Source organism: Vitis vinifera, chromosome 12 (assembly GCF_030704535.1).
Source record: "Vitis vinifera cultivar Pinot Noir 40024 chromosome 12, ASM3070453v1".
Classification (NCBI taxonomy): domain Eukaryota; kingdom Viridiplantae; phylum Streptophyta; class Magnoliopsida; order Vitales; family Vitaceae; genus Vitis; species Vitis vinifera.
This window is the reverse complement of record NC_081816.1, coordinates 17,662,108-17,806,286: the sequence shown is the minus strand read 5'-3', so window position 1 is coordinate 17,806,286 and position 144,179 is coordinate 17,662,108. Positions and strand designations below refer to the sequence as shown.

Here is a 144,179-nt window from a genome sequence, read left to right as displayed (position 1 = left end):
AGTCTGTCTCGGGTTCCGGTCGTTCAATATTAATTTAAAGAAAACAAAAAACAAAAATGCGAGTCGCTCTCAATATTAATATAAAGTAAACGGAAAAAGAAAAATGCTGCCGGAGTCTTCAATATTAATTTAAAAAAGAATTAAAAAAAATGTTGACGGAGTCTTCAATATTAGTTTAAAGAAAAAAACAAAATAAAATATTGACGGAGTCTTCAATATTAATTAAAAAAAAAACAAAAAAAAAATATTCACGGAGACTTCAATATTAATTTAAAGTAAACAAAAAAAGAAAAACGTTGATAAAGAATAAAAATATAAATATAAATATAAAAAAAGTGAATAAAAATAAGTTTAAAAAAAAAGAATGGATTGATATATTTAGAATTAATGAAATATTTATTTTTTAATATTCTATTGATAATTTTTTTATAATTTATAATAAATAAATAAAAGTATACTAGAATAAAGAAAAATAATTTTAATAAATTCAAATCAAAATCACTTAAATTAATTCATTTCATGAATGATTTAAGAGAGATCAATTTTTTCTTTTTCTTTTTTAATCAGAAAAATTATTATTTATCTTAAATAAAATGAATTTTCACATGAGAATCAACCCAATAAATAAAATCAATTATATGAAAAAAAGACATCCTGGTGGTATGGGAAGCACATGAAAGTACTTATCTTTAGAGTTATAAAAGCCGGGATCATATTTTGTTGTAACTTATTTTACCTTTTTTTTTTTTTTTTTTAAATATTTACCAATATGGTATTAATGCAATATGTAATTTCACTCCATTCCACGCCCCCTTTGTTATGATTAATGGCATGCCGGATTCTTGTCGATCGTTGCAACATTTGTCTTGACTCTCAACTTTATTTCTTATGTCAACAGTGTATCCTTTATTTCCCTTCATTTATAATAACTAACAAATAAACCTTATTTCCTCTCCCACCATCTTCATCCTCAGCCTATCCTCTTCTTCTCCGCTCCTCGGTTCCACATTACTTTTTTCCGTTTGTCTTTTTCGAACTCACTCAAATTGAACAAGGAACAAAAAATCCCATATGAAATACATAAGTAGGTTTAGGGTTGCCAATTTGGACAATTTTTTTCCATACATTTTCTAGGAAACCAAACAAGAGAATATAATCCGGAAAATTACCTGATAACAGTAGGGTTTCAGAATGTAATTCTATTATTCTTCATCGCCTCGATGCATTGCCTTCTCTCCCCAGCATCGTAGACCCTTTTTCGACCCACAAAGTGGGTTTGCACTTGCATAATCACCCAGAAACAAATTTCTGAATTGGGTTTTGTCTAAAACAAGAGAGAAAAAGAAAAAATACGGAAAGGAGAAAAAAAACAGACCTCCCTAATCACTCCAAAGCCCGTTTTTCTCTCTCCTATCATTTTTCCCACTCCCTCTACTGTTCTTCTTCCCAATACCTTTACAGGTCTCTGATGAGAACCACTACTCCACTAAATTATGGTTTTCAATTGAAAAAAAAAATCCCCATTTGAGTAGACAGTGTGAGTTCGCTTCTCATTAGAGAGGGTCCCAATCGGTGGACCCCACTATCTTTCATCCTAATTCACCTGAGTCGTATTCCTTATTTATTTAAAAATACAATGTAGAATATTTACAAAAAAAAAAAAAAAGTTAAGTTTTAATTAGAAAAATAATTTATAATAATTAAATAAAGATAAGTTTTCTTATGTAAGAAATGGAAAAAAAAACTATTATTAATTATTTTGCTATATTAATGATTTTTTTTTTTTTTTGCTACATTATTAAGTGCCCAAATCATAATATTTAAAATAAGGAAGAAAAGTAAATAAAACAACGATAGAAAAAATAATTAAATAAAATGTCTGTAGACCCCATTGTGGACACCACCCGGAAAGAGTCAGATTTTCTTTGGAAGTGGGGAACCTCTTTCTAGAAAAGCAAGCTGCATGAACATGTAGCAAAAAGCATGGCTCACCATGGTGGTGGTTGAAGCTTCAAATGATGACCTAATTTAAGCAGGGAGCCGGTGAAAAGCTAGTAGAAAGAGAAAAAGGGCGGGCAGGCTGATCGAGGAGAAGGTTAGTGGTTGCTTAAGGGAGGAAGATTTTTTTAAAGGACCAAGAGAGATTAGGGGGAGCTAGAAAAAAAAGAAAAGAAAAAGAGAATAGGTGTGGACCTCGTATTTCGGCTCATGCGCTTCCACTCGATGGCAGACTCGATTTTTATTTAAAAAATGATTTATTGATTAAAAAAAATGACTTAGAGTCGCCACTTATTTTTGTTTTATTTTTAAAGGGCAAACAAAATAAGAAAGAAAACTCTAAGTGTGACTCCTTATTTTGGAAAAGGTGGTATGTGAAAAACCGGATCGGGTTCGAATGTCAGGTTACTTATCGGGAAGGTACAGTATGGACCATAGCACCCCTCTAAGTCCCTAAAATTATGTCTCTACTAATAAAATGAAGCTGACGTGACAATCAATGAGAAAATCAATGGATACTCAAATCAATCATGCACATATGGGAATTAGAACATGCGTAGAAAAATGACCAGAATGAGGGTGAATGCGTACCTGGACCTCTAGCTGCAATGTGCTATCATGAAATAGGATTAGTGAATAATGAATAGATATAAAATATAGCATACACGCCACCAAATCGTATAATGAATCATCAAGTGTCTCACTTCAATTCGTTCAAATTTCATATTTTTAAAATTCGGTTATTGGACCCCCACCAAAGCCCATTTATTTTTGCATGGGTCAATTATGTAAATTCCATCACTTGGAATTACAGAATTGAGTCTTGCTTATTTTAAAACATTTTAAAAACAGAGGAAGTTATGAAAATTGCATGCCAAAAAAAATAGCAACGAATTTTATTTGAAAAATGGATTTTTGAAACCTAAAAAAGAAGGACTAAGGATGAAAATTTTGGATATTTGGAATTATTTAAAAACCAGAATTTAACACATTATTTATGAAGCAAAAATCAGGGGAATTATTTTTGAAATCAGAGGTGAAAGAAGATGGCATCTGGCCTAAAGACCATGCAAGGGTGATCATGCAAACTAAAATCATGAAAGTGGGCCCGGAATGTAAGTGCTAAGGCTGGATATGAATCGACCAAATGAGAATGAAGCCCTGAGCGTGATATATCTCCCAAGAGGACTGTATGAGTAGTACCATTCATCTCTATCCGGCTGTATATAGGAGCTTTCAGCACCCATTATCTCGCAGTCCAGGCCTGCGCTTCGCAGCATCATGAGTGATTAAATTCTCTTCACCTTCAAATGGCATTGTTGTTTCCCTAACATTAGACTTCAAATCTTCAGACACTCGGGTCATTTCAGATGTAATCCCAGTCCCCACTTGGACAGCAAAATTCTCAACTCTGTAGTATTCCAGTTCCTCTTTCCTCATCACTGGTATTTGTAATTGTCCCAGATTTGATGACGAGACAAGCACCCACCTCTCCAAACACTGCCAAGCTAGCGCTGCCAAACCCCGGGCAGTTTCAGATGAACAAAGACTAAAGAGAGTGGCAAGGAGAGTGCATTGACAAGTTTTCCTTAAGCAGATTCTTGAATTGAATGGCTTGCAGTACCACTTGCACCTTCTAAATTGGGTGCAGTTGTAACTGAAGCAGGAGCAATGGCTCCAGTTGGAAACTATGCACTGAAACAGCCTTCACCCGTCTATGGGAGTTCAAACATCAACACTAAAGTTGTCTGTACCACGTGGAAGTCTTGTTCTTCTACACCTGTGCTTCATCATACTACCAATCACCACATTGCCTTCGGAGTCAGCAAGAGCATCAACATCGATCTCAATGGCATAGGGCAAATATTTGTCAACTCATACACGACGTCCAAAATCCACCTCAATAGCATTTTCAAGGTAGATCACAAGCTTATCATAGCTACACATAATCTCCATTATGAATCAAACTGTACACAAGGCTGAAGACGTGAATTACATCAGAGTTGCAAATTCTAATTTCATCTTCAACGGCGTCATTCCCAATGATCAAAAGCAATAAAACACATGCTTCCCACTGAGCGCAAGGTAAGACTTCCATGTCTTGAACCATCTGACGTGTTTGACAATGGGAGAGTGAATAAGGGCTGATGGAAACATAGCTGCAGTTTGTTTTTGTAACACTCCTCACTTATCCTTATGGATTCATGTATCCAGATACCATTTCGGGCGCCCCAAAGTCAACACAAACTGATAAAAAGCACTCACCATAGTTACATGATTGGGAACTGCCCTGCATACTACATCTATTAGACTTGAATATTCCAGAAGCCCAGACAATAATTTTATACTGTTTTTCCCTATCAGGTCTTCATTTGTCCGAAGGATGTCATCAACAGTTTCAACATCCTTGTAACCTGGGGCTATGACTGCACTATTTTCTTCATCTGATGATTCATCATCGCATGAGCTACAGTCCTTTAACTATGAATCAAGTTGGAGCCACTCTGTGCTTGGATTCAGCTGTGCCTGTTGAGTTCTCAATCGTGATACATACGCTGAACCAGAGATTACACTCTCGTCCCCCTTCCTTCCTTAGCTTCCTCAATTTTAAGAAACCCTGTGACGGGCCTTGACCTGAAGCCAATGACAAATGTTCGCCTGTAGGCGTTTTTCCACTTCGATACATTTGTTCTGCTGCACCAATACCCGTCTTGAGTTCCCCCCAATAACCGTGTTGCCTTCTGTTCCAAGGACGGGTGTTGGCTCAACTTGTAAGGCCTCGCCGTCATGGAGCCATCAGTTGGCATGAATGCTGTTGGGATGTTCAGTTAAAGTAGTCAAAGTTGTTAGAATTTCATTCTGTTAATAGTTTCTATTTTTTGGGACATGTTGGTAGGATTTGACTATTTCCTTAGCCATTTACCACGTTCTTACGTGGGCTGTTTGTTTCCTTTTTAATCTCTTTTGTAAGGCTTATATAAGCCCATAGCTTGTTTTGAATTGAATAAGACTCATTCTCATATTGTGAGTGAATTGCATTATGTCTACAGTTTACAACAAATGCAATGGGCAATGGTACTCCGACGATGCTGCTGCCAGTGATATTTACAACTCATGCGAACCAAACTTTCAGGATCCTCCAGCGACACTAGGAAGATAAAGGAAAAGCTCCTACCGGTGGCGCGTGCCCAGTGAAGTGAGGAACTCAATGCATGGAGGCTGACACAGCGTTGGATGAGTTCAATGTCACTGAATCTCGGGATAGCACAGTTACGTGGAACCATGCATGGTCATGCAATGAGTCCAGGAAAGAAACGAGAAAAAGGAATATGCAAAGGAAAATATGGGCAGATGAGCGAAGAAGGCATTGGAGGGAAACGGGCTGAATATGTATGAGTGATAATGTAGAGGGAGAAACGGGTATGGAGGATAGAAGGATAGTGGGACGAAGTGAGCTTTAGGGGTTCAATGGGTGTGAGTATGTGCATAGAGGTACAAGAAATAGGTATGGTTGTGGTGTAGAGAGAGAAAAGGTGGCTACGATCATGTGAATATGGAGAAGTTGGGTAGATGTGAGGATATAGATGATGATGGATTCAAGTGGTTTTGGGTGGGGTTATGGATAGTTTGAGAGATGGGTATGAGTAGGTTTTAGAGAGAGAAGTGACTAGATATGATGGTAATGTTAGTTGGCAATGGGTATGAAGAGAAGGAAATGGATATTAAGAATGATGGCCAGACTTTGCATGATTTCATGCACTTGAATGGGTGAAGCTGGGACCTCCATGAAGGCTTTGAGTGGATTTTGGGTGGTGGTGTAGAGAGAAGGGTAGTAGTGGGTTAGTGAAAGTGTAGGGCTATGAGCATGGTGAGAGGTTTCCACTTCTGAACGTGGTCCGTGTCATGTAGGCATGAGGATTGATCAGTGGGCATGATGAGTGAGTGAGATGAATGATATAGGTGCACGGTGGTGTAGAGAGAAGGGTGATAATACAAATGGGTATGGGCATGGGGTAAATGTGATAGGCATGGACGCGTGGAGAGAATGAGTATGGAGGGCCCGTTGAAAGTGGTTGCATGCATGTGACCAAATAGAACACCAACAGCCACGATTTTCTCCTTAAAAGGATCCTTCATTTGATCAGCAAATAAACATCTAAGTGCAAGCACTAGATGTGTACCGAAACGAGTCATTGAAGGATCACCATGAGGTATGAAGACATTTTTTATCATCTTCTGATGGTGATATCCATGACATAAGAGGTCCATCAAGTGTGGGATATCTTCAACCATCAGGTTCATCTCAATTCATCGATGCTGCTCTTCATAGCCCCGGGTCACAGCTTCGTGTACCGTGTCATCTGAATGAAGTCTCATTGAGGAAAAACAGAAAGTTGCCTTGGTTATTGGTGCAGGATGTGAAATAGCCAATTTTCTGGTCCAACAAAAAGCTGAGACTCACTGTCACCCTCTCCAGGACTTCCATCAATAATATCTACATGATTTTTAAATGGATCAGTTCCACCAGGTCACAAACGAGATGGTTCTAAATCCACTTGAATATCAAGCTATGACTTGACCATTGCCCAGCATGCATACTCCCAGTTCGTGCAGATTGGAAATATGCATTTTAGATTACTACACTGGGCAGCATATACATCAGTTTTGTATTTTCCACCTTCCTGCTCAGAAGTTCTCTCTGATGCACAATAAGAAACCCATTCCCAAAGACGCCAATGGTTACCAATGCCACTCTCAAGTTTAATGGCTTGTAGAGTCCTATTCTTCCATTCTTCACCCAGCTTTCAACAAAAGGAAATTGGTCCAATTTCTCCAACGGGCATATAGCTGCAGCTTACCCTGTTTATCCAACAGACCGGCAAAGATCACCAACTTCTTCCAGCCTTCCTACCCTTAATAGAGTCCAGACACCTCATAACTTGAGAAACATGTTGTAGCATATCATACCCACAAAATGAGAGCACATATCTCTTGCAGAGCCTTACCCCTTCAGACAGAGATGGGAAATCTGATGCATGTAGTGGACGGATTCCAGAGACAAGGGATGAACAGCAAAACAGAGCAAAGATAGAAGAGAACGAAAATGAACCCCACAAATCTCATTTCATGTATCAATCAATGAGCTCAAGTGTAGAAGTGGGCCAAAACAGATTTCAAATGAGTTTAGAAAACAAAATAGAAATGTGAATGCCGATATTCTCATATGAAATCTCAAAACAAAGGATATAAAACAGGTTAGGAATCAATTGAAAGGCAAGTGCAAGTAAGCTCAAATTCAAGAAAAACAAACTAAAATCCCCAACAAACACATTCAAACACCAAGATAGAAACTCATGGATACCCAGAAGCAAGATGAAGAAGATAATGAACAGAGCCCATACCTGAAAAACCTCCTTACAAGCGAGAACTCGCCTGACTTCAAACTCTGTTTTTATCACCTCACTGGAAGATGCTCCGCTCAAAAAAACTCTTTCAAAAGACTACTATTCGAACCCTCCTCACAACCGGCAATGGAGACCTCACTCTCACAGAAATCCTCTCTGAAAACAGCAAATATATGGAGACCTCCCTCTCAAGCAAGAGGAATCCCCCAGAGACTCAGTCCCCTCCGCTCTGTCTCTAAACTCCAGGAAGAAGTCCCCCTTAAATGAAAGCAGCCTCTCTAAATATCTCTCTAACGGCTAGCTCTGAAAAGCACCTCTTCCCTCAGAAAATATCCCCTTAGACTTCTAGCCCAAGCTTCCTCCCTTAACTGAAAATATCTCGCTCCAAAAACAGCAAGGAAGACCCTCTTAGAAAGATCAAACCCCCCTTCTCTGGAAGCTTCCTGCCCAAGCTCCAAAAAAAAAAACTCCCTGAAAATGTATATCCTCCCCCAAACGGCACCCCCCCAGCAATGGATACCTCAAAAATATCTCCTAATGGCAGAAAAGACCCCCTCTCTTGCAGCTGGCCACGCTCCCTCTAACGGCTAAATATTCTTTTTCTGATTCCCCTCGACACATGTCACCTTCTCATTGGCTCCAACAAACCACTATATGCTTCCCTAGCAACCAATCTTGGAGTGACACGTGGCCACCCAAGATGGTGACACTTGTCAAAATAAACTGTAGCAAATACACCCCAAAATGGGGGTCTACAACAGGGTATGGATTCTTTAAACTGGATTCCTTTATTTTTATGTCATTTTATGTTAGTTTCTGTGTATGAGGGGATTTTCATTTTGATGTCTGAATGTGCATATTGGGGATTCTTGTATTTTTTTATTTTTTATTTTTTTATGGAATCTAAGTTTAATTGCACCCACTCTATGCTTGATTTCTAATTGGTTTTTCTGAGCTCTGTTATGGGATTTTATATGTGGCACCGGTAGTCATGTTTTGTTCTCTCTTTGGAACCCATTTGAGATCCATTTTGGCTCACCCCTCCACCATTCACTCCCCCACTTGTTTAGCTCCTATCTTTCCACGCACAGGAAGTCCCACGTGCATGGCCATCCTTCAACCTTCTCATACCCATTTTATCTATTTTCACACCTCATGCCCACTGTACCCATCATCCTCCATACTCCCCCCCCTCATGCATTTCACCATTTTTCTTAATGCCCGAACCTACTTTCTATCACTACCTGTCCCTCACTCTTCCCATACCCACTACATACCTATATCACCATCTATCATTTCACCACCTTCTTACAAAAACTCTTCATTTCGGTGCGGTTTGTTTTCGGTAAGTTAGGGGTTGCATCCTAAAAAAAAAAAAATGCACTACCAATCCGAGAATGAATTGCTTGGTATGACTCAAGCCTTCAAGATATCATCCAACGCTGCTTCTGTCATTCCCATATGCAAAGCATTGCACAACACCCTAATAGGCCAACTTTTCTCGATCACTTTAACATTATTGATAAATTTATGGAGATCCAGTGGGGCCTGGTGAGGAGGCAGAAAGAACTCAGAGATATGAAGATAAGAACGAGATGTGCAGAGCATCTGTTTGAGAGAAAACCAGAAAGATGAAAAACTGAAATTGAGCTACAGCAAAACTACCCACTGTTAGGTCCTCTCTTTCTTATATACAGGAATCTAAAAAATAGTTATTAACCACTTTCTAATTAGTTACAACAACCAGGCTGTTAACTACTTAAACAGCTTGTTAAGTTGTTAAACAAGCTGTTAACTTCTTGACATCCCCCCTCAAGCACACAGGGCGAGAAAGAACTGTGAGCTTGCTTCGGAGATGAAGAAAACGTTGAGTTGAAAGAGCTTTGGTCAAGATATCAGCAACTTGATCTTCAGATGGGAGAAATCGAACATCAAGAGTTTTTTGCAAGACTCGTTCACGAACAAAATGATAATCAATTTCCACATGTTTAGCCCAATAATGAAGGATAGGATTTGCAGCTAAATAAGTAGTGCTGAGATTATCACAATAAAGAACAGGAGGCTGAAACAGGGGAACAAAGAGTTCTTTAAGCAGAGACTGGATCCAAGTGAGTTCAGCTGCTGCGTTAGCCAAGCCCCTATATTCGGATTCAGTACTGGAGCGAGAAATCACCTTTTGTTTAGAGGCTAACCAAGAGACTAGATTGCCTCCAAAAAATATGCAGTAGCCACTGGTGCTACGTCTATCATCAGCTGTATAGGCAATAAGATCAAGGAAGGAAGATGGTTGGAAGGAAAGCCCATAAAACAATGAACCTTTGAGATAACAAAGGACACGTTTCACGGCTTGAAGATGAGTAGAGGTTGGATTGCTTATACTGCAGGGCACCCATAAGACTCCGGTACAAGGTGGGATCTTCTAATCTGGTGCCATCAGCTATGGAGAGAACAGGACCAGCAGCCATTGGGGAAGCCATGGACTTTGATTCAGACAAACCAGCACGTTGAAGAAGATCACAGATATATTTAGCTTGACTTAAATGCAAAGAAGATCCAGAATGGAGCACCTCTATTCCAAGAAAAAAGTTGAGAGGACCAAGATCCTTGAGAGCAAAGCAAGAGTTTAAGGAGGATATAAGTTGTTCAATGAGCAAGGAACTTGAGCCAGTGACAATAATATCATCAACATAAACCAAGACAACAAGCATGGCAGAATTGTTACAGTAAACAAACATTGATGTATCTGCTTGTGACATGGAAAAACCCCATTTAACTAAGGCGGAGCTGAGTTTGGTGAACCAAGCACGTGGAGCTTGCTTCAAACCATACAATGCCTTGGTAAGTTTACAAACAAAGTTGGGCTTAGAGGGATCCACAAAGCTTGGGGGTTGTGTCATAAAAACTTGCTCAGATAAATCACCATTAAGAAATGCATTATGAACATCAAGTTGTCTGATAGACCAGTTTTTACTTAATGCCAAAGAGAGAACCACACGAATAGTAGTGGGTTTAACCACGGGACTGAAGGTTTCAAAGTAGTCAAAACCGGGAGTTTGATGAAATCCTTTCGCCACCAAACGTGCCTTATAGCGTTCAACAGTTCCATCAGGTTTATACTTCAATTTATAAACCCAGCGACATCCAATAATATTCTGATTAGGTGGAGGAGGGACCAAGACCCATGTTTTATTGCTCATGAGAGCTTCAAATTCAAGGTGCATAGCTTGCTGCCATTCAGGAACTTTAACAGCTTCCTTGAAAGAATTCGGTTCACAAAGTGGATGAAAAATAGTCTCAGTAGGAGACACAAATATCTTAGGCTTGAAGATGCCATTTTTGGCACGCGTTGTCATGGGATGACAAGGAGAAGGAACATGAGAGGAAGAAGGTTGAGCTGTTGGAATAGGTGCAACCTCAGAAGAGGAAATTGACACACTAGTATCAGAGATTGGAACCAACTCTGAAGATGGACTGGATGAGGAAGGCAAGAGGGAAGATATTGGAGTGATTGGTGCTGCTAAAGGAATGGCACAATGAGTGGGGGAAACACGACAAGGAGGCTAAACTGTAGAGGGCTTAGCAAACGGGAAATCTAGTTCATAAAAAATAACATGTCGTAATATATGTATTTTTCCATTGGACATGTTTAAACAGAGATATCCTTTATGCTTAGAGTTGTAGCCAATAAAGGTGCATTTAACTAATCGATATGCAAATTTATGGCGATTAAAAGGGCGAAGAAAAGGATAACCAGTGCAACCATAAACACGAAGAAAAGAATAATTTGGTAGACAATGGTAAAGAGTCTTATATGGAGAAGAAAAGTTCAGCACAGAGGAAGGAAGTCTATTAATCAAATATAAAGCAGATTGGAAGGCAAAAGGCCAATATTTAAGAGGAATGGAAGCATGAGCAAGCAAGGAAAGGCCTACTTCAACCACATGTCTATGTTTTCTCTCCACATGGCCATTTTGTTGAGAAGTGGATGGACAAGATACTCTATGCAGAATCCCAAACTTACACAAAGTATTAGTAAAGGCTTGAAACTCTCCTCCCCAATCAGTTTGAAGCATTCTAACTTTAGTATCAAATTGAGTCTCAATCATCACTTTAAATTGCAAAAATGCAGAGATAGCTTGATCTTTAGAAGCTAGTAGATACAACCAAGAAAATCTTGTATGATCATCCACAAAGAGCACAAAGTATCTTGCACCATTAGTACCAACAACAGGAGCAGGACCCCATAGATCAGAATGTACAAGAGCAAAAGGCTGAGATGCTCTGGATTCAGACAAAGTAAAAGGTAGGCGATGGCTCTTTGCCATTTGACAAGGTTCACAAACACCTGTCCAATGTTCTAGGGGCAAGCTACAAGCACTCAGAACTTTATTGACTATTTTACGTGCAAGATGGCCTAACCTGAAATGCCATAGATCTGCCTTATTGGAAAGTTGTAATGTAGATGACATACATGGGACCTCAGTTGTCAAGCTTGTTCTTCCAGCAAGTTTATTATCATCAGGATCTTGATATCTTCTACTAGGTGCTGAAGACGACAGTTTGTATAAGCCATAGTTAAGGTTGCCTTGGAGAAGAGCCTTCTTCAAAGCTTAATCCTTCACCACAAATCCATTAGTAAAGAATTCCACAGTGACATTATTGTCAGTACACAACCTATTCACACTTATCAGATTGGTTGTAAGTTGTGGAACATGTAAAATATTTTTTAGATTTAAAGACCGAGAAGTTGAAGAAATAGTGGAGTGTCCAATATTTGAGATATTTAAACGATTACCATTTCCAACCATGACTTTGTCTGAACCAGCAAATGGAGTATGTGAATTCAATTTGTTGAGATTTGGAGTTAGGTGATGCGTAGCTCCGGTATCCATGTACCAGCTTTCATCTCCAACAGTGGACGGAGTTGCAACCATTGCAGCAAGATGATTGCTCATTGTTGGTTGATAAGTTTGATCAAATCTATGATAGCAATTAATTGCAATGTGACCATATTTACCACATACTTGGCACTGTGGTTTTCCATTGCTGCCACCAGAAACATTATTGAAGTTTCCAGATGAGTAAGAATGGTTGTTAAAGCTACCTCTTCCTGGACCATGTCCAAAATTTCCACCATTGTTGTTATAGTGGCCTCTCCCACGGCCTCTACCAAAGTTCTGATGATTAAATTGTTGTTGATTCTGATTGCCTCTACCTTGAGTCTTGAATTGACCAGACTTTTGATTTTTTTTGTTGTGTCCTTGAATGTTCATTGTTGTAATATTTGCTTGCAGGAGATTTGTTTCTTCTGTTGTGTGTTGTTGTTCCAATCGATTTTCATGAGTCAAGAGCATGCTGTGAATTTCTTCTAGGCTTAATGGTTCATGCCCAGAGGTAACTGTAATGACAAACGAATTGTACTCTGCTCCGAGTCTTGCAAGTAAATAGAGAATTCGGTCTTGCTCTGTAATGTTTTCTCTAATTGCTAGCAGGTTATCTACAATGGACTTGATTTTGAGTAGATATTCCATCATACTCAATCCTCCTTTCTTTGTTATCTACAATTGGAAACGAAACTGCATGATACGAGCCTTTGAAGCTGCTGAGAAAATTTTCTCTAGAGCAGTCCAGATTTCTGATGCAGTATCAAGGTCGATAATCTGTGCCATCACACCTTCTGTCAAAGAAGAATAGATCCAACACATTACTAAGCGATTCTGACGTTGCCATATACTGTATTCTGAATTTATGTTCTCTGAATCTCCAAGAAATCGTGAAGGAGCAGGGATTTTGCCATGGATCATTTCTTCAAGACCATTTGCAATGATGATGTTCAGCATCTGAGTTCGCCACAGTAAGTAATTTGATTGATCGAGTCTTACCGTGAATGCTTGATTCAATTATGGCATTGTATGATGAGCAAAACTGGAGTTAGGATGATCCGTGGAAGAAGCTGATCCTTTTGATGCCATGGAAAAGGATTTGCATATGTTAGTTTGTGGCTCTGATACCAAGAAAGAACTCAGAGATATGAAGAATGAGATGTGCAGAGCATCTGTTTGAGAGAAAACCAGAAAGATGAAAAACTGAAATTGAGCTACTGCAAAACTACCCACTGTTAGGTCCTCTGTTTCTTATATACAAGAATCTAAAAAACAGTTATTAACCACTTTCTAATTAGTTACAACAACCAGACTGTTAACTACTTAAACAACTTGTTAAGTTGTTAAACAAGTTGTTAACTTCTTGACAGAGGCAACATGTGGTAGGAATAGGGGTGCAGAAATATGGAGGGTGTGGGAGAAGTTTGAAACAAATGGAAGCTCCATGTGCATGGTAGTGAGAATGGCGATTGGGTGGAGAGGTGGTAGTATGTGGTGTTTGTTTTTCATGTAAAAAAATGGGTTTGTGATGCTCTCAAGTAGTACATGGAAAATGGGTTTGTATGACATTATTGTAATATGGGAAATAGGCTTGTGGTATTCTTTGGTGTGCTGGCAGCACATGGAATGGGTTAGTTGTCACCTTGAACACATGGATAAATTTTGCTCTAAGAATCACCATAACCCATCTTTCTTTATTATTTCTTCACATTTTGATATTGGAATAATTTTTTAACATTCCAATTTTCGAAATTTAGTTTTCTGAAATTCCATTATCAAAATAATTTTCTAACATTCCGATTTTTTAAATTTAATATTCCAAAATTCTATTCTCAAATTTACTTTTTAAAATAATTCCTCAAAATAATTTTCCAGATTTCAATATTCAAAATTTAATTTTTCGAAATACCATATTCAAATAAAATTTCAAAAAATTCCGATTTCCAAATTTAATTCTCAATTTCTGAAATTCCAATTTTCAAATTTCCGAATTTATTTTTTAATTTCCAAAATTCCAATTTTCACATTTGTTTATTTAATCATCATTATTTTCGTTATTATTATCATTTTGTTTATTTATTTATTTTTAAAACTTTCATCTTTAAATAATTCTTCAAAATTCCAATTTCTAAATTTAATTTTCAATTTCTGAAATTCCAATTTTCCAATTTCCGAATTCAATTTTCAATTTCAAAAATTCCAATTTTCACATTTATTTATTTAATCATCATTATTTTCGTTATTATTATTATTTTGTTTATTTGTTTATTTATTTATTTTTAAAACTTTCATCTTTAAATAATTCTTCAAAATTCCAATTTCCAAATTTAATTCTCAATTTCTGAAATTCCAATTTTCCAATTTCCGAATTTAATTTTCAATTTCCAAAATTCCAATTTTCACATTTATTTATTTAATCATCATTATTTTCGTTATTATTATTATTTTGTTTATTTGTTTATTTTTAAAACTTTCATCTTTAAATAATTCTTCAAAATTCCGATTTCCAAATTTAATTTCCAATTTCTAAAATTCCAATTTTCACATTTATTTATTATTATTATTATTATTGTCATCATCATTTTATTTATTTATTTTTAAAAACTACATCTTCAAATAATTTCCAAGATTCCAATTTTCATAATTTAATTTTCATAGTTCCAATTCTCAAATAATTTTCAAAATTCTAATTTATTTCAAATTTAGTTTCCAAAGTTTCAATTCCTTAATGTAATTTTCAAAACTTTAATCCTCAAATAATTCCAATTTCAAACTCAAATCCTCAAATAATTCAAATTTCTTTCAAAATTTAATTTCGAACATTCTAATTCTTAAATTTAATTCTCAAAATTCCAATTGTCAAATAATTTTCAAAATTCCAATTCTTAAATTTAATTTTCAAAACCCCAATTTTCAAATAATTTTCGAGACTCAATTTTCAAATAATTCAAAACTCCAATTTTCTTTCAAATAGTTTTAATTCCATTCCATTTTTCAATTTTTTTAAATTCACAAATTTTCTTCGATTTTCAAATAATCTTTCGTTTTCTTGATTTTTTTTTTTAACAAGTATGAATGAATTTTTCATGATTCCAAAATAGTGGAATTTGTGATATTAATTCATGCAAAATAAATTGCGCTTTGGTGAGGGGCCCTACATATGAGTTTTTTCTTCTAATTGTCAGCTATTATGCTTAATGAGTATTGTTTGATCTTTGTCTTGCTTTTTGATATGTTTGTGATGATTTTATACTTGAGCTAACCTTGTTTCCATAATATTGCATTATTAATTGCTCCTAAGGTACGATCTCATTCCCACTTTGCTTATTCTTATGCATGATTCGCTTTACTATTTGATTATTTCATTTTGGTATCCATTGATTTACTTACCAATTGTCATGTTTGTTTCATCTCATTAGTAGAGACCTGTTTTTAGGGACTTAGAGGGGTGCTACGATCTTTATCGTACCTTCCCAATAAGTAACCTGACCCTCGAGCCCAGATTTGGTTTTTTATAAACTTGTTTTTCCTTCAAGAGTCACAATTAGGGTTTTTCTTTCTTATGTTGTTTTTCCCTTTTAAAAAAAAATTAAATAAGTGGTGACTCCAAGTCTTTTTCTAAAAATCAATTTTTTTTCACCAAACAAATAAAAAAAGCGAGTCGTCATTGAGTGGGAATGCATCGTGAAAAATACAAGGTTCATAATGTCTTTATTTTATTTTCATTTTCTAAAATTAGTTTCTTCTTTTTTCCTTATCTTGAAAATGTCTTAAATCAAAAGAAGTGAAAATAGTTTTTCAAAAATGAAAACTATAAAAAGGAAAACATAAATCAATTTTTTAGTAACTAGGGTTTTAAAAATAGAAAATATGAAAACATAAATTTCTTGTTTTCAAATTTTTCTTAAGAAAGATGAAAATCTATAATTGTTTAAATATTAGTTTATGTCATCTTAATATTAAAATAATTTTTTAGTTATATTTATGGCACCAAAAGGGTTGTGTTGGGGTAGAAAAGGTAAAAGGACAAAGAAAAGAGACCTATATATTAATTTCGTATTATATTATTGATGTTATAAATTATCTTAAGTTTGTTGTACCATCCAATAATTTTTTTCTTAAATATTTGTTGTTGGAGAGAGAGAGAGAGAGAGAGAGAGATTTAAAAAAACAAATAAAAAGAGATGTTTTGCACTATTGTTCTATTTGCGTTGTGCATGTTCCTTTTTATATTTTTTTTCTTTCTCATTTTTTATATTTTAATATTTGTCTTTTGATTTAATAATTCCTTTAAAAGCTTTATTTGGTAAAACTTAACACTTATTACTTAATGACTTAAGTTGACTTTAAGTTAAATAGTTCTTAAGTTGTTAACTTATTACTTTTTTTTTTAAGTATTAAAATTATTTGGTAAAGTTAATTTAAGATTTATTCTAAGTTGTCAAATTGACTTATTTACCCCTATTAATTTTAACTAATAACTATATTTTCACTAATCTTAAATAATAAAAAAAAATTATTAAATATTCATATTTAAAGTATTGTACATAATACAATCATAAAATATTTATTATAAAAAATGAATCATAAATGTAGGCAAATAAGGTGAGATTTGAGATTAAAAATAAGTTCACTATTTTGACTTAGGTTAAATTTAGTGAGGCTCCTTCAGGTTTACCGTAGGTTTCAAATTTCGTCAGTTAGCACCCTTGTAAATGTATTTTATATATAAATTTTATTTTTTAGAGAATAAAATTTAGGTTTTAGTGAATTATTAAAAACTCATATCTAAAATAGTTTTACCTGAGATTTCTCAAAAGATAAATTTTATAAATGAAATAAATTTATAGGTGTGCTAATTGCTGAAATTTGAAACCAATGATGGTCGGGTGTATTTGCAGCAAACCTCATGGGGTTTCAATGAAATTAACCCTTTTGGATTATTACTTTAAATTGTAATATTAAGTTATTTTACCAACCATGCTTAATCTTTTCAATGACTTAAATTAAGTTATTAAATCATTAAATCGATTTATCAAACATCCTCAAGTTGATTATTTTGGCTTAATACTAACTTTATGTTATAATATTATGTTATTTTACCAAATATGGTTAATCTAATTAAAAACAAATTAAGCTATTAAGTTACATTAAATTATTAAGTTAGTTTACCAAACACTGCCTAAAAGATATTTAAAATCACATTGTCAATTTTTATTTTTATTTTTATGTTAATTTTAGACCAAAATCCTCCTTTATTTCAACTACATACTAGGAGGATATTTCTCTTTTTAGTTTCTCTTTTAAAGAAAATAACACAATCAAAATCAAATGACTTTATTCCTTGAAAGTTCATGACAAGATATAATTGGGGTGTTCTAGAATAAGAAAATAAAAAGTTAAAAAAAGAGAGACAAAAACTAGTTTATAAAATCTTAGCTCTAAAGCAAGTGAAAAAAACATCTATAAAAGAAATACTTTGCATATCATTTGGTCTACAATAATCTCCTAATCAATTACAAGACTAAGTAAAACAGGGAAGCATCTAAGATACCTTAATAGATGAAATTTAGAAGCAAAGGATTAAAGTCAACTCATGAAGACCCTAATAAATCTAAGTAGAAATATTTGGAATATTGAGGTCTGACCTATTGAAATAATTCAACCATTTTAACTTAATTGACAATATTTGTTTGAAGAAAGATCACATCATTAATGCATAATATTCAATTGGAGTCCACAATTGTAAGGTAGTGACAATATTGAACCATGAATATTCCACACACGTATACGGTATCTATTAAGAAGTATTATTAGTATCTTAAACTATTCTCACAACAACAATAATATTATTGGTATCTTAAGCTATTTGCACAATGATAAGTAATTAGGTTATGTTTAATTCCCAAACAATATTAAGGAAAATAATTTTTTAATGTTTGGCATCTCCATGGAAATAGAAAAAAAAATTAAATATTATTAAAATTATATGTATGTGAAATGGGTTTATAATAAAAAATAAGAATAATTTATTAACTTTAAATATAAATTTTTATATTCCTTCATATTTCCTTTTCTTATATTTTTTTCTCTTTATTTTCTTTTCATCAAAATTTTCAAAAACCAATCATAACATTAGAGAATTTGTTAATTGACCATGAATCAATAACAATTGTGTTGGATTGATTAAGTTGAAAGTTGGCTCTAGAGGGTAATGACCTGAAGTTGACAAACCAAGCCATGGAAGATTAGAGAATGGTATTAATTTAATGCTTTTGGAAAGGAGTTCAATGCAAAAGTATTTTAAAATAAACATTTGAGTTAAAATGTGATGGTCATAATATGTGCGAAATGTGATAAAGACCTTTTTCACAACCTAAAGGACTTAGTAATTTCAAGCGACTTGAATTATCTAAGTACCGCATGAGAGTTTCGGAAATACTTAAATCTGTGACACTTGCCTTTCACCTTCTATAAGAGCTCCAACCAGTTAAAAAGATATATAGAGGGTGATATGCTTCATATGCAACATTAAGGTTAATTACATACCCACAAAAATTGCTTATAACCACACATCTTATAGGCAAAAACATATATCAATTCAAGTTTTCATTTTTCAACATTCCGAATTCACACTTTCAATGTAGCATCTTTCCTTATGGTCATGAACGTTAGCGAGACTAATCATATGTAAGAGTAGACCACCTTAGCAACATTAAGAATCTCACTTGCATCTTGAGATTAACTTCATATGCAAGAGTGGACCACCTTAGCAACATTTAGAATCTCACTTGCATCTTGAAATTAACTTCTTCTCATTGTCCTTGGGGTTTCCACCTAAAGATAAATTATAAAAAGCAAGATTTCAATTTCATAAATATAGTACAACAAACAAATAATATAATTATTAATGCAAGTATATTTCACGAGGTTGTGTTTGATTTCCAAGAATCATTTTCATGGTCCTTCATAATTTCTTGGATTTTTTCATGAGAAAATCCTTTTCATGAGGATTTTTCTTCCTTGGAACCAAACATAGTGATAGGGCCTAAGCTTCGCATCTCTAGTCTTCCACTCACCCTGAATCTGTCTCAATACTAGATTAGAGTCGCCAAACACCTCCATCCGTCTAATCCCGGGCTCAATGGCTATCTCTAATCCCAAGATATAGGCCTCATACTCAACAATGTTGTTAATGCAACATTCAGAATCTCACTTGCATCTTGAAATTAACCTCTTCTCATTGTCCTTGGGGTTTCCACCTAAAGATAAATTATAAAAAGCAAGATTTCAATTTCATAAATATAGTACAACAAACAAATAATATAATTATTAATGCAAGTATATTTCACGAGGTTGTGTTTGATTTCTAAGAATCATATTCATGCTCCTTCATAATTTCTTGGATTTTTTCATGAGAAAATCCTTTTCATGAGGATTTTTCTTCCTTGGAACCAAACATAGTGATAGGGCCTAAGCTTCGCATCTCTAGTCTTCCACTCACCCTGAATCTATCTCAATACCAGATTGGAGTCGCCAAACACCTCCATCTGTCTAATCCTAGGCTCAATGGCTGTCTCTAATCCCAAGATATAGGCTTCATACTCAACAATGTTGTTCGTGGCCGGATGTCGATCTGAGAATGTCAAACGAACAGATCTGGGAATGTGATCACCATAAGGGATATCAACAAGACGCCTATCCCGTATCTAGAATGGTTGGTTGTACCATCAAAGTACATGCACCAACCTGATAGACTAGTCACAGCAGCAACATCCTTGTCTAGAAAATCATCATCAATAGCTATACCATCAGAAACTGGTAATGAGGCTAAGTGATCTACAATAATGCTCCCTCTGATGGACTTTTGAGTGACATAATGGATGTCAAACTCAGTCAGAAGTACCAACCATCTCATGAGGCGACCAACCAAGGCGGGTCTGTCAAACAAGTATCTTAAAGGATCTAAACAGGATATCAAATGTACTAAATACTCGGTCATGTAATGTCTCAGTCGGTGAGTGACCCAAAGCAATGCCAAGCAATAGCTCTCAATCATGGCATATCTCATCTCATAATCTAGCATCCTCTTACTCAGATAATAAATGGCTCAGTCTTTGCCCAAATCATCGAGCAAGCCAACATGCAACCCAATGCTACGTTTGAGATGGATAGGTATAGGAGTAAAGGACAACCTGGTGTAGGAGGCGCCAAGACTGGAGGAGACAACAAGTACTCTCTGATCCTCTCAAACGCGCGTTGACATTGATCATCCCAAACAACAGGTTGTCTCTTCCTCAAGAGTCGAAAAATGGGCTCACAGATGTCTGTCAATCTAGCAATGAATCTGCTGATATACTGAAGTCTACCCAAGAAGCCTCTGACCTCTCTCTCTGTCCTCGGTGTAGGCATGTCAAGGATGGCTCTGATCTTATCCAGATCTACCTCTATGCCTCTCTCACTGACCATATATCCCAAGAGTTTCCCAGAAGTCACTCCAAAAGTGCATTTTTTGGGTTTTAGTCTCAACCTGAACTGCCTGATCCTCTCAAAGAATCTTTCTAGAGCTATTAGATTATCTGATCTATCTCAGGATTTCACTATCATGTCGTCTACATAAACCTCGACATCCCGATGTATCATGTCATGGAAGAGGGTGGTTGCTGCTCTCTGATAGGTGTCTCTTGCGTTCTTCAATTCGAATGGCATAACTCTATAGCAATAAGTACCCCACTCGGTAATGAAGGACGTCTTCTCCATATCCTCTGGAGCCATCAAGATCTTACTGTACCCGAAAAATCTGTCCATAAAGGACAACATCGAGTGACCTACTGTACTGTCAACTAGCATGTCAATGTACGGGAGAGGAAAATCATCCTTAGGACTGGCCTTATTGAGATCTCGGATCCTTAGCATGTCAATGTACAGACTCTCACCTTGCAGTCCTTTTTGGGAATAGGGACTACATTGGCCATCCACTCCGGGTACTCGACCACTGATAGAAATCCCACACTAAGCTGCTTTTGAATCTCCTCATTCACTTGCAAGCTCCAACGAGGGTGCAATCGTCTCAACTTCTGCTTAACCGGTCTGGCATGGGGCAGAAATGACAAACGATGCTAGACAATAAATGGATCAAGGCCCAGCATGTCGTCATAGGATCATACGAAAATGTCCAAGTATGATATGAGCAGTTGGGTGAGGCTATCTTTCTGATCTGTAGACAAATCCGACCCGATCCTCAACTCCCTAGGTTGGTCTGCTGTGTCGAAATCAACAACCTCCGTGTCCCTTGGGACAGGTGCAACTCTCTGATCAATGGGATCCGAATCGAAAACGAAGAATGAGTCATCGTCTGAATCATGTTGCACAATCTCATCATCAATGTCAAATATCTGTGACGTGGGTGAAGATGGTGCAGATAAAATAATATCACAAGAGATAGGCAGATACTCGAAAATGCTCAAATCCATAAATAAAGAGTCATGAACATCGTCAAAACGGGAGACAAATCCCTATAAAACATCAAAGGAAATAGGTGGGTCTACAAAGTTGGACGCTCCCTCAACAAAGCCAACATGTCCATCAGACAAATCATCACTAGCTATGACATCCTCAGCAGACTCTGGAGCAGGGGAAGTCCGGATCTCCTCAGCAATCTCGATGATGGACACCTCGAAAAGATCGAACGGTGAGGCGAGCCTCGGCTGAACTACATCCTCGATTTGACCTAAGATCATTGCGAGCATCTCATCGACGTACTCATCATGTGGGGTGGCTCCATCTACTATATTTCCTACCTCAGCAAATGTCCCGTGCTCGTTGATCTCATCAGGGAAATAGAGCATCATAAGGCTTATGCGGTCTGGAGAGGCATGGGCGGTCTACACAGATGATGAAGTACCAGGGGCTCCATCACTCAAATGTAGTTGGCGAACGAGGTGCTGAAGCTCGGCCTCCTGAGTGGTACTAAGTCCCCCAATGATCCCGTCTGATTGGGTCAGTGGCTCCGACGCCCTCACGAAGTAATCAACTAGGCTCATGGTGTATGGGCGAATAGGATAATCAAACGGTGTATGAGTCAACCAAGCCCTCACCCGCTCCTGTGAAATATGCTTCAAGTATTTTTCTAAAAATCAAAATTTTTCACTAAATAAATAAAAAAGTGAATCGCCATCGAGTGGGAACGCATTGTGAAAAATGCGGGGTCCACAATCTCTTTATTTTATTTTCATTTTCTAAAATTAGCTTCTTCTTTTTTTCTTATCTTGAAAATGTCTTAAATCAAAAGAAGTGAAAATACTTTTCAAAAATGAAAACTATATAAAGGAAAACATAAATCAATTTTTCAGTAACTAGAGTTTTAAAAATAGGAAATCTAAAAACATAAATTTCGTGTTTTCAAATTTTTCTTGGGAAAGATGAAAATCTATAATTTTTTAAATATTAGTTTTTGTCATCTTAATATTAAAATAATTTTTTAGTTATATTTATGGCACCAAAAGGTTGTGTGGGGGTAGAAAAGGTAAAAGGACAAAGAAAAGAGACCTATATATCAATTTTGTATTATATTATTGATGTTATGAATTATCTTAAGTTTGTTGTACCATCATATATTTTTTTCTTAAATATTTGTTATTGGAGAGAGAGAGAGAGTGAGGGAGAGAGATTTAAAAAAAAAACAAATAAAAATAGATGTTTTGCACTGTTGTTCTATTTGCATTGTGCATGTTCCTTTTTATATTTTTTTTCTTTCTCATTTTTTATATTTTAATATTTGTCTTTTGATTTAATAATTCCTTTAAAAGCTTTATTTGGTAAAACTTAACACTTATTACTTAACAACTTAAGTTGAGTTTAAGTTAAATGGTTCTTAAGTTGTTAACTTAAAATTTATTACTTATTTTTTTTCCTTAAGTATTAAAATTATTTGGTAAAGTTAATTTAAGATTTATTCTATGTTGTCAAATTGACCTATTTACCCCTATTAATTTTAACTAATATCTATATTTTCACTAATCTTAGATAATAAATTTTTTTATTAAATATTCATATTTAAAGTATTGTGCATAATACAATCATAAAATATTTATTATAAAAAATAAATCATAAATTTAGGCAAATAAGGTAAAAAGGATTTGAGATTAAAAATAAGTTCACTATTTTGACTTAGGTTAATTTTATTGAGGCTCCTTCAAGTTTACCGTAGGTTTTAAATTTCATTAGTTAGCACCTTTGTAAATGTATTTTATATATAAATTTTATTTTTAAAAGAATAAAATTTAGGTTTTAGTGAATTGTTAAAAACTCATATCTAAAATAGTTTTACCTGAGATTTCTCAAAAAATAAATGAAATAAATTTATAGATGTGCCAATTGATGAAATTTGAAACCAATGATGGTCGGGTGCATTTGCAGCAAACCTCATAAGGTCTCAATGAAATTAACCCTTTTGGATTATTACTTCAAATTGTAATATTAAGTTATTTTACCAATCATGCTTAATCTTTTCAATGACTTAAATTAAGTTATTAAGTCATATTAAGTCATTAAATCAATTTATCAAACATCATCAAGTTGATTATTTTGGCTTAATACTAACTTTATGTTATAATATTATGTTATTTTACCAAACATGGTTAATCTACTTAATAACAAATTAAGCTATTAATTTATATTAAATTATTAAGTTAGTTTGCCAAACACCGCCTAAAAGATATTTAAAATCACATTGTCAAAATATTTTTTTATGTTAATTTTAGACCAAAATCCTTCTTTATTTCAACTACATACTAGGATCTTTCCCTTTTTAGTTTCTCTTTTAAAGAAAATAACACAATAAAAACCAAATGACTTTATTCCTTGAAAGTTCATGACAATATATATTTGGGGTGTTCTAGAATAAGAAAATAAAAAGTTAAAAAAAAAAAGAAGACAAAAACTAGTTTATAAAATCTTAGCTCTAAAGCAAGTGAAAAACATCTATAAAAGAAATAATTTGCATATCATTTGGTCTACAATAATCTCCTAATCAATTACAAGACTAAGTAAAACAGGGAAGCATCTAAGATACCTTAAGAGATGAAATTTAGAAGCAAAGAATTAAAGTCAACTCATGAAGACCTTAATTAATCTAAGTAGAAATATTTGGAATATTGAGGTTTGACCTATTGAAATAATTCAACCATTTTAACTTAACTGACAATATTTGTTTGAAGAAAGATCGCATCATTAATTCATAATGAGAAAATAAAGGTTATGCTTAATTAAGAAAAACACCCAAGAGGGGGGTGAATTGGGTTTTTAAAAAATCTTTTCAATCACAACAAGTTCAAGCACAATATAAACGAAAGTAAAGAGATAGAGTTAGAGAATTCAAACTCAGGTTTTATAGTGGTTCGACACTTCCTTGCCTACGTCCACTCTCCTCAATCTCCTAACCGAGTGAGGGTTCCACTAACTTGAAGCTTCAACCAAGTTTCTAATCTTCTTACACTTGGATTCCGGCTCCAATGGGCTCTTACACAATCTCTTCAAGAATCACACCTCTTGAAGGCTTAAACACTTGGTTTTTACAAGAATGAAACACTCAACCTAGATCAAAGATAGATCAAATACAAAACAAGGCTAGGATGACTCACAAAGGTGCACTAAGGAGTATGCAAGTGATGATTTAATGCACTAAGAAAGAAATGAGAGCTTTTTGATCAAGAACATGTAGGTAGACAATTGATTGCAAGTGTTCTCTCTATTCATAAATGAAGTGGAGCTCTCAATTTATAGGTTTCTAAGCTCGGGAGTCAAAAACAGCAAAAGGTACCCTCGACCGATCGAGCTAAGGGTCGACCCGATCACTAACCGTTAGGCATTAAATGCTTTGACAGGTTACCGTTGCCTCGACCGAACCTCGATCGGACCTCGATAGGGAAGGGGGTGAACCTCAACCGGGAAGAGAATGCTACTGGATGAGAGAGAGTGTTTTTGACACTCCTCAACCAAACCTTGATCGGACAAGGGCAACCGGTCGACCGGTTCCCCAACTGGTTGAGCCAGTTGGTCATAGCCTCGACCGGTTCAGCCTTTTGGCCCTGAAAGCCAACCTTTTTAAATTCATTTCTTTTCTAATACTTAGGCAAGGTCTTTAGGTGAATTAATATGCCAATTTAAAACATTTTGTCTAAGGTACATTTGATAAAAACTTGGGTTTTAATGAATTTGAAAGTTTAAAGGATAAACCGAGTTTTTCAAAGATGCATGAAGTGGTATGAAAACCTTAAGTGCACCCATGCATTCATCTTACATTTGTTTCCTATGATCAAGGGACTTCCAATAGTCTCGATCTTGTATCCATTTGGTCATTGGATGAATTTCCGAATTTATACCTGAGATTCTTTACCATTTAAAACAATTAGTCACTTAACCATGGTTTGTTATCATCAAAACCCGATTAGGAGAACCCTTGGGCTAACACATAATATTCAATTGGAGTCCACAATTGTAAGGTAGTGACAATATTGAACCATGAATATTCCACACACGTATATGGTATCTATTAAGAAGTATTATTAGTATCTTAAACTATTCTCACAACAACAATAGTATTATTGGTATCTTAAGCTATTTACACAATGATAAGTAATTAGGTTATGTTTAATTCCCAAACAATATTAAGGAAAATAATTTTTTAATGTTTGGCATCTCCATGGAAAATAGAAAAAAAAATATTATTAAAATAATATGTATGTGAAATGGGTTTAAAATAAAAAATAAGAATAATTTATTAACTTTAAATATAAATTTTTATATTCCTTCATATTTCATTTTCTTCTACTTTTTCTCTTTATTTTCTTTTGCCTCCAATTTTTCAAAAACCAATCATAACATTAGAGAATTTGTTAATTAACCATGAATCAATAACAATTGTGTTGGATTGATTAAGTTGAAAGTTGGCTCTAGAGGGTAATAACCCGAAGTTGACAAACCAAGTCGTGGAAGATTAGAGAATGGTATTAATTTAATGCTTTCGGAAAGGAGTTTAATGCAAAAGTATTTTAAAATAAACACTTGAGTTAAAATGTGATGGTCATAATATGTGCGAAATGTGATAGAGACCTTTTTCACAACCTAAAGGACTTAGTAATTTCAAGCGACTTGAATTATCTAAGTACCGCATGAGAGTTTTAGAAATACTTAAATATGTGACACTTGTCTTTCACCTTCTATAAGAGCTCCAACCAGTTAAAAAGATATATAGAGGGTGATATGCTTCATATGCAACATTAAGGTTAATTACATACCCACGAAAATTGCCTATAACCACACATCTTAGAGGCAAAAACATATATCAATTCAAGTTTTCATTTTTCAACATTCCTAATTCACACTTTCAATGTAGCATCTTTCCTTATGGTCATGAAAATAAGCGAGACTGATCATATGTAAGAGTAGACCACCTTAGCAACATTCAGAATCTCACTTGCATCTTGAGATTAACTTCATATGCAAGAGTAGACCACCTTAGCAACATTCAGAATCACACTTGCATCTTGAGATTAACTTCTCCTCATTGTCCTTAGGGTTTCCACCTAAAGATAAATTATAAAAAGCAAGATTTCAATTTCATAAATATAGTACAACAAACAAATAATATAATTATTAATGCAAGTATATTTCACGAGGTTGTGTTTGATTTCCAAGAATCATTTTCATGGTCCTTCATAATTTCTTGGATTTTTTTCATGAGAAAATCCTTTTCATGAGGATTTTTCTTCCTTGGAACCAAACATAGTGATAGGGAATCACATATCATTAGATGTAGTTCATGCTAATGAAGCTAGAATCATGCTTTTAAAATGTTCATATTATAACATAATCATCAAGGAACTAAAAATATGTCATGGGTGTTAACCATTGACTTAAGGAATTAATTCAAGCATATATAAATTGTTGTTTACCTATATCAGTAGCAAGAACTTTATAAAATTGAATCTTATGCAGTAGATTGAGGATTTCATATAATTATACTTGGTGCCTTGTACCAAGCACATGGGAACAAGTATATATCCTAGTTAATTGTGGATTGCGCTACAATTTTTTTTTTCACCTCCTAAAGCATTAAACTTATGTTTGGTTCCCCAAAAGTACCAAGGAAAAAATAAAAAAAATATCAAGAAAAATGGCTTTATCATGTTTGGTTTCATTGTGAAAAATATGAAAAAAATAAATAAATATAATTGAAATTGGTTAGAATTGTATACATTTTTAAATCATTTATTCCTTATTGTGATTTTTCACAAAATTATTTTATATGGACATAATTGTTTAGAGAAAAATAAAAATTATTGTCAAAAAAAGAAACTTCCTATTTCACCCCAAGAAAATAAAAATATAATATTGCAATGCACAATAGAACAATTTACATCTATAATTTGTAAATATTGTTTTCTATTATCTTAATATTAATATAAAACAATATTTTATTAATATTTATCCAAGGAAATGTTGTGTGGGTAGAAAAGGTCAAAAGAAAAAGAATTTCTTTTCTTAAATATTTGTTGGTGAAAAAAAAAGACACAAGAAATTAAAAATAATAATAATAATAATAATAAAGGCATGTTTTGCATTATTTTATATGAAATAACTACCATTCATGCGTGCTAGTTCCATTAAACGCTTTATTATCACACACTTAAAAGATGTTTAAAATCTAATTGTTAAAATATATATTTTATATTAATTTGAGACTAAAATCCATCTTTATTTCAAGTACCTACAAACTAGGATCCATTTTTTTAATTTTTTTATTTATTTATTTTTATTTTCTCTTTTAAAGAAAATGATGTAAACAAAACTAAATGGTCATATCTTGAGGTTATGTTTGATATGTGGGAATGAAGAGTGAGAATAGATATGTTATTCCTTTTCACATTCATTTCTATATTTAGATAACTCAAGTGTTGATGATAATGATATAAAAATAATTTCAAAGGAAATGAAATTTTACTTATAAATGATATTTCATCTTATACTTAGTAGGAGGTACTTTGATTCTATAATACAATTTATTTTTAAAGATATTTTTCAAAAATTTTAAAATCTAAACCTTTTATTGATAAGTTGTTTTTAAAAATAATTTTTTATTTTGATTTTATAAGAAACAAATTGTAAATTCAAGTTATATGATATAAACTAAATTTAATTTGTGCCTTATTAAAAATAAAAAATATTTTTTATTAAAAAATTAAAAATAAATATTTTAAATAAAATATTAATAGTAATATTATAATAAAATCACAAATTATATTTTTATAAATATTATAAAAATATGAAAACATAATTGATTTATTTTGTTAATAAATAATAATAATAATAATTCAAAATTAATAATTGCTAATACTAATTTATTTTAAATGAATTTAAAATTAAATAAATTTTAATTTTTTAAGTATAAATGAGTCAAATTTTTCATTACATACATACATTTAATACTCAAACATGGTATTCTTAAATTTTTTATTTAATTTATAATTAATAAATTAGTTTTATGAATTTCAAATTATTATTAAAAATTAAAATGTTTATTAAAGAATTCAAAATATTAATTATTTCCATTATTTTTTATAATCCTTATATATATTTTTTGAGTTTCAAATTTTCTTTTAAAAAATTATTAAACTTATTAATAAATTTAATAAAAAGTCTTCCTTAATTTGAATCTCTAGTAAAAAAAAATGGTTTTTGTTTTGTTTTGTTTATAGAGCACAATAATCAAAGAGTGATACAATTTTTTTAAAAACAAATTTGTTTGTAAATCATATGCTCAAATAGGTTTTTATTATTTAGCAAAAACACTATAGACCCTCTATTTTGGCCCTAACACACATATTTTATTATTATTATTTTTTCTCTCACCCCACTCTTTTTTTAGCATGTGTTTAAATCCATTTTTGCTCGGTTTTTCATCATCCCTTAGTGGTCCATGTTTCTCATTATTGATTTTTGAGTTATATTTTGGAGGCCACTTAAAGGGCTATTTCAGGTCCTAGCAGGATTACCGGATGCTCATTAGGATTAGTTTTTTTTAAGGTTTGTTTTTGGAATTTTAGAGCCTTTGAGTAGCTGGGTTGGGATGAGGACACGTGTACACTCATTCTAGCCTTCCTTTGTTTCTTTTAAAGGCTTTTTCGCCTTTAGTGAAGGGGCCTTTTTCACTCTTTTGGCTCAAGTTTTCTTGGAGGGGGCTTGTTGGTAGGGTTCAAAATCTCGATTGAGGCCAGTACAACTCGGCCAAGTTGTATCCGCCTCGACCATGGTCAATACTAGGCCAATACCAGAGTTGGATATTTTGTCAGCTTGTGAATAAATTCGGTTGAATTGAAGATAAATGAACAATCTCAAAGTAACTCTTATGAAAACTTTGAGACAACTCCAAAATCATGTTGAGACTAAGCTATTTGGGTAATTGGTAATGGAAAAAAAAGTAATATTGGAGTAGAAATTGTGAAGAAGATGAGAGGATCAAAACCCACGAAAATGAAAAATATAAAGAGTTAGAACATCTTCATATTTTTGTATCTTCATAAAGATATTTTGTATTTGGTCTAAAAACTCTTCAAAAATGGGTATTATGCAGAGAAACAAGAAGTTGTGGTATTTTGCAGAGAAATAGGGAGTTGTGGGTTTAGAGGAGAAATGGGTATCTTGAGAGAGATAAGTGTTTGACGGGTGGATGGGGGTTATGGGTATCTAACAGAGATGAGAAATTGGGTTTTAAATATGTATTTGTTTTTTAAGTAGATAATGAGTATTTGGTGGGGATTTGGGTTTTAAATAATTTGATGAAAATTATAATGATAAAAAATGAATAATGAATATTAGACTTATATCAAATAAATAGGAAATGAATATTTATATAAAAATTAAAATTAATGAATATATTTTATAAGAAAAAATATATTTATTTTTTTAAAGATGAATCATGGTTTTATTTTTTTTAATAATTGAAAATATTTTTAAAAATTCAAAATATTTAATTTAAACAATTTTTTATAAAAAAAAAATTTACTTTTTATTATTTGCATCTTCAATAGAAACATTTATTATCAAGTGATTAAATTAAAATATTTTTAGAGATTTTTAATATTATTATAAATCATCCCAAAAGTATGTTTTTATTATAATTTGAATAATTTTAATATAATAGAAGTTTATTTTATTAATTTTTTACTCTACTTATTTGTATTTGATTTTTTAATAATTTTCATAATTTTTAAAAATTATTTTGAGCTCTTAAATTAGAATTTTTTGCATATCACCCGATACCGATCCGAGATACCGAGAACGATGTGCCTTAGGACCTCCCGAGTCAATCACCGATTTCGTGACTTTGAACTATGAGAATAGCATCAAGAGAAGAGAAGCAGAGGGGACCCTTCCAGGGATGGATATTTTGAGTTCCCTATTCATCTTCATTTATAATAATGTGTTTCATTTTCATTTTATTGAATATTGTTTTCTAATTTATGTATGGATATACTATTTCATCTATTGTTTATGTGGTTTTGTATCAAAATATGCATAAATCTGGGTTCATCTATTCTTTAGGTTCTCCACCGGTTTCCTTTATGCCCATTGAGAAAGTGTGAAATGGAGCTTTGGAGACCTCTTGTTTTTTTTTTCTTCTATATTCTCGTTTGTAATTTGGGCACCATTTGAGTATTCATTTCCACGAGACAAAGAACACTAGAGCAATCGTGGATGTTTGAGAAAACAAGTTAGCAAGTTCCAATCAGCAACGGGTCGTCATAGAACGACTCAATGGGTCTGGGTCTGGGTCTGCAACAGCTTGATGCATTTTTGTATGATACTCCTGTTGCTAGTGCACGAGAAGCCTCCAATGCTACCATCTAGTTACAGTAATGCCTTTCTAGACATTGCACCTCAGGAGCAAGATCACACGTCAGATGTTATTTTCATAGCAGAGCAAGGATTTTAGGGGAGGAACTTCTTTGGCCAAATTCCCATTCAAGATTTTAATAGTAGGGTTCTATCATAAAACTCCCATTAGGAAAGGCTTTACAAAGAAATGTAAGGTCGGGAATTCAATAGGAAACAAGAGTGACCAGGTTAGCTTGGGTACTCATAAGAAAAAGGCAATACAAATGGACCCTTCTCCAAGTTTGTCCACCCTAGATCCAATAGAAGAGAAGATTATGTTCGATATGGATGATAATTGGGATTCTTATTTTTGCAAGTGCATTGACATGGCATTGGAGCTTTGGTAATGCATGGGAACATGCAAGTTACATGAACACATTTCATTCTATTAATAATGGGAGCTAGGGTGCTCTTCTATAGTCTGTTGTTGTTGAAGTTTCCAATAGCGGTACTAGAATACAAGAGAAGTGGAGTGGCTTGACTTTTTAGAATATAGAAGTATCAACCAATAGACTATGTCTCATTTTTCTCTCTGGATGATGGTGGAAGATACAAGTGATAGAAACCCTAACCCCTATGGGTATTTATAGGGTTCCTAACTAGGCTTAAGTGAGTTAAGCTCACATGGGCTTTGGTTAATTAATCTATCTCAAATTGTATCCTAATTGATTAATTAACCTAATAGTATTAATTAATTAATTAATTAGCTTAATCCAAAGACCTTGTTCACTTATCCTTGTACAATCTTATGTAATTACCAAAAGACCCTTATGTATAAAAGTGAACCTAAAACCAATCACACCCTCATAACCTATGCCAACAAGATATATGAGCTCAAACCGGGGACCATAACTCCAATATCTTATGTAAATAACAACGAGACATTGTGTACTCGGGTTTGTGACTTGTTATCAATTGTGTTCAGTCTCCCTATGAACTAATGTTCGTAATCTAACAAGGTAAAAATTGTCAGTCTTTTAAGACTACCTCTATTATCATTGAGTTACAGATCCTTTCATTATGTGTTCGACTAACATGTCTTAACTCTCAAAGAGTTTATGTCAAGTTCTACTTAAGAAACTAAAATAACCATAGTTTCCATGAACACACCTCCTTAGAACCACCTAAGGGGACACATTGTCTCAATCCTATGAGATATCATGGTGCTTCTATTCAGAATACCTATTGCCACCAACTTCCATCAATAGTGATCCAATCCATAAAGAATATATTATCAACTTACGATCTCACCCATAGGTCAAAGTCATTGCTAACTTTGGCACAAACTCAATATTCTCTCAAGGTTGAGAGACAACACAATGAAGTAGTTTGATAAGGTCACAAATACTTAATAACCTTAAGTCATGACTCACCATAAGTCCTGTCCAATGTGTAACCATACACACTAGTGTACTCACCATGGAAAACTCATCTCGATATTAAAGACCAGTTATCCCTCAATTAGAAGGTGGTGGCGCACTATAGTCTCTAATAAGTTATCTAAACCCACAAACCGATTTTGAACAAGTCATCTATTTGCAAGGAACCCATGACTTGGATCTTCCCTATAACTCATAAATGCACTCAAGTTACATATACTGCAAAAGAAACAAGAATACTCATAAAGTGTAATACATGGAATAAGGATAGATAAAAGTGAAATTGGAATATCATTAAATAAATAAGGAATTTCGAATCTATTACATCATGTCATGTTTTTAAGAGCTCCATCCTAATACAACCTTCACACTTCATGGACAGTACAAAGCAAGAATTTGGTTGGGTTGATAACAATTTGCAGAGTGCCTTGTCTTTGAGTTTGAAACCTTTTCCTATATTCAATGATTCTAATGTGAGCTCTAGCTTCCTTGGTCCTCAGTAGTTAGGCATGCAATTTTCATTGGAAAGTAAGTGGAAAAGGTGTCTTGCAAATAATGTGTACATTCAAGCCGAAAAGGCATGAGGTACTCCCTTGATGACAATCAGGTTGTCAAAAAACAGTACCTAGCTTGTCCATGTGATTTACACTCTTAAGAGATGTGTGATTGGATTATCCTAGAGCCCAATGGAAGAAAATGGGAAATCATGTTGCCAAGAGCAGCTGCAGAGGGAATGAAAGTGAGAGATTATGCTTAGTGTGGTCCTGATCCCACATCTGTTGCAGTCATGACAGAGGATGGCACTGCAGCTACTGGTCTTATTATTGTAGGAGCATCGCCAATCGTTGTACATATGACTAGGAAATCCAGCTTGTGACCCAATAAGTTCAATTGTGGTTGGAAATTTGTGTAGAATAGTAGCTATATTTCTCATCCAAGGAGTTGTTCCATTCGCGATGATGATAAATGGGAAGTTATATGTGAGTGCCCTCTACCTGCAGAAAATGATAATCAGAAAGACTATCCATCTTCTTTTCTTTGTTGCCCTGGCTTTAACCTAAGATTCTGTTGCTTGCATTGGACACTAAAAGGGATGAGTTAATCAATGGCAATTCAACAAATTCCAATCAAAAGATGAAAGCTTCTGTGAGAGCTTTTGCTAAGAAGAGTAGAAGACCTTGGATCAGATAATGAATGTATATATCTGGGACATGGATGAGACTCTTGTATTGCTCAAATCTTTGTTGAATGGAACATATGTAGAAACTTTCAATGGTTTGAAGTATATATAAAAGGGTGTAGAAATTAGCAAGATGTGGGTCCTTAGGTCCATTTTTATGTTGCCACTGGGAAAAAGAACTCCAAATTTGGAATTAGAAATGAAAAGTTGCAATGGTTTCTTGGTGCTGTGAAAGCACATCCTAATGAGCTGAAGCTTGTGGGGGTCCATTGCCATTTGGGGTCTGCCATTACTAAGGTAGGCATTTTCAGGGATGCTGTAGTTCCATTTGGGTTACATCCACATGGTTGAATTTGAAAGCCATAGATTTGGGGTTTGATCTTCCTGGATCACAAGCTCCTGAAAGAGATTCGGGCATTTCTTTGCTAAAATCAAGAAAACTTATTAAGTAGCAGTCTGGAATGTACTTTTTTCCTTCTTTGCCAAATGGATTTCAGTTTGATTAATTAGATAATACAATACACTATTTAATAAAAATTAATTAAATTTTTGTATTAAAAACTTTAGTTAAAATTAATTAAAAAATGTGGTACGATGAAATGAAATAAAACGAACTTTAAAGGATATTTTAGATATTTTATTTAATTATTTTGAAAGATTTGATAACATGGATTGTTATGCTCCATTATTAAGGGTCTCCAAAAAGCCCGCGGCCCGCGGGCCCGAGCCCGGCCCGAGCCCGTTTATGGGCGGGCCGGGCCGCGGGCCTAAATTTAGGCCCCGCCCAGCCCGTAGGCCCGCCCGTAGGCCCGCCCCTTTAAAAAAAAAATACAAAAATAAAAAGTATTAAAAAAAATATTCATTTCAAAATTTTATTCATTGAATGTATAATTACATTTAAAAATGTGGGAAAAGTTTACATCACTACAAAATAAATACATCCCAACTAGGTTGGCACCTATTTATTTGTCAATCATCTGTATTTTTCAACCACAAAAAATAAAAATAAAAATATAATATACATTTAGTCATTATTTTCTGGCGGTGATGGCGAACTATCATGCATCCATGAAGATCTTGATAGTTTTAAAGATTCCATATCGGCAAGCATCTCTGTTTCTCGAATGGAATCGTACATCCTTTTATCTGCTATTTCCCAATCTTTTACACATATCCCTGCTTCAATAACGTCTGGCGCTAAGTTGCATCGTTTTTTACTAATAACTCTTCCACCTGCACTAAAAGCAGCTTCTGATGCAACTGTACTCACAGGAACTGTTAGTACATCACGAGCAATTATAGAAAGCACATGATATTTGTGTTGATGTGATTTCCACCATATTAAAATATCAAAATCTTCTTGATCTTCAAATGGAATTATATCAGTATTAAGATATTTATCTAAATCAGATGTATTATTTGGAGAACTATTTGTTGTCTTTTTTCGACTTTTCAACATTTCTAGAGCTCCTTTATAAAAAGATGAGGAGTTTGTAGATGTAGGTGGTAATTTATTAGTATTAATATCATTACCATATTTTTCTTTATAATAGTTATATAAATTATGTAATAATGAATTTATTTCATTTTTAATTTCTTCAATTTTTATTTGGTCATTAAAATAAATAATTGTTAACCATTCATCCAAAGCTTCAAATTTCAATCTAGGGTCCACAATTAAAGCAATATAAAAAATTAAAGGTATTTCCCCCCAATATTTTCTAAATTTTTCTATCATTGCAAATATTGTATCATTAAATATTTCAAAACTTAAATATTTTTGAAGTACAATAAAAATATTAGTTATTTGCATAATAACTCGATTTGAAGTTGGATAATATACACCACAAAAAATGTTTGTTGAAGTATCAAAAATTTCAAAAAGATCTCTTAAAAGATCTGCAACATGCCTATCATAATCACTTAATGCATAAATATCTGCTTCACAATCATTGTTAAGTAATTGTATTTCATATAATTCGACTACTTTTCTATATTTTGTAATATTTTGTAAAAGTTTATATGTGGAATTCCATCTAATGGCCATATCCAAATTTATATTTTTTCTTTTCATATTTAACATTTTGCAACAATCAAAAAATAATTCATGTTTTGCTTGAGAACTATTAATACTATATGCAATGCCTCTAATTTTTTCCAATGTATCATCAACATTTTTTAATCCATCCTTTACAATTAAATTTAAAATATGTGCACAACAACGCACATGAAATATTTTAGCATGATCTTCTTTTACTTGCCAATATCGTTTTAGTCTATGTATTGTTGTATCATTATTAGCAGCATTATCTAATGTTATTGTCAATATTTTATCACGAATGCCTAAATCTATAATTTCATCATTTATTAAAGATGCTATATTTTTACCACTATGTGGAGCATTTATTAATTTAAATGAAATTATTCTTTTATTTAATTTCCATTCATTATCAATGTAGTGAGCAGTTATACATAAAAAACCAGTGTGAGTTAAAGATGTCCAAATATCAGATGTTAAACAAATATTTCCTTCAAAATTTGCAAAAAAAATTTTTAAAATTTCTTTTTGTGTATAAATTTTTTTCATAATATCTCTTTTAACTGTATTTCCAGACCAACCTTTAAATTGAGGATTAATACCTCGTTGAATTGTTCCTACAAAATCATGAGTTTCCATCATGTTGAAAGGTTGTTCTGCTCTTATTATATAATCAATCATTTCTTCACGACAGTTAGATTCATCATAAGAAAATGTTTTTAAATTTCCACTTTCATTTTTACCTAATTGCATATAATTTCTAATATCTACATTATTTTTAGTTTTACAATTTTCGTGATGTCTTTTTAAATGACTTGTGCCTGCATTTGAGCCACCAGTAAGAAATTTATTACAAATTTTACATTTTGCTTTTATTTCTTTTTTATTATTTTCTAAAATTATTTCTACTCTATCAAAAAAATTCCATATATTTGAAGTAAATTTTTTGTTTGATGATATTTCATCACATGGACTAGATGAAGAAGAAGCACTTGTCATATTATAATTATTGATAAAATATTATGCCAAAAATAATAAAGTAATAAATATAAAAAAAATGTAACAAAAAAATAAAGTAGCAGGGGTGAAGTATGTTACTCAATTAGAGAACCGATGCAGAAATTCCTAGCAAATTTGAACTCTTGGAGCCATCAATGCTTGTTTTGCACCACCAACAATATTGTATAATTTGAGGGAAAAATAAAAGAATTTGAAATATTGTAGAATGTGAGAGAAATAGAGAGAGAAATAGAGAGAATTTGATGAAAAAATGAAAAGGGAGAAGAGGTATTTATAGGAAGGCTTTAGAAAAAAAAAAAAAAAATTGGCCATGTGACCGTTGCCCAACGATCACATGGTAGCTGGGAGTTGGGCTGGAGCTCCAACGGTCACATGACCGTTGGAGCCTTTAATTTTTTTTTAAAAAATAATATACTTTATCTTATATATATATAACTAACTCATTTAGTTAACACAAAAGAAATGTGGCTCAGTTGGTTAGAGCCTTTATATTAAAGCATGAGGGGAGGGGTTCGAATCCCCCCCTCTCCCTTCCTTCCTAAAGCCATTTTGGCTTATTTAAAAAAGCCCAAGGCTTGGCCCGGCGGCCCGGCCCGCTAGCCCACGGGCTCATAGGCCCGGCCCGCTAGCCCGCGGGCTCATAGGCCGGGCCGTGGGCCTAACATTTTTCCATGGCCCATAGGCCCGGCCCGAGCTGGGCCGCGGGCCTCCTATTTACGACCCGGCCCGCCCGTTGGAGACCCTTATCCATTATGGTCAAGTGATATCAATGTAATTTAAAAAATTTGAGGGTGGTTAAGTGTAATTGTCAAATAGCCAAGGGGTATCAATATAATTTTCCTCAAATATATATATATATATATATATATATATATATATATATATTTTTTTTTTTTTTTTTCAAGTTAAAGCTAAACCCACTATCTTTTGAATAAGAAATTAAGGGCCTTAACTTTTCCATTGAACTCTAATTCCAAATAATATCTTAATTTTTTTAAAAATATGAAATAATATCTTAATAGTTTTAAAAATAATTCATTTAACAAAATGTTTTCGAAAATAAAATTTAAAAAGCAGTGTCATTTTCCCTGTAGCCCATAGGCGGGAAAGAGAGAGATTCAGAATTCACAAGAACTCAGAAGAGAGAGAGACGCCCATCACAGCCGGAGATGAAAGCCACTGGCCGCCGTCCTCCGAAGGACTCTATCCGCCCACCGCCGCCAGCACCTCCCTCCGTCGACCAGCACAGCCAATTCAGCCGCAACTCTGATTCTAGTTTTGCCAGCAGCCGCCCTTCCTCCCTTGGAATCAACCGCTCCTCCGCCGGCGATGTCCTCACCAACCGGTCGTAGCAACTCTCCGCCATTCGCACCATCAACTCCTTTCTCGCCTCCCATGTCTCTCCTCTCCCCCTCAAACCCCCTCTCCCCTCCGCCAAAGACATTTCCGAAACCCTAAAATTCCTCATCTCCCAACTCGATTTCCCCACAACCAAACTTGAAGACGATCTTCGTATCCTCAAGCACCTCAATTTTCTGATCAAGCTCAACAAGTCCGCTCTCAAAGCCCCCGGAACCCCACATGCTTGGCCTTCCCTTTAGGCGTAATGCATTGGTTGGTTCAGATCGCATTGTATAATGACCATCTTGTGTCGAACTTGCAGTGTTTTGACAATACTTTTGTGTATGCATTGGATAGTTACTTGCATTATATTCGCGGGGATGATGATGGGATGGAGGCGGTGGATAGGGAGTTTATGGGGAAGTTGGAAAGGGAGAGGGATGCAGTGGCGGAAGGTGTGAAGGCATTGGAGAAGGAAGTGGTAGAGAGGGAGGGGAGGTTGGAGGAATTGATGTCGGGCCCTTCGGCTAAGTAGGTTGTGGAGAAGGAGAGGGGGGTGTTGGAGGAGGATGTGAAGAAATTTCATGCAATAATTGCAGAATTTTCAAGAAGGATTGCATCAGTGGAGAAGATTTTGGAGGAGAAGGAGAAGGAGTTGGGGGTGAAGGTTGAGGAGAATAATAGAATTTGCGAGGAGAATGAAGAGCTGAAGAAGAGGGTTGAGTTGCAGACGTTTAATGCAAGAGATGCAGAGAGGATGAAGAGGGAGTTGCAGGCAGTGGAGAGAGATATCGCGGAGGCTGAGGTTGTGAGGAATGGTTGGGAGGAGAAGTCTTGGGATCTTGACACGACAATTGGGCACAAGTTTAAGGAGCTTGAAGCTCTTTCAATTGAATGCAACCAGGCTCTCAGGAGGTTTTCTTTTCCTTATCCTCTTTGTTTGGCTTTCATACCTCTATAATCCACTCCACTAGGATTTTCTTAATTTCTCAAGTTGCATACTCTAAAGTCTTTCTAGTAATCTTCAGTATGCTTTCTGATAATTAATGAACATGGTAGAATTGTGTTCTTTCTTAAGTTTGGTAATGCTTGGAATTGATTTTCTCTATTCCATTAAAGTCTACTGTGATTCTTATCAACATTAGGTTATCTACCTCCATGAATTAGATTACAAATTTTATTTTATTTTTTTCGTTTTGACTTGTCTGTCATTTATGGGTGATATGAAATACTTTCCTGTTCTTAGCAAACACATTAACATATACAACATTTTAGTATAACTTCAGTGAGAACATAGGATCTGGCTCTGTAGTTATAGCATGACTAGTCGGAGATTCCTAAGAAGGATCCAGCTGCTGTTCTCTGCTTAAATTATTCCAATGAACATGCCCTTGAGGCCTGGCTCAAGAGGTAAAGGGTTGGGAGGGTTTGTGGAAGTTTCAGGTTCAAATCCCAATAGGGACAAAAAAATTTACCTAACAAAAAAATAAAATTTCAGTAGACAAAAATTCAGACCAGGTGAATGTAGTGGCTGAACCATTCAATGGCTTATGTCTTCTTGAGTCACATGCACTATTTCCAAGTAGCCAACTCAAACTTCATTTGTTGTGATTCAACACCAGCAATGGGTAGTTTCTGTGTTGTAATTTGCCTTACCTTCATTTATCTTTTGGGTGCATTACAGCTTTTGTATTGGTTTATGATTTCATTTTTGTTCATCTTCTGTAACCTTTTGAGCTAAATGTTACTCTCAAACTGCTAACCTTTCTGGAGCTTTGTCAAAGTAAGAAAAATAAAAAGGTTTTGAAGGTTAGTTAATGTTCATTCTCGATTTGGCTTTTAAAAAAAATCTCCATTTAACACTTCCATCCTCACAAGTTTTCTAATCATTTATTTAGACAGAGATAAGTGATACAGTTGCCCTTGGCAACCTCTTTTTTTGAGGTAGCCTCCCCTCTCCTCCCCCCCTCTCTCTCTCTCTCTCTCTCTCTCTCTCTCTCTCTCTCTCTCTCTCTCTCGGCATATGAATTTCAACTTGGAACCTTCCCATACCCACACAACCCTTTGCCTACTGAGCACTGCCTTAGGAGCCTATTGTTTCCCTTTGGACCATGCTCTCTTTAATTTTTTGAAGTAAACTAATAGTGATGAAGAGGCAACACTAAATACTTCATTTTCGGGAGCATATTTGAATTGACAAATTAGCATGCCACCTCATGCAACTCTTTCAACCTATTAAACTACAATCTATTGTGTGATTGAAGTATTTTCTCTTGGATGGTTACCAGGTTAAAGTTAGGAAATGTTTTGCAGTATGTGTTGAATGCCAAAGGGTCTTCGCCTGCTGAGGTTTTGGGAATTTATCACAAATCAACGCTTAAGCCTGCACTTGACTCCTTTGCTGATGACATAAATATAAGCTCTATGTCAAAGTTGGAAGAGTTGATTTCTCTTCAGCAACAATCAGTTGAAAATGCTGCTAAAATTGAAGCAAAAAGAAATCATCTTGCTGCACTTCAATCCAGTAGTGATGAAGTAAGTGAATTACAACTCATTTTTCTTGTTCAGCAGCTATGCATTTATATACCTCTCACAAAGAATAAAAAACTATGCCTTTTTTATATGCTTTTAGGGTGTCAACAGGAGCAGCCAGATTTTCACTTTGTTTTCCTAAAAATTTTAAAGGGTAAAAGTATTGATGATGTTAGATACAAATTAACTCCAGGAGACAAATTTTAGAGAGGATGATGAATCCTCTACTCGTAAAATTCTCAAAGACATTCCTGAAATCTTTGGTACAAATAAAAAGATTGATCATGTTACAAGAAAGAAGAACTTCGCAGCACATAAAATTTTGGAAAGAATGACAGACCCATAAAATTCTCAGACACACATCCATAAGGATACAGATGGAGGGAGCGTGCACATAGTTGGAGCCAATGGTCCCCTATTGAATATGCAATTAACTGAAGTACAAATTAACTCATCCTCTTTTTGCTGCTCTCAGAAAAGGCCAAACTCTCTCTCTCTGTCTCTCTCTATCCATCTATCCATCTATCTATATAACAAATGAAAGCAGGTCTTCTTTACCTAGTGGTCTGACTTTGTGAGCAATACCATTTCTAAAGTACCAGCAGTAGCATATACAATTGCATGGTTGTTATATTTCATGGATGCCACTCCAGGAAAACTAAAGTTGTAATCGTAAGCTTCTATGGTATTTTCTTTGCAATCTAAAAGACAAAATTGTTTGGAATCTTGCTTTCCCCTTCGTTTAATTTGTTTTTTGAATTGTGATTTCCCTATCCAAAAAAAAAAAAAAGGTTTTCTTGAATTGTTAGTAGTTGAATGCACAATAAGAAAATTTCTTGGAAAATCAATTCTTGTGGTTAAATGGATTGGACTACAATTGGAATTCCAAAAGGTGGTAATTTAGATGTATTCAAATTTTGACAGAAAAATGTTGTTCCTAGAAATTCCATTGGGATAGAATATTGCTAAATTTCAGAATGACTTAAATGAAATATGGGAGATAAAATAATTGGAAAGGAGTATACTACCACCTGATGATCAATCTAAAATTTGGTACAAAGGGCAAATGTTGTGTCAAATACACAAGCAGTTGTCACTCAAAATTTGATAGCAAGAGCTGCTTGGTCTAACCACCTGTCTAATGGGTGATCATAGTTTTAAAAGTCGTGCTTTAAGTGGGCCTAGGCTCAAGGCGCCACCACTCCCAAGTTATATCGCATGCTTGCCAAGATATGTGCCTTATTGAAAAAGTGCACCTTGTCAGCTTTACTCTTCCTTTGTAAACACTTCTTTTTTTAAATTTCTAATTATATACTGAAATGTATATAATTTCATTACTTTTTTATTGAATGCTTCTTTTAAATGTTTCAAATCTTAAATTTTTTATTGATCGGATTAGATTTTGAATCATATTTTACAAAATTGATGTGTATCCTAGGTCGCATTTCACTTCATTGAGGCGCATGCCTTGTGTTGTGCCTTGCGCTTAAGCTATAGGAGACTTTTGCATCTTAGGTGTGCCTTGCGCCTTTTAAAATTATGTGGGTGATGAAGGGGATAAGTTGAGAGATAAGTTTGTTATTCCTCCTAGAAACACTTCTTGGGAAGGTTGCTTTTTGGGAAATCTGAGCCGGTTGGGGCTTATTAAGGGACAATCATGGGCATTTTGTATCCATGAAGCTTTAGGGGTTGTACTCTTCTGGTTGTAGATGAAATCTTAACTTCTGGATGCCCTAGATAGACATCCATTTTGTATCCATTGCTAAAAACAATTATTGTATATGAGCAAAGCATGTATTACCCACATTACAACTTTTTGGCATCAATGGATAGCTCAGGTTGGAATGTTCCTTTGAACTAATACAAAGGGTGACCCAAAAAGTGTGCTATCATAGTTATGTCAGATTGGTCCAGAGGACTTGGAAGTTAAATGTCCAATAGTATTTATGTGGGGTGCATGCCATTGTTTCTGAAGTCCATTGATCAAGGTCAGATGGATGCTGATCAAGGGCCAGCTTGTTGTATGGTTTTGATATGGTACCTAGGTGATGTGAAGATATGATGAATAACAAATATAGGGAAGAGGGAGAAGAAGAAAGAATAAGAAATACGAATACATGTTCATTTTCATAATGCACGTATCTTCAGGATGCCCTAGATGCACATGCTCCAAATGCACAATTCTAGAATTGTGTCCACTTTTAAAAACCAGACATGTGCTTTAGAAAAGTGACCCAAAGATGCTTTAATATAATTCAGTTGAGAATAGGCGATATTTTCAAATTGGATTAGAAGGGATGATTAAACTGTTGGACATATTGATGTAGGACAACCCTATTGGTTGCCTACAATCAAATAAGTGGGCTAAGGTTTTTATTTTTTAGGGTTTAAGGAGAGGAACAAGGGATAAAGTTTATGATAAAGAAAAATAAAATAAAAAAACATTGAGAAAGAAGATACGAAGAAGAAGAGATAGAAACTTTTGAGTCTCACTAAGGCCTTTTAAAAGTCTCACTTGGAAGAAAATCAAGAGTCTTACCATTGAAAATTGCAAAGTATGCAAGAAAGTGTAATACTATTAATTATCAATCCATTACTTTGATTTACATCAATTAGCTTTATTTATAGGTTTCTCTAAGAAATCCAAAGCCTATTAGGATTCTAATATAACCTATTATGACTCTAATTCTCCTCTAAATTATTTAGCTATTCCTAATTTGATTCCAATAAATACTAATTCTAATTTTACTCCAACTAATACTGATCCCACTTAAAGTTTATTTGTGCCTTCCTTTCCGTTTTGAATATACTTTGAAAGGCTTTCCCCCATCACATGTCTTGGGATGTATGACATGTAGCTCCCTAAAACCTTGGATCTAGCTAGTAGCTTGGGTTGTTCCTTCTATTGGTCCCTTCATTTAGTGAATCAGGTTGCAGATTGATTGGCTCAATGTGGAGCCATGCAAATGGACTCTTTTGTAAGGTATGTTTTACCCCCTTCAAGTGTACATTATCGCTATATTTTGTACAAGTTCTTGTATCATCCTTGATTAGTATAACTATCTTGCTACTCTTGTTAGGTTTTTCCTCAATTTTTAATCATCCTTTATATTTTGAAAGGGTTTCTTATCCTTCGTTTGTAATCAAATTCATATCAATGAATGATTTGTTTTGGATAAAATAAAAATAAAAATCTGCTGGAGATGTCAATTGTTATTGCACATAGGCAGTCAGGCCCCAAATTTTCAAAGTAGCTTTGATGGCCTATAAAACACTTAAGAAAAATTCTTTTTGGATGATAATTACTCCCTACAAAGGATTGACTACATTTGATTCTTTTTCCAAGTAAATTTTTTAGCAAGTAATTTTCCAACTTGCTGATTGGAAATTATTGTTAAGGTTTTGACTATATTCAACATTAGCTTAAACAATGCTTGCATAACTATGCCATGTAAGGTTATTCCATTATTAAAGAACTCCATTATTAGTGTCAAGAGCTATTGAGTAGTGTCTTCCTAATAATGTGATTTTATTAATAAGCTATCATCCATCACAGAATCACTCTTTGTTTCTGATGGATTTGATGTTTAACTTGATTTTTCAACATAAATTATTGGGTTACACATTGTTTAATCTAATTGCTTTTCGTTCATGGATATTTATCTTCTGGTTGATTTTTGACCAGGAATCAGAATGAATACTTTCAGGCTATTGTTGTACGAGGTTAACCATGGATGAATGATCAATTTGTCAGGTGTGCAACGGAAGTTAAGAAGTTGGTGGAGGATGTTGAGATAGAAACCCATAATGTAGATATAGTGGAAAGAGAAGTGGCAGATGTTCTGGAGGTATAATTTTGTTCTTCTTGTCTTGAATAGTTAGTTAAGGATATCAATATTGCCAGGGTGGATGTCGTAAACCTGAAAGAAACTTATTTTAACATAAGTTGGTTTCCCTTTTCAGAGCTAAAAATTCCTACCTGGCTCTATAATTGTTCTTGATTAATGTGAATAATATTGAAAAATTCAAGGGATTCTGAGTAGACTTTGATGTTGTCATGAAGACGTCCAAATTGAAGTTGCAGGAAGCAATCAAGCAAAATGAGGAAGAAATTCAGATATGTGCTTGGGAACTCTATGCTTTGGTTGATTCAGTTTCGAAATACAAAGAGCACATGGCATCAAAAATTTCAGAGATGAAGAGCAACCTTTCAGAAACAGCAGGAGTTGTATCAGATTCTTACAAAGGCTCCTTGTCAGCACAGTTTGGTATCACTTTGGATACCAGCCACTGACCCAATAGATTATTCCTTTCTGTGACACGAGTTATTTTTCTTTTTCCTTTTCTTTTAGGGTAATGGACTGATTTGTATTGTATGTATACTTAAATATTTGGTATTAGCAACTTTCCCTGTGGTAACAGTGTGGCTCGGGTTGATAATGGTATAAAAGATGAGCCTAGGGTTTACAATGGAGCACGGGTTGGATCTGAATAACCATGGAAATCATGTTTGTAACTCAGGCTATTGTTTTGCATTTATTATGAAAAATGTATGTCAAAACCAATTTAACAAATGTAAATTAAAGGATGTGCCAAGATATAACTTTCCATTTCGAGTTTAGCCCATCAAAGAGTGGGATGGAGATTAGAAAAAGGCACAATGAGATGCAAACATTAACAATGTGTTTCGGTTGGAAAATGTTTTTCATTTTTCATTTATTTTTATTCTCAAAAAATAGCTTTTATTCCTATTTTTTTTCTTATCTTGAAAATGCCTTAACTCAAAAGAAGTGAAAATCAATTTTAAAAATGGAAACGATAAATCACTTTTTTGTTTAAATTGTTTTCATTTGTAAAGAAAACATAAATCAATATTTCAAAAAATAGAGTTTTAAAAATAGAAAATATGGAAACAACAATTTTATGTTTTCATAATTTTCTAAGGAAATATTAAAATCGTCTTCTAAAAAGGTGAACAAAAAAGGAATGAAATCATGTAAAAGACTTTATGATGCCTATTTGCCATGTTCCTTTTTATTTTATCTTTTATTTTTCATTTTTTATATTTTTATATTTGTCTTTTGATTGAATAATTCATTTAAAAACTATATTTAAATAGGCGTTTGGTAAAACTTATTACTTATTACTTAATGATTTAAGTTGATTTTAAGCTAAATGGTTCTTGAACTGTAAACTTAAAACTTTTATTCTGAATTGTCAAATTGACATAATTCATCCTTATTAATTTTAACTAATAATTATATTTTCACTAATCCTAAACAACAAATTTATTTGTTAAATATTCATATTTAAAGCATTAAAGATACAAGTACAATCATAAAAAATGAGTCATAAATGTAGACAACTAAGGTAAAAAAGATTTGAGATTAAGAATAAGTTAACTATTTTAACTTAGAGTTAATTTTATTGAGACTCTTGAGGTTTAGTGTAAATACATTAAGTCATCGTAAGTTTCAAATTTCAATTTCATCAATTAGCATCCCTATAAATGTATTATGTATATAAATTTTATTTTTTAAAGAATAAAATTTAGTTTTTAGTGAATTGTTAAACACTCCTATCTAAATTTTTACTTGAAATCTCTTAAAAAAATAAATTTTTTAAATGAAATAAATTCATAAGGGTACTAATTGATGAAATTTGAAAACAACGGTAATCGAGTGTATTTATATTAAACCTTAAGGGGTCTCAATGAAATTAACCTTTTTGACTTATTACTTAAAGTTAAAAATAACTTTAAGTTGTAATATTAAGTTATTTTATCAAATATGCTTAATCTCTTTAATGACTTAAATTAAATTATTAAGTCATTAAGTTGATTTACCAAACACCCTTAAGTTAACTATTTTGACTTAATGTTAATTTTATATTATAATATTAAGTTATTTTACCAAATATAGTTAATTTACTTAATAACAAATTAAGCTATTAGGTTATATTAAATTATTAAGTTAGTTTACCAAATACCATCTCAAAGATGTTTAAAATTACATTATCAAATTTTTTTTTTTTTTTATTAATTTTAGAATAAAATCCTTCTTTGCTTCAACTATATACTAGGATCCATCCCTTTTTAGTTTCTTTTAAAGAATATGGCACATGCAAAACTAAATGACTTTAAGTCCAAAACAAGATGTAATTTGGGTGAAAAAATATCTATAAATGAGATAATTTGCATATAATTTGGTCTACAAATTATCTCATAATCTATTACAAGACTACACAAAACAAAGAAGCACCTAAAATACCTTGATAGATGAAATTTAAAAGCAAATTAAAGTCAACTCACAAAGACCTTGATTAATCAAAGTAGAAATATTTGGAATATTGAGGTTTGACCAATTGAAATAATTCAACCATTTTAACTTAACTGAAAACATTTTGTTTGAAGAAAGATCATATCATTAATTCATAAAATTCAATTAGAATCCACAATTGTAAGATAGTGATAGTATTGAACCATGAATATCCCACACATGTATACATGCCACATTAATAGATATGATTCTATCAAGAAGTATTATTGGTATCTTGAAACACAAAGACAAGTATTAAGTTATGTTTAGTTCCCAAAAAACATTTTAAAAAATATTAAGAAAAATAATTTTTTTTATATTTGGTATCTCATAGAAAATAGGGAAAAAAATTAAATATTATTAAAATTATGTGTAAAATGGATTTGAAATAACAAATAAAAAAAATTATTAATTTTAAATATATTTCTTTTATGCTTCTCCATGTTTCCTTTCCTTTCCTTGTACTTTTTCTCATTATTTTATTTTCCTCAAATTTTTCAAAAAACACTCATAACCTTAGAGAATTTGTTAATTGACCATGGATCAATAACAATTACATTGGATTGATTAAGTTGAAAGTTGGCTTTAGAGAGTAATAAACCACTGAAGTTGACAAACCAAGCCGAGTAAGATTAGAGAATGGTATTAATTTAATACTTTTGAAAAAGAGTTTAATGGAAAAGTATTTAAAAATAAACACTTGAGTTAAAATGTGATGATTATAATGTGTGAAATGTGAGAGACCTTTATCACAACCTAAAAGACTTGGCAACTTCAATAGACTTGAATTGTCTAAGTGCCACATGAGAGCTTAGGAAATACTTAAATCCGTGACACTTGTCTTTCACCGTCTATAGAAGCTCCAACCACTAACTTGAAGATATAGAGAGGGTGACATGCTTCATATGCAACATCAAGGTCAATTACATACCCATAAGAATTGCCCATAACCACACATCTTATGGGCAAAAACATATATCAATTCAAGTTTTCATTTTTTAACATTCCTAATTCACACTTCCAATACACAAATTATACCATCTTTCTTGATGGTCATGATTGTAAGAGATTGATCACATGCAAGAGTAGACCACCTTAGCAACATTTGGAATCTCACTTGCATCTTGAGATTAACTTCTCCTCATTGTCCTTGTTTCCACCTAAAGATAAATAATAAAAAACAACATTTCAATTTCATAAACACACACACTATAATTATTAACACAAGCATATTTCACAAAGTTGTGTTTGATTTCCAAGAATCATTTTCATATTCCTTCATACTTGGATTTTTTCATGAGAAAATCACTTTCATGAGGGTTTTTCTTTCCTTATACTTTCTTGGAATCAAACATAGTGATAGGGAATCACATATCATTAGATGCACTTCATGCTCGTTAAGCTAAAATCAAACCCCTAAAATATTTAAATTATAACATAATCATCAAAGGAACTAAAAACATAATTAATGGGTATTAACCATTAACTTAAGAATTAATTCGAACATCTATAAATTGTTGTTTACCTATATTAATAGCAAGGAATTTATAACTAACTATTATGCGGTAAATGGAGGATTTAATATAATGATACTTAGTGCCTTATACCAAGCACATGAGAAAAAATATATGTCCTAGTTAATTGTGGATTGCACTACCAATTTTTTTTTTTCCCTTTTCTTTTTACCTCCTAAAACATTATTAAACTTATGTTGTTTTTTTTTTTTTTTTTTTAATAATCGAAAAACCTTCCATAGTCAAGCCCGTAGGACTCTCTATGGGGAACCAAACCTCAGTGTTAATTGCTTCGCAACAACTAACACTAGGTAAATTCTAAGTATCATTGGTAATAGGATTCAAACTCAGGACCATGTGCCACTTAATGGGACCACACTTCTCAATACTCGCATTCACCAATTGGACCACTCTAGTGGTTTTAAACTTATGTTTGATTCCCAATGAGTACCAAGGAAACAATAAAAAATGTCAAGGAAAATGATAATTATTTGGTTTCATTGTGAAAAATATGGAAAAATTAAATATAATTAAAATTAGTTAGAACTATATACATTTTAAAATTATTTAATTTTTATATAATGAAGCAAAATAATTGAAATAAGATTGAAGAAACATATGAAAATAATTGATTGACTTTAAATCTAGTTTTTATTCTTTTTCACTTTTTATTTCCTTTTTTTTTTCTCTGTTTTTTTTCCCTTATATTTTCCTTCAAGTTTTCCAAAAACCAAACATAATCGAACAAAATAGGGATCATGGGAAAGAGAAAAAAGTAAAGAAGTTGAAGAGCTTTAATCAATTTTCTACGCGTACTAAAAGGATAAATGAACAAAATGACTTACCAATAAGTTGATAGGAAAAAACATGAAGTCCACCTGTAGCTACCACATGCGATTTCGTTTTGATCGGTACTATCACAAATTTCACTTAAGATTAGTATGATCAATTGTTAGGTAAACTTCATGAGCATATCACAAATTTCACATAAGTGAATATAAGATTAATCCAAGACTTCCATATCAGGAAATAGACAATAAGTATGCATGTTTAAAAAATGTTTTAACATACTTAAAGAAATTTAATTCTTAAATACAAAAACCATAAACAATTTGACTCTTAAAACTATTAAAATCAATATATAGGAGTTTCATTATTTACTTCCATCAAGTAAAAGTGCGTTTGGGAGTAATTCTAGAAAGCGTTTCTAACATTTCTAACACTTGAATGATAAAAATTTTCAAATATTAAAAATATTAAAAGGGCTTCCTAAAATCGCTACCAAATGAGTCCATTTGATAGTGATTTTAAGAAGCGCTTTCTACTTTTTTAACACTTAAATTTTTATCATTCAAGTGTTAGAAATGCTAGAAACGTTTTTTAAAATCACTATCAAACACACTTAGGTTTCTACATATATTTACCTCATAATACATTCAAATTTAACTTCTAATTTGTGTACATGATCTTCTCTAACTAATTTTGATAATTTATTCAAATGTTATCTTAAAAGCAAATAGAAAAATTTAATTAATTAAATAATTAATTAATGTTATGTCTAATAAGGTAAGGAAGAATCCTAGAGCTTCATAATCACTTTGTTGAGGTTTTTAGTTAACTAATTAAATAAAAAAATAAAAAAAATAAAGCAATTCACTCTACCATATCTAAGCTATATGTTAAAATAATAATAATAAAAAAAAACTATACATGTTTTTAAACTAATGATGACTTTCAAAGTTAGTTGAAGTTATTTTTCATATTTTTCGAAAATGAAGAAATTCTATGAAATGTAGTACATGCATAGTCATTATATCAATCACTATAAACCATGTTTGAATCTCAAGAGAGTACTTAGGAAATAAATAAAAAAACTAAGAAAATTTATTTTTTGTACTTGGTTTTTCTATAGAAAATATGAAATATATATATATATATATATATATAAAATTAAAATTGATTAAAAATTTATGCATTTTAAAATTATTTTATTTTTATATAATGGAGGAAAATTAGTGAAATAAGTTTGAAGAAACATATAAAATAGTTTATTGACTTCAAAAATAATTTAAAAAGGAGAGGGGTTAGAATATTGAAAAAGGGTTGATAATGCACCTAGTGATGGAGTTCAAAGCGAGAGATCGATGTTGAGGCATCGGGTAAGGAATCATCACGTCTTCTGTTACGGTTCCCATCATTGTCTTCAAGTACTGCTGATACATCGTCACCAAAATTCCTGAGAAGATCTAACAACTCGGGAATATGCTGGTAGTGTTCATCATCTTGATTAGCCCCATGAACATTACCATTGGTATGTTGTAATGCTGATCCATTGTCACCAGAGTTCTGGGGATGCTCCAACAAGGGCATATAATTTTGTTGATCTCCCGCAAATATAAAATTGATGCCGCAAATATAAATTTATGCATTTTAAAATTATTTAATTTTTATATAATGGAGGGAAATTTAAAAACTTCACTCCCCAAGTTTTGATACCTTATCCACTTTGGAATTCCACTACTTTCTGGAATACAAGCACTGAGTTTCCAACTTTTCAACTCCTGCACAAATTATTATGTAAATATTGGCTTCCAAGTCTCCAATGCTATCTGGCAGATCCTTAATAGCAGTATTTATTAAATAAAGCTGCTTTAAACTTTTCATGTTCCCTCCCTTCTCCGGAAATTTCTCAAACTTTGAGCAATAAGAGAGATCAAGAATCTTAAGAGATTCCAAGTCTCCAATGCTATCCGGTAGATCCTTAATAGCAGTATTTTTTACATAAAGTCTCTTTAAACTTTTCATGTTCCCTCCCTTCTTTGGAAATTTCTCAAACTTTGAGCACTTAGAGAGATCAAGAATCTCAAGAGATTCCAAGTCTCCAATGCTATCTGGCAGATCCTTAATAGCAGTATTGTTTAAATAAAGTCGCTTTAAACTTTTCATGTTCCCTCCCTTCTCCGGAAATTTCTCAAACTTTGAGCACTTAGAGAGATCAAGACTCACAAGAGATTCCAAGTCTCCAATGCTATCCGGCAGATCCTTAATAGCAGTATTTTTTAAATTAAGCTTCCATAAACTTTTCATGTTCCCTCCCTTCTCTGGAAATTTCTCAAACTTTGAGCAATAAGAGAGATCAAGAATCTTAAGAGATTCCAAGTCTCCAATGCTATCCGGCAGATCCTTAATAGCAGTACCATTAAAACAAAGCTTCTTTAAACTTTTCATGTTCCCTCCCTTCTCCGGAAATTTCTCAAACTTTAAGCAACTAGAGAGATCAAGAGTTTGAAGAGATTCCCAGTTGGCAATACCTGTTGGGAGTTCTTTAATAACAGTATTCTCTAAACTAAGATCATATAAACTTTTCATGTTTGCTCCATTCTCTGGAAATTTCTCAAACTTGGAACAATCAGAGAGATCAAGAATCTCAACAGATTCTAAGTCAATGCTACTTGGAAGTTCTCTAATAGCAGTCTTGCGCAAATATAGAAACTTTAAACTTTTCATATTTCCTTGAATTTCTGAAAACTTGTCAAAGCTTGAGCACCTAGTAAGATAGAGACATTCAAGAGCTTCCAAGTTGCTAATGCTACTTGGTAAACCCTTAAGCTTAACACAACTCGTCAAATTTAAGGTAGTAAACTTCTTGAGAACTCCAACAGATGGGTGAATATCGATCAAGCTTACACAACCTTTAAGAATTAGTTCTTCCAAATTTGGCATGCTTGAGAATTCTGGCATTTGAACGAGCTTGTTTGAGTGACTTAGATCAATGACCTTTAAACTTTCAAGATCCTGTACCAAAAGAAAATAGTTTCAATAAAAGAAATAACTATTAGAAATTTTAAAATCAATATAAAGCAAAAGAAGTCATTATTAAATGATAATAATACCTTCTTCCCTTGCCATAGTTGTTTTATGTTGCTACACTTTAAGTGAAGTTCAACAAGGTTCTCTCCATCAAAATTTGATGGTAAAAAATCTAAAGGATACCCATCCCAACAAAGATACCTTAACTCATAAGAAGGGATTTCAAAATCTGGGTCAAGATGCATTTTAGAAGCAGTTTTCATTACAGAATCAATCATTTCTTCACAATAACGATCTACCTTCTCCTCCTCCATATTATCATAAGAATAAGGATAGAAATAGTCATTTGAATGAACTCTGAGCAATCGAAGGCTAGTCATCTTTGAGAAAACATTTGAATTGAAGCGTACTCTTTTTAACTTAGACAAGTCCAAGTCTATTGTTTCGACTCCTTTTATTCCCTGAAAAATAACAAGGATAAGGCAAACATAAATACAAACTAACTTAACTTATATGGATATGTAAGTTCTTATACAAGAATGATATTATTATTGAGATTTATATGTTTATGTAGACCCCCATTTAGGGGCTCATGTCTTATCACATTTGCTGTAAGTTTTTCTTTGCAGGTGGAAGGCTCTCAAGGAGCCACGTGTCTCTTCCAGATTGACTAGTAAAGAATCAAATTAGTGGTTTTGATGGCCAATGGAAGCTTGACACGTGGAGATATATTCAGCAGAAAAGCTGAAAACCGTTAAGCTGCATGGTAGTGGAGGCAGGCAGCTGGAAGGTGGTGTCGTCTGGCCGTTGAGGATATCTGGAGCTGCCAGCTGCAAGAGAGAGTGACTTTTGGCTGCTGTTTTGGCTGGTGATAGAGTAGCAGAGAGCTGGGAGAGGTTAGAGAGAAGGATTCTGGGAGGAGAAGCTGGAAAAGACAGAGGAGATATTTGGAGAGCGGACTGCTTTTGGTAGAGGGGTTTTTCTAGAGAGAAAACTGTGAGAGAGGAGGCATGGTCTTTGCTGGGTTTTAGAGGGATATCTTTAGGTGATTCGGAGGGCAAGACGTCCAGGGAAGGAAACATAGAGTGACTTGAGAGAGAAGAGAGAGCTTTCACAGAAGAAGCAAGGAACAGAGGAAAGAGGTTGCGGCTTGCTGAGAATCAAACGACTTTTGATCGAAAGGATCGCTCAGGTTTAGCTGTTTTTACACCTTGAGTTCTCCATTATTTCAGTCTTTCCATTTTTCTTTCTGATATTTGGATGTGTATTTTGGCTGTCTAATATGTTAAACCTGTTTCCCAGCTTCCATTTGCTTAGTCTCTGTTTGTTTTTCTTTTTTCTCTCTGTATGGGTTGCATTGTGATTATACTATTTATTTGTGTTAAAGTGACTCAAAAACTTCCCACCAGTTCTTAACTCTCTTTGTTTTCATGGAGGAAAGACAGATTTAATCGTGTTACTTCTTTCACATGCTCTATTTTCCTTCACTGTGTCTTCTGTCTCTGATATATCTAGTGTGGGTATCATGTTTGGAGTTGGTTGCCTGTATTGGGATGTCTTTGTGAGGAGCAATGGATTTATTGTGCTACTCAGCTTAGTCAGTGGGATGCATTGGTAGACTTTGGTAAGAGTATAGAGAACTATGAAGCTCTGTTTGATAGTCTGTGGAAGATGCCTGATTGGGCATACATGAAGGATCATGTAATTCCAAAGGCCCAAGAACTCCAACAGCTAGTTGAAGTCCAAGAATCCACTAGAATTCTAGTAAACATTGCCAATGGAAACAAACATTATGGAAGCAATATGCCACAGCCTGAGTTTGCTATTGTTCTTCCGTGTGATGTTGATGTTCAGACGAGCAATTGTTGAGGATGTGACTGAGAATCGAAATGAAAGAGATGCAGTGTATCTTAATCTTGCTCTTGAAGGTGTATTTGAAACTGCATACCAAGTTTCAAGACATCACAGCAGGAAGGACCAGCATGTGCCCATTATATAAGTGCAATTGTATGCATACCAGATCTGTCATGCACTTAACTGCATGCACAGTGCTATTAGGGTCTGTCATTGTGATATCAAGCTTCAAAATTTATGGGTCAATCCCCACACTCATCAGCTGCATATATGTGATTTTGGAAGCTCAAAGAAGGTGGTGCCAGGTGAACCAAACAAGTCATATATTTGCTCAAGGTATCATAGAGCTCCAGAACTGATCTTTAGGGCTACAGAATATACAACTGCCAGTGATATGTGGTCTGCAGGCTGCTTTGTGGCTGAGTTTCTTCTTTCCATCCAAATGCATCCTTAGGTCCTAGGACTCTTATCTTATTCCACACAGCAGTTACGTGGTTATTTCCATCATGAAACCCCTCCAGATGGCAATCATAGGTCATCTGTAAACCTGCATAGATTTGACCCAAGAGATAAATCACGTCAGTGCCACTTGAAGCATTTGCTTAAGGGATCCGCAACTTGGGCAGAGGAGAAGTTTCTCACTCCAAAGTTGCTGGTTGTAACATCTGTAATATGCAAATCTCGGTGTAAAATACCTTGCTAGAGCATGCCTAATCCTCGTGCATGGGGTCTCGTCTTTGTAGCCGCGAGCTGGGTTTCGGTCAGCCTGCTTTATGCTCTCAATGCCTTTTAAGAGCTGTGGGACTTTTGATGCAAGGAGAGGACGTTTTACAAACTGGTTGAGGAATTGAAAAGAAGGCCCCGAACAGTTTACATCCTCTCTGCAAATGGTGTCATCTGCAATGTTACCCTTCGCCAGTCAGCTATGTCTGGTGATACTGTTTCATATGAGGGTCGATTTGATATTATCTCTCTGTCAGGCTTCTTCTTGCTTTCAGAAGATAATGGTAGCTGCCATAGAACTGGTGGTTTGAGTGTGTCCTTAGCAGGTTCAGATGGTATAGTTCTGGGTGGTGTTCTCAACCCGAATGCCTCGCGTCTGGTAAACAAATGCCTTCTCTTGCAGCCTTACCATCGTTCTTGGCTGCACAAATATTTCTTCCAAAGGCAGTCTTTGCTGCTGTAGGTCTTGGTGCCCCTTATTCCTACTTGGCCTTATTCCTGAAATGGTAAGCATGATAGAGATTGACAATGGCACGTCCAGCTCTACCACTGTGCCCTTTTGCAATGACTATGCAGCTAAGTGAAGAATTCTTGACCGCCTCAAGCAGGTTTGAGCTGTACTTGAAAGGGTTGATCACAAAAGCGATGAATCTGTGATTATTTGGACAATCGGCTGCTCTAATGATTGTGTGAAATCCTATATGACTTAACTTGGGCTTGCCAATAATGGTCCCAACAGTTAGCAGACTTGGCTTGGGGAAGCACCCAATCAAGCCTCATTGGCAAGGATGGATATGTAGATGCACCAAATCGCTGCATGGTTCGCATGGCCACCTTCGAACCACGTGTCCTTTCTTTGTATCTCATCGTCTTCGATTTTAAAATAATTTCTCAATTCCCGGTTTTCAAATGGTTTTTCCAATTTCTAGATTTCTAAATAATTTTAACTTTTTCAAATCTTCATCCTTAGATTTTCTTTTGCTTAGGTTCATCAAAAATCCTATTTTCAATAAAATTTGGCCGCCATTTTCTTTGGCGAGCCCCTTTCGAATTTTTCATGATTTAAAATGTTTTAAAATAAACATGAATTTAAATTCCGTAATTCCGAATAATTGAATTTATGGAATTAATTCATGTAAAAATAAACAGGCTTTGGTGGGGGTCCTACATATGAGATTTCATGATTGATTGACTGATTGATTGATTCATTAGCTATATGTGATTGATTTACTCTGTTCCTTGATATACACATTATCCTTCTGTGTTTGTACACTAACCCTCCTCTTGATAGCACATATTGGTTCGCCACCCAGGTATGTATTTTCTCGCATCATGGTCACTCCTTATGCTTGTTTCTAATTCTCATACATGCATGATCGATATGAGTATTCATTGACTTTCTCATTGGTTGTCATACCAGCTTCATTTTATTAGTAGAGACCCGACTTTAGGGACTTAGAGGGGTGCTACGGTCTTTACCGTACCTTCTCGATAAGTAACTTGACCCCCGAACCCGATCCGGTTTTTCGTAGATCACCTTTTCCAAATAAGGAGTCACACTTAGGGTTTTTCTTTCTTATTTTGTTTACCCTTTTAAAAATAAAACAAAAATAAGTGGCGACTCCAAGTCATTGCTTTTTAATAAATAAAAATCATTTTAAAATAAAAATCGAGCTCGCCATCGAGTGGGAAACGCATGAGCACGAAAATGCGGGGTCCACAGTTTAACTAGAGCTTAAGTGAATTTATGCATTTGGCTATTACCTCAGATGTTGTAAGTGCACGTTCAATATCATGGGGATCCCACAATCTGCTCCATTTGTCCGGCTCTTTAGGAAAATTTTCACGAACAATTTTCCAACACATCTGTTGTATCAAATCATGCATACCTATACAGTTGTATGGGAGAGTTATAAGACAGTTGTCTTTTAGATTTTGTATTCCAATTCCCGCACAAGTGTCTAATATTCTTAACACAAAATCTCTTTTTTCACCTTTAAAAAAACATGCAACATCAAGGAGAATATCTTTTTCTGTAAGATCTAATCCATCATAGCTACTTTTAAGCACCTTGTGAATTTCCGGCACAGGTTCTTTGGCCAATTTATGCAATTGACTTTCCCATTAAGGTATTGTCTTGTCGTATAAGAGAGAACCTAGAACTTCCAAAGCTAATGGAAGGCCTTGACAATAGTCTACCATACGCCATGAGAGGTTTATAAAATCTGATTTGGGAAGATTTTGTTTAAAGGCATGCAAACTGAAAAGTTCACAAGCTTCTTTAGAATTCAATCCCTCAACCTCATATAATTCATCCACTTTTTGTTCAATTAACAAATGTTTATTTCTAGTTGTTATGATGACTCTGCTTCCTTTTCCAAGCCATCCACAATGTCTAAGTAGAGCTTTTAATTGATTTCGATCGTCAACATCATCAAGAACAATAAAAACTGTTTTAGATGAGAGAATGGTCCCTATCATACTTGCTCCCCTGTCAACAATGTTTATATTTTGACTTCGCTCTTTCTCTAGGATATCACCAAGAAGTTGATTTTGTAAGTGAGTTAAACCTTTGGTATTGGAAATCCCTCTAATATTTTCAAGAAAGCTCATATATTCAAATTCGCAACAAAGTTCATTATATATAACTTTTGCGATGGTTGTCTTGCCTATCCCACCAACTCCATATATCCCAACAATACGAACATCACTTGATTCCATATGCAACCGCAAACTCACCTCTTTTACACGGGAATCTATACCAACTAAATTGGCATCAACATCAAGCCTCTTACAATTTAATCGACGGAATATGTTATTAGTTATTTCCTTAATATAGTCGGACTCGTACCTGCCAATTATAAAAATACAATATGTTGAGCAATGAGTGACAATGGTAAATAATACACATTAAGTTTACCATCTTTACAACAAATAAATTGTAGTAAAACAGAATATATAAAAAAAACACTAGTTCATTTACATTTTATGACATTTTTTATTGTATCGAGTATGCATGAAAATGAAGAATAAAATATGAATTTTGTTATTGGTGATGCTTGTGGCATAACTTCAAATGGAAATTTTATGCCATAATAAGTACGATGATTATGAATCAAGATATTACTTTATCATTCATGTACATTTCAAAAAACTATTTAACATCCCATGACAATTGAAAACCTTATAGGAGCAAATATTTTATTCTTTGACTATTGTTTTATATCTTATAATTAATGCTTGAAGCTTCATTCCAGATGTAGTACTCAACATCTAAATATAAGAAGTTTTTAAGTTTGAAAACCCCATTTTCTAAAAAGGACTTTTAACCTAATAAATGTTTTTAAAGGTGTTTGAGAGTAATTCTACTCAAATCTCTTTAATGAAAGTGCTTTCTTTAATAGTACGTGGGAATGAGGAGTGGGAATAGAAATCTCATTCCTTCCCTCTCTCATTCCCATATTTGGATAAATTTTATAAAGGTAGGAATGAAATAAAAAATGATTCCAGTAGAAATTAAATCCCACTTATAAGTGGGATTTTAATTCATTGCAAGTAGGTGGTATTTTGATTCATTCATCCTATGAGAAAATATAAAATAGTTTAAAATTACTATTTTAAACTTGAATTTCATTCATCAAGCCTCATGCCTCTTCATCCCCTAATAAGACTTTTTTTTAATCTTATTATTTAGAAAAAAAAAAAAACTCTCAAAATTTATTTATTTTTAGATGAAAATAAAAAAAATATTTTAAACTAGGAAGGGTATTATTGTCAGTTTATTTATTTTTCATTTTCATTCCTATTATTACCGAATATTATAATGAAAACAAATAACATTCCAAAAATTCCTAAGTTCATCCAAACCCTAAAAATAGAATCACCAAATTCATTTTCATTCATAAAAAAAATAGGAATAGAAACAAAATATTCATTTTCATTCTTATTCTCGTATACCAAACACCGCCCTACGTGTTTTCAAAGGAATCACCTATCAAATCTTTCTCTATAAAACACTCAACCGAATTTTTATATTTTTAAAAGTATTTCATATATTTTACCAAACACCTGTTTTTGTTTTTTTTTTTCTCCAAAAACACCTTTTAAATTAAAAAGGCTTCTTAGGATCACCGCAAAACTGACTCAAAGTTAACAAAATTTAGAAATTACTTTTGAAAAAGTTAAAAAAAAATCAATTCGTGGATAACACAACTGATTTTATGAAAAACACTTATACAGAAAACACTTCCATTAAAAGTATTTTAAATAGAAATACTATCTTTAATCTAGGTTTTCAGTAATTCCCTTTGGTTATCAAACTTATAGTTTCCACAACTTAATTAGTAGAACTCCAAATAAAAACATTCTGTCCCATGTGTTTATAAATATTTCAATCAACTTTATGACTCTATAAATGCAAAAATATTACTCATTCCTATACTTACAAATAGTTGAAAGGAAATTAAATTTACCCATCTAGTGGATGCCATCCAGAAAGATTGGCTGCTTCCGTCAAGGCCCTCCTCCACCTTGGTATCTTGTCCTTCCAGTTTTCTTCATAACGGGCAAAGGCCTCTCCAAAACTTCCCTCTTGCTTTCGTACATGGGATGGATCCACATGATAGAAAATTGGGAAAACAGCATGTCCCAGATCTTTCTGGCACTCCATGATCTTTACCAACTCATCCAAACACCATCTCGAACGAGCATAGTTTTCAGAGAAAACAATTACGGAAGATCTTGATTCTTCAATGGCTTTCAAGAGTTCTGGAGCAATCACTTCTCCTCTCCTGAGTTTATCGTCTCTGAAGGTGCGAATCCCTCTCCTACCCAAAGCACTGTAGAGGTGATCAGTGAAATTATAGCGGGTGTCTTCGCCTCTAAAACTCAAGAAAACATCATAAGTACTTGTTCGAGGGATGGAAGGAGTAGAAGAAGAAGAAGAGGCTCTGAAGGAGCTTGTGGAAGCCATTCTGGGTTTCTATCTCAAAAGTACAAAGACAGTTTAGAGGGGTTGATTTCTCTTCAGGACAGTGAGTAAATGAGGAGATTGTGCAACTAAGAAGTTGGGAAGGCAAAGCGCCTTCCATGAAGTGAAGAGGAAAGTTAGGGACAGCTCTGTGTCTCTCGGGTCATTCAATCTTGAATTAAAGCAGCTGACCCACTCTCTCTCTCTCTCTCTCTCTCTGGCCATTCAATCGTCATCATTACGCTCCTCTACTTTACTTCCTCATCAAGTTTTTTATTTTATTTTTTCTTTAAGGGCATAAAAAATATTAATAAAAAATTAAAATAAACCTGACCCACCATATGAAAATGAAAATATGTTAAAAGAAAGAGGAATGGATTGATATATTTATTTTATAAATAAATCTTATAATATTATAATTTATAATAAATAAATAAATAAATAAAAATAAACTAAAATTAAAGGAAATGATTTTATTCACTCGAAGTAGTACATTTATATTGGAAGAGTTTTATCTTTGAAGTACAAAATGGTTTTATTTTTGGAAGGAGAAGAATAAAAATATAACTGATAATTCTAATAAAAATCGTGATAACATTCTAAAGTGTGGACCCCGTATTTCGATTGCTCGAATGCGTTTCCCACTCGAATGGCGAGCTCGATTTTTATTTTGAAAAATTGATTTTTATTGATTAAGAAAATGACTTGGAGTCGCCACTTATTTTTGTTTTATTTTTAAAGGGTAAATAAAATAAGAAAGAAAAACCCTAAGTGTGACTCCTTATTTTGAAAAAGGCGGTCTATGAAAACCGGATCGGGTTCGGGGGTCAGGTTACTTATCGGGAAGGTACGGTACGGACCATAGCACCCCTCTAAGCCCCTAAAGTCGGGTCTCTATTAATAAAATGAAGCTGGTGTGGCAATGAATGAGGAAATCAATAGATACTCAAATCAAACTTGCATATATGAAAATAAGAGCATGCATAGAGAATAATCAAAATGAGAATGAGTGCATACCTGGACTTCCAGTGACAAATGCGCTATCATGAAGCAGGGTCAGTGAACAATGAATATATACATATACTTGTACGCATGTCAAGGAACAGAATAAATCAATCACATATAGCTAATGAATCAATCAATCAGTCAATCAATCATAAAATCTCATATGTTGAGCCCCTACCAAAGCCCATTTCTATTTTTGCGTGAATCAATTTTGTAAATTCCATCATTTGGAATTACAAAATTTGGTCTTCGCTTATTTTAAAACGTTTTAAAAACATGAGAAGTATGAAAAAGTGAAAAAGGTTTGCCAAAGTGGCGACCAAATTTTATTAAAAAAATGGAGCTTTGGAACCAATAGGAATTAAGGATGAAAATTTTGGGTGATTTGAAATTATTTAAAAACCAAGATTTGAGAGAATATTCACAAGATGAAGATTTGAGTCGATCATTTTAAGAAGATTGGAAGATAATGGAATGAAAGGTGACACGTGGGCCAAAAGGTGGCCATGCACATGCCACGGTGAAGATCAGATTCCTCTTATCCCATGTAAAGCCAACTCAACGACTGGAAGCCATCCTTGATGATCTTGATCCAATTCCCAGACTATTTTCCTGTGGGTTCAGTACCCGTATACCTTTGAAGGCGAAAACTGTGGGAACCGAAATTGGATAGGTTTCTTCTAGATGAACGGGGATCCGATGAACGCATTCCTTGTCGGGATCCTAGAAACAGAGATGACAGGTTCTATTCCAGGCCACGAGATTTCTGGTCATGTAGCGACGCCGACCGGAGAGAGAAACTATGACAGCTGCCACCTGAGCATCAAAATCTGCCCAGCTCAATGCCAAAATCTGCCCACATCTTTAGCAACAATCAGTAAAAAAAACCTGAGTCTTTAAGGCCCTCTTTAGCACTTTCACAACAACATGTATACTCGAAATTTTCTTCACAAGAGGATTTTCTAATCTACATTTTGGGTTTTGAGTGACACAATAGATAATCCCTCAATTGTAGGCCTTTGTTTCTAGTGATCTGGGTCACATTCAAAGAAATGCCGAGGGCAAGCTTGCAGAAAACATCTTAGTTACTGCGATTCTACCCCGGAAATGAATGTATGCTTTTCATTGTCTTCATTGGTGGGCAATGTCGTTTCTGTGCATGACCACTACATCCATTAGCTGAAGCTATGTAGATTAGAATAATCACCCGTCCATGGGAACTCAAACACCAGCGCTGAAGTTGTAGCAACAGGCGTTGAAACTTCTTCATCCATCATGCGTGCTATATCTCATGTATCGGCACCGCACTCTGAAACTCACCCGCTATGTCTGGGTTCTCTTCCATAAGTACTGCCACAAGATCAACACTAAACAAGAGAAGATTTCTGGTTTGATGAGCAAACATTGATTTCATGTTCATTCTCAGTAGAAGCTTGGAGCCTTTCTTCCTGAAGGGTTTTCAGTAATGAAAGAGCAACAATATCTTTTATGGCAAGTACAAGCATACACGATTATGGGGCACCATTATCGTCCGAACTACCAAGAAGCTTCGCACCATTCTTAACTCTGGGTGAAAACAAGACAGCTTCCTTATCCCAATCAGCTTAAAAATTCATAGAGAAAACCCATTTTCCGGAGGACATTGTGAGAAAAACAAACATGATAGGTATCAGGAAATATGGTTATGAAAGGTGGTGAGAAAAGGATAATGGATATGAGAAGGTCTTAGAGTGAGAAAATGGGTTTGACGGATGGTTTGATGGGTAATGAAGGCTGCCATGCATATGGGAGAGTATGAGACACGGGCATGAAACAATGGTTTTGATGGATATGGGATGCATGCATGAGATGGATGACAGAGGATGAGATGGACGGGTTTGATGGGTACGTAGAAAAAAAATAATGGGTATGAATGGGTTCAGTCATGCATGAGGCTATGGCGGCTGTGATGGAGCCATGGGTGCAGGCGTTTCATCGATGCCCTTTGATTTCAGCTCTCAACGAAGCTTGGCACGTGCTTCATGTTGCACGTAGGAGTGAAAGCACCGAGAATACAGAAAATGATGACCTTCTTACCTGCAGCCAGGGAGTGCACTGAAACCTGCTGGAGCTGATCTTTCTCATGGGAATAACGCCGTCAACTGCAATCGGAGTCGTGGTCACCACCGGAGATTTTGATGTCACAAGCTCACCAATGAAGATTGTAGCGTGAACCAATGGTTTCCAACCAAAACAGAGCTTGATGTTATACAACTGGTTATTGCTCAAGTGGAACAGAGTACAGCAGATGGGAACCAAATGAGTTCATACAAGCTTCATTTCCCATGCCCTTCAATGAGCTCGGATGTAGAATCAATTCAAGAGGAAAATCCAAAAACGAGTTTTAAAACGAAAACAAAGGTGGGAATCTCACGAGAGATCTCAAAACAGGGGACATTGAAACGGGATAGAAATCAAGCAAAAGGGTGAGTATAAGCAAGCTCAAGATCCCAAAAACCGACGACATTACCCGGTAAACACATTCAAACATCCAGATAGAATCTCATTTGATATTCAGATATCCCCATGAAAAGGGCATGAACATGGAAAAATAAATGTAGCTATGGAAATCATACCTGAGTCTCCCTCTTCTGGCAATGGAGTCACCCACCTCACGGCAGCTCCAGTCCTCTAACTCTCTCTATTCTTCTCAGCTGAACCTTCTTCTTCTCAGTTTGCTTTTCTTCTCTCCAAGAGCTACTCTCTGTATAGCTTATAGAAAAATCTCCTTGAAAACGGCAATGGAGACTTCCCCTTCATTCTGGAAACTTGCTGCCCAAGCTCTCCCCTCTCTCTCTAATGGAAACTACCTCTAGACTCCCCGGAAAGTAACACCGTCAAACTTCTCTGTTCCCTCTTTCCAGAAAATGCTCCCTTCTCTTCAGCTTGCTTCCCCCTGCTCTCAAAAGCACCACACCCTCTGAAAAACACCACGGTTCCTGCAGCTTCTAACCCCTCTGCTCTCTCTCTCTCTCTCTCCTTTTCCCCCTCCACTCTGCAGAAACAGCCACCCGGAACCTCTCCAAAAAAAACCAAACAAAAGCTCTCCCCCCTACCAAAAATCACCTGCAGCTGCCTAAAATCCCCTCTCCACTACCATGCAGCTGGCAGCAAAAAAGCATCCTCCCTTCATACGCTACTCCCAGCTTGCTCTAATGGCCAGCAGATTTTCTCAGAATCACCTTTACAGGTGTCAACCCCTGATTGCTCCTCCAACTCCACTATTGTGATTCTCTAGCAGCTAGTCAAAATGTGACATGTGGCTTCCCCCATATGGTGACACCTGGCTAAAAGCAAGCTGCAGAAAATGAGCCCCAAATGGGGGTCTACATAAAGAGATTATTATTAAAATAAAATATTAAATATTAAATATTAGAAAATAATCTTTTTTATATGCATATATCTAAATATAATTGAGAAATAATTTAAATCTAAATTAAAATTACTTTTATTAAAAAATTAATTCATTTTATGAATGATTAAGAGAGATCAATTTTTTTTTTATATAAAATATCAGTAAAATTATTATTATTATTCAAATAAAATGAATAAATTAAAAAAAAAAACTTTATAAGACATCCTATAAGTATAAGAAAACCGTAGTTACAATAAAAAAAAAAATTATAATATAAAAAGTTGGGAAGATGGCGGCTTCCCGTGACATTCCAAAAAGTGAAGAGGAAAATTAGGGACAGCTCTCTGTCTATTGACTTAGAGATTCTTCTCTCATTTTTCTTTTTTTCTTATCACCTTTGTTTTCTTCTATTTTCAAATGGGATACAACCAAGTTTTTTATTTTATTTAACATTTTTTTTTCTTCACTATATTCATACTCTCATATTTTACTATTATCTTTTATATATTTTGTCTAATATTATACGTGATGAGTTTTGTTATTATTTAATTTTATTTTTGTATATATTTACTATACTGCCATCCTTTCATCTAATGGAAGATCGGAACATTGATGGCAATCTAGTAATTTCATCCGATTCCAAGGCAGATGGCTTCCTATGAGGCTGTGACCTTCGTAAAGTTAGGGCCAACTCTTTCTCCCTCTCTCACTATATTCATTCTTTTCTCACTTTTCTCTTTTTCTTATTACCTTTTGCTTTTCTCTTGTTCTCTTTTTCTCCTATTTACATTCATTATTCAAACTCGGTGCACTTTACTTCTCCACCAAGTTTTTTATTTTATTTTTTCTTCACTTTATTCATGGTCTCCTATTTTATTTTATTTATTTATTTATTATATATAAATATTTAAAAATAAATAAAAATAAAATTTTAAAATAAATAGAAAATAAAATTTTTGACGAGAAGTGAAAAATAAAATAAAAAAATTAAAAGATAAATATATTAAAAAAAGAGTAAAAATAAAATTCACTGGATTGATATATTTATTTTCTAACATTTTATAGATAAATCTTATTAGGGAAAGGGAAGTGGCTTCTTGTCACCTTCCGGAAAGTGACGAAAAAAGTTAGGAACTTAGGAGCTCAAGGAATTGGGAAGGTAGTGACTTCCAGTGAATTTAAGGGCTCTGTGAATTGTGAAATGGGGGAAAGTGACGAAGAAAGTTAAGGGTAGTCGTTTCTCATTATTGATTCTTTTCTCACTTTTCTTTTTTTATTATCACCTTTTGCTTTTCTTCTGGTTTGGTGGGTCATCCATCATCATCAGCATTACTTCTCCACGAATATTTTGATTTTATTTTACATTTTATTTTTTTCCTTCACTTTATTCATGGTGTCTTATTTTATTATTATCTTTTATATATATTTTTCTAATATATATATATATATATATATATATATATAAAAGAGGATATCAACGAGAAATAATAATAAAAAATTAAAGTATATAAAAAAGAAAAATTTTGACCGAGAAGTGAAAAATAAATATTAAAAATAAACATAAAACTAAAATTAAAATATAAACACAAAAAAGTAAGAATAAAAAATAAGTTAAACATTGAGACGATGATTTTTTTTTAGTTTTTTTATAAATAAATCTTATTATAGATAAATATTAATTTAAAATAAATAAATAAAAGTAAACCAGAAAATGAGAAAATGATTTTATTAACTTTAAGTAGTGAATTTAATGTAGGAAGAAATTTATTTTTTAAGCAACAAAATTTATTTTTGGAAGAATAACAAGGTAGCAATTAATTCCAACAAATAATATTTTAAAGAAATCATGAATAAAATAAAATTCAAATAATAAATATTAAAAAAAAAAACTTGTGTATGCACATATATTTATATTAACTGAGAAATAACTTCAAGCCAAATTAAAATTATTTTCATTGAAAAAATAATAGATTTCCAATTAAAATGAGCGATTTAAAACACGATACCTAACACAATCAGAGCATAGTATGATGGACTATCATGAAGTATATTTATGTAATTTAAACCTTAGACTATGAGGATTAATAACTTACAAATACTTATGGGTTATTAACCTTTAAATTTTCAATAATTTGATAGAAAGGGAATTCCAAAGCAATGCAATGCCTAATTCATCCAAACATACAATAATGCTAGCACAAGGGTGACCTCCTAGTCAAATAATTTGTGTATTCCCTCCAAATGTGTGCTTTTGATTGGTGCATGAATCTTGAGCCTGAGCCTATTGACGGTTGGGATCAAATGAAGCGAGAAGACAATTATTTTTCCCAACCAGCGATAAGTGTAATGGAGTCCACAAATACCAAACAGTAGAAAGATGAGTCTATAATTGACTACATTAACTCTTGACATTCTTTAAGCCTTGAAAGTATGGATATATTATATAATATATGGTAGTGGAGATGAGCATATAAGGTATGCATTGAGAGCTTCTATATATCCTCCAAGGCAGGCGACTCTGCACCTTTGAAGAGATGTCCACATGAGCACATGACATAAAGCCTTATATAAAAGTTTAGTATAACAACAAATGCAAGTGAAAACATATTATCCATTGGATTATGATGAAAGTGATCAAATAAAAGGAAAATGTTCTTTTATAATGAGAATTGTACCCTACGAAATTTCTAATACATACAATTTTGTTTGCATCTTTTCTTATCTTTTTGTTTATTTTTTACAAGATTTTTAAAGTTTGCACCTATAAGATTAGGTTAACAATTATCATTATATTCCTAAAATTAAGTTTTCATAACAAAATTGATTTAACTAATAGAATAATATTTTCTTTTACAAATTAAAATAAATTCACAAATTACAACCAAAATCATCAGTTTTTTTAATTAACATGAATTACAAATTAAAATTAAATTAACTAGCACAAATTCAATTTTCCAATTAAATCAAATTATAATTTTATTTTTAATTAAAATGAATATCCAACTTATTTTTTTTCTATTAAAACTTATTTTTAATAAAGTGCTCCTAGATTTATTTATTATTCTACATAAATTATTGAGTAAAAAACAATCTTATTATGATAAATTGAATATAATGCCAAAATACTTCAAAAAATAAATTAATATTTCATATGAGTGATGTAGCAAGTCAATTCTTTTTTAGTTATCAAAATTTTATCTTCACTATTTGATTTTAAGAAAATCATCAAATTGTTGATCAAGGATGCATTTACTAAAATAAAGTTAAAAAAAAAAAAGAAGTAAATAAAATATTGAGTTCAAGTAGACATTCCCATATTATAGAAATGAACTCATTTAATTAGAAAAAAGAAAAAAGAAAAACACGAGCATACAAACCCATTTAAAGTTTAAGTAAAAACACGTTTTAAATTTAATGAAAATTATTTATAAGAAAATCAATATATATTAATAATTCATTTCTAGAAATGTGATACACATTTTTATTTTTCAAAAAAAAAATGAATAATGTATTGAGATGCTTTGAATAATTTTAAATAAATAAATGCAAGTAGATTTAAATAAATTTGGTATAATTTTAATGGAATGTTAACCACACGTGGATTACGAAGTAGTCGGATTATTTTGAATTAGTTATCTAATTGCAAGACATTATTTTTCTTTTTTGGAGCGTCTCCATCTTTTCATATAATTAAAAATTGGACTTTTAATTTTAGAAAATATGCAAAAAAAAAAAGTATATAAAATACTCTTATTTAAAAAAATTTATTTTTATATTTTAAAATTCTTAACAAAATTTTATTTATGTAGTTCTTGGGGGCAAAATAACTTCATTTTTCTTGAAACACATGTGAATGACTATAAGGGCATTAACCTTTAGAAAAGGAGAGGAGGGGCTGGATTTTTAAGACAGTGGATTAAGAATGATTCTTTTTTATACTTTATATGATAAAGAAGTTTGAAATTTCTAAGAAACTTTATGAAAGGAGGGGAGGGGCAACACTTTTAAGATAATGGGCTAAGTAGAGTTAATGATTCTCTTCTATGTTTTCAATTCCCATTTGTTAGACAATTTTTAGCATTGGATGGTAGTGGGATTGATTTGGTAAGAGTCAAGAGTCAATGATTCTCTTCTATGCTTTCAATTCCCATTTGTTAGACAATTTAACATTGGATGGTAGTAGGATTGGTTTGGCTAGACTCAAGAGTCAATGATAATTTTTTTCTTCACATTTCTATTTTGGATTTTACTTTGTATTATAGATGAAATCTCTTCATTTGAATGGTTTTCTCTAGTCTTTATTTATTACCATTTGATACTTTTTAAAGGAGTTTAGCATCTTTAATAACTATAAATTTTTAAATCAAACACTTGTTGGACTCAAGTGGTTAAAGTGTAAGTTTATAGGATTTTGCATCTTAATATATATATATATATATATATATATATATATATATATATATATATATATATATATATATATATATATATATCAAATTAAAGTCATTTAATTATAATTAGTTTTTGTTAGTAAGGAATATTATATGAAAAAGAATTATTAAAAAAAAGATGTTGAAGTTAAATTGTTGTGTAAATATAAAGAATTTTTGTATTTAGGAAGATGAGTGAGTTCTAAAGTAGAAAAATTAATTAATTAAAAAGTGCATGTTAAAAATGAGAGTTTTTAGAGTTTAAAAGATTATATATATAAAAAAATTGAAAATAATGAGAGGTGCAAGGCAACTTTAAGGGTCATTTTTTTGGGGGGAATTTGGTGAGAATTACTTTGGGTTTTAGGGTTGTAGGCCAGAATACTTAAAATTTGGGCACCAAACATCTAATAAAACTATCTACATATCCACTATACTTACATATCCACCTCAAAATATAAATCTTATTAATCCATTTAATTATTTTTGAATTATCCTTTTCCATTTTTTTTTATCTTCTCCAAACCTAAGCTTCTTTATCATAGAAAGTTGTTTGATATAAGTTGAAAGTTAATTTCAATACATTTTTATAAAATCCATGCAATAATATTAAGTTTGTTCTACATGAAAAATTTTAGATTTTATTACTTATATATTTTTTATAATTTTTTTTTTGTAAAATAATTAGAAAATATTTAGAATTAATTTAGACATAATTAGACAGGAGAAGGATATCAAAAACCGGGAAAAAAGTCTAAAAACCAAAAGTTAATTTAAAAACTTAAATTTGTTTTTTAAAAGGTTTATTTTTATTTTTAATTTATTAAAAGTTTTGGATTTAAATAAAATTATTGTAAGACATCAAACGGTATCAATTTTCCTAAATGCAATTATTGTTAGAAAATGTGCATACCCTAACCTTATAGTGCATTCATCCAAACGCCCAAGACGAACACAAAGAGAGTTGATGAACGCGACCAACCCTCCGATCTGCTAACAATTATGTCTTTTTAAATTTTTAAAATTTAAAATTTTTAAAATTTAAACCATTTATTTTTAAAAATTTTTGTTTTAATTTATTAAGGTTGTGGAGAGATTGGAAGAAAAGAATTTGATAAAGGAAAAGAACAATGTGGGTGCATATTGATTTGCAAGGGTATTTCAATCCTTTTATTGATGGATATTTTTTTTGTAAAAAATTCCATAATTTATATTTGCATCCACCAAATTGATCTTTAAATCCACCAAAATAATACATATTTTAGGATAAAAACACCCTTTGATGAAATTCTCAAACCACCATCTTCTTCTTTCTTCACTTCTCTTCTTCTAATCTCTCTATAATCCTAACATAATTGTAGACCCCATTTTGGGGCTCGGTTTCTCACTTTTATGCAACTTATGTTGCCAAGTGTCGCAACCCTAGGAGACCACATGGCATCTCTTAGTTGGCTACTATGGAATCAGATAATGCTTTTTGAGGAGCTATCAAGAGGCGACACCTGTAGGAGGATATGCAGGAGGATTCAGAGTCTGTTATGGGAGGAGCGTCTCCTACGAGAGGGGGGGGGGGGGGGGCGGGGGGGCGCTTTTCGGGTGGTGCTTATGAGATGGTTTTTTGAGGAGCTTCAGGGGGAGTATTGATGGGAGAGCTAGGAGCAGCAAACTAGAGAAGGTAGTGGTGCTTTTGGCTGCTGTTTTCTGGCAGAGAGAGCTTGCGGATGAAGAGGGGTTTTGGGTGATGTTGATACCTCGAGTCTTCGATGATCCACGTAGTTGCCAGATGGATGGACGCGTGATTTCAACTCATAAAGGTTCTTGATCCAGTCGTTATACCTACAAGAAGGCATCCGGACAGGGTGTCCGGACGCACCCTCTGATGGTTTTGTTAGCCATGGTCAGAGAAAGGAATATAAATCAGTTGACCTTTTACCAGGTATTAGGAGGTTTTCAGGGGATCGCCTTCTTCTTTGTCTGAAGGCTTTATATATACAGCTTCAGGGGTAGTGTTCCTCTCATTAATGGTGAGGAGATATTTTATGTTGTTATGATGATAATAGGCGTCAGTAGGAGCATCATCACCCTACGAACGGCTGTCAGAAACCATGGTAGGTGATGCGGCTGTCAGAGATCGTGGGAAGTGATTATGCAGAATGATCGTGGGAAGTGACTTGCTGTCACTTCATCTTGTCTTCTCACTCTGCAGGTGATGGGATGTGGGCCATGACTGTTTGTTGTGGTAGCGTGTAAGACTCGCTTTACTTTAATTGATCATCCGGACGATTATATCCGGATGACATATGCTAATTATCCGGATGTATTGTGGAGCGGATGCATCATGAAGGTTGTCCGGATTTCCATGCTCTGCCAGCGTCGTTTGCTCTTCCTTGGATAGAAGAAGCTGAAACGTCATTTGCCTTTCCTTGAGGCGGTCCGGATAGGAGAACTGCCTCAAGCATATCTTTAGGGGAATCCGGATGGTGGTGGTCCGGATGATGATGCGTGCCACGTGTCACTGTGAGATGTGTGCCACGTGTTTCCCAGAGGGAGGGGTCCCTACATTGCCCCCCTTTTTAACTTGCCTATTTTGCCCAAAAAATGGGCGGGTTAAAAAAAATAACTGGCTTTTTGGAACTTGAAGAGGTCTCTTCGTCTGACTGGGCCACGTGGCGAGTGGGGGTGCGGGAGCCAAAAAAGGCCTTTATGACGAGCCGCCGACTCTGGGTATTCCCAGGCAGCATGTCGTTTCAATGATAGTTTGTTTGGACGTTTGGCTTTCCGAGGGCCTGTCCCCCTATAAATAGCGCACTGTTGCTTCTTTTTGCATTTTTTCCTACTGCATTTTCTTGAGAGCCTTTCTTCTTCTCTCTTTTGTTGTGTCTTTTGCTTCTCTGAGTAAAGAAACTCGAAAGTTTTTTGTACCGGCGATTTTGTGTTGCGACATTCGTTTGCTGCTGGTGATTTTGCATCGAGACAGTAACCTTTCTTCTTCAAAGCTTCATTTGGTACGTGTATTATTGTTGTTCCTTTTGTTGCGTTTGTTGGTTCTTTGGTCTTGGTTTCTGATTTGTTTGAGTTTTGTTTGGGTAAGTCACTTACGACTGTTTGTTTGACATTTGTTGGTGCTCTGGGGGTTACTGTTGGAGTAGAGTCAAGGTTTTTTGGGATGGGTTTATTGGTGGCGTAAGATTTTCTAGGTGTTTGTTTATTGTCTAGGGTTTGTGGGGTTGTTTGGCTATGTTTGATTGTTGCATTTCTCGTATGTAGGTTTTGGTTCAATTTTGGCCTAAAAATGTCTTCAAAGAAGAAAGCTGCTTCATCTGCGCGAGTTGGCAACGCTCATGAGAAGTCCACAGACAAATTAAGTGTGAAGGAGTTTCGAGATCGATTCTGCATTCCAAATGGCGTAATTGTTGATTTTCTTCATGGGGAGGACGTGGTGCCTACTGAGAAAGCTGAACAAGGTGCTATCATCTTCTCCAAGGAACAATTCAATGCGGGGCTCCGGTTCCCCCTGCTAGCGTTGCTCATGGAATTCCTCCATTTCACCAAGATTCCACCCGTCTTCATTCATCCCAATATTATCCGGGTGCTGATGGGATGCAGCATCATCAACATGCTGTACAACCTCGACCTTACAATGCTGGAGGTGTTCTTCGTCTATTCGCTGAAGAAGGCGAAAACTGACATCTTCAGTCTGTCCGCGCACCTGCCTTCCCTTCAATTGGTGACGGAACTGCCCAACTCGACGAAGGGAGGGGCAAAGGGACGGGTGATGGTCCGGGGTGCGTGGGCAGGGTCGAGGCATCCGACGAGGCCCTTCTCTCCAAACTATTCCTTAGCGATTCCGGGTAAGTTTGTTTTGCGACTTTTGTCCGGATTTTTGCCTTGTTGTTTTCTTGTTGATCTATTCGTATGGTACTCTCAACCCTTGTTGTTGTTAATGTAGGTCCGGAAAAAAGGGGTCACCTCGTGGATTGGGTGGAAAATGCGTCTTTTGACTGTCTCAGCAAGCTTTTTGAGATAGACGCTAAGGAGAGGCAGTGTAAGACGCTGCTGACTGCGCGGAACCTGACGGCGGTCGTCCGGGAGCCCCAAGAGTACGTCACCAACATTCTCCCCAGGAAGATGCCAAAGGAGGTAGTGCCTGGGGAGCATTATATTGTGAAGGATCTCCCGATTTACGAGGCGTCAAAAGTGGCTGACGCTGAAAAACGCCGAGTTCTCCTGGAGGATCGGGAGAAGAAGAAGAACGAAGGGACCCTTCGGAAGGCTCCCGGACAGAAACGCGACGCAGACTCTCCTCCAAAGAAAACTCCAGCGAAAAGGAGGAAGCTGGTGAAGAAGAATGGGAAGGACGTGAAGGAGCCCACTCCTCCTAAGGAATTTGCTCCTCCGCCCATTATTCACGAGGCGGAGGTAATGATAGAGGAGCTAGTGAACCCTGCTCCTCATTCCATCTCCAGCGGATCCGGACACCTTGCGGGGCTGAACCACTCAAGCACCTCCTTGGCAGCGGTTGCGCGTCTAGCGAATTTGGCTGAGGAAGCTGCGTCTGTCAACCATCCGGACTCCCGTAATCCGGATGCCGATGCAGCTGAGGCCGTTTGTGCGACCCCCATGGAGGAAGCGGGAGCAGAAAGCCAGAGTCAGCCCTCTGACGATCCGGACCGGCTGGCTCTTGTTCTGGTGACGGGGCCACCCTCAAAGAAGCCTCGCTCGGTGCGTAATCTGAGGTCCGGACTCCACGGGCGGCTTCAAGAGCAGCAGCAAGAGATTGAAGTCAGTTGCTCATCCGCCCACGACGCTCATCCGGAGGAGGGCGAAGTGGAAATGGTCACTGAGATTCCAGCCGTCCCGGTGATGGTCCCGGCTGAGGTTGCACCTGAGGAGACCCATTCGGACGTAAATGTTGAGGCCCCTCATCCGGAACAAGAATTACCTTCTGCTGCTTTATCCGGGGAGAAACCTGTTCATGACGCATCTTGCTCCTCTGATGACTCTTTTAGTTATACGGAGTTGGAAGATAAGCTGAAACAAATTCCACCCGGCTCGCCTGACATCATGCCCTCAGCCCAGATGTTCGAGAATGTGGAAACGGTAAACTGTTTTTCGTGCTTTTTGATTGTTTTGTCATTTTGATGTGTTGTTGTGGTGGGATTTATAACTTTGCATTGCTTGTTTTCGTGTCAGCTGGTGAGTGGTCTCCGCGGCATGGCCCAACAACACGATCTCTTTTCTAACCTGCTACGGACCACTGATTATATGAAGATCTTCGCCTCTAAGCATAAAGAAAGTGAAAACCAGTTGCGCCTGAAACTGGAAGAGGCTGAAGCTAGTTTGTCCACCATTCGAAAAGAAAATGAAGCCCTCCGGGTGGATTTGGCTGAGGCAAAGGGCCGGGAGGAATCAACGGCCGACCGCCTGCATGAGGCAGCAGATGAGATGGCCCAGCTGAGGGGGGAGGTGAGGCAACTCCGGACAGAAGTTTCTATCGAAAAGAAACAGAGGGAAGATTTGAAGCTGCGCTTGGTTGCACAAAAAGAGGAGCTAGAACGGGAGTTTGCTGCAGAGAAGGAGGAACTTGAAGTAGAATATCAAAAACAAGTGGATGATACGTTCATCTTTGGGTATCGGTGCTGCATGAAAAAGAACGGTATCAAGCGGGATGTGCCTTCAATTCCTCCGGGTGAAGAAAAGAAACTTCATGACAAGCCTGCTCCCTGATAGCTTCTCTTTTTGCAATTTCTTCTGTAATCTTCCTTTTGTATTTTTTGTGGTCCGGAGACCTCCTTGTACATACTTTTAGCTATATCAATAAAATACTTCTTTTCTTATTTGAACTTGTCTTTGCTTTTTTATTGATAATACTGCTTTAAATTAGACACATTCCATGGTCTAAGTAATGGAGTTCCGTCCAACTTTTGTAAATGATAGGCTCCATTGTTACTTGCCTTAGACACTATATAGGGTCCTTCCCAGTTGGCTTGGAATTTCCCTGCACCCACTTTGGTAGTATTTTCAAAAACTTTTCTAAGGACTAGCGTACCATTTTTGAAGCTTCTTGGCCTTACTTTGCGATTGTAATGTGCTGATGCCCTTTGTTGATAATCTGCCATCCGAATGGTCGCGCTTTCCCTCACTTCATCCGTCCATTCCAAATTTCTTTCTAATTCCATGTTTGCATCATTCTGTTTTGCTGCATCAGTCCGGATAGTAGGGAGACCTATTTCGGTAGGAATGACTGCATCCATTCCATATGCGAGAGCGAAGAGAGTATTTCCTGTTGGTCGTCCGGGTGTAGTTCGGATTTCGGTAGGAATGACTGCATCCATTCCATATGCGAGAGCGAAGAGAGTATTTCCTGTTGGTCGTCCGGGTGTAGTTCGGTAGGCCCATAGGACGCCGGGCAGCTCCTCGACCCATTTTCCTTTGGCTTGCTCAAGCCTTTTCTTTAAGGCAGTGATTAGGGTCTTGTTTGTGGCTTCTGCTTGCCCATTGCTTTGAGGATATCGTGGTGTGGAGTATGAGTTCCGGATGTTCAGCTCCGAACAGAAATTCCTGAATGTAATGCTATCAAATTGCGGACCATTGTTGGCTATGATGGTTTGGGGAATTCCAAAACGGCAGATAATATTTTTCCATACAAACTTGGTGACATCCTTGTCCTTGATGCTAGCATATGCTTCAGCTTCTACCCACTTACTGAAATAATCCGTGGCGACAAACAAAAATTTCTTTTGGGCGGGTGCAGCTGGGAGAGGTCCCACTATGTCCATGCCCCATTGTGCGAAGGGCCATGAGCCTGAGATTGATTTTCTGCTTGCCCATTGCTTTGAGGATATCGTGGTGTGGAGTATGAGTTCCGGATGTTCAGCTCCGAACAGAAATTCCTGAATGTAATGCTATCAAATTGCGGACCATTGTTGGCTATGATGGTTTGGGGAATTCCAAAACGGCAGATAATATTTTTCCATACAAACTTGGTGACATCCTTGTCCTTGATGCTAGCATATGCTTCAGCTTCTACCCACTTACTGAAATAATCCGTGGCGACAAGCAAAAATTTCTTTTGGGCGGGTGCAGCTGGGAGAGGTCCCCCTATGTCCATGCCCCATTGTGCGAAGGGCCATGGGCCTGAGATTGATTTTAACGTTGTTGATGGCATATGTGGAATAGGAGCATACCTTTGACATTTATCACATCTTTTGACATATGCTGCCGCGTCTTTCTTCATTGTTGGCCAATAGTATCCTTGCGAATGAGCTCTATGTGCCAAAGATCGTCCTCCTGAATGATTTCCGCATATTCCCTCGTGTAACTCAGCTAACACATACTGAGCCTCTGACTGCCCTAGGCATCGAAGGTAAGGTCCTGTGAAGGATCGCTTGTACAGGTGCCCCCCAATCAGGGTGAAACGGGCAGCTTGTACTCGGACTTTGTGTGCCTGTTTGAGATCTCCGAGTAGAGTTCCGGTCCGGATATATTCTATGATGTCATACGTCCATTCTTGGCCATCCGCTTGGTTTGTCTCAATGGTATTGCAGGTGGAAATTTCTGCGACAGAGGGGTTGAGTTGCACATGTATGGGCAATAGAATGGCTTCTTTGATGGGGAGGGAGGCAGCTATGCCGGCCAAGGCGTCAGCGCGCCTGTTGTCAGCTTGCCTGATTTTTTCGATTGCCCATTCGGTGAATTGCTGTAAGGTGTTTCTTACTTTAGCTAAGTATCGCGCCATGCGTGCGTCTTTAGCCTCATATTCCTCCTGGACATGTTTTACCACGAGTTGTGAGTCACTGTAGATCCGGAGTTTGGAGACGGATAGAGCAAGGGCGAGGTCCAATCCGGACAAGATGGCTTCATATTCTGCTTCATTGTTAGAGGCAGAGAATCCCAGCCGGATGGCTTGTTCCAAATGTTCCCCAGTTGGGGACTGCAATAGGAGCCCGACTCCAGAGCCTGATGAACGTGAGGCTCCGTCAACTCGCAGAGTCCACCATTCTTTTTTACTTGATTCGTCATGCTAGCCAGGTCTCCGGGAATATTCTATCACGAAGTCAGCCATTACCTGGCCTTTCATGGACAACCTTGGTTGGAACTCGATTCCAAACTCGCTTAATTCAATGGCCCATTGTAGCATTCTCCCGGTTAAATCTGGCTTGTGCAGAATATTGCGAAGGGGTTGATCGGTTAACACGATCACCGGGTAGGCTTGAAAATAGGGCCGGAGCTTTTGGGCAGCGCTTCGAAGGGCTAAGGCTGTTAGCTCCATTTTTGAATATCTGGTTTCTACGTCCGCCAATGCCCTGCTGACATAGTAAATAGGCTTCTGCTCCTTGGGTGAGGGGCAGCGGAATAGAACGGCACTGATTGCCCATTCTGATACCGCCAGATATATGTACAATTTCTCCTTTGGGATGGGGCTGCTCAAGATGGGTGGTTGCATAAGACAATGTTTAATCCTTTCCAAAGCGTTTTGGCAACTGTCCGTCCACCCGTGCGCTCCAGCTTTTCGTATTGCCAAGAAGAAGGGTCGCAACTCATCAGTGAAGCGGGCTATGAAACGCCCTAACGCAACGAGCTTGCCTGTGAGGCATTGTAACTCCTTCTTGTTCCAGGGAGGAGGTGTTTCCATGACTGCCTTGACTTGATCCGGGCTGACTTCTATGCCCCTTTGGCTGACCATAAATCCTAGAAATTTGCCGGCACTCACGCCAAAGGCGCATTTAGAAGGATTTAGCTTCATGCCATACTTTCGTAAGAGGTGAAAAACTTCTTGCAAATGAAGGATATGCTACTCTCGAGTTTTGCTTTTAACCACGATATCGTCAATATATACCTCTACCGAGTGGCCTATCAGAGGTTTGAAGATTTTAGTCATCAATCTTTGATAAGTGGCGCCAGCATTTTTGAGTCCGAATGGCATGACTTTATAGCAATAGAGGCCGTGTGGCGTTATGAATGCTGTTTTTTCTTCGTCATCCGGGGACATGAGGATTTGATGATATCCGGAGAAGGCATCCAAGAAAGAGAACATCCCTTGCCCGGAAGTGGAATCCACAATCTGATCTATTCGTGGCAAGGGAAAGCTGTCTTTTGGACACGCATTGTTGAGATTGGTGTAATCTACACAAACTCGTCATTTTCCTTCTTTTTTGGGTACCACTACTACGTTTGCCAACCAATCCGGATAAGAAACTTCTCTGACGAATCCGGCTTCGAGCAATTTGTCAATCTCATTCCGGATGACTCTTTGTCTCTCCGGGTGAAAGCGCCTAATCCTCTGCCGGACGGGTCTGGCAGTTGAAAAGACGTTAAGCCTGTGAGATGCAATGGAGGGATGAATTCCCTTCATGTCAGAATGTGCCCATGCGAAGATGTCATGGTTCTGTCTGAGAATATTTTGCATGCCCTGAGTTTCTTCTTGTGTCATGAGGGAACTGACGTTCGTGAGGTGATCGCTTTCCTCCGAAATTTGGATTGTTTGTAAGGGATCTGCTGCCGGGGGATCTTTGTCCGCCGGACCCAATAATTGCTATTGGTCGTGTGCAATGCTGGGTTCAAGGGGAGATGCATCCTCCTGGTTAGCCCCTGCTTCACGTGCTATTTGATAGCATTGGCGAGCGGTTAATTGGCTGCCATATAGGTCGATTTGGCCATCGTTGGTGAGAAAACTCACCATTTGATGATATGTAGAGGGGATAACTTTCATGTAGTGGAGCCATGTGCGCCCCAAAATGACATTGAAGGGTGATAACTCCTGCACTACTGAAAACTGTACGTTGAGAGTGACTGGGCCTGCTTGGACCGACAGTACAATGTCTCCCAAGGATGTAGTTGAAGATCCGTTGAATCCGGATAGGATTCGTCCAGGGTTTTCGAGGCCTGTGAGAGTGTGTCCCATGTGGCTTATGACCGATGCTTGCACAAGATCGGCCGAACTGCCTGGGTCAACCAAGATACGCCGCACATCGAAGTCCCCAATTTCCAGGGACAAGATGAGGGCGTCGCGATGCGGCTGCAATGTCCGGGTGGGATCTACTGGTGGAAAAATGATTGTTCCATCTATGGGGCGAGGGCCCCCTCCAGTTAGCCCAGGCCGGATGGAGTTGATGCGTTCGCGTATTGATACAGCTCGCAACAATTTTTGCCTCTTTCGCCTAGAGTCGTACTCCTCGTCAGATGGACCTCCGATAATATAGTTTATGACGGCCTTGGGGGCAGCTGGGGCCCTAAGGTTCCCGGGGTTGTGATGTTGGGGTGCGTCCCTTCCTCCATTATCTGGTCGGAGGTATTGCTTCAAATGCCCTGCTTTTATGAGTCTTTCGACCAGATACTGGAAAGATCGGCATGTCTCTGTTGTATGGCCATGATTTTTGTGAAAGGCACATCTCCTACTACGATCCCTTGTGGACGGGTCCGTTCCAATGGGTCTAGGCCACTTGAAGTCGGACAAGTCCTAGATCATTGGGAGAAGTTTTTCATATGATATAGAAAGAGGTGTGAGAGGCGGCATTTCCGGGCGACTTGGCCCTTCCTGCCTTTGGTCATACGGTTTTGGCCGATCCGGAGGTTTAGCATTTCTCTCCGTATTACTTCTAGATGGTCGTGCGGCAACCAAAACTTGTTGGGTGGCTGCACGTACGTCATCTTCGAGCATTGAATATTTGTTGGCTCGTCTGAATAAGTCATCCATCGTAATAGGAGGTTTTTTAGCCAGTGATTCGAAGAATGGAGTGCCTGGACAGATGCTTCGTTTGAAGATCTGTAGGACAGCATCCATACTGCAAGCCTCTACTTGAAGTACGGCTTGGCCAAATCGCTTCACGAATTCCCTCAAGGATTCGTTATCTTGCATTTTTATGTTCTGCAGGGTGCTGATATTTTGCTTGTGTTGTGCGGAGCACAGGTATTGTTCCACAAAAGCTTCGGACAGGTCCCTGAAATTGCCAACAGAGTTGGGAGGTAGGCGATGAAACCATGAGAGGGCCTGTCCTTGTAGGCTGGCGGGAAATACTTTGCACAGCAGCGCATCGTTGCCAATATCGAGCGTCATGAGCTGTCGATAATGCATGATGTGATCGAAGGGATCGTTGGTTCCATCGTATGTGGAAAATTTTGGTACGAGGAATCCCCTTGGGGGCTCGTAATTAATGATATGAGAGCAGAAAGGCGTGGAGAGCATGTCATCCAGCCTTTTGCCGATGGAGCCAATGGGTGGCCCGTTTGGGATGTTTCTCCCAGTTGGTTGTTCCACTGGGTGCGAATGAACGTTCCGCATCATGGGGGTGACTACGGGGTCACGATGCGGGTGAACGTTTTGCACCATGGGGTCAGGGCGTGGTGCCCAAGTTGTGGCCATTGGCGGCCTTGTTCTTCCAGGCTCTTGCGGGCCAATCTCGCGCGCATTGAATGTGACAACTGGGATTTTTTATCACGTTGTCTTTTCGCTGAAAAGTGAGTAGAGTCTGAGCTTTCCTCACGGGGAGCTCGAGGCATAGGCGTGCGTGGCTCATGAGGTCTTATGTTGCATGCTCCTGGGATAACTCCTGTCGTCCCAGGATATATTGACTCCGGCTCTTGTTGAGGCCTTGAGTTTGCTACTTGGCCCCTCGAACGTTGACGTCGAGGAGGCCCTGATGTTGAAGCCTGGATGCGTAACACAACGTTTTCTTCTCTCAATCTTTCTGTCTCCTAGAGGAGAGCTTTTAGCTGTCTTTCGCTTGCCAACTGTCTCCTTTCGATGGCTAGGCGCCATTCAAAATTATCATCCTCTCCCCTACCAGATGAACGGCTTTGGGAAGGTGTGGCCATCTTTTTTAGTGACTGAATCAAAGTAAAGAATGTTCCCACAGACGGCGCCAATGTTGATACCTCGAGTCTTCGATGATCCACGTAGTTGCCAGATGGATGGACGCGTGATTTCAACTCATAAAGGTTCTTGATCCAGTCGCTATACCTGCAAGAAGGCATCCGGATAGGGTGTCCGGACGCACCCTCCGATGGTTTTGTTAGCCATGGTCAGAGAAAGGAATATAAATCAGTTGGCCTTTTACCAGGTATTAGGAGGTTTTCAGGGGATCGCCTTCTTCTTTGTCTGAAGGCTTTATATATACAGCTTCAGGGGTAGTGTTCCTCTCATTAACGGTGAGGAGATATTTTATGTTGTTATGATGATAATAGGCGTCAGTAGGAGCATCATCACCCTACGAACGGCTGTCAGAAACCATGGTAGGTGATGCGGCTGTCAGAGATCGTGGGAAGTGATTATGCAGAATGATCGTGGGAAGTGACTTGTTGTCACTTCATCTTGTCTTCTCACTCTACAGGTGATGGGATGTGGGCCATGACTGTTTGTTGTGGTAGCGTGTAAGACTCGCTTTACTTTAATTGATCATCCGGACGATTATATCCGGATGACATATGCTAATTATCCGGATGTATTGTGGAGCAGATGCATCATGAAGGTTGTCCGGATTTCCATGCTCTGCCAGCGTCGTTTGCTCTTTCTTGGATAGAAGAAGCTGAAACGTCATTTGCCTTTCCTTGAGGCGGTCCGGATAGGAGAACTGCCTCAAGCATATCTTTAGGGGAATCCGGATGGTGGTGGTCCGGATGATGATGCGTGCCACGTGTCACTGTGAGATGTGTGCCACGTGTTTCCCAGAGGGAGGGGTCCCTACAGGTGAGATAAGAGATTTTGGGCTACTTGTGAGAGAGTTACAATGAGTATCAGGTTGGGAGTTGCAGGGAGGCATAGTAGGTTTTTTTTAAGGATATTCTATGTAGAGTTACAAAGGGATATTCTCGCTTTCCTAAGGAGTAAGTTTCAAGAGAAGGGATTTTTGAGGTTGCTTGAGAGAGGGAGTTGCTATAGGTGAAATATTTTTCTGGGCAAGGTGCCAAGAAGAGCGTAAGGAACCAACTGGTTCTTCTTTATGAGAGGAGCCTAGTAGTTGCTGGAGTAGGAAAGAGGCTTTCAGGTATGGCCATTTGTGGTTTTTCCCGTATATTCTCTCATCTTTCATACTTGTCCTGTCTTATTCTCTATGATTTCATCTCTGCTTGTTGGGTTGCTGCATTTTGATGATTTATTAGTTTAACATTTGAAGAACTTGCTGCATTTTAATGTTTTACCCCAACAAACATCTTCCACCTTAACCTACTGATTGCTAGACTCATGGATAAAATAATGAAATGGGTTTAGCATATTCATTAAAAGGTTCCCTGTTCTATTCCTATTGTTACTCCTTTGCTCCTCTGTTTTTCCCTGAAAGAGACTATCAAGCTTTAAGACTGTAAATCTAGGGAGGTTGGCTGATGGAGAATGAAGATGATATGAAAAGGAGATTGACAGCTATGGGATCTGAATCTGAAAGTGCCTGCATGAAGATCCAGTTGTGACAAACATTGCTTGAACTTATCGGACTGGGATATTAGCTATACCCTGGCTGCTACTCTTGGAGGAATTGTATATCTATGGGGTACCCAAGAAGTTATATGGGTTTGAGATGCAGGGAGTGACAGTTGAACGATTGGATGATCCTAATGGTGCCGTGCTATATGAAAATTGTCAAAACTCTAATTTCAAATCCACATTTGTTTCGCCATGCATGGCCACACGAGACGTTTCCACCAAGCCACTTGTTCATCGAAGCTTAGCAAAGTACAAGCTTTGGAAGCTGTTGATTATGGTGATGCTGATCCTGGAGGAACTATTGCACTTTATGGGAGGTGGCGAATGGAGCCACTATGTCTGCCTTGCGCTGTAAACGGCATAGGATCGTGCCAAAGAATGAGTAGGGTCAAGTGGATGTATGGTCGGAAAAGTGTCTTCCCCTAGGGACCATGCACTTGAGGGTTCCAAAGGTAATTCCCAATCACGTGACTATGGTGAATGCTTTATCAACCTATGCTGATTTTGGGACGCTTGAAAGGGGTGATTTGAATACATGAATTTATAAGGAGAGGTGAGAAGGAGGCAGTTTGGTGGTTTTCATAGAATGGGTCAAGAGGAGATCAAGGCAGATGAAGTGACCTTGATTACAATGCTTTATGCTTGTAGCCACTCAGGAACGGTGGGCAAATGAGTTATGAGGAATTAGAGAAGCTTCCTGATGACTGTCGCTCATGGTGGATGCTATCATGGCTGAATTGTTTACTCTCTGTCATCTCTTTCCAGGATCGAGTGAAGCAGATGAAATTTATAAAGTATGCATTGTTGTGGGCAGTCCAACTTGGAATTCATGGACCGTGTGAACATGAGCATTGCGATTCTTCCAATGTCACAGGAGTTTAACTGGAACAATGCAACAGTTGGTCTAATTCTGTCTTCCTTTTTTTGGGGGCTATCTACTCACTCAGATTCTTGGAGGCATATGGGCAGATAAACTTGGTGGGAAGCTAGCATTGGGTTTCAGGAAGAAAAGGTTATTTTAGGAGGCAACACATCAAAGGAACCTGTTTCATCCATTCCTTGGAAACTAATTTTTTTTCGAAGACACTAGTTTGGGCTCTCATAATCTCCCATTTCTGCCATAACTGGGGAATTTTTATTCTTCTAACATGGATGCGCTACATGAGGAGCTTGAAACCGAGATCTGTGCAAGCATGTTGGATTCGTTGAATGAATGCATACAGATTTCTAGGCCACTCTTGGATGAAAACCAAATGAAGTCCATTATGGATGAAATAAAGCAGACAACTATACCTATAGAACAAGTTCAGAGGGGAAGATTCAGTAAGCACGGATAATCTGTCAAAGCTGAAGACAGCCACCAAAGATTCTAATGGGATGAAAGGTAGGTTGCAATCTGAGCCCAAATGTGCAGTTAATGATGATGCTTTAGAAGTTTCTCAGCGAGTTGCTGGTGAGCTAGAGGAAGAATTGGGGAATTACAGTGAGTCCTCTATCCCACTGGCAAACGATCATCTCTTTGCTCCTTTCCATTGCCTCCGAATGGCATTGATCCAAAACTTGGGAGTGTTATATTCTACTTAGAAGATATGGAAGAGGCCACTAATCAGACTCTGGAAGCACTAGAAGCCCTGGTATCCAAGATTTTTATGAACATCTCTTCCTTAAAGTCAGCTTATATTCAACTCCAAGTTGCTCATACTCCTTATGAACCTGATAAAATCCAAGCTGCTGATTCCTTCCACATATGCCGCTGCAACCACCATTTGCCTCCGCATCCTAGACTTCCATCAATGCCAGCTTTCCAACACCAGCATTCGTCACAAATGGGCTCTAGTATGGGATTCCAATAATCTGGCAATCAGCTGCATCATTCTCAGCCTGTGTTTCATTCAGGTACTCGACCTAATGCTAGCATTGAGCCTTCCTTTACACAGGCACAGCCACCATTTCCAAGTCAGCTGTCATCGCAATCTTTTAATCAGATTGGAGGCTCACATTTAAGGGCGGAGTTCAGTAATCCTGTTGGAAGCTCCATGCAAGTGGACAGGGGATCTTTTGCTTGGATGCCTCCCCGTCATGAGAGTACCATGGAACACATCATTTGAGGTCTCCAATGAAGAACAAGGTCAGCGCTCCAGGTTTGGGTATTATCAATATGGATGCAGACCACAACAGCATCTATCTCAGGAGTCTTAGAATAAGGTGAAGGTAAAAGTCAAACAATTTTGAGCTTGGAAATCCGATTTGGCGTTCCCATCTGGACCATCATCTTTGTTATAATGTGATCCTCAATAAGTGTCAAATAAAGCCAATATGTACTCCCATCAGGCTTCTTATTTCTAGTAGCAGTATCTACCTAGAAACCGCCATAAGGAACTCGAGAAGCTAATCTGGAATAGTGTTGACGCACCATGAGATATTTCTTTTAGAAGTGAGCCAAGCAAGCGATCTTGAAAGCTGTTCTTGGAGCGACACTAGGCTACGGGCCTGCACTTTTTAAGCATATTATTTTGAATGTTGTTAAGAGGAGTAGTGGGGGAATGCAAGTGATTGATACAATGAAACGAGGCTTTAAATCAGGGTTGCCCTATTGAGTTGATGGATACATGACCATGACGTGCATGTATAAAGAGAAAGCGACATGGCCCATCAAGTGCTCCTCTCGTCGTGGCTGTCGCTTCCTGGTTCCATAGAATCATGGGTACACTCCTCGCTCGGGTGAGGAAGTATAAGTTCTTAGTGGCCCCGAGTGTATATATATCAGCAGCTACACTGTTGCTGAGTTGGGTGGCTGTGTACAAGATAGGGCTAGGGTTAGTGGTTTCGTCGCTGGCGCTGAGCCTCTCAGGGTGGATAATTGTGGTGGCTCATTTGCTGTCACTAAGGATACTACTCGTGCACACAAGAAATGGCATCAGAGTGGCATATCAGATGACATAGAATGGTGGGATTTGTACTCACAACTCCTCATATGATGACTTCAGATGATCAAAAGACTTCAGTGCACTCCCATGTAACGACCCGCACCCAACCATGTAGATATTGTCCGCTTTGGGCCCAAGGGGGCCCTCACGGCTTTAAAACGCGTCTACTTGGTTAAGAGGAGTCTCTACATATATAGCGTCAGGAACATTCTCCCCTATCCGATGTGGGACATTACAAACACCCTCCCATGGGACACAACGTTATATATAGAGTTTTATAATGAAATAAAATTGTAATTTAATTAAATTAGTAGTGTGTTATTAGAAATAAATTGGGAATTTATTAGTTTTATTTAAATAAGGAATAGATTAGTTAAATTATAGATAAATAGTAATAATTGTTTCTCTTATGTTATATTAGGTGAAGAGTAGATTATATTTTTTCAGAATTATTCTTCTCCCAAGCTTTCAAGGACTTCTTTTGAGGTAAGGGAAGTTAATGCAATATTTATAAAATTTAATTATTTTATATGTTATTTTGAATTGTGGAAAAGAAAATGATATTTTATTACCATGCATGGATCAAATTGTTTTGCACTAAATGTTATGTTGGAATACTTTGTTTTATTTATGACACAAAATATGGAGATATTATGTTGTGTAAATTTGAATACTTGAACAAAAACATCACTCTGGTTTATTTGGCCCTTGTCAACGGGATATAATAGTTGGCTATTCGACCCTGTCAACGGGATATAATAGTTGACCTTTACATTTCATGGTGGGAATGTAATTGATTTGGACCCCAGCCTCTAGGGGTTTCGGTTAGAGGTTACTAGTACTAGTAGTGTTTGGTTCCGTCCACCAGGAACAATTTGAGGCTAGCCACCCATTTGAAAAGTCCCACCTAACTGGGCATTTGATATTTGATAACCAGAGTAATGAAAAATTGAATGGATTTGATTGAGTCTGATGTGAAAGTGTTTGAATTTGATATGAAATTGGTTGGTTGAATTTTGAATATATTGGTATTTTTGAAACTCTGATATTTGATGAGAAAAAAAAAAATTGATATCTCCTATTTGAAATGAAAATATTTGATCCATGAATTGCATTAATATTCCTTATTGGGCTGTGAGCTCATTCCCAGTTGTTGAAAATTTTTCAGGTACTCTTAGTTCGGGTGAGGAGTGATGGTTAGGCTGAAGAATGGTCATCATTAGGATTTGACTTAGGATTTTATGTTGGATTTTGTTTAACTATTAGTTATGTTATTTTGGATCATTTGGTATTTGGAAGTTATTTGGAAATTGAACTTTGAGGATTTTAGATTTTGTTTCCGCTACTCTGAGCAGGTATTTGGTAATTGGTAACATCCAGTTACAATATGACTGTTTGGGTCAGATTATACTTTAAGCCTTCGGGTTTGAGGTGTGAAATGACCGTCACGCCCTTGGAGTGGGTCTTAGGGCGTGACATCCCAAGTATTGGTCAACATCAGCCGTCTCGTTAATTGCATATAGCAAAAATAACCGATGCAGCACCTATTTTCAAGATTGAAAAATGGCTTGCCAAGATGAGATCAGAGTGGTCGGCATACCTTGTTACAGATGCAATGTCGGGCAGCTTTGGGATTATTTATGTGACTGTTATGGCAGTTTACTACCGGTTTTCAGGCCAAGATGATATTGACGAGTTTGATGCAAGTGCTGAGGTCAACAAAGAAATTGGTACCGGACCTGATAGTATGAGCGGGGGACCACGAGATTCATGTCGTGGAAGCTGATGCTAAGGACTATAGAGAGCCTCCACCAGCTCTATTGTTTGAGCCTGGTGAGCTTCATTCACGGCCGTTTTGGAGAGTTGGGATTGCCGAGTGCATGGCCACCTTCCTCTTCCTCTACGTCATCATCTCGGCTATTATAGGTGTCGTCAAGTCCCCCAACTGGTGTGCTGTTGTTGGTTTTCAACTGCTCAGGTGCAATCTGTGGCGCGGGTATGAAAAAGGGGTTCCAAAGACATGCCTTTGAGATGCTGGGTGGTGGAATCAATGCCGTGGCTTCTGGCTACCCCAAGCTTGCTGGGCTCGGCGCTGAGATAGTTGGCACTGTCATTCTTGTCTACCCCGTTCTCTCTGCAACTGATGCCAAGAGCAATGTTAGAGACTCACATGTTTCAAATTTGGCTCCTCTCTCAATCGAGTTTGCAGTGCTCTTGGTTCATCCGGCAACCATCCCCATCACCGGAACCGGCATCAATCCTGCTAGGAGTCTCGGGCCGCCATCATCTACAACAAGGGAAATGCCTGGAATGATATGTGGATTTCCTTGGTTGGACCCTTCATTGGAGTTACTCTAGCTACCCTTGGCCACGTGCCACCTTCCATTTCTTCCTTTTGGTTTTAAAAATAGCTTTCTAAATCCCCTTCTTTAAATAATCCAAGTTTTTCCACTTAGAGTCTTACGTATCAAAAATCTCATTTTTAATAAAACTTTGCTGCCATTTTCTTTTCTGGCGAGCAATCCTCACATCTCCTCTGTTTTAAAAAAAAATGTTTTTAAAATAAGTGTGAATTTAATGCCGTAATTCCAAGTGATGGAATTTATGAAATTAGTTCATGCAAAAATAAACGGGCTTTGGTGGGAACCCAACATCAAATGAATTTGCTTTAAAATAAAAATGAATTTTGAATGAAGTGCCATGCATGCCTTTAGTGATTTTGTACTCAATTTAGTGACATATGAGCTACGTTTATGCTTTTTATTATGCACTGACCCCCTCTCTTGATAGCGCATATTGGTTCGCCACCCAGGTACATATTTACTCGCCTCATGGTCACTCCTTATGCTTGTTCGGATTCTCATACGTGTATGATCATTTAGAGTATTCGTTGGTTTATTCATCAATTGTCATGATTGTTTCACTTTAGTAGTAGAGACCCGACTTTAGGGACTTAGAGGGGTGCTACGGTCTTTACCGTACCTTCCCGATAAGTAACCTGACCCCCGAACCCGATCCGATTTTTCGTAGATCACCTTTTCCAAAATAAAGAGTCATACTTAGGGTTTTCTTTCTTATTTTGTTTACCCTTTTTAAAATAAAACAAAAATAAGTGACAACTCCAAATCATTTTCTTTGAATAAATAAAATCATTTTCGAAATAAAAATCGAGTTCGCCATCGAGTGGGAAACGCATGAGCCGAAATGCGGGGTCCACAATAATTTATCAAAAAAATTATATTTCTTATTATTATTGGACAAATAAATAAACATCTCTAATAATGGTACAAGTGTAAAGGCATGCATTTTATGATATCTTTTATATTTCTTTTTGTACTTTTAGAGTTGGAAGAAAGAGGTATTGTGAATATTGTTTGTGTTGCATGATGGGATGTTTTATAAATGTCCAACCTATACTTCTTAGCATACTTAAAATGTTTAAAACTATACGCTTAGACACTATTATAGGTGTCTAAAACTATATCTTGTTCTACTAATCAATTGACGTTTGGACATTTTTATTGTGTCCAATCTTCCAATTTCAGACATCTCCTCATTGTTTAGACTTCCAAATTCAAACAGCACGAAATGAAATTTTTTTTTCTATTGCACTTTTTCAAGATTTCTCACTCTTAAATAATTTCTATATTCTTCTTAATTATTTTTCAACTATTTTTATAATAATTTTTTTTGTCAAAAATTATATATATATGAACTAGTTATGAACATGATTTGAATACTCTTCTATCATTAAATAAGCTTTAGAAAAACAAATAAATATTCTAAAAAAAAACTAAAAATTAAATATAATTGTAAATAAGCAACATGATAGTCTAATAATAATAATAATTAAAATTAAGTTAAAATATAATATGACATTCACTATATATTCCTCTTAAATAATCCGAAATAATATTTAATTTTATTCCTAAGAATTTGTTTCTTTTACTGTTGAAATTAAGTTTAATAATAACTTAATAATTTACTATTACTCAAAGTTTAATTCAATTCACACTAAATCATCTTCTAGATATGTATTAATAATGCATGTATTATGTGTACTGTTGGATCAACATGTAAACATATGTGTATTGATATCACAGTGTGCATAAATTTTGCCATATTTTTCATGTATGATTTCATTTTTTATATTTTAGTCATATTTGTTGGTATCTTACCTACCTTTATAGTATTCAACATACATGTTTTATACTTCTTCGTATTCTTTATACCTTGTTGATATTTTTCATAGTCATTGTTTTTGTCCTAATTATCTATTTTCTAACATAATGATTTTTTTCGTACTTCGATCCCATTTTTTCATATTTTAATCTCAAACTTTATAATTACATTTATAATATTTGTATTTTTTATCATATTCTTCTTATCACCTTCATTCTTTGTACCCATGACCCTGTTATTCATATCTTATGTTTTTTTTCAATAGTTTTCATGTGTTAAATGTGGATTGAATAGAAAAAGATATAATAAAATGAATGTTAATTTTATACAATAATTATTAATCTTATCAACATGACTAACCTCAATTTATTTTTATCAACCCAAGTCAAACCCGAGATAAAACTAAGGCTTTAATATTACTATTTGGATCAAGAATTAGCTTAGACCACGTTTGATTCCCGAAAAATTTGAGGAAAAATATAAAAAATAAAAAATAAAAAGGAAAAAGAGAAGAAATAAACAAATGAAAGCAAATAAAAACTAAATTTAAAATCAATAACTCATTTTTATAAATTTATTTTTTATTTGCTATTTCAAATTTATTTAACTTATTTTAAGTGATTGATATAAAACTTAAATAATTTGAAAATATATAAATTTTTAACTAGTTTTAATCATATTTGATATTTTTTTTTACATATTTTCATTCGAAAACCAAATATAAAAATAAAATAAAATAAAACATTTTTTTAATATTTTTTTTCCTTTTCTTTGTATTTTCCAACAATGAACATACCCTTAAGGTTGGACTTGAGAAAATGAACTTGAGCTTAGAATAAGTGCCAACCCAACCCCAGGGACTTGAAGCACATCCTTACTACCGACTCCTTTCCCAAGCATCAAATTTCTCTTCCTGTGTATGGCTGCTGCCATATCTGTTGGGTTGCAGAGGAAGTGAGTTAAAAGAAAGACGAAGGCAAGAAAGAAAGTGGAGGAGAAAATAAAGAAAAAACAAAAGATGAGAAAAAACGGAAAAAAAAAAAAAAAAAAGCGAGAAAAGAAAAATTAAACAAACCTCCTTTTTGCTAAATTTTCCTACATAATTAACAAATTCATACAACAAAAAAGCAAGCAAGTGAAGAATCTTTGTTTTCCCTTTATTTTTTTGGCTAACTTATACACATTCTTATTGATATTTACACTTGATCCATACAAACATCATCCCTCAACCCTTTCTTCCCAAAACAATTACCTTGCTAATTGCACACCAATTCCAAGAAATCAGAACTCCAAAACAATGCTGTCTCACCAATTTGTTCTCTTGCTAACGAGGATATAACACAAAGCCCAACACGGGGTTGGCTTTTTATACAAAATCCGCTCTACTCCGGAGGGCATCATGGCTGACCGATCATGTCTTTACGTGTGTATGATCCTTGCATGTCAAATACCAGATATATCAGCCACAAACTAATCTTCCACCAGATGATCCCAAGTAAAGTGATAGCCATGTGAGCGCAAAGAAGCTGTCACTGAGATAAATAAATTAATAGCATTAGCCCAAGGACAAGCCAACCAGTTCATAGGGGCGGATACAGATCAAATCATGCCCAAATATGTGTGTCCAAAAGGCATACTATAGGGATGTACTTCCTCCAGCTGGATTGAACAAACTCCAGTGTCTGAAGGATCAATGTTGCTAAAGAATAGAAATTACTCCACAAAAGTGTTTTATTTTACCTTGATGTATTTGATTCTCTGTAGCAAGATCAAAAGCTTTTAAGGTCGTATTCCATTCATACGAGGAGATTGAGGGCCAGAGAAAGTGTGCAGTGGCCTTTTCACAAATGGATGGTCCAGTAACTGACCAGCAGTAGGCCGATCACTAGGGTTGACTTGCAAGCATTTGAGGATAAAATTTCGGGCATCTGATGACAAGGAATTAGAAACAGGAGGAGGTTCACCCTTGCCAATCCTAAATAACGCTTGCATCTGCCAAGCCATATAGAGATATTCCGTTATTAGAACTCAAACTATAAAATCAGAGATGGACTGCATTCCAAGTTATCAAATTGATTATCAGGTAACAACACAATTATTTTCCCTTAGACACCAAAGGCATGTTTGGTACACTGGAATAGGAATGGGAATGGAAACTGGAAATGTACTCCATTTTTCATTCATAACTGGGCTTAGTCTACTTATATTAGAAATGAGAATAGGAATATAAAAAAAAAACCGTTCTCATGGAAACAAAAACACATTCTTGTCAGGAATTTTTATTCCTCTCTTTCACATAATATTGTGATCCACCCCTCCATTCCCATCTCTAAACAGAAACCTCCCAATTAACTTTGCATAGGACTTGACATAGATAACACTAAAACTTGATTTCTTAAGTGGCAAGATCAACGGCAATATCAAGAAGCATATTAACACAAGTCTGGTTATCATATCTTCTGAATACAAGAATAGAGCATTTAAGGAATATAAGGTTGAGTTATGCATGACAACACAAAGCAAGATGCATGGTCAATATTTGCATACACAAAGTACTTGATTGAAGGAAGAGTGCAAATCTACAAGTTTAAAATCTTGCTTTTCAAACTTAGATGGAAGAAAAATTAATATCAAACCTTATGCCAAGAATGTTTCTGTAAAACCTGTTTTCTAGCCCAAAGATGAGTCATTGGTCAAGTTTCAAGAAAGAAAAGTTCCAGAGGCAGTCTGGGTGCCTTTAGAGCTTCCTAGATAACACAAGCAATAATCAAGTCAAAACCTTATTCAGAAACATTCAACTTCCAATTCAGTGATAAAATGTCTGGTGTTTCAAAATGTTAGCAATTGGCAATTCAACAAGATTTTGAATCTGCTAGCATGAGTTCCAGTGTCATCTGCACTGTCCTTCATCAGGGAAGGTCACACAATCAGGAATGTGAGGCTCCTTCACCCAGATTATATGACAAACTGAAGTTACAAAAGAAGAAATTTAAAATTAAAATTTAAAAGAAGAAAAAATCTGGAGTGACTGCAAAATGTCATCTGACAACTGAGAAAAGTTGTTGCCAATGATTCGAGCCTATTTAGTCCTGCACTTGTAAATTGGAGTGTTTGATAACATAAAAGAAAATATTGATAAATCCATGGTATTCATATATGACAGCCAGGACAAGACAGATATTGAGTGGCATTCTCTAAACCAAGTTGATTGAAGAAATTACAAATGGAACTATAGAGAAAAAGAAAGAAACTTAACAGTCTTGCATGAAATAACAATACATAAAAAGGAAAAACATAATTCATAATTGCCAATTATCCAAAGATAAATGGATTCGGATTGAACCTTCTTTTATATATCCAAATCCAACAATCCAGCCTTTCCACTTAAAACCATGTGTTGATAATCACCAAATGATAAGGTGCGTGGATCTAAGAAGCTCTTGGATTCAACCAACCAAATAATTTCAGACATGTTTTTTATTTTAGTGGTTTTATTCTTGAGATGTTACAGGTGTAAATTGTTTTTTGAATCCTTCAAAAAGGGGTAGACTTTGGGTCAAGATCTTCACCCTTGCTTTAAAATCATCAGCATTTTCAAAGTTAGAGCCAAACTCAACCAATTTCCATATCATCAATTTGAATAACAAGTAATTGAAGGGCACAGACAGAAGAACAAAACAAGAAAAAATATTAAAGAAAATAATGTTGTATATCTACGAAATGTCATACGTACGCCTTCCAAGTGGGAATATGGGGGTCGACGAGTCAATATCTCTAACACAGTGCATCCAAGGCTCCATATATCAGCTGCAAGCCCATAGCCCTTATTCTTCCGGTTAACGACCTATAGTTACACAATGAAATCACAAACTCATACTATCTACAAAGAAACAAGAATAATTCATAAACTCAAACTATCTATAAGAAACGCTTGAGCATATTGTGCCTTATAATATAATGTAAATTTTCCTAAATCATTTTGATGCCTAGATTTAGACTTGGGATTTGAGTTTTGAATCCCAACTGCTATATGATTTTTGAATAAAAAATTCATAGATCCATGGTTTTAACATCTTTATAGGGCTCAAAAAAGCTCAAGAGTCCACATTTTGGGACTTAACACCAAATGTAATACAAGATTCCAATAGCCACTTAAAATAGTTAAATATGCTTCCAGAAAAAACTAGCAAATATCCATTAATCCATGAGTGAAAGAAACAACAACGTTGAAAGAGTGTTGCAAGTAGTTAAATTTGAACTTTGTTCCCATAAATATTACCATGCTTATCAGTCAGCCACAACATGCCACAGTAGGGTTGTAACTTTGTTATGGAAGATACAAGTATCAATAATAGGCACACCCAAATCAATAATCAAGTGAAATAGAGGGTATGTATTTTTGTAATGCAAAATTGTTAGGTTGTTCTAAAGGATGTGGCTAAGAGGATGCTAGGCTGCTTATTGAATTGCTACTGTTTTGTTTTTCTTTTTAATTTGTGGTGTGCTTTTACATGGAATTATCGAACTTTACCGCTTGAACAATGCAAAGGCTGAATTGCCACCATACTTTCTTTTTTTTTTTTTTCTTTTTTTTGTCTTTTTTGATAAATAAAACCAAATGCATTACAAAATAAAAACGCCACAAAGACACTCCAAAGCACATAGGACGTATACAAAAAGCGCCTAATAGCACATAAACAAGAAAAGAACCCCAACAACCCCCTCCTTCAACTAGAACCCAACGACTCAATAAAATCAAGTAAAGACAGAGAATCAGTCTCCATATACTACTTTACCCAAGAAAACAAATTTCTAAAAAATAATCTTTAAAAATGAACAAAATGCTCCTTATTCTCAAATGACTTGAGATTTCTCTCCTTTCAAACGTCCAAAATAAATTTAAAGGAGCTACTCTCCAAACTTTTTTCCTCCTTTTGCCCACAAAAGAACTGTGCCACCCTAAAAGAGCCTCCTTTACCATAGCAACTTGCACCCAATGAATACCGAAGAGATCAAACAACAACTGCCAAAGGATCTTAACCAGAGAACAATAAAGGAGGATGTGATCTATGAATTCTTCTTCTTTTTTGCAAAGAAAACACCTATTGACCAAAGATTACCCTCCTTTTTGAAGCTGATCTAAAGTAAAAAAATTTCCCCAAGTTGTCTCCCATGCAAAAAAGTCAACTTTTGAAGGGACCCACGAATTCCAAACTACTCACATTGGAAATGACACAACAACCCCCAATTCCAAATCAGCATATAAATGACTCACAGAGAACTTATTATTGTACAAGTTCATTCACACCAACTTATCTTCCTCCTCTCTATCAACTACCTTTCCTTGCAACTTGAAAAATAAATCTTCAACTTCATCCACTACCCAATCATTCAAAGAACATGAGAAACAAGGGTTTCAATGACCTCTCTTCCCATGTTGAACCCAAAGATCTGCCACCCAAGCCTCTTTTGCAACAGCTAAGGCATATAAAGAGGGGAAGGAAACACACAATGGTTCATCCCCACCCCATTTATCAATCCAAAACTTCACCCTCCTATCACCTGCTACAAAAGGAAAAAAAACCCAAGAAAATGTTTTGTTCCTTCCTAATGGATTTCCAAAGCCTGACTCCATACCTAACTCTAACTTCACCAAAACACCACCCACCCTCTTCCTTTCCATATTTGCCACTAATCAATCGTGTCCAAAAGGCACCTCTTTTAGTGGCATACCACCAACTCCATTTGCACAAAAGCGCCTTATTTAATAGAGACAAATGTTGAATCCCTAACCCGCCCTTGCTCTTCTCCAAAATGTTGATTTCCGTGTGAATATCCCTAATTTGTTGGGATTTTATTTTGTATTCAAACCAGGATGGTTTCCCACTTTTTGTTTTGATTTTTTTTCCTTTTCTTAGTCATGTATCTCCTAGATTGTAGCTAGATTTTTAATTGGTTGATTCGATTCTTAGCATATATAATTTTGATGTTGTACATGCTTTGAAGAGAGATATAGAAATATACCAAGTTTTCTGCATGGTATCAAAGCGGTTTCCCATTGGGATCGACTCCTATTCTCTAATGCCTTTTTTTTTCGGCAACAGGTGACCTGAACCCCCTACTGCTATCTCGCCATGAATGGTCTTCTCCAACCTAGTCGCAAATTGTCCTAGGTTCATTAGTCCAATCCAAACGTGATTCAATCCTGTCACAAATTGATCCAATCCAGACGAATCTTCCGAAATGACTACCAATAGTCAACAATCAGTCTCTGAAGTCAACTCTAGGTTGGAGACCCTCACTTCCAATGACCATAGAGGATCCAATGGCTCTTTTCTTCCCATCACAGGTCACAAGTTGAATGAGAATAACTATCTCCAATGGTCTTAGTCCATTCTTATGTTTATCGGCAGCAAGGATAAGGATAGCCACCTCACTGGAGAAATCGTTCAACCCAAAAGTGATGATCCCATATTTCGAACTTGGAAGACAAAGAATAATATGGTCAAATCATGACTTATCAATTCCATGACCAATGAGATCGGTGAAAACTTTCTTCTCTACAAGACCACAAAAGAGATGTGGGATGCGGTTAAAGAAACATATTCCACTAAAGAAAATACGATAGAACAGGTTGATATCAAGAGTGTTCTTCATGATCTCCGTCAAGGGGATTTAACCGTCACCAATTACTACAATATTCTTGGTCACCACTAGCAACAATTGGATGTTTACGAGTATGATTGGAATTACCTTGAAGATGTTGCTAAGTATCAAAAGATTGTGGAGAAAATATGGCTTTTCAATTCTTATTGGGCCTCAACAAGGACCTTGATGAGGTTTGTGGGAGGATCCTTGGTACCAAACCCCTTCCAACAATCCATGAAGCCTTCATAGAGGTAAAGAGAGATTTATCTATAGAATGTTGATTAGAATGACTAATTCATGAATCTAAATGACGAATCAAAAAATTCTATGGAATCATGAAAGAAGGAAAGATCCTTCGGATCTAGTCATACCATTACATTATATTGACAATTTCAAAAAACTATTGATACTATCATCTTAGTATGATGGCAATCGGGGAAGTATGCCCCCATCGTCTAGTGGTTCAAGACATCTCTCTTTCAAGGAGGCAGTGGGGATTCGAATTCCCCTGGGGGTAAAAAGAAAGGAAATAGATCATGGATTATCAATAATCTTAGAATTGATTCTTCTTGGATCAATGCCCGAGCAAGTAATGGGGACAAACTGTAAATTCATTGGCAATATGTCTACGTTGGTTCAAATCCAACTCGCCCCCCTATAATTCGTTGATCCAACATGAAATACTATAGCCCATTTGTTTGCTAGAAATGTCAGATACAAAATAATAACGAAAGTCAGATTTTCTTATACATACCTACCCCCATTTATTTGTATTTGCTTTACTTATTTGTTTTGTTCCTACAAATTCTGATCTTGCTAATGATCTAGATTCATATTAGGATCTGTAAGTATAAAGTCTAAGGAAAGGAAAAGAGTAAAGAAAAAAAATACTTTTTTCATTGAAACTCATGTTAGGCAAGCAAACTGTTGCAGCTACTACTGAAAGCTCTACTCTTGCAACCGGGTCAGTCCAGCAACAATGGAGAAAATCAGCAACGAAAGGAAAGACCTTGGTGTGACCATTTCAAGAAACATGGTCATGCAAAGGATATGTTGGGACATCTATGGTAAACCTGTAGATTGGATACTGCAGTCAAATGGATGTGACAGCTGAGCAAACAATGCCACACCAATTCCACCTCTCAGCCCAAATCAAAACCGTTTAGCAAACAGCAGTTAGATCTTTTATAGAAACTACTCCAATAGTCACAGCAACCTAAACCACCTCAGCCCACTTCCATAATTAGTATTGGCTCTGTTGCACAAAAAGGTAATTTCTTGAGTGCTTTAAATGCTAAACAGAAAAGGACAAGACCATGGATTGTTGACTCTGGTGCATCTGATCAGACAGAAGATGCAAATGCTTTTGACAAATATGATCCCTGCTCTTCGAATTATTTTGTCTGCATTGCTGATGGATCGTTGTCCAAGGTTGTTGGTTCTAGTTCAGTGACTGTTTCAAAGGACTTGACTCTTCACTCTGTCTTACTTGTTCCAAATCTAGATTGCAATTTGTTGTCCATTAGTAAACTAACAAAAAACCTTAAGTGTGTTGCTAAATTTTTTCCTAATCACTGTGAATTTCAGGTTATGAATTCGGGGATGATGATTGGAAATGCTAAGGTGCATGAGGGGCCCTACCTACTTCAGGCCAATAAGTATCCTAATCCCAGTCATTCTCAAGCCAACAATTCTCAAGCTCATTCTATTCAGTCCAATTCTGTTCTTTCCATTCGTAGTGATAATAAAAATGATGCCATATTGTTGTGGCATTATAGATTAGGTCATCCAAATTTTGTGTATCTTGAGAAAATGTTTCCATCATTATTTAATAAAAATTCCAAGTCTTTTCATTGTGAAATTTGTCAAATGTCTAAACATGTGCATAATTCTTATCCTAACCAAATTTACTAGACTTTTCATCCATTTTCAATGATACACAATGATATTTGGGGTCCATCTAGGATCAAGAACATTTTTGGATCAAGATGGTTTGTCACCTTTATCGATGATCACACTAAACTCACTTGAATATTTCTCATGATAGATAAATCCGAAGTTGGCCAAATCTTCATAAACTTTCATAAAATGATCCAAAATCAATTTTAAGCCTAAATTCAAATCCTCAAGACTGATAATGGAAGAAAATACTTCCATTCTGCTCTGGGTACCTATTTGATGAATCAAGGAATTATATACCAAAGTTCATATGTTAATACTCCTCAACAAAATGGAGTAGCCAAGCAGAAAAATAGACATCTACTTGAGGTTTCCCATTCCATCATGTTCACCTCTAACATTCCTTAAGACTTCTGGGGTGAGGCTGTTCTTACTGCTACATATCTCACTAGAAGAATGCCATCCCATATTCTCAACTATCAAAGTCCTTGTCAAGTCCTTCTCCATTCCTATCCTAATTCTCGGCTAATCTCCTCCATTCCCATCACAGTGTTTGGCTGCTCTGCCTTCATCCATATTCATTCCCAACATTGCTCCAAACTTGATCCAAAAGCTCAAATGTCTCTTCCTTGGGTATTCTCCGAGCCAAAAAGGGTATAAATGTTACCCTTCTACTCAACGGAAAATTTACGTATCCATAGATGTAACATTCTTTGAAATTCAACCCTTTTACCTCAAAACTGATATTCAAGGGGAGAATCGACTACGAGAATATCAGTTTTTAAACATAAATACTAATTTTCTTGATAAGAGTCTTGATTCTTCTTGCCCTTCATCTTTCCTTCCACCCAAGACTGAGACATCTTCCAATCTTCAATCAGAGCCCATATCCAAGACCATACAGCCTTCACAATCTTCAAGTCCTGACCTTCCACCTGATCAAACTCAACATCCAGCCTCACCTATTGTCTATACCATTAAAAAAAAAGGTGGGGTGGGGGGGGGGGGGGGGGGGGGCGCTCAGAAGAAGGGGGAAATCCAAGTGCATCCAATGCAAAACCAAAGTCTGAATCGGATTCGAAAGATTCTGAAAATTCACCAGGTAACACCACTGCTGAACCTCTTTTGAATGAAGCTTCTAATGATCTAGATCTGCCTAGTGCTCTAAGAAAAGGAGTGAGGGGTGAGGTCCTGCACTAAACATCCTTTTCAGAACTTTGTGTCCTATAATGAGCTGTCTCCATCATATAGGGCATTTTCCATGAAAGATAACTAAAGTACAGCTTCCTAGAACTATTCACGAGGCTCTCAATCAATCAGATTGGAGAAAGGTTGTTTTTTATGAGATGAGTGCTTTGGAAAAGACAAGTACATGGGAAATTGTTGATCTACCAAAAGATAAGAATATGGTGGGATGTAAGTGGATCTTTACAATTAAACATAGAGGCAACGGAAGTGTTGAAAGGTTGAAGGCACGACTCGTTGCAAAAGGATTCACTCAAGCTTATGGGGTTGATTACCAGGAGACATTTGTTGCGAAACTCAATGTTGTTAGAGTCTTACTCTCTCTTGCTGCTAATATGGACTGGTCACTAAACCAGTTAGATGTGAAGAAAGCCTTCCTCATTGGTGACTTGGAGGAGAAAGTGTATATGGAGATTCCCCCTGGCTTCAAAGGAAACAATGACTCTTAACAAGGTATGTAAACTTCGGAAAGCATTATATGGCCTTAAACAGTCTCCTCGTGCTTGGTTTGACAAATTCACAAAGGTCATCAAGAAGAATGGTTATACTCAGTGCCAATCTGATCACACCTTGTTTGTTAAGTTCTCTATAGGAGGAAAAATAGCTATTCTTATTGTGTATGTCAATGACAATTCTTACTAGAGATTATGATCAAGAGAAAGTTACTTTGAAAAATCTCCTTGCCAAGGAATTTGAGATAGAAGACTTGGGTGATCTCAAGTATTTCCCAAGAATGGAAGTGTCTTGTCTACGGAAGGAATTTGCATTTCTCAAAGAAAATACATCCTTGATCTTCTAGAGACTAGTATGCTTGGGTGTAAACCTTTAGACATACCTATGGACTCCAATGTCAAGCTTGGCTTAGATCAAGACAATTCTTCAGTTGACAAAGGATATCAACGGCTCATAGGGAAGTTGATATATCTTTCCCACACAAGACTAGATATCGGATTCTCTGTTTGTTTGGTTAGCAGATTTATGAATAATCCTACCAAAGAAATTATGATCTACACTGATGCAGATTGGGTTGGCTCTCCTATAGACCGTAGATCTACATCTGGTTATTGTTCATATGTCTGGGGCAATCCTGTTACATAGCGGAGCAAAAGGCAAACTGTTGTTGCTAGGAGTAGTGCTGAAGCCGAATTTACAGCCTTAGCCAATGGAATTTGTGAGGGCATGTGGATTAAGAGACTATTGGAAGAACTCAAGTTTTCTATTGATAGTCCTATGAGAATTTTTTGTGACAATCAAGCTGCAATTAGTATTGCTAAAAATCCTGTTCATCACGACATGACTAAGCATGTGGAGATTGACCGTCATTTCACTAAAGAGAAGATTGATGAGGGGATTATCACTCTTGGATACATGCCAACAGCTCTTCAAACAGCCGACATCCTCACCAAAGCTCTTCCTAGGGTCAACTTTGAAGAAATAAAGTCCCAGCTGGGCATGTTGAACATCTACAGCCCAACTTGAGAGGCAGTGTTGATTTCTGTGTTAATATCCCTAATTTGTTGGGATTTTTATTTTGTATTCAAACCAGGGTTTGTTTCCCACATTCTGTTCTGATTTTTTTTCTTTTTCTTAGGCGTGTTTCTCTTAGATTGTAGCTAGATTTTTATTTGGCTGATTCGATTCTTAGCATATATAATTTTGATGTTATACATGCTCTGAAGAGAGATATAGAAATATACCAAGTTTTCTGCAAAGTTATATGCAAAACACATAGTGGACCACTTCACAAGATGTATATTTTTATCCAACCTTCCACCTCCCCATAGGAAATCCCTCTCAATTTTCATCGACTCAATCTAACTATCTTCAATGTATGGAACAAAGACAAAATAAATGGGAATACCAGATAAAGTGCTCTTGATGAGAGTTAACCTCCCCCCTTTTGAGATGAATAATTTTCCAAATGCTTGCCTTACTTGTTACTAAATTTTTTACACTTTAATATGAATACATGTTTTCCATGTCTAAAAATGATAGCTCCCCAACTTCAAAACAAATTTGACAAAAGATTTGCAAAATATAGGAAGCAATAAAAAGATTGATTATAGGCCTGGTGGGACCAATTACCCCCCTGGTTGATCTTAAGGCCCAATTAGGTGGCAAGGCCTCAAGGGGTTAGGTGAGGAGGATGTGAGAGGTTCAACGTTCAGGGTACTAATAGGGACCAAAAAAAGGGAAAAGAAAAAAGAGAAAAAGACATATTATCAATCACAAAAATAAAAATTAAGAATTATTTTTTTAAAAAAAAAGAAGCAAAAGAGATTAAATTAAAATCTAAAAAATTAAAAAGAAAAAAAAAAGAATTGGTTATAAGGATGGCAATGGAGTAAATTAACTAGGACCTAACTGCAGAATCCTTCTATTAATATTTTTGTATTAGACTAATTTTCTTATAACAAATAATGAAGCCAAGGTTTCCACCTCTCAGAAAAGAAATCACCAATTCAAACTAATATGAGAATTCTGCAGTTCCGTACATCCACTAATGTGAGTGCATTGGTAGCTGGTTGTGTGGAATTATTAACAGCTCATACATGATGGTAAATCTAAATGCATTGACAGAAAAATGCAAATAAGAGATGACATCAGCTAAGTGTCCATGATGCTAGAGGCCTAGAATATGTGGAGCTGTGAAGGTTCATATGCTGTGGAACCTTAGCTCCGAGCAACAATTTGAAAAAAATAAAAACTAATCAATTAATTGATAGAAAGAGCTTTCTTCCAAGAAAAAACTGAACTACTCCATTTTCAGTTTAGTTATATCACTTCTTTTTCTTAATAAATCGCTTACTAAAGATGGTTCCAGAGACTGCATCACAAGCATGCTGGATCACAATAGAAAAGCCTACTAACATCAACAGTTGAGTAAATATAGTTCTCAATCCAATACAGTATATGAACTGTTCATAAAAATGAAGATATCAAAAGGGAGGAAGCAAACCTCTGGGGCCATCCAGAATACTGTCCCTTTACAAGATTTTACATCATTCAATTTGGTTGCCTGAGAAGATAAACCAGAAATATTATGTTACATCATTCAGCAATTAGAAACAACGGAGACTGTAGCTTTACTGAAGAAAACCACCTTTGCCAATCCAAAATCCGCAAGTTTCACAGAGCCATTTACATCCACCAATATATTAGCACATTTGATATCCCTTGAAAATGAAAGAGAAAAGATTAGTCTTAGAACAGAAAAAAAAAAAAAAAAAATTCTGTAATTAAGAAAAATACTTTGGAAATTATGCTTTCAAGTTGTTGAATATAATGTATTTATAGTATATTATCTTTCCTTGTTAATATAGGTCACATGTATGGTAGTTAGGACTCCTAGCCTTGTATATATATATCTCTCAATTGTAAGTAGACATTATATGAATGAGAATTAAGGTTTTTCTCCTTTCTCTCTCTCTCTTTCAACATGGTATCAGAGCCAAGGAAGAAAACCTAATTCTTTCCTGTTTCCCGTGTCATCAACTCCGGGAAACCTTCCGGTGACTGTGTTTCTTTCCGGTCACCCTCCCCATCTCCCAACACTTTCTGGTCAGTCGGATCATCGTTAGAAACCACTCACCGCCGGCGAAATTTTTCCGGCGAACTTTTCCGACGACCTATTTTTCCGAGATTGACCATACCAGAAGGAGCGCCTGGAGGAGATCTCCAACTTTTGTGAAGGCACCGGCATCAAAAGAGGATCCACGCGCCGGCCACGCGCCATTTTCCGGTCGGCGACTGCATCTCACGCGCCAGCGCGTGAGGGCGCGTGAGGCCTTTTCCGGCGACGCGCCTCCTCCTCCAACCTCGCCTGCAGCCGACCAGCATCCCTACCTACCTGGTTCTCCCATCCGAGCCCTGCACGTACCTCTTTTGGGGATTTTTGTCTCCGTCAGCCCTCCAAGCAGCCTTTCCGGCGAAGTTCCGGCTACTTTCTCTCCACCCCAATCCCTGCACGTGCCTTGGGAAGTGTTCTTCTACCTTTCTGGTGGTACCACGTCGCGATCTGAGGCCGTCTCCCTTTTTCGGTGGTGCCACGCCGCAATCTGAAGCCGTATTAGGGCTCTCTTCGATCCAAATACGTGAATATGACCACCAAAAATCAGATCTTTACCTCTATTATCTCTGGATCTCCTATGATTACCTCAGAGAAATTGGTTGGCAGTGAAAATTATCTTTCCTAGTCTGCCTCTGTTGAACTTTGGTTTATGGGTCAAGGATATGAGGATCACTTGGTTACCAAGGAGGCAGATATCCCTGAGGTTGACCGCGTACAGTGGAGGAAGATAGATGCACAATTATGTAGTGTATTATGGCAATCGATTGATCCCCGGATTCTTCTTCATCTTCAGGCCTATAAAACTTGTTTTAAATTTTGGACTCAGGCCAAAGGATTATACACGAATGATATCCAGCGTCTTTATAAGGTGGCTTCTGCTATTGTCCATCTCAGCCAACAGGACTTGGATCCATCTACTTATATTGGTCAGATTGCCTCTCTTAAGGAGCAGTTCTTGACTGTGATGCCTCTTACTCCTGATGTTGGGGCTCAACAAACACAGCTTGACAAGTTCTTCATGGTCCTTACTCTTATTGGCCTCCGTCCGGATCTTGAGCCTATTCGTGATCAGATTCTTGGTAGTTCATCAGTTCCGTCCTTGGATGATGTGTTTGCTCGCCTCCTCCGTATCTCGTCCACTCAGACTTTGCCATCTGATAGCGCTTCAGATTCTTCTGTGTTAGTTTCTCAAACTACATCTCGAGGAGGACGCAGTGGTACCCGAGGTAGAGGCCAACGTCCTCATTGCACCTATTGCAATAAACTTGGCCACACTCGCGATCGTTGCTATCAGTTACATGGAAGACCTCCTCGCACTGCCCATATGGCCCAGTCCTCTAATTCTCCGCTGCCTCAGCCTCCGAGCTCCTCCGCATCTCAGACATCTCAGACTTCTATTGCCTCTGTTGCCCAGCCTGGTAATGCCTCTGCCTGCCTTACCCACACATCTTCTCTTGGACCCTGGATTCTAGATTCTGGAGCATCTGATCACCTATCTGGTAATAAGGATCTTTTCTCCTCTATTACTACTACCTCTGATTTACCTACTGTTACCTTAGCTAATGGTTCTCAAACTGTGGCTAAAGGTATTGGTTTGGCCCTTCCTCTACCTTCTCTACCTCTCACTTCTGTCCTTTATACTCCTGAATGTCCTTTTAATCTTATTTCCATCAGCAAAATCACTCGTACTCTTAATTGTTCTATTACCTTTTCTGATAAATTTGTGACCTTGCAGGACCGGAGTACGGGGAAGACGATTGGCATAGGACGTGAGTCTCAAGGCCTCTATCACCTCACCTCAGATTCATCTCCTGCAGTTTGCATTTCCACTGATGCTCCTCTCCTCATTCACAATCGTCTGGGCCACCCTAGTCTCTCCAAGTTCCAGAAGATGGTTCCTCGTTTTTCCACTTTGTCGTCGCTTCCGTGTGAGTCATGTCAGCTTGGGAAACATACTCGTGTCTCGTTCCCAAAGCGTTTGAATAATCGGGCAAAGTCTCCTTTTGAGCTTGTCCACACTGATGTTTGGGGTCCTTGTCGGACTGCGTCTACTTTAGGATTTCAGTATTTTGTCACTTTCATTGATGACTATTCTCGATGTACTTGGTTATTTTTAATGAAAAATCGAGCTGAGTTATTCTCTATTTTTCAGAAATTTTATACTGAAATCCAAACTCAATTCAATATTTCTATTCGTGTGTTACGCAGTGACAATGCCAGGGAATATTTTTCAGCCCAATTTACTTCGTTTATGTCTCATCATGGGATTCTTCATCAGTCTTCTTGTGCTCATACTCCTCAACAAAATGGGGTAGCTGAACGCAAGAATCGACATCTTGTTGAGACAACTCGTACTCTCCTCCTCCATAGTCACGTTCCTTTTCGTTTTTGGGGGGACGTTGTTCTTACCGCTTGTTATTTGATTAATCGTATGCCCTCCTCTGTCTTACACGATCAGATTCCTCACTCCCTTCTTTTCCCTGACCAACCACTTTATTTCCTTCCTCCTCGTGTCTTTGGTTGTACTTGCTTTGTTCATATTCTCACTCCTGGACAGGACAAGCTTTCCGCCAAAGCCATGAAGTGCCTCTTCTTGGGATATTCCAGACTTCAGAAGGGTTATCGTTGTTATTCCCTTGAGACTCATCGATACTTTATCTCCGCTGATGTCACCTTCTTTGAGGACTCACAATTCTTTTCCACCACTTCTGAGTCTCTTCCTGTTTCTGAAGTCTTGCCCATTCCCATTGTCACCCCACCTGATGCTATGCCCCCTCGACCACTTCAGGTTTATCATCGTCGCCCTCGTGTCGTTGCTCCTCTCCCTTTTCCTGAGGCACCTGCTGACTCACTTCCTATTCCTTCGGCTTCACCTGCCCCGGCTCTGCCTTCTCCTAATGAGTTACCCATTGCTGTTCGGAAAGGTACTCGCTCTACTCGTAATCCTCATCCTATTTACAATTTTTTGAGTTATCATCGATTATCTTCACCCTATTTTGCTTTTGTTTCTGCTATATCCTCTGTTTCTCTTCCAAAGAGCACCCATGAAGCTCTTTCCCATCCAGGCTGACGACAGGCAATGGTGGATGAAATGGATGCTCTGCACTCTAATGGCACTTGAGATCTTGTTGTTTTACCCTCTGGTAAATCTACAGTTGGTTGTCGTTGGGTCTATGCAGTTAAGGTTGGTCCTGATGGTCAGGTTGATCGCCTTAAGGCCCGCTTAGTTGCTAAAGGCTATACTCAAGTTTATGGTTCTGATTATGGTGACACATTCTCACCTGTTGCCAAGATTGCTTCTGTCCGCTTGCTTCTCTCCATGGCTGCTATGTGTTCTTGGCCTCTTTATCAGTTGGATATTAAAAATGCCTTCCTTCATGGTGATCTTGCCGAGGAAGTTTATATGGAGCAACCTCCTGGTTTTGTTGCTCAGGGGGAGTCTGGTTTAGTGTGCAGGTTACGCCGTTCTCTATATGGCTTGAAACAATCTCCTCGAGCATGGTTTAGCCGTTTTAGTTCTGTTGTTCAAGAGTTTGGCATGCTTCGCAGTACAGCAGACCATTCAGTTTTTTATCATCATAACTCCTTGGGGCAGTGTATTTATCTGGTTGTTTATGTGGACGACATCGTCATTACAGGCAGTGATCAGGATGGTATTCAGAAACTAAAGCAACATCTTTTTACCCACTTTCAGACCAAAGACTTGGGGAAACTCAAGTATTTCTTGGGAATTGAGATAGCTCAATCCAGTTCTGGTGTGGTCCTTTCCCAAAGGAAGTATGCTTTAGAAATCCTGGAAGAAACCGGTATGTTAGATTGTAAACCGGTAGACACACCTATAGATCCGAATGTCAAACTTGTACCAGGACAGGGGGAGCCTTTAGGAGACCCCGGGAGATATCGACGGCTCATAGGTAAATTGAACTATCTCACCATTACTCGTCCAGACATTTCTTTTCCTGTGAGTGTTGTTAGTCAATTCCTACAGTCACCATGTGATAGCCATTGGGATGCCGTAATCCGTATTCTTCGATATATCAAAAGTACACCAGGCCAAGGTGTATTGTACGAGAACAGAGGTCATACTCAAGTTATTGGTTACACAGATGCAGATTGGGCTGGCTCACCCACAGATAGACGTTCCACTTCAGGGTACTGTGTTTTTATTGGAGGTAATCTAATATCTTGGAAGAGTAAGAAACAAGATGTAGTGGCCAGATCTAGCGCTGAAGCCGAGTATCGAGCTATGGCTTTGGCAACATGTGAACTCATATGGTTGAGACATCTTCTTCAGGAGTTGAGATTTGGAAAGGATGAACAGATGAAACTCATCTGTGATAATCAGGCCGCATTACATATTGCATCCAATCCAGTCTTTCATGAAAGGACCAAGCATATTGAAGTTGACTGTCATTTCATTAGAGAGAAGATCGCATCAGGATGTGTTGCTACAAGTTTTGTCAATTCAAATGATCAACTAGCAGACATCTTCACTAAATCTCTCAGAGGTCCTAGGATTAAATATATTTGTAACAAGCTTGGTGCATATGACGTATATGCTCCAGCTTGAGAGGGAGTGTTGAATATAATGTATTTATAGTATATTATCTTTCCTTGTTAATATAGGTCACATGTATGGTAGTTAGGACTCCTAGCCTTGTATATATATATCTCTCAATTGTAAGTAGACATTATATGAATGAGAATTAAGGTTTTTCTCCTTTCTCTCTCTCTCTTTCAACACAAGTCTTCCTTTCATATTATTCCCCCACCCCCAAAACACACACACACACACACAAATTCATAGTTCTATCCTTGTGATTCTTGCACGAAAGCATTGCAGTTATGCCTCACCCAATAGATATTTCCTATTCTAAGCCACACTATTGCCATAGCTTTTGCTCCTTTGGTTATATGATGACGGTCATTTAGTGAACTTGATTGCAGATTTGCAGTCAACTACAGTGGAAGCAACAAAATAGATTTAGAACTTGTATTTCCCTCCATATGTACTATGTTTACATATTCAAGGACAACATGGGAGAGAGGGAGAGAGGGAGAGAGTAACATTTAATCGTTCAAAAGATTCCATACAGGAAGATTGGGTGGAGTTAGTTGCACTAGGAGGAACGGATAGAGAGTTGTGGTGGAAAGGGAGAAGGCAAAGAGAGAAGTTGCTTGTCATGGTTCCAAATTTCTCATGAAGGGAGATTATGATTGAAGCAGTCAGGGAGGGAAGGAAACGGAAAAGGAAAGCTGAGAGAGAAGAGGAAGGAGCTTCTTTTCATGATTCAAAACATGAACATAGATAAAATCGAGCTAATCAAAGGAAGAGAGGGAGACGGGGAAGACAGAGAGAAAAGCTTGTTAATTCCATTTTAAGTTTCCAGAGTCCCCATTAAAGAAGATTGAGAATGAGTCCATAGGGAGAGAGGAAAAGGGGGTTAGGGCAAAAAAGGGGAGGAGAGATCTAAAATTTTTCAATTCCATTTCAAGGTTCAAAAGTTCCGAATGGGGAAGATTGGAAATGAATCAATAAGGAAAAGAGGGGGTGGAGGGAAGGAGAGAGAGAGAGTAGTTGCTTTTCATGGTTCAAAACATTAAGGGAGATTAAAATTAAGTTATTTGGGGAAGGAAATGGAGAGAGGGAAAGGGGAGAGGAAGAGAGCCAAGAAATTTGTTGATTCAATTTCAAGGTGCAAAAGTTCCATTGAAAAGAGACTGAGAACAGGTCAATGAGGGAAGAGGAAGAGAGGGAGAGGGAGAGGGAGAAGGAGAGGGAAAGATCCAAAAATTTTCAATTCCAATTCAAGGTTCAAAAGTTCCTATTAAGGGGGATTGAGAATGAGCCAATAGAAGGTGGCAAAGAACGAGGGAGGGGGGTGAGGATGCATGCAGGACAGAGGGAGAGATCCAAAAATTTTCAATTCCATTTGACATTTCAAGAGTCACTATGAAGGGAGATTAAGAATGAATCTATAAGAGAATTGAGGAAGCAGAGGGCATAGTGAGAGTGGGAAATGAATTCCATTTCAAATTTCAGAATATCCTATGAAGGGAGGTTGAGAATGAGTAAATAGGGAAAGAAAGGAGCCAAGGGAGAGTGAGAAATGAGGGGAGGGGGAATGGGAGAGAGAGTGATATATCAAACAATTTTCAATTCCATTTCAAGGTTCAAGAGTTCCTATGAAGGGAGATTGAGAATGAGTCAAATGGAGATGAGATTCTTTGCAGAGAGAGGAAGAGATGGAGTGAGTGAGAGATAAAGTGCTTCTTCCTCTTATAATTCTCTCCTTGAAGGGAAATAAAATGCAGTGATCTAGGAAAGTAAAAAGGTGGATGTGGATGCAAGCAAGACCCAACATTGACAGAATACAAATTGATGTTTAATGCAGCTAACTGCATGATGCAACTCAAATGGAGATGGATATGGGGTTTCTTGTAGTTAATTCACAAATGAAGTCGTTACAAGATAAACCAAATCACAATTTGAAATACAACAAATGGTAGATTTTAGGAGAGGAATAACTTATTAGGATAGATTGTCAAGACAAATAACTTATCAGGATATATTGTGCTCTATACTTAATTACACACAAAATGTTAAGTCCACAGAACAATTTCAAGATATTCTCACAAGGCTTTGAATAGAAATTAATCTTGTTAATAATGTATTCTAGAGCTTAACTAATATATTAGGATTAGTTAGGATTTCAATATTAGTACCTACTTTATAGATTGATTTATAGTAATTATCTTTGTATAGTTAACTTCCTAATATAGGACTCTTGTGCATATATATATCAGCTAGGATGTAACCTAAAAAAATAACCTACAGAATATACGAGTAAATTTTCTGTCCTGCTTCACTATTCTAAACATGGTATTAGAGCAAGTTCAACTCTAACCCTAGCCACCTCTTAGTCTTGGTGATCCTTCTTTTTTTTTTCCCTTTTTAGTCCTAGTTTGTTTGTTGTGAGGGTAGATCAATCCCCTCTTCTGTGATTAATCAGTTTGTGCCTCTGTGTTTGAGGTTGTGTGCCTTGTGGTAATTATATTTGTGATTCAAGATGATGGATAACATGTCTACTTCAGATCTACGTGTTTCTGTTGGTACAACAATGAAGTTTAATGGAAGAAATTATGCTCTTTAGTCCCAAGCTTTTCATACTTTCCTTGGTTCCCAAGGTTGTGACCATCATCTTGTTGATAAAATGTTGGATCCTAAGGATTCCAAGTATGCAGCATGGCATCAGTCTTACTGTGCAGTGAAGACATGGATGTTGAATTCCTTGGAACTTGAGATTACTGTCTGTTGGTCTGGCATCAACTGCTAAAGAGATGTGGGATGCCATCAAAGAGATGTTTTCTAATGATGGTAATAATTCTCATATATTCTCTTTGTTTCAACAATTTGTTGATAATAAACAAGGTGAGAGGTCCCTTCCAGAATTCTTTGCTGCCTATAACATCAATGAATTTAATGAGCTTCTACCTCTTTCTACAATTTTAGAGACTCAGAAGCGTCAATGGGAAAACCTATTTGTATGTGGTTTTTTAATGAATCTAAATGAGCAGTATTACACTCTTAGGAGTCAATTGCTTGGGGACAGTACCACGCCTACGCTTCAGTCTGCTTTCTCTAGCCTACAATTTGCTTCTCTAATCTTGTCCTCCCCTGGTGTGGATCTTGAGCATTCTGCCATGGCTGCACGTGGCCGTGTGCGTGACACTGGAAAGAGCAAAAATTGTGATAGATTATGTGAGTTTTGTGGTAAATGAGGGCACACTATGGATCAATGTTGGGATAAGCATAGTAAGCCTGATTGGGCTACCAAAGGTGCTAAGTTGTCCAATATCCCTAAAGCAGCAGCTGCTAATGGATCTACTTCTTCTTCAGCCATTCCTCAGGATGTTATTCAAATCTCTAAGGAGGAGTATGATAGGTTGCTTCACTCTCAACCAAGTTCTATTGCCTCCCATGCCCTCCAGTCAGGTACTGGGACACTTGCTGCCTTTTCTTGTAATTATTGGTTAATAGATTCAAGTGCATCAAATCATATGACTGGCGATCAGCATCACTTCAACAACTTTACACCTTGTCAGTCTCTTTCACCTATTACTGCTGCCGATGGTTCTCTTTTGTGTCTAGTTTTGGTATTGTTCATACTTCCTCTCTTGAGCTTAATCAAGTCTTACATGTCCCAAAATTGTCATTTAATCTTCTTTCTATTAATCAAATTACAAAATCTTTGAATTGTTCCGTGACTTTCTTTCCTAATCATTGAATTTTCCAGGATCTCCAGAGAATACAGTGGACACGACTCTGAGTCAGGGGGCGTCTACTATCTTACTCATGATTCTTCATTTGTTGCTGCTGCTGCTGGGGGTGTCTCATTATTGGCATTGTTGGTTAGGTCATCCTAACCTTTCTTGGTTAAAAAAAGTTGTCTTTTAGTGAGTCTGTTTCTGAAATAAATTGTGATGCGTGTCAATTAGGAAAACATCACAGAGTGTCATTTCCTTCTAAAGAAAGTAGAAGTTTACGTCCTTTTGCTTTAGTGCATTCAGATGTGTGAGGTCCTTGTCATTATTCTACCATGTCAGGTTATAGGTATTTTATTACCTTTGTGGATGATCATTCTAGGATCGCATGGATTTTACTTGTTAAAAGATAGATCATCTGTTCTTATTGTATTTCAAACCTTTCATAGTGAAATAAATACTCAATTTTCTTCTAATATTCGTGTGTTAAGATCTGTTATTGTTTTAGAATATATGAAATCTGATTTCTCCAATTTTTGTTCTTCTAATGGAATTATTCATTAAGCATCCTGTGCTTATACCCCACAGCAAAATGGTGTGGCAGAGCGTAAAAATAGACATCTTCTTGAGGTTGCTTGCACCATTATGCTTCAAATGACTGTGCCCAAATCTTTTGGGCATGATGTTGTAATTACTATAGGATTTCTTATTAATAGGATGTCATCTTCTACTCTTGGAGGTGACATTCCTTTTAAATGTCTTTTTCCTGACTCTCCACTTTTTCCTCTTCCTCCTCATATTTTTGGGTGTGTGTGCTTTGTTCATCTTTTTGAGACTGGTATGGATAAGCTTTCTCCCAGAGCTATTCGTTGTATTTTCTTGGGGTATTCTTGAACTCAAAAAGGGTACAAGTATTATCATCCGGTCGCTAAAAAGAGATCTGTTTCTACAGATGTCACCTTCTTTGAGTCTGAATCGTTTTTCAAAGTTTCTACTAACAAACTGTCTGTCCCTCTTCCTGCTCCTGTGTATACAACTATTCCATCTTCAAAACCCTTACAGGTTTACACTAGGTGAAAAGCTTTGCAAACCCCTTGTGCTCCAAAGGCATCTCCTACTCCAATGTATCCTACTGGTGATTCTACTCAACTGATTTGCCAATTGCTCTCCAAAAAGGTAAACGTTCTTGTACTCAGCATTCCATTGCTAGTGTTGTTTCCTTTGATCGTCTTGGTTCTTCTTTTTGTCGTTTTACTTTGTTTTTGTCATCTGTATCTATTCCTAAGGATTACCAAGAGGCTATTCAGAATCATAATTGGAAAAAGGCTATGGATGAGGAGATGTTGACTCTTCTTACTAGAGGCACATGGGATTTGGTACCATTACTTGAGGGGGTTTGCCCAGTTGCACGTAGATGGGTTTTTACTGTAAAGTACCATCCCAATGGTTCTATTAAGACGTATAAAGTACAGCTGGTTTCCAAACAGTACACACGAACACAGGGTATTGACTTTTTTTATACTTTCTCTCCTGTTGCTTGGCTAAGATCTGTTCTTGTACTTATATCTGTGGCAGTCAATAAAGATTGGCCGATGTAACAACTAAATATATATATTTTTTTTTTTTTTTTTTTTGATAAGCAAACACATATATTATCAAAAGGCAAAAACGCCTCAAAGTATACAGGAAGTATACAAGGCGACGGGGCCTCACAAGCTTACCAAAAAAACAACAAAAAACCAACCAACCCTTAGCTGGAGGCTATCCACTCCAGGAAACCTATAAGGGAGCGAGACTCCGCACCACTATACAATTTTGCCCACCCCCACAAATTACAAACAAAAGAATGCTTAACTCTTTGAATAGCTAACTCCCCCCCCCCCCTAAATGCTAATCTATTCCTCTCCTTCCATACCGTCCAAAAAATAAATAACGGTATGGATCTCCAAATTTTCTCCCTCTTTTTTCCCACAAAGCTACCCTTCCAGCTAACAATCACCTCCTTTACAGATTCTGGGAAGACCCATTGGGCTCCAACTAAGCCAAGGACAATCCCCCATAACACTTTAGCCACTGTACAATGTATGAGGAGATGGTTGACGTTTTCCTCATCCATGCCGCATAAGTAACAGCGATTAGGAAGCTGCCACCCTCTCTTTTGTAGCCTATCAAGCGTAAGAACCCTCCCCCAAGTAGCTTCCCACGCAAAGAACGCAAGCTTTGAAGGAACGTTCTCCACCCAAATGCCCTTTTTCGGAAAAAGCAGGGTACTATGGCTGATCAGCAGCTCATACGCTTCCTTAACTTCAAACTTCCCATTCTTCCCCCCCTTCCAAAGAGCCAAGTCCTCTTCCATGGTGATTCTTTGACTCCTTAGGATTTGTAGCAATTCAACAACCATATTCAGCTCCCAATCATTAAAGCCCCTCAAAAACCTTAAGTTCCAACTTCCTAGGTCAGAATTGTGGTCCCATAACTCCCCCACAGTGGCACTCCTTTGGGCAGCCATATTGAAGAGTTGAGGGAATCTACGAGCCAACTCCACCTCCCCACACCAAGGGTCCTTCCAAAACCTGATTTTGGTGCCTTTTCCGACTTTAAAATTCATTTTGTCCCAACACCAATCAGCTTCTTTCATGACCTCCTTCCAAACCCCAACCCCAAAAACCCCATTTGCCTTCTTAGTCCTCCACCCAAATTCCTCTTGCCCATATTTTGCCACAAGAACACGTTTCCACATTTCCTCCTTAGCATTAGCAAATCTCCACACCCATTTTCCAAGAAGGGCTTTGTTCAAAGGGATTAACTTCCTCAACCCCAATCCCCCCTTCTCCTTGCCCATACACACCCTCTCCCAATTGACAAGGTGGGCTTTTCTTTCCATACTTCCCCCTCCCCACAAAAAGTCTCTTTGCAACTTTTCTAGTCTTCTTGCCACTACCCTAGGCATACGGAACAGGGACATCTGATAAAGAGGCATGCTAGCCAGGGTACTCTTTATGAGTGCAATTCTTCCGCCCTTTGATATGTATTGCCGCTTCCAAAGGGCCAACTTCCACCTCATCCTTTCCTCCACCCCATCCCACACGCTCCCAGCCTTATTGGGCGCACCCAGGGGCAATCCCAGATAAGTTGAAGGCAACTTACCTACCTTGCATCCCAACTCCACCGCCATCTCAAGAATCTCCTCCACCTCCCCTACGGGAATGATCTCACTTTTAGCCAAATTTATCCTCAGCCCTGAAGCGGCTTCAAACCAACATAAAATCCAGCTCAAAAATGTCATATCATCTTTCTTAGCCTCACAGAAGACTATGGCATCATCCGCAAAAAGAAGGTGGGAAATGTTCACAGCTTGCCCCCTGCCCCTCTGAATCCTGCACCCGGAAATGCAGCCCCCTTCCACAGCCCTCCGAATAAAGGCGCTCAACACCTCCATCCCCATAATGAACAAGTATGGGGATAGGGGTCGCCTTGCCGAAGTCCTCTAGAGCTGGAGAAAAAGCCAGCTGGTTCCCCATTAATTAACACTGAGAACTTTGCAGTGGAAATACAGCTCCATATCCACTTTCTCCACTTAACCCCAAACCCCATTTTTTGCATAACCCTCATCAAAAACTTCCAATTCACACTGTCATACGCCTTTTCAATATCTAACTTGCAGATCAGGCCTTTTTCCCCTCTTTTCTTCCATGAGTCAATCACCTCGTTTGCTATTAGGGACGCATCCAAAATCTGCCTATTCATGACGAAAGCGTTCTGGTCTGAAGAGACCACTTTACCAACCACGTTTTTAATCCTATTGGCCAGCACCTTAGCCAAGAGTTTATACAGCCCGCCCACTAGGCTGATCGGCCTGAAATCCCCTAGCTCCTCCGCTCCTCCTTTTTTTGGGATTAGGACTAGAAACGTGGTATTGAGGCTCTTGAGAAAAGCCTTTTGCTCATGGAACTCCTTGAACATCTCCAAAATCTCCTCCTTTACAAACTCCCAGCAGAATTGCCAAAAGGCCCCCGTGAAACCATCCGGCCCGGGAGCCTTATCCCCATTCATGCCCATAAGGGCCAAATGGACCTCCTCTTCCGTAAAGGGGAGCTCCAAGGTGTCCGCCTCTTGTTGGCTAATCTGGTTCAAGTCTAACCCCCCTATATCTGCCTTCCACTCCGAGTCTTCCGTTAGCAACCGTTGAAAGGCATCTACTATTCCATTCTTCACATCTTGCTCCTCTGAAAGCCATACCCCATTAATTTTTATTTTATCCATGGACTGCCTTCTTCGGTGAGCGTTTGCCATTCGGTGAAAGTACCCCGTATTTCTATCCCCTTCTCTTAGCCACAGCTCCCTTGAGAGCTGTCTCCAGTGTATCTCCTCCAGCCTAACCCATTTTGCGTAATCATCTTTTACTTCTTTTCTCCTTGACAGCTCCTCCTCTGTCAGGCCCCTCTCACCTTCCACTTGGTCCCAATAGTCCACCTGCTGCAGTGCAGCCATCTTATTGCTCTCCAGATTCCCAAACACCTCTTTATTCCAGACCTTTAAATTCTGCTTAACCACCTTTAGTTTTGTAGCCAGCCTATAGCTAGCCCTTCCACTCACTGACATCCCCTGCCACCAACTCCGCAATAGGTCTTTGAACCCTTCCACTTTCAGCCACATGTTCTCGAACCTGAAAGGTACTGGACCTCTTTTTATACCACCCCCCTCAATGATAATTGGAAAATGGTCCGATATGGGCCGGGATAATCTCTTCTGGGTCACATTCCTAAACTGATCAAGCCAGCTGGGTGAGACCATAAACCTGTCCAGCCTGGCCCAGGCTTGATTTTGAAACCCCCCACTCCACGTAAAAGTTCCACCTTGAAGAGGAAGGTCAACAAGCTCAAGGTCGTTCATAACCTGAGCAAATCTCCTCATGGCTAGTGAAATCCTCCCCTGCCTGCTTCTTTCCCCTTGAGAGAGAATCACATTAAAATCTCCCCCTACACACCAGGGTTCACCCCAAAGCCCTCTTATGGCTCCAAATTCCTCCCAAAGGCACTCCCTATCCTCTTTGGTGAAAGGGCCATAAACACCCGTGAACACCCATATTGCCCCATTTTCCACAGTTCTGAATTTGCAGGAAATTGAAAATTGGCCCTCCTCCCACTCCAACAGCTCCAAAGACCTCTTGTCCCAACAAATCAGAACGCCTCCCGCTGCCCCAGCTGCTTCAATAGTTCTCCAGTCTAAAAATCTCCCCACCCCTAAACTTTTCACCATCCCATCCGTCATCAACTGTATTTTTGTCTCTTGGATACAAAACAAATCCACCTTCTGTTTTCTAATCACAGACTTAATAATTCTCCTTTTATTAACATCATTTGCCCCCCTCACGTTCCAGCTCAACATTTTAAGATTCATTAAACAAACAGAGTTGGCCCCCTCTACTTGTTAGTTGACTATTTTTCTTGTCTTTCCCCTTGTATTTGACTGAACATTCCAACCTTTTGAGCTCCCTTTCAAACTTTGATTTTTCCAGTAATCCTTTGCTATGGATCCTTTCCCGTCTTTTTCTGATTTTGGACAGAAAGTCCAATATTTCTCTCTCCAGGCCTTCTACTGAAAATCCCAGAAGCTTGCTAAATTTAGCCAAGCTGCTATCCTCCCATTTAGTCTCCTTCTCGCTCCTTTGAGCCTGGGACTCCATCAAAACTGGAGTGCATTCCGGGTTCTGGACTTCTAGAGCATCACTATTAATCTCAATCAGGTCCCAGCAGTCCTCTCTACTCACTGAAGGCCCCCCTAAGGCTGCGGGCTCCATCTTGCTTTCCTTCTGGAGGCCCGCCCTTATTTCCCCAGAGTGGTCGCAAGACTCCCTCTCCAGAGTCCGACCAAAAAAATTAGAAGAAGAAGAAGAAGACTCCACAACCCTTAGATTAGAGACAGACCCATACCTTAAGGCTTCATCCATGATCGCCCTCTCTGCCACTGAACACTGGAGAGCCTGCTGCTGCATCCCATTTGCCTCCTTTTCTCGGCACTTAATGAATTCCTCTTCCAGCTTTAGGCCCAAGCCATCTCCATAGTCCATGCCCTTCTTTTGGACCCTCGTTTGGCCCAGGCCACCCCCCACCTTTATAGCAGGCCCATGAGATAAGAGATCAAGCCCATCAGATGCCTTTCCCTCAGTCGGCTCACCTTCTTTCCCCATTGCAGCCCATTCAACCTTCTTATTTACAGGCCCACCTTGCGTAATTTGACCATAATCCCACTTTTGGCCCTCTGGGTCACAGCCCAAACCAGATGAGCTTGACCCATCACCTGCGAATCCGGATCTTTGCCGGTTCGCCCGCCCAACTAAAGCCCAATTTTCAAAATTTCTCACCTGCTTTCCCGTCCCATCTTCTGACCGGCGCTGTTCCTTGGGTACAGCGCTCAGATTTTCTCCCACACGCCACCCCGCGCGTGGTTCTTCCTCACCTCTAACCTCCCCTCTCTGTCTCCCACAGCCGTCTCGGCCATCCCCCTTTTTCTTCCTTATCTCCGGCAAGATCTCCCACCACAGCGTCACAGCGTACACCTCCCCCTCCACCCCTATCTCCATCGAACTCGGCAATACCCCTTCCGGCAGCTTTACTCTGATCCTTGCCCATTCCATGTCCTCCTTCCTCTCCGTCAGAGGATCGACATCCAAGAAACCTCCGCACGCCTCGCCCATTCTCTTCAGAATCGACGGCACCCACAATGAAATTGGTAAACCCACAATTCTAACCCAAGCTTCCTTCCTATTTTCCCCCCTGGAGCGCATCCAAACTTCGGACTCCACACCTCCAAACCCATTTGGATCCCTCCCACTAGTCTCTCCCCCGAGGCTAACACCTTCTCGGCCTCTTCCGCTTTTTCAAACTCCAACAGGGCACAGCCTTTCCCCAATCTAGCCAAACCCAGCTTACCTCTCAAACCCCACGCTCTTGCCGCTGCCCACCCCAAGCACGCCAGGTCTTCTTCACGCGCTGAGCTAGGGCTCCATTTGCCTATCAGGCACTGCCTCAATCTACTCACATTGTTCTTTGTTTCCTCCTCCTTTATCTCCACTCTGAACCTTGTTGTATCCCTGAGCTCTAAGCCCTTGACCACTTCCGCGTACAGCTTGCCCGACTCCCTTACTCCTTGGTCACTTTCCTTTTCATCGAGCCAACACCCTTCCCTCCGTAGAGCCTCTTTCACAGCAAGCCATCCTCCCTTTTCCTTCCCCCCTCTTGGTATACAAATACCAAACCTCCTCTTCTCCATGTCCGTCACCCCCAGACGGATGAAGCACCCGGCCCTATTCGCCTCTCTCACCATGGAATAAAATCTCCCTTTCTCCTTCCAGCCCTTCTCCCATCTTCCTTCTTCCCCGTTCCTCAGACACTGAGACAACCCTTCTAAGACCAATCCCACGCTCGCCGGCCCCAGTCGGACCCAAGACACTAACTCACCCTTGCTTTCCGAGATCACAACATGGCGCTTTCCATTTCTCTCCTCAGTTTCTACTTCGAACAGCTTCGATTCCACCACAACTCTGTTTCCTTTCCTCCTCCCGCGATTCTCCGCCCGAGACTCCCCTTCTTTGCTTTCGACCCCACGAAACCCCTCACTCTCACTCTCTCTCATCTCACAGGATAAGTTTAAATTTTTTTAATGTAACAACTAAATATAAAGAACACATTCCTTTATGGAGATCTGACTGAGGAGGTTTATATGGAGCAACCACCTGGATTTGTTGCTCAGGGGGAGACTCATTTGGTGTCTAAACTACAGAAGGCTATTTATGGTTTGAAGCAGAGTCCTAGAGCTTGGTTTGACAAATCAGCCAAGTAGTTTTTGCTGCAGGATTTAGGCCAAGTCAGGCTGATCATTCAGTCTTTGTGTGACATAGTTCATCTGGCATTGTGGTACTTATTGTATATGTTGATGATATACTCTTGTCAGGTAGTAATGTGACTAGTATTGAAGAAACCAAGAAATACTTGGAGCAACAATTTGTTACAAGAGGTATTTTCTTGGTATTGAGGTTCTTAATGGTAAACAAGCTGTAATGCTATCTCAAAGAAAGTATGCAATTGATATTCTATGAGAAACAGGCCTATTAGGGGCAAAACCAGCAGATCCAATGGAACCTAATCTAAACTTGTGGAAGGAGGATGAAGACTTTGAGGACAGTGCATCGTATAGATGGCTTGTTGGGATGCTTATTTATCTAACAGTGACTAGACCAGATTTTTTTTTTTTTTGATAGATAAAGTGAATTATATTAAACAGAAAGAGGAAACACCAAAATAGTGCCCTCTAAGTATACAGGGAGTATACAAAAGCAGCCCAAAGGCTCGAAATCAAGGGAGGAAATAAACAACAACCCCTACCCTTACTAGACCAGATATTGTGCATGCCATGGAACTAATTAGCCAGTTCATGGAAAAACCTAAGTGTCACTGGGAGGCTGCTTGTAATATTTTGAGATATATTAAAAATCCTCCAGGAAAAGGGTTGTGGTTCAAAAAGAACAAACATAGGAATTTAGTTGGTTTTTTAGATGCCAATTACACTGGTGACAAAGGGCATAGAAAATCCACAGGTTATTGTATTTTTGTAGGAAGTAATCTAGCAACTTGGAAGAGCAAGAAGCAGACAGTTGTGCCTAGGTCTAGTACTGAAGCCAAATATCGTGCCATAGCTCATACCACATGTGAACTGATATGGTAGAAGGCACTTCTTGAAGATTTTGGTATCACATATACAGATCCTATTCCTATACATTGTGATAGCAATTCATATTGCGAGTAATCCTGTCTTCCACAAACAAGCAAAGCATATTGAAGTTGATTGTCACTTTGTGAGAAATGTTGTCACTAGTAAAAAGATTTGTACTCCATTTACACCTTCAGAGGACTAGGTTGCTGATATGTTCACCAAGGCCCTTAAGAAGGATGACTTCACTAGGTTGAGTGACAAACCTCACATAATGGACATTTATGCTCCAGCTTGAGGGTGAGTTTTAGTAATGTATTCTAGAGCTTAACTAATTCTATATTAGGATAAGTTAGGATTGCAGTATTAGTGCCTACTTTATAGGCTAATTTATAGTAATTATCTTTATATGGTTAACTTCCTAATATAGGACTCTTGTACATATATATCAGCTAGGATGTAACCTAAAAAAATAACCTACAGAATACATGAGTAAATTTTCTGTCCTGTTTCACTAATCTGAACAAATCTCATTACAGTTATGTCGAAATGAGGATGATTAACATCCATGCCCTTAACTCCTTTTTCCCCCTTTTGCCTTTTCTGAAAGAGGGCAGGTGCAATTATCATGTCAGAGAAATTATAAATCTGTTATCAAAGGTGAACATATTTCCCCTGTGTGTGTGTTCCCTTTTCCAGTCTAGGGATGGCAATGGGGCGGGTCATTTCGGGTACGGATATTATTTTTCTAAACGGGTATGGGACGGGTTTGGGATTTTTTTTTAAACCCGGGGCGGGTTCGGGTACCGCCCCGCCCCGCCCCCGCCCCCGCCCCGATTATATATAAAATTAAATTTAATTTAAAATTTAAAATTAATTTAATTTAATTTTTATTTTATTATTTTTAATATATAGATAATAATAAATTATTTTTAATAAAATAAGTTATAAAAAATATAATTATTTAATTATTTATAAAATATATTTATTTTAATATAATTAAAAAAATTTAAAAGTAATTTTTAAAAAAAATTAAAATTAAAATTAAATAAAAAGTTAAACGGGGCGGGTATGGGAATGTAGCATACCCGCCCGCCCCGCCCCGCCCCGTTTAATTTTTAAAATGGGACGGGGATGGGAATTGGTTTAAATAAACGGGGTGGGGTTGGGAGGGGGGCGCCCCGCCCCGAACCCGCCCTGTTGCCATCCCTATTCCAGTCTCAGCTAAATCTGGCCTATTTCTGGCATCATGACACTGTAAAACGAAATATAAAATCATCAATAACTCTAATTAGCAAATGGCAACAACTACACTCTCCAATAAGATTGAGAATTTCAATTTGGAGACACTGCAGCAAGGATGGGAAAAAATAAATAAATCAAAAAAACTTCCACAATAGAGTGAACCCAGGTATTGTGTAGTTTATGCATATTAATTCAACATCTTGGTGGCTAAGGCAAGAGAATGGAAATAATCAAAACATGTTCAGAGCAATACATCAAAAAGAAATGCTGAGAAAACAAGAAAACAGAAACAAATATATAGATAAATACACAGATAAATATGACCAAATAATGAACCAGTAAGATAATTTGTATCACCTGTGAACTACATTTTGCTCATGTAGATATTTCAAACCATTTAAAATCTGCCTTGTGTAGGCCGAGGCTTGGCTTTCCCGCAAATCATACTTTTGATAAAGACTTAAAAGTGAACCTTTCGTCACAAGCTCAAGGAAGATATAAAGTTTAGAGTCATCCTGGAAAGATCAAGTGCATAAAGAAGAAAAATTAGGCCTGATCATAAAGGAAGAAATACTTAAATGACAACATAAGAGACACAAATTGCCCCAAAAGAAAAACAAAAATGTTTCTATTGATCATTTACACAGTGAATTAGATAACCCATGAGTGGAAGAAAGCCATAAGATGGTGCTTTTTTGATAGGCAATGATAATATTATAAAACAAAGTGCCCAAACAAACAGCTCACCTAAGGTACACAGGACACTTGTTAGGAGCTTGAGAGTTGGCCAGGAACAATCTGATTTTCTGGGGTGTTAGGTGGTGTGTCTGGTTGGTTTTCCCATGTTGTTCTCTTTGCTTTCATTCTACCTTTGAGCACTTTTTGTATACTACGTCTGTGCATTGTTGCACCTTTCCTAAGGTTTTTAATATATTCTCATATTTTTACCTATAGAGAAAAAATAAAATAAAAAAGATACACAGGACATATACAATAAGCGCTAAAGGATAAACAAAAACTACGCTCCTTAGTAGGAACCCAACTAATCAACAAAATCTATTAAAGACATTGGATCTTCATCTATGTACATCTTTAGCCACAACAAAATATTTCTAAGGAAAAGACTCTTCAAGGCATGGACTAATTGCCCCTCATTTTCAAACAGCCTTCAATTCCTCTTTTTCCAAGCTATCCAAAAAAATGCATAATGAGGCAGGTTTCCAATCCCTTTTATCTTCTTCCCACAAAGGAGTCATGCCAACCTAAAAGAACCTCTCTTACTGTGGCAAGCAGAACCCAAGAATCACTCAACAAAGAGGAGCAACTGCTCAAGAGCCCTTGTCATAGCACAGTGCAGCTAAATGTTATCAATGGATTCTTCATCAACTTTACATAGGAAGCAATACCATCCCATTCATCATCATGCCTTGCAATCTAGAGAAGAGTTGTTTTACACCATCCATCTTTCAATCATTTAGATTCTAAGAAAAACAAGGGTTCCAATGGCCCCTCTCACTTGTCCAGTCCCATAACACTACCACCCAATCCTCTTTTGAAGAGGCAAAATTATACAAAGCTAGAAACAAAAAGGCACAAGGGTCCATCCCCACACCACCTATCCTTCCAAAACTTTGCCCTCCTCCCATTCCTTACAAAGAAGGAAATTCTACTACTAGGGAAATCCCAAGCCTTCCGGACAGCTTTCCATAACCCAACACCGTAACCATCCCTAATGTTACAAGATAACCATCCCCCTTCTCTCCCCCATATTTTCCACTTTTAACCTGTTTCTAGAAAGCTCCCCTTTCCGATTCTTCTTGCAAATATTTCTCTCTTGGCTCCACAGAAATCTGTAAGGATCCTCTCTTTTTAAAATCCGAAGGGCTTGTTTGGTTCATTGGCATCTATACTTAGGAATGAAAATATATCTCTAGAAATATAATGGATATAAGATTTTCATTCTAATATCTGGTTGAAGTTGGGAATCTGCAATTCCCATCAAGTTTGTTCTCATTCTAGCGTTTAGTTGTCTTAGAAATTGCTTGAGAATTAGCATTTAGTTGGTATCCACATTTTTTTTTTTTTTTTTTTTTTTTAAGTTTTCATTCCTTAATTATGAGAAAAAGCAATATCATTCCATAGTTACACCCCAAAAGCCCAAACCAAATGCACCCTAAAAATATGTACAGTAGACACATCAGAAGTAAGGTTTGTATGGGGCTCCAATAGGTAAATTTCAACAAAAGCTGAACCCTTTAAAAAGCTGACTCTTGCCTCTATCAATTGAGATAAACCTCAATCCATCAAGTGGATGCCAATTGATTGAGGCTGAGTTTCCAACTTGGATTCAACAGCCCGTTTCACAATCACTTAGCCCATTTTTGAAAGTTTAAGGCCCAAAAAAGATTTGAAAAAAAAAAAAAGATTTTTTTTTTCTAAAAAAAGCATTTGGATTCAGCTTAATTTTAGGAGAGAGCCTTGAAAACTGCAGCCTATCGTTTTAGTACAAATTTCAAGTTAAGCATACCCTTAGTCATGAGGAATCCAACAGTTTTGCTCAAATTGAAGTCAATCTTCAAAATCTTATATGTTTATACAAAAATTGATATCAAGAGCTTCTTTGAATTTGACCATAAAAATCACCCAAATTTCATAGTCCTGGAATTGCAAAATATTACAAAATCCTAACAATATATTTGACATTACTAATGGTGAATCATGAGAGACATTTTTTGACATAGACACAGCATATGATGGTGGATTTTTGAGGTTGTGGCACCACTTGAAAAGGTCCAGATCTGTGTTAAGGAATTTTTAGTCTGATTAAATCTCATATGTAGGATGGTGCCCCATAAATACATGGTTTTAATTAAAATTTGGTACTGGATTTTTACTAAGTACTAATAATAATGGTTTTCTATCATTCTCACTTGCTCTTTACATGGTTAAGTCACTTTGAATCTTGTGTATTGGATTGAATGACAAATATGTCCTCTTCCCATTGGCAGTTTCATTTTCAGATACTGTGGAAGCAGGAAGGGAGTCTATCAAGAATCTGAAGAACTGGAATAAATAACCGCAGGTGATGATATTGTAACAATATAAAAGTATTCTCATTTCAAGTTGCAGCATTATGTTTGTAACTGTCCCTTATAGATTGTCTCAAGGATCAGGCACAAAAATGGTGAAAAATTCATTCAAGTTTGCTATAGGTGACAAAATGCAATGTGGAAAATAATACTCTCATATTCCAAGAATGATTTGTTACAAGAAAACAAAAAAAGCTGACTCAAGACGTATGAAACATACCTTGTCTGTGCCATAATACCGAACTATGTTCTCATGTTCAAACTGACTTAAAAGAGAAATCTCCTGGACCAATAAGGAACGAATTAGAAAAAGAATCTCATAATACAGCCAGGATCGATGAGCAATTGCTCTTTATTGCAATACCTATGTATGCAATTGACTTGAGGTTAACTGTGATGTACAAAAAAAAGAAAGTTCAAAATATTTTATCAAAAAAAATAAGAAAGATTGAACCATATTTGATGACCATTTCTTCAGAAGAAGACACTCTTCTCACCTGTTCAAGTTGATAAATGCTTTGTTTGCCCTGGCTCCCTTGATCAAGCAATGAAACCTCCTTCACAGCAAAAAAGAATCCATCACTGCAAAAAAAAAAAAAAAAAATCAAACCAATAAACAAAAAAATACATGTGTGAGAGAGGGGAAAAACATAAGAAACACATCAATGATAATCAACAAGAACTAATCTGATCATATCTATTCTCAAACCCCTTTGTCTGATTCTTTAAGGTTGGTAAACAACAGCAAGTTGATCACTGCTCATGATCTCATACTTTTAAGATAAGGACTACAAAAGAAAAAAACCTTAAAGGGGTCAAGACCTAACTTTCTCATTGGAAAAGGAGGATGCTATATAAACAAGAAGCAATAAAGAAATGAAGGTGATAAAATCACCACTCTCCTAGTGTGAGAAATAAACGGGGAGTTCAGATACCGGGACAACAAGGATAAAATATTAAGAGAAGATGAACTAAAAGAATCTCTAGACCTTGAAACCAACAGATGTTAAGATAGAGGGTCTGAATCACCACAAATCTTCCCAAAAGAAAATTAAAGAAACCTTGTGCAATTGCTCTCCATGTGCCCTAATGTGATCATTGGACAAAATGTTTGTATCCCAACCATCAAAGTGTAAACCATAATTAATTCTGACTACCTTATGGAATACAGTGTCACTAGCCCAAGCATAGCTCCATAGAAAAGGCTTTATTCCTTGAAGAAATCATTCCAAACCCAAACCCCCTTCATTCCTAGGCCTACAAAATTGATACCACCCAATTAGATGTCCTTTCCTTTTCTAATAGGCAAACAGACAGAAAGTTCTTTCTTCCCTTCCCTGAACAATAAAAATTCCAAATTCTCTCAATCTTAGACGGCAATCTTGACTGGAACACTAGTCTGAGAGGAAACAAGGACAGATATAAGGCAAACAAGACTTGATAAACGTAGCTCTTCATCCTAAGGATGGATAGACTCCCTGACAACCATCTAGTTTACAACAGGGTCCTAAAACTGAGGAGCCTTGAGATTCCCGAGTAAAATAAGCCCTAAACAAGAGAGGGGAAAGAATTTTTTTTTTCTTTTAATTATTCTTTCAATATTGAAACTGTGATTTAATCTTGGTACATATCCTCTTATTTACTACTATTATAAAGAAGAAAGGAGAAAGCAGATCCCATTGTGTGAACCCTCTACAAGCCTTTACCCAACCTTTCATACAACTATTCACTATCACAGAAAAACTAATCAAAGATAGGCAACCTTAAATCTGAAGTGTCAATTTAGAACCAGACCTTTTCCAAGTAAAGCAGGGTTTGGTAAATCTCAATCAACTTGATCATATGTCTTTTCAAAATTTATCTTAAATACCATCCCCTCATTGGCCAAGTGAACCTTCTCATCCACCATCTCATTGATGACCAAAGACAGGTCCATAGTCTACCTACTCTAAACAAAGTCTACTTGTGAAGGAGAAATCTTTTCCTATAATATCATCCAAACTCAGAAGATGCATGCCATGTGGGGATGCTTTTGCTTTTGAAACAGGTGTAAAGTTTATTAAAATAGTAATCATGAAATATGTCCTCAATAAGCATTCACTTATCACATTGTGAACAAATCAACACTGCAACCAATTTCTTATTGGAAAAAATGGTTTTTTTTTTTTTTTTTTTTGATAAGTAAAGAGAGGTAATAAAATAATAAAGAGAGACGTCAAAACAGCGACTCAAAGAGCACAAGAAAGAAAACACTAACCCCCACCCAGCTGGAACAAAAACAGCTTTGAGCAAGGAGGTGCAAAAAAAGACCCCACCCTCAAAAAGAGCCTAACCAATCAATGAAACCAAAAGACCATCTTTTATGAACAATTTCATCTCCGACCAAAGAAAACAAACAAAAGAACTTTTAAGATCTTGGATGGACAACACTTCATCTTCAAACACAATTCTGTTCCTTGCCTTCCAAATCGTCCAAAAAATGCATAAGGGACCTGCTCTCTAAACTTCCCTCCTCTTCTTACCCACAAAGGACTCATCCCAACCCAAAAGAGTCGCCCTAACTGACGCAGGCAGCACCCACTGCACCCCAAAAAGAGTGAAAAACAGCTCCCATAAGGTCCTTGTCTTGGCACAATGGAGAAGGGTGTGATCTATCGATTCTTCATGCATTTGACAGAGGTAACATCTATTCCCTAACAGCCACCACTTCCATATGATATTTGATGAGAAGGAAATTGTAGAGCTTGGTTCTAAGGCTTTGTAGAGGAATTTGATAGAAAAATTCTCGCACTTAGACTCCGTGCACCCTATCCTCCTTATCCCGCTAAACACTCTTCCCATTGAGACTTACTAAGAATCTGTCCACCTCATCCACCTCCCAATCATTGAAAGTCTAGAGAAAAGCGGGCTCCAACTCCCCCCTCCGTTAGCAGGACTCCACACATCATTCACCCAAGTGTCCTTAGAGACGGCTAGAGCAAATAATGAAAATAATGAAGGGAACGAGGCGCAAAAAGGTAAAGCCCCACACCAATTATCCTTCCAAAATCTCACCCTCCGACCATTACCCACCACAAAGGAAAGTCTACTACTTACCAAGTACCACTCCTTCCTAATTGCTTTCCACCACCCCACACCATGGCCATCCCTCACTTCCTTAGTACACCAAAGGTTTAATCTTGTTTAGTCTCTTAGGTGGCCATTAACCTAGTAATAGGTCCAAGTGTTAAATGCAAAAACTAGTGAGTACTTTTCTAGGTACAAGAAACAATATTGAGTAAAATGAAATTATATGACACTCTAAATTAGAATAGAGGGTTAGATTTGTAACTAATAATCTTGCATAATTGACAAAAGCTTTCAAAGAAACACATTGACAAATGATTTGGTGGAGTTACATGTACCTACTAATTTGGTTGTCATTGACATATTGTTTATTCCATTTAGCATGGTAATTAATTTAGGTAGTTTTTTTTTTTTTATGAGAGATATATTGTTTACTCCATTTGGCACAATAATTTATTTAGGTGATAGTATTGGGTATCGCAATAAAACAAAATGAGGAATAGAATTAATTAATCAACAAAATAAAAAGGGACTAAAATAAAATTATAAAAAAAAAGTGAGAACTATTTTAAAATTTAGAGGATCAAAAATGAGAAATTGATGAATTTTTGGTTTTTGGATCTTAATATTTTTGACACCTTGGTTGCATGATCCCAACATTGGTTGCATTGTTCTTCTCTCATCAAATTTTTGCATTTTGATCATATTGTACTCTGATTATATATTCTAGTCAAGTTGTTCATGCCCCAATCACCTTTTTTTAGAACCCTAATCATATTATTTAAACTCATAGTCACATTTTCCTTACCATAATAACATTTCATATCTTGATTATATTTTTTATGCCTTGATTACATTAATTATACACCAATTATATTTTTCATACCTTAATCATATTTCGTATTCTAATCACATTTTTCTATTTTGATCACACCCTCCATACTCAAATTGCATTATCTGTATCTTAATAATATTTTTCATATTTTATTAAAATTTCCATACCCCATTCACATCATGCATAACTTTTACACATTTTTCATCATTATCTTGAGAATAACACCGACATACTTAGCCCAAAATGTTGTGTCATGTGCAGGGTGAGTGAAGAGTCTATAACTCACGTTTTCTTACATTGCCCAGCAACATTAGCAATATGGTGTAAGATTATTTGGACTTGGAGGAATTGCTTGGGTCCCACCTAGAGAGGTGGAGGAAACGCCGATAATATCGTTTAGAGGTTTTGGGGGATTTCCTCGAGGCAAGACTCTTTGGCACTGTTGAATATAATGTATATATAGTGTACAGTCTTTCCTTTTTTAATATAGGTTACATGTATGGTAGTTAGTTCTCCTAGACTTGCATATATATATATACTTCTCAATTGTAAGTAGTAAATGATATGAATGAGAATTAAGGTTTTCTTCTCTCTCTCTCAACATGGTATCAGAGCCAAGGGAGAAAACCTAATTCTTTCCAGTTTCCCCGTGTCATCAATTCCGAGAAACCTTCCGGTGACCGTGTTTCATTCCGGTCACCTTCCCCATCTCCCAAAACTTTCCGGTTAGTCGAATAGTCGTCAGAAAACACTCACCGCCGGCGAACTTTCCGACGAACTTTCCGGCGACATCTTTTTCCGACACCGACCACACCAAAAGGAGCGCCTAGAGGAGATCTCCAACTTTTCCCAAAGCAACGAAGCCAGAAAAGAGTCCACGCGCCGGCCACGCGCACTTTTACGGCCGGCGATTGAATCTCACGCGCCGGCGCGTGAGGGCGCGTGAGGCCTTTTCCGGCGACACGCCTCCTCCTCCAGCTTAGCCTGACGCCGACCAGCCTCCCTACATCCCTGGTTCTCCCATCCGAGCCCTGCACGTACCTCTTTTGGGGATTTTTGTCTCCGTCGGCCCTCCAAACAGTCTTTCCGGCGAAGCTCCGGCTACTTTTTCTCCACCCCAATCCCTGCACGTGTCTTGGGAAGTGTTCTTCTACCTTTCTGGTGGTACCACATCGCGATCTGAGGTCGTCCCCCTTTTTTGGTGGTGCCACGCCGCAATCTGAAGCCGTATTAGGGCTCTCTTCAATCCAAACATACTTCATTCTCCAGATAAGTGGATATGGCTACTAAAACTTCCATTTTTTCCTCTGTCATATCTGGATCTCCTATGATTACTTTGGAGAAATTGGTTGGCAGTGAAAATTATCTTTCCTAGTCTGCCTCTGTTGAACTTTGGTTTATGGGTCAAGGATATGAGGATCACTTGGTTACCCAGGAGGCAGATATCCCTGAGGTTGACCGCGTACAGTGGAGGAAGATAGATGCACAGTTATGTAGTGTATTATGGCAATCGATTGATCCCAAGATTCTTCTTCATCTTCGGGCCTACAAAACTTGTTTTAAATTTTGGACTCAGGCCAAAGGATTATACACGAATGATATCCAGTGTCTTTATAAGGTGGCTTCTGCTATTGTCCATATCAGCCAACAGGACTTGGATCTATCTACTTATATTGGTCAGATTGCCTCTCTTAAGGAGGAGTTCTTGACTATGATGCCTCTTACTCCTAATGTTGCGGCTCAACAAACACAGCTTGACAAGTTCTTCATGGTCCTTACTCTTATTGGCCTCCGTCCGGATCTTGAGCCTATCCGTGATCAGATTCTTGGTAGTTCATCAGTTCCGTCCTTGGATGATGTGTTTGCTCGCCTCCTCCGTATCTCGTCCACTCAGACTTTGTCATCTGATAGCACTTCAGATTCTTCAGTGTTAGTTTCTCAAACTACCTCTCGAGGAGGACGCAGTGGTACCCGAGGTAGAGGCCAACGTCCTCATTGCACCTATTGCAATAAACTTGGTCACACTCGCGATCGTTGCTATCAGTTACATGGACGGCCTCCTCACACTGCCCATATAGCCCAGTCCTCTGATTCTTCGCTGCCTCAGCTTCCGAGCTCCTCCGCATCTCAGACATCTCAGGCTTCTATTGCCTCTGTTGCCCAGCCTGGTAATGCCTCTGTCTGCCTTACCCACACATCTTCTCTTGGACCCTGGATTCAAAATTATGGAGCTTCTGATCACATATCTGGTAATAAGGATCTTTTCTCCTCTATCACTACTACCTCTGCTTTACCTATTGTTACCTTAGCTAATGGTTCTCAAACTGTGGTTAAAGGTATTGGTTTGGCCCTTCCTCTGCCTTCTCTACCTCTCACTTCTGTCCTTTATACTCCTGAATGTCCTTTTAATCTTATTTCCATCAGCAAAATCACTCGTACTCTTAATTGCTCTATTACCTTTTCTGATAAATTTGTGACCCTGCAGGACCGGAGTACGGGGAAGATGATTGGCATAAGACGTGAGTCTCAAGGCCTCTATCACCTCACCTCGGATTCATCTCCTGCAGTTTGCATTTCCACTGATGTTCCTCTCCTCATTCACAATCGTCTGAGTCATCCTAGTCTCTCCAAGTTTCAGAAGATGGTCCCTCGTTTTTCCACTTTGTCGTCGCTTCCGTGTGAGTCATGTCAGCTTGGGAAACATACTCGTGTCTCGTTCCCAAAGCGTTTGAATAATCGGGCAAAGTCTCCTTTTGAGCTTGTCCACACTGATGTTTGGGGTCCTTGTCGGATTGCGTCTACTTTAGAATTTCAGTATTTTGTCACTTTCATTGATGACTATTCTCGATGTACTTGGTTATTTTTAATGAAAAATCGAGCTGAGTTATTCTCTATTTTCCAGAAATTTTATGCCAAAATCCAAACCCAGTTCAATATTTCTATTCGTGTGTTACGCAGTGACAATGTCAAGGCATATTTTTCAGCCCCATTTACTTCGTTTATGTCTCATCATGGGATTCTTCATCAGTCTTCTTGTGCTCATACTCCTTAACAAAATGGGGTAGCTGAACGCAAGAATCGACATCTTGTTGAGACAACTCGTACTATCCTCCTCCATAGTAATGTTCCTTTTCGTTTTTGGGGGGACGCTGTTCTTACCGCTTGTTATTTGATTAATCGTATACCCTCCTCTGTCTTACACAATCAGATTCCTCACTCCCTTCTCTTCCCTGACCAACCACTTTATTTCTTTCCTCCTCGTGTCTTTAGTTGTACTTGCTTTGTTCATATTCTCACTCCTGGACAGGACAAGCTTTCTGCCAAAGCCATGAAGTGCCTCTTCTTGGGATATTCCAAACTTCAGAAGGGTTATCGTTGTTATTCCCTTGAGACTCATCGATACTTTATCTCCGCTGATGTCACCTTCTTTGAGGACTCACCATTCTTTTCCACCACTTCTGAGTCTCTTCCTATTATGAAGTCTTGCCCCTTCCCATTGTCTCCCCAGCTGATGTCGTGCCTCCTCGACCACTTCAGGTTTATCATCGTCGCCCTCGTGTCGCTGCTCCTCTCCCTTTTGCTGAGGCACCTGTTAACTCACTTCCTATCCCTTCGGCTTTACCTGCCCCGGCTCTGCCTTCTCCTAATGACTTACCCATTGCTATTCGGAAAGGTACTCGCTCTACTCGTAATCCTCATCCTATTTACAATTTTTTGAGTTATCCTCGATTATTTTCACCCTATTCTGCTTTTGTTTCTACTATATCCTCTGTTTCTCTTCCAAAGAGCACCCATGAAGCTCTTTCCCATCCAGGCTGGCGACAGGCAATGGTGGATGAAATGGCTGCTCTGCACTCTAATGGCACTTGGGATCTTGTTGTTTTACCCTCTGGTAAATCTACAGTTGGCTGTCGTTGGGTCTACGCAGTTAAGATTGGTCCTGATGGTCAGGTTGATCGCCTTAAGGCCCGCTTAGTTGCTAAAGGCTATACTCAGGTTTAGGGTTCTGATTATGGTGACACATTCTCCCCTGTTGCCAAGATTGCTTCTGTCCGTCTACTTCTCTCCATGGCTGCTATGTGTTCTTGGCCTCTTTATCAGTTGGATATTAAAAATGTCTTCCTTCATGGTGATCTTGCCGAGGAAGTTTATATGGAGCAACCTCCTGGTTTTGTTGCTCAGGGGGAGTCTGGTTTAGTGTGCAGGTTACGCCGTTCTCTATATGACTTGAAACAATCTCCTCGAGCATGGTTTGGCCGTTTTAGCTCTGTTGTTCAAGAGTTTGGCATGCTTCGCAGTACAGCAGACCATTCAGTTTTCTATCATCGTAACTCCTTGGGGCAGTGTATTTATCTGGTTGTTTATGTGGACGACATCGTCATTACAGGTAGTGATCAGGATGGTATTCAAAAACTAAAACAACATCTTTTTACCCACTTTCAGACTAAAGACTTGGGGAAACTCAAGTATTTCTTGGGAATTGAGATAGCTCAATCCAGTTCCGGTGTGGTCCTTTCCCAAAGGAAGTATGCTTTAGACATCCTTGAAGAAACCGGTATGTTAGACTGTAAACCGGTAGACACACCTATGGATCCGAATGTCAAACTTGTACCAGGACAGGGGGAGCCTTTAGGAGACCCTGGGAGATATCGACGACTCGTAGGTAAATTGAACTACCTCACCATTACTCGTCCAGACATTTCTTTTCCTGTGAGTGTTGTTAGTCAATTCCTACAGTCACCATGTGATAGCCATTGAGATGTCGTAATCCGCATTCTTCGATATATCAAAAGCACACCAGGCCAAGGTGTGTTGTACGAGAACAGAGGTCATACTCAGGTTGTTGGTTACACAGATGCAGATTGGGCTGGCTCACCCACAGATAGACGTTCCACTTCAGGGTACTGTGTTTTTATTGGAGGTAATCTAATATCTTGGAAGAGTAAGAAACAAGATGTAGTGGCCAGATCTAGCGCTGAAGCCGAGTATCGAGCTATGGCTCTAGCAACATGTGAACTCATATGGTTGAGACATCTTCTTCAAGAGTTGAGATTTGGAAAGGATGAACAGATGAAACTCATCTGTGATAACCAGGCTGCATTACATATTGCATCCAATCCAGTCTTTCATGAAAGGACTAAGCATATTGAAGTTGACTGTCATTTCATTAGAGAGAAGATCGCATCAGGATGTGTTGCTATAAGTTTTGTTAATTCAAATGATCAACTAGCAGACATCTTCACTAAATCTCTCAGAGGTCCTAGGATTAAATACATTTGTAACAAGCTTGGTGCATATGACATATATGCTCCAGCTTGAGGGGGAGTGTTGAATATAATGTATATATAGTGTACAGTCTTTCCTTTTTTAATATAGGTTACATGTATGGTAATTAGTTCTCCTAAGCTTGTATATATATATATATACTTCTCAATTGTAAGTAGTAAATGATATGAATGAGAATTAAGGTTTTCTTCTCTCTCTCTTAACAGGCACATTGATGGCCTTACTTTAATTAGGACCATTTGGTAAGAAAGGAATGCAAGGATTTTTTGGAATAGATGGAGGATTCTAGAAGCATTTTAAGACTTATTTTGTTTCTCTTCTTCACTGTTGGCTTCTACTAGGTTACTAGTGAAGCATTTGCAAGTATCCCTTTGAGCCTCATTATGCTAGATTGGAACCTATTTGTTAAACCACAAGAATTGTGGAATGCAATAAGTAAAACCTACTCAAATTTAGGCAACTCAACACAAGCATATGAGATCATACGAAGATTCGATAGACCAAGCAAGGAGATCAAAGAGTAACCGGGTATTACAGCATCTTAAAAAGTCTATGGCATGAACTGGACATGTTTTATGATCTTAAATGAAGTAGTGCTACCTATAGTGCTTGGTTTAAGAAGATGCTTGAAAAAGAAAGAGTATTTGAATTTCTTGCAAGTTTGAATAAGGAATTAGATGAGGTTCGTAGATGTGTACTTGGTAAAGAACCTCCTCCTACAAGAGAAGTTTCCTCAGAAGTCTAAAGGGAACAAAGTAGAAGAAGTATGATGATAGACAAGACAACTAATCTATTCTTAGTATTTCTACTATGGAAGGTCTGTCAACTGAAGTTGGAACAGCAACTATCAGCCAAAGGAAGAAGTTTGACGAAAAAGGAAGACGGTGTGATTTCTACAAGCTGAGGTATACTAGGGAAACCTGCTGGAAGCTGCATGGTAAACCATCAAATTGGAAAGGGCACAAACCTGCACAAAGAACCCAAGGAATGCAAGCATTAATAGAAACTCAAAGTAGTATCAAGTCATCACTATTTACCAAAGAGCAACTTGAACACTTGTACAAGTTGATGAATCCAGTCCTCTCAAAATCTCTCATGTGGTTTAGCCTTTTTGGCGTCTCTTTTTATAAATGAAATCTTATTTACCTATCAAAAAAAAATGGAATAGTTAAGGATAAGAATAGACACCTATTAGAAGTAGCTAGGGCTCTTATGTTTAACATGGGAGTTCCTAAGTACCTTTGGAGTGAGGCATTCCTTATGGCTTCTTCCTTGATAAATAGAATGCCTACTAGGATTTTGAAATTTCAAACCTCATTCCAATTCTTCCTACAATAGTTTCCCTAAACCAAAATTATTAACTCTCTCCCTTTGAAAGAATTTGGGTGTGTAGCATTTGCTCATGTCCAAAAACAACATCGTTTCAAACTTGACCCTAGGTTTGTTAAATGTGTGCTTCTTGGTTATTACCTAACTCAAAAAGGGTTATGAATGCTATGATCCCATTTCTAAAAGGCTTTTTGTGAGCATGGATGTTACTTTCTTTGAAAACAAGCTCTACTTTATAAAAAATTCTCTTCATGGGTAGACAATTGTTGGAGAAGATTCTTTTTGGAGAATTTTGAGAGTTATTACCCATGCCTATACTAAATTCAAAGTTAAGGGGAGAAACACTACTTGAACAACCTTGCATAGGACTTCGTGTCTACTCAAGGAGGAAAAAAGATCAAGGTATGAAAAATCAACCTCCCGCAACTCACCAAACATCACATCCAAGTGTATGTACCTTGGAATAAACAAGTATTCCAACTCCTAAATCTCTTGCATCTGTTATTCCAACACCTAAATCTCTTTGCTCTAATAATTCTAGTACACAAAATACCTTTAGTGATAATCTACAAGTTCCAATTACTATTAGGAAAGGTACTAGAATTTGCACTAAACATCCTATTGCTAAACATGTCTCATATCATAGACTATCTCCCACCATGAGGGCCTTTAGTACTAACCTATCTAGTGTTGAAATTACAAAGGACGTATAGGAGGTTTTGGCTATTCCAAAGTGGAAGCAAGTTGTTTTGGAAGAAATAAGGGTACTTAAGAATAATGGGACATGGCAACTTGTGGATGCACTAAGAGAGAAGAAACTTGTGGGTTATAAATGAGTGTTTACTATGAAATACAATGTAGATGGATCCATTGAAAGGTACAAAGCAAGACTGGTTGTGAAAGGCTTCACATAAACCTATGGGATTGACTACCAAGAGACATTTGCATTGGTTGCAAAACTAAATCCAATAAGAGTTCTTTTGTCCCTTGCAACCAACTAGAATTGGTCTTTACAGTGGTTAAATGTGAAGAATGTTTTTTTAAATGGTGAATTAGAGGAAGAAGTTTATATCACCTTGCCTTCGGGTTTTGCAAGAAGATTTGGAAGTGAAAAGGTGTGTAAGTTGAAAAGATCACTATGAACTGAAATAATCACCAAGAGCTTAGTTTGACAAATTTGCTAAGTCCATTAGAAGAGTCACAAAGCCAAGCAGATCATACTCTCTTCTACAATCATTCTAGTGATGGCAAGCTTGTTGTACTAATAGTGTACGTGGATGACATCATCCTTACTTGAGATAATCCAACTAAATTAGATCTATTGAAGAATTTCCTAGCTAAAGAGTTTGAGGCCAAGGATCTAGGAGCCTGGAGGTACTTCGAGGGAATGGAGTTTTCTATATCAAAGGAAGGTATTTTTGTGTCACCAAGGAAGTATACACTAGATTTGCCCAAAAAAACTAGATTTCTAGGGTGTAAACCAACTAAGACTCCAATTGATCCTACTTGCAAATTACAATTACTAAAAGAGAGTAAGTGTGTTGGCAAAGAATGCTATTAGAAGTTTGTAGGAAAACTAATATATCTCTCTCATAATTGGTCGTATATACGTTATTTAGTGAGTATTGTGAGCTAATTCATACACTCTCCAAATGAAGAACACCTTGAGGCAGTCTATCATTTTCTTAAGTACCTAAAAGGAAGTCCAAGAAAAGACTTAATGTTTAGAAGCAACAATAGCCTTCAGATTGAAGCCTACATCAATGCTGATTGGGTTTGGAGCATAACATTTAGGAGATATATTTTAGGTAACTGGTCAATGGTGCCTTCGGAGGAGAAAAGGTTCTCCTTAGTGTTTCCACAGGGAAGAGAGGACTTCAATCTAAAGAGTATTGGTGCTCTTCCCATGTCCAGACCATCAGAGGTCTCTAAGGTTGTTATGTTCCAGTTGGAGGATAGCGGAGGGGGGGTCCCTCCAAAGGGAGTGTCCTTTGCAAAAGTAGTGAGCAAAGGCACGGAGGAGGTGGGGAGGCTATTTGGCTTCAAAGTGGGTTAGAGCAGGTCCTGAAAAATCCTGGGTTACCGGATTTGGGCAATTTGAAACCTTAGGCTATGCTTTCTTAGAGATTAAATGGTAATCTTCACCTTACTCATCAAAAAAACAAAAAACAAAAAAAACAAAAAAAAAAATGGTAATTTTCACCTATCTTTGATGGGAGGTTCACTTATTTTATTTGAGTTTGAAAATCTTCTTAAGGCTCAAAGGGTTAGGCTTTTGAAGAACTTCGTTTTTGAAAAGAAAAATTTGCAATTGGAGTGGTGGAGGCCAAACATGGATTTTTTTAGGAATAGAGAAAGTGACAAAAATGCTTAGGTGAAAATGCTAGGGTTGTTGTTGCATTTGTGAGGAAGAGAGTTCTTCAAGAGTTTTGGAGATGCATGTGGTGGTTTCGTAGCTATAGATGAGGAGGCGATGGAGAAGCATCATGTACAATGGGCCAAGATCCTTGTAAAGTCCAATGGGAATAAGGTGTCGAGAAAGCTGCATGTAGTGGATTAGGCCAATTTTTGTTATATTCAGCTTTGGTGGGAGATCCCACCATAGATGACATTAGTGGTCTCTAAAGAGGGGTGCAAGGATTCCAAGGTTAGGGAAGAAGGTATGGTTTGTTCACACACAATTGGGAGAGTAGGGAAGGATGAAGAGAAGAGTGTAGAAGAGGCTTCATAGGTGTCAAGTTCTAAGTCGAGTCCCTCTGTGCACAATACGGTGGTGACAGAGCTCTCTGGAGAAAGTGGCAGCAGCTTTTTGATGGAGCAGGTTGGGGAAGTGGGCTCTAAGCCCTTTATGAGTCCTTTTGAGGCCCTTGATGGGTCGTTGGGCTTCTCGCCTACTAAAAACAAGGCAAAGGGTGGCCCTCGCTCACCCAAAGTGGGCTGCTTATGTCCGTTAGAAAAGATTTGTTTTCCTGGTCTAGCTAAAGGGTTCATTCCTTTTGGGCCAACCCAAATTTGCTAAGAGGTTGCTCAATATATAAGGAAGCGCAAGAGGGCTTGCCAAGGATGGGCCAAGTTCAAGCGCTAGTGAGCCTGACAAGGATTGGCCTAAGGTCTTTTTTAAGTGAATCAAGCAGGATGCCTCCCAAGCCCACTAGTGGGATATCAGGCAAAGTCAACAAGGTCTCTAAGGGTGTTCAATACCCTATGCTCAGTGGAGAGAAAGGCAACAACAATGAGAGACGAGGGTTTTTTTATGATCCCATTCTTCAGTAGAGGTATCAAGGAGTAGAAGGGAGGGTCCCGAGAGTTGACAATGCTCTCTTGGCAAAAGCAGCAACTTTTGCAGGCAAGCCAAACTCTTCGCTTTAGGAAGGGATCTCCTCTTTTCTTCTTTGCATCCATAGTTAGGCCACCATATGGTGGTAGCCCTTTGTTTGATCCTAAGACTAGGAGAAGAACCTCAATCAAAGTTAGGGATTTGTAAAGGACCTTTGGGAGTGGGATTCTGACCCCTCAAGATGATGCTTCAAGATGGGTTTCACTTGGAGTACTCGAAGATCATTGTGGAAAGTCCTTTAGGCAAGGATTTGGCAGTCGAGTCTAAGAAGAAGGCGTCTTTAGAGGTGAAATCCTTCAATTGGCCATTGGGAAAGGAGGTTCCTTCCAACTATCTCTTTTCTAAGTTGGCTAGTTTCAATAGCCTTGTGGGGATGTCGATCGAGGGTTTTGAAAGGGAAATGTTCTCCCTTGTAAGGAAAATGGAGACAAGGAAGGGTCATGGTATCTATGTATTACGGGGAAAAGGGAAGCTAATCTTGAATTCCCGTCTTGAGAGGGAGATCTGAAAATTGGAGTGTTTAGCAAATTACAAAAGCTCTTCTCTGCTAGTTAGTGACAAGGGGAGGAGTAGTGGGGTCATAGATTTCGTTGCATGAGGTTGCTTTTGGGTTCCAAATGTTGGTCTTTTGGTTATTAGTCCTAGATAAGGGTTGTTTTGGGGTGCTAAGAGCAATGGGGGTTGATGAGACGGTTGGGGTTAGTTTTTTTTTTTTTTTTTTTCATAAGTAAACCAAGAATGTATTAAGAGCAAAGGCTAATAGCCACACAGCATACAAGAAATATACAAAGCAGCTACCGCCTCACAACAAAATAAAAAGAGCCCAAGAAAACCTCACCACCCCCTAAGTGGATGCTAGCCACTCCAAAAAGCCTAAGAGGGAGAGAGAGTCTTCTCCAAGATCCAATCTAGCCCAGCTCCACAAATTACAAACAAAAAAGTTCTCGAGTTTCTGAATATGTAGCACACCCCCCTTAAAAGCTAATTTATTCCTCTTTTTCCAAACCGTCCAAAAAATACATAACGGGATGGACTTCCATATCTTTTTCCTTTTTTTCCCCACAAAGGGACCTCTCCAGCTAAATAAGACCTCCTTGACGGTTGGGGTTAGTTTTGACTTTCTGAGTTGTTTGGGTGGTTTGTTACTTGTTTTTTCCTCTTATCTTCTTGTAAGCCTTTAGGCTCTTCTTGTATACTTCATGTGTACCTTGATGTGCCTTTTGTGCTCCTAATATATCCTCTTATTTACCTATCAAAAACAAATATTTCAGGTAACTGCTCTTTTGTAGGAAGAAACCTAATGACTTAGAGGAGTAAGAAGCAATATGTCATTCGAATAAGCAATACTAAAGCTAAATTCAGAGCAACTGTTCACAGCATTTGTTTACATCTTTGGTTGAAGAAATTGCTTGAAGACCTAAGAATTCCTAGTAAGAAGCCAATGACGCTCTACAATGGCAAAAATTCAACTATGAACATTGCTCATAATCTAGTTCAACATGATAAAACTAAGCATGTTGAAGTGGACCGTCACTTCATCAAGGAGAAGCTAGAAGTCGAAGGGATCTGCATACCTTATGTACCTACTGAAGAACAGCTAACCGATGTTCTAACCAAGGGACTTCATAAAGGGATGTTTAATTGTTTAATTAACAAGCTGGGAAAGATAGACATCTTTGAACCAACTTGAGGGGGAGTTTTAAAGATTTTTGAAGTTTAGCAATTAGTTTTATTCTACTTTAGTGCAAAAATAGTTAGGAGAATTCAGTTTTACTTATTTGTATTTTAAAAAAGTTGGTTCCTAGTTTATAGAAAGTTCATTGTAAAGTTTGTTAGTTTCTATTTTGTAGCTACAATTTAGCACACATAGTTGTATATAAATAGGCTTCTATATTCCTATTTTTCTTATTGAAAATAATAAGAATTTCTCATTTTTCTCTTAAACCGCATTCAGAGATTATATACCTCAGTGAATTGTAGTTAGATTTGTCCTCTTGAACTAATACACACTTATTTGCCTGTTTTATCCTTCTTTGTAGAGAGGATTGTGTGCTTATGGGAAGAATTGTTCATCATTCTTTCTACTTAATATTTCAATAAAATGAAATCATTGTTTCTTATGTATATATATATATATATATATATATATATATAGAGAGAGAGAGAGAGAGAGAGAGAGAGAGGAAGGGAGAGAGAGAGAGCAAAATAATACTAATGCATTTCTTTTCCCTATTAAGAGTAAAAACAATACCAATAGATTATGTTTCTAGGAACTTTTAACACCACAAGAGTTGTGTATCATGTCTTGTCTTATGAAATAGCCTAAAGCAATATTGTGGCAGGAGTAGCCAATGTAAAACATGCAAATTATACAATCACCCCTTATAGAGATAAATCTTTTTAAAATGTGAATGCACTACAAAAAGATAGAAGCAACAATAATTCAAGATAGAAAAGGGGGTGTTATCGAAGAGGGTTCAAACCTATAACTAATTGAAGGGAACCATTCAACATTAGCTAAAAGAGTAAAAAAATCAGAAAGCCAATAGTATGATTAGAGGTCAAGGGAGACAACATGATGAATAGAGGATATGATCCCAGATAGAGTGTAATAGCATAAAATAATTCATGTATTCAACCCTAAGTAGTTGCAAATTTTGCGATTATGTTGAGGAATGATACTAAGGGGCTTAAATTCCCTGATTTTCTAACTCCAATGTTGTGTTTGATGCCCTTATCCATACAAAGCCTGGCCCACAAAGGGAATGTGATGGTAAGTAGATAGCCATTGTAAAACAAAAGCATACCTTATCAACATAAAGCTTTAAAAAATGAATACACACAAGAAGATAGAAATGACAACAACTGAGGTCTTTATGAAGAAAAGATTTGATTTAACATGTAGACATGAAAGAAGGCTTAGAAGGATGGATTAAGGCTGCAAGAAACAGCATTATTGACAAAGGATATGACAATTTCTAGAGATATGAAGCACAATGAATTCATGTAGAGAACTCAAGTAGTTACAATTATCTTGAGAAACAATAATGACAAACTCAATTTGCACGATTTGACATTCAGTTTGGGGCCATTTGGATCATCGACCTTTTGGGAGGAAAAAACCTCTTTTGCGAGCCTATAGGAGTCTGTTTGGGTAATTTTGTTAATAGAACTTAAGGTTTAAAAAGAGTTTAACAAGAAAGGAAGAGCAATGTTGTTACACATGAAAGTCTGCTTTAGCTTATATATGAAGTTGTTTCATGATTAATGAATTTTTTGGATAAGAGCAAGATTATCCCTTTGAAATCATAACTTCACCTTTTAGCTAAAGCCAAAAGCCAAGAAGCTACCCCAAACAAGGGCTTAATGTCCGTCTTTTTATTTCTTTGTGATGCCTAAGCCCTAATAAAAACTTTTTTTGGTAAGGAGATAGTCAATGTAAAAGATAGTTAATTTGGAAAATTTGTAGAATTTCCTAGGAACTCTAGGCGGTCAATAATATTTTACAAGGTTCCGGTGTTAGAGCAACAAAAAGATGCAAAGCTGCACCATTTCAACAAAATAAGCCCTGTCAGTTTAAACATTTTACTGCCCACATCATTATCACACAGGAAAAGAAAATAATATTCCCACACAAAAAGCATTTCAAAGGTACTCAAATGATAGAAACAATGATTTGTATATGAATATGAGAACCCGAAAACTCAATATATGTCCCATATATTAACCAGAGAATGGAACACTTACTCAGTATAGCCTTCATACACTGTTCCAAAAGATCCACTTCCTAGAAGCTCACCCCTCTGCCAGGAATTGATGGTGCGCTTGAATTGGCCATTTGGCGAAATCCCATAGATTGGCTCCAAAGTCATGCTAGAATCCTCATCCTCATCGTTTGACGTGGAAGAACAAGACTCTTCTGTCCCAATGTTCTCCCCATCGACGTTCTCCCCATCGACCTTATTCCTCTCAATTTCCGTATGCTCTTCTCCATCCGAAGGGTTAACAATTCCGGACTGAGCCGGCGAATCCATATGATTGTCACTTCGAGGAAAAAAACGAGATTCTCCTATCCCAGCATTCCCTCCATTAACGTTATTTCTCTCAATTACCACATCCTCTTCGTCCGAAGAGCTAGCAACTTTGGAACCACCACGCAGCGAATCCAAAGGTTCATCACCTTGAGGAGCAAAGGACTTCAACAAATCCCAAGTTGAGCTCACATTATCCACCACCGGCCGCCTCATCACTGGCGGAGGCGCAAGAACCGGAGGCGGCCGGACCCCCTTGATTCCGCCTCCGCCACTTCTAACTGAATTTAAATCAACACAATTCAATTCATTCTCACTATCCCTTTCATTTTCATTTCCATCCTCAATTTTATCAGCGAACCTAACCCTAACCCTAGTTCCAAACTCTCTGCTCACCTCCTCCGCCACCGGCTGCTTCTCCGGAGGATCAGAGCGAGACCTGGGAAGGAGATTAGGCGATGACAGGGCCTTCCTGGCCTCCCAAGCGGCGGCTGGAATGGCAAAATCCTCCGGGCCGGAGAGGCCGAGGCTGCGGCAGATTTGGTCGAACTCGGCGGCGCTGCCTTGGATTCGGAAGCTGGTGCGGGAGGAGATAGGAGAGAGGTCGAGAGAGCGGGTGCGTAGAGTGGTGGCATCGTCGGAGGTGGAGGCGTCGTAGTCAATGTTCTTGATGGCGTTGCGCCGATCCAGCTTCGGCTTCAGCAGCTTCTGCTTGTGCTTTGAGTCCATAGCTCGCCGAACAGTTGAGGTTCAGGGAGATGGCGGAAAGTGGTGGCTCATGGCGGTGGAGCAGAGAGAGTGTGTGGTGGAGAGTAAGAGACGACGGCGTTTCTCTCTCTAGCGATGGAGTTGGAGTTGAGTCAGAGTTGCTAGCTAAGAGAGATGATTGGAAACGGACAGAAGGGAAATGGTAAAAGCCGACGCGGTGCCACGTGGCGAATTCCTAGAGGACAGAGGCTGACCAGAGTCAAGTGTTTAGGGGAGAAGGCCGTCACCTAAGAATTTCGACAGCCCAGTTGCGTCACGCCGCGTGCCCAGTTGTACAGCGCCATAATTGACTTGTTCTTCTTCTTGGACGATGCTACATTTTTAAAGGTGACGTCAATCGCACCTTTGCCACATTTTTTTAACAGTAACGCATTCTTTCACCATTACTACATTCCACGTCAACTACCCATTTTACAATTCAAAAATGACTCCTCCCGCGTGCTCTTGACCTACATCCTCTTCCGTCAAAAAGAAAAATTTTAACCCCGTTCATCTTTTCATCTCTTTGTTCGCCCCTCCTCCTCCTCATATTATATTTGGAACAAGGTTTAAAGTGTCCCGAAATATAGATGATATTTTGTAAAAATATCGAATATTGACTATCCCCGAAGCAAAATCTCTACCAAAAGTTCAATCATAGAAAAAAAATGGACAAAAAAATCCCTAAAAATTGGTTTACACTTTATAAAGGGAATCGAACCCAAAGCAAAAAAATTCGCATTAAACCTTAATTGACATATTCACGTGGAATAATAAAAATGCATCAATGGATATATTTAATTTTATTATAAAAATAAAATGTTAAAAATAATATTTTAATAAATTAATTAATGCTAGTTATTTTATTTTTAATCTTATTTAATTTATTAACAAAAAATAAAAATTAGTGATACGTTTTTTTATATTAATTATATGTGTGGACCCCGTATTTTACATGCATGCATTTCCCACTTAAATGGCCCAACTCGCCTTTTATTTTGAAAAATGATTTTTGAAAAGTTTTTGGAGTCAACCACTTATTTTTATTTTATTTTTAAAGCGAAAAACAAAATTAGAAAGAAAAACCTAAATGTGACTCTTAAAAGAAAAACAAATCTGTGAAAAATCGAGTTTGGGTCCGAGGGTCATGTTACTTATTAGGAAGGTACGATAATGACTGTAACACTCCTCTAAGCCTCTAAAAATTGATCTCTACTAATTAAGTTAAAGTAAGTGTGACAATTGATTGATTAAACATGAATATCAAAAGAACATTAATCTAAAAATAATCGAATGAACAAGAGAGACAAATAGTGCACCTGAGTATTGAGTTGATTACTTCATGGAAAACAAAGGTCAGTAAATGAACATAGGATAATCGCATATGTCACAAAACAAATCAATCAATGAGAAAATCACATATGTTGGACCCCACCAAAACCCAATTTATTATTACACAAATTAATTTCATGAATTCCATTATTTGAAATTATGAAACTTATTTGCCCTTATTTCAAAATATGTAAAAATCAAAGAAAATATGAAAAATGTCTGCCAGATAGAAAATAGCAGCAAATTTTATTGAAAAAATGAATTTTGGGTGATCCAAAAAATTCTAAAAAT

General features: G+C 37.2%; 2 protein-coding genes and 3 pseudogenes across 3 annotated transcripts; 3 read left to right on the top strand and 2 right to left on the bottom strand.

Annotated features, from left to right (window-relative positions):
* The first annotated feature begins 37,922 nt into the window (after nucleotides 1–37,922).
* On the top strand, nucleotides 37,923–45,138 carry LOC100248017 (kinetochore protein NDC80 homolog; annotated as a pseudogene).
* A 2,865-nt stretch (nucleotides 45,139–48,003) lies between these two features.
* LOC104881020 (disease resistance protein RPV1-like) lies at nucleotides 48,004–60,157 on the bottom strand (annotated as a pseudogene).
* A 13,586-nt stretch (nucleotides 60,158–73,743) lies between these two features.
* On the top strand, nucleotides 73,744–74,518 carry LOC109123517 (uncharacterized). The gene is made up of 2 exons (XM_019223464.2): nucleotides 73,744–73,828; nucleotides 73,922–74,518. The coding sequence occupies exons 1-2, from the start codon at nucleotides 73,793–73,795 to the stop codon at nucleotides 74,453–74,455; spliced, it is 570 nt and encodes a 189-aa protein (XP_019079009.1). The 5' UTR covers nucleotides 73,744–73,792; the 3' UTR covers nucleotides 74,456–74,518.
* A 12,169-nt stretch (nucleotides 74,519–86,687) lies between these two features.
* LOC100246356 (aquaporin PIP1-2-like) lies at nucleotides 86,688–87,700 on the top strand (annotated as a pseudogene).
* Nucleotides 87,701–90,319: 2,619 nt separating this feature from the next.
* Nucleotides 90,320–142,716, bottom strand: LOC100241228 (mitogen-activated protein kinase kinase kinase 1). Of its 2 annotated transcripts, none has more exons than XM_010659533.3 (9): nucleotides 141,526–142,716; nucleotides 124,423–124,507; nucleotides 124,146–124,208; nucleotides 121,194–121,351; nucleotides 102,150–102,222; nucleotides 102,006–102,065; nucleotides 92,988–93,098; nucleotides 90,995–91,246; nucleotides 90,320–90,786 (listed from the first exon to the last, which is right to left on the bottom strand). In XM_010659533.3, exons 1-8 carry the CDS (start codon nucleotides 142,536–142,538, stop codon nucleotides 91,034–91,036), a joined length of 1,776 nt encoding a protein of 591 aa, XP_010657835.1. In that variant the 5' UTR covers nucleotides 142,539–142,716; the 3' UTR covers nucleotides 90,320–90,786; nucleotides 90,995–91,033. The 2 variants fall into 2 exon arrangements, with proteins under 2 accessions (XP_010657835.1, XP_010657836.1); XM_010659534.3 differs by having other exon boundaries at nucleotides 90,320–90,780.
* Between the last annotated feature and the right edge of the window lie 1,463 nt (nucleotides 142,717–144,179).

Coding starts and splice junctions, on each gene's coding strand:
- LOC109123517 (XM_019223464.2), top strand. CDS start 73,793: ATGCCCTCAGCCCAGATGTTCGAGAATGTGGAAACG. Junction 73,829..73,921: donor TGTTCGAGAATGTGGAAACG/GTAAACTGTTTT, acceptor TTTTCGTGTCAG/CTGGTGAGTGGTCTCCGCGG.
- LOC100241228 (XM_010659533.3), bottom strand. CDS start 142,538: ATGGACTCAAAGCACAAGCAGAAGCTGCTGAAGCCGAAGCTGGATCGG. Junction 124,209..124,422: donor GCATTTATCAACTTGAACAG/GTGAGAAGAGTG, acceptor TTATTGGTCCAG/GAGATTTCTCTTTTAAGTCA. Junction 91,247..92,987: donor CATATTCCCACTTGGAAGGC/GTACGTATGACA, acceptor ATGGCTTGGCAG/ATGCAAGCGTTATTTAGGAT.